The 125,293-nt window shown below is 41.5% G+C and overlaps 2 protein-coding genes across 2 annotated transcripts; one reads left to right on the top strand and one right to left on the bottom strand.

Annotated features, from left to right (window-relative positions):
* Positions 1 to 11,755: 11,755 nt before the first annotated feature.
* Positions 11,756 to 110,118, top strand: Cfap58 (cilia and flagella associated protein 58). The gene is made up of 18 exons (XM_042689505.1): positions 11,756 to 11,877; positions 14,831 to 15,112; positions 17,389 to 17,537; positions 19,334 to 19,490; positions 20,756 to 20,950; positions 23,419 to 23,556; positions 25,603 to 25,762; positions 27,071 to 27,153; positions 30,028 to 30,219; positions 39,409 to 39,570; positions 40,191 to 40,337; positions 46,084 to 46,224; positions 47,452 to 47,675; positions 51,758 to 51,869; positions 54,397 to 54,501; positions 101,169 to 101,288; positions 104,040 to 104,173; positions 109,397 to 110,118. Exons 1-18 carry the CDS (start codon positions 11,869 to 11,871, stop codon positions 109,503 to 109,505), a joined length of 2,619 nt encoding a protein of 872 aa, XP_042545439.1. The 5' UTR covers positions 11,756 to 11,868; the 3' UTR covers positions 109,506 to 110,118.
* LOC122115905 (60S ribosomal protein L19-like) lies at positions 85,739 to 86,445 on the bottom strand. Its single transcript, XM_042689506.1, has one exon. The coding sequence runs from the start codon at positions 86,412 to 86,414 to the stop codon at positions 85,824 to 85,826; it is 591 nt and encodes a 196-aa protein (XP_042545440.1). The 5' UTR covers positions 86,415 to 86,445; the 3' UTR covers positions 85,739 to 85,823.
* Positions 110,119 to 125,293: the final 15,175 nt, after the last annotated feature.

Below are 125,293 nucleotides of genomic sequence, written 5' to 3'. Positions count from 1 at the left end.
TGGACAGAGGGCAAAGTTATGCTGGAATGTCAAGGTTAGTACTTGAATGCTTGAATGCCCTGTGGAATTGTTATTCCAGTCTTGAGAAATATGCTTCAGCAATTTTTAGTTTTTATTTAGTTTTGTCAGTCATGGGGCTGGAACTCAGAACCTAGGCATTGTCCCTGAGCTTTTCTGCCCAAGGCTAGCACTCTACCACTTTGAGCCACAGTTCCACTTCTGGCTTTTTTTTTTTTTTTTTTGTAATTTAGTGGAGATAGAAAGTTTCACTGACTTTCCTGTCCCCACTGGCTTTGAACCATGATCCTCCGATTTCAGCCTCTTGAGTAGCTAGAATTATAGACGTGAACCACCAGCACTCAGCTGTACCAGCAGCTTCTAACCAGCTATGGATATTTATTTGCATAAAGGACATTTATTTTTTGTTGGCTCATCATAAAGTGGCAATTTTGCTGTCTAGGTCTGCAGGTCTCTCTCATGGGTTCTTTCCTGCTCTCTGGATTTAGTTTACCATCTTAACCTGGCACCTCAGATCTTGCTCACAACAACCCTAAGCTCCTTGCAGTTCTAGGAACTTGGGTTTCTCAGAATGTGGTATGCTGTCTCTCTCTGTAGATAGTCACATGTGCTTTATCTTCTGCCTGCAGCTTCCACCCCTGTCTTCCTTCAGCCTGTCACCTCAGTGCACACACAGTAAATTTGTGCCTAATTGTGTGTTCAGTCTTCAGATCTCTGCATAGGTAATCACTCTGCCAGGAAGCTTTCCTGGAGACTCCATGCCTGGCTTAGACCCTCTGTTGTGCAGTTTCAGGATCACATCAAACTCACTCTGAAAAGTGTCATTAAGAGCAAAGTAGGCATTTGCCAGCCTGAACAAATGGTTAACAAGGCCCCATCTTAACCAATAGGTGGGTGTAATGGTGCATGCCTATCATTCCTATTGTGAGTGAAGAGTAAATAGAAGGTTCATGGTCCAAAGTAGCCAAGGCTGCTTGTCACATTTGTGTGAACTTAGGTCTGCAAATTAACTAAAGATAAAAGAGCTGAGGGCATAGCTCAAGTGGCAGAGCACCTGTCTGGAAAGTGTGAGACTCTGAATTTAAACTCTAGTCCTGCCCATGGAAAGAGGAAAGAAAGAGAAGTCATAATTTCACTTGGAAGTTCTGGGTCAGAAAATCTTAAAAGAAGTAGAATCTCAGCAGCACATCAAAAGAACATCACAGCACAGACAGATCAGAAAAGGAAAACTTAGATGGCAAGAAGTCATTAGATACAATGCAGCATCCAGATGTGAATGCTTTTATATCGGGGAAAGCAGGGGTGACCTGCAGCTCCCAACGCCATGCCATAGTTACCAAGAGACTGCTAAAAAGCTGTGTGTGTCAGCGCAAGCTAATGACCTCTTTCAACTGTAGTTTAAAAAACGAAACAAAACAAAACAAAAACCAGGGCTGGGAATGTGGTTACTGGTAGAGTGCTTGCTTAGCATGTATGAAGCTCTGGCTCCAATTCCTCAGTATCACATAAACAGAAAAAGCCAGAAGTGGTGCTATGGCTCAAGTGGTAGAGTGCTAGCCTTGAGCAAAAGAGGCTCAGGGACAGTGCCCAGGCCCTGAATTCAAGCCCCAGGACTGGCAAAACAAGCAAACAAAAAACACCCCAAGTGAAAACTTTTATCTGTTTGTATGTTTGTTTATCATTTTTGAAACAATGTCTCACTATGTTATCTATGCTAGCCTAGAGCTTAAGATCCTCAGTCTCTAGAGTGCTGGGACTACAGATAGGTACTTCTGTGCTCTAGGCCTTATTAATTAAGAATATTTTTGGCTGCAATAACAGAACACATAGTAATTTTGTGTCTAAGACTACAAAACGTCTAAACAGGGTTTATTTTTCTCAAGTAACAGGGCTATATATAAATAGCTGTGGTTTGGTGCATTGATCATTTCAAAGATGGTTAAAGGTTATATGCATTTATTGCTTAATAGATCTTAAAAATTGCTCTCCAAAGAGGTTTCACTAATTTAATTTCCTTTGGTAAGTAAGAGATTGCATGTTCTCCTACATCTTTGCCAGCATTGGCTTATTTTCTGTCAGTCTCTCTCCTCCCTCCCTCTCTCCTCCTCCTTCCCTCGCTCCCTCCATTCCTCCTTCCTTCTTTCCCTCCTTCCTTCCTCCTCTTCCTGTTCCTTTTCTTCCTTCTCCTCTTCCTGTTCCTTTTCTTCCTTTCCTCTTCCTCCTCCTTCTCCTCTTCCTCTCCTTCCTCCTCTTCCTCTTTCTCCTCCTCTTCCTTCTCCTTCTCTTCTTCTTTCTTTGAAAGAGTCTTGCTATATAGACTAGTCTGGCCTCAAAGCCATGAGCCTCCTGCCTCAGCCCCCCAGGTGCTAGAATTACAGGTGTGGACCACCACATCTGGCTTGCACTGCATATTTTCTAATTTGTTTTGCTTTTTTTTCTCCTAGGTGGAAAAAGATCTCATTGTTTTAGGTATCTTGAGATGTATTACTTTATGAATGATACTGAACAGAATATTACTATAGGTCATTTTTACATCCTTATTGTGAACAATCAGTTCCAAATTACCCATTTTTTCCTGTTGTTTTGTTGTTGTTGTTAGTGGTGGTGCTGGTGGTGCTGGTGTGTGTGTATATAAAAACAAATAGAAATCTTTTCATGGTTGTTAGTGCTAAATGAAGTTTCAAATTCCATAGTGAAAGGTGACTTGTGACAAACCCTGGACCAAATGTGGAATGTCACATTTCATTGTCAGGAACACTAGGAAAAAATTGTCTTAATGTAAACCCAAGGGGGCAGATTTCCTGTTCACCCCTAGCTGTGGTGAGCCCAAAATATGGACTCAAATGCTTGACAATGGAAGAGACGGGAAGCACAGCTGGTCATCAAGGATCTGATGGAGGCAAAAGGGCACTTGCCTTGATTTGGCTAATCTCAGTCTCTCACCACTCCAGTTTCATTCTTCGTAGAATTTGGACAGATAACACCAAGTTAGTTTACAGGATGTTTCTGGAACAGGCTGCTTTGCAGAGACCTCAAAGGTGTCGCTTGAATAAGATGGATGATTTGAATTTGGCTGTTTGTTTGCTGGAGGTCAACGCCATCTGCAGCCATGTCCTAGGAGAGCTGGAACCTACACGGGCCACTGGAGACTGCTACTGAGGACAGAGCACATTCTCCAGGTTACATTGCTGGCTGGTGGCAAAATAACAACAGTGAATACCTAGACTGTGTGCCAGGTGTTACTACTCCACACATTCTGCAGGTAGGGACTCATTTACATCAGGTAAACAACCCTGTGTAGGGATATTATTAGGTCCCATTTAACAGGGGGGGACCTGTGAGAGAGGCCAGATAATTTGTCTGAGGTCACGATAGGACCTCAGGAAACAGGATTTGAACCAGACTCTTTGGCTCCAGAATCTCATCCTGATCTACTACACTGTGTCTTGCTCAAAGACATACTACACTGAATCTTTTCCCTTCTAATGTTCAACTGTTCCAGAATCCCCAAGAATGAGGATTCAATAGTAAACAAAGCTTTTATCAAATCAAAAACATTCCGTTTCCTCATAACCCAATATACTCTATAGTTTCTAAATGTTTTTTGGGGGGGAAAGTCAGTCGTGGTGCTGGAACGGTGGGCCTGGGCACTGTCCCTCAGCTCTTCAGCTCAAGGCAAGTGCTCTACCACTTGAGCCACAGCGCCACTTCCTATACTCTATAGTTTCTTAAAAGTGTTTGCTACAATTTGTTGAATTTCCTTCCTTCCTTTGCTTTTGTTCCTTCCTTCCTTTTCCTTTCTTCCTTTGTTCCCTTTCCTTTTTTCTTTCTTTCCTTTTCCTTCCTTCCTTTCCCCCTCTCCCACACCTTCCTCCTTTTTCCTCTCTCTCCCTCATTTGTGTTGGTGAGGATTGAACATAGGCTTTATGCATGCTGTGTGCCTAGTCCTCTTCTCCCCCCACCCTTTCTTATTCCTTCCTAAAAGAAATGTATGACACAGCTTACTAATAAACCATGACCAGCATTTTGAGAAAAGAAATGCTTGTTTAAAAGAAAGTACCCTTGCTGAGTGCTGGTGGCTCACGCCTGTAATCCTAGCTACTCAGAAGGCTGAGATCTGAGGATCATGGTTCAAAGCCAGCCGGGGCAGAAAAGTGAGGCTCTTATCTCCAATAAACCACTAGAAAATCAAAAGTGGCGCTGTAGCTCAAGCAGTAGAGCGCTCACCTTGAGCTGAAGAGCACAGGGACAGCGCCCAGGCCCAGAGTTCAAGCCTCAGGACCGACCAAAAAAAGAAAGAAAGTACCCTTCTAGTTCTCATCTCTGTTAAAAAGCCGCCCTAGTTTCCACTGGTTAATTGTCCCATCCAAGCACAGCACTCTGCGTGGGCAAGAACTGATTAATGATTTCTATGGAGCATATCTCTGGTGAATAGGCAGCCATCCCTCTCCTTGTAGTTCATTGCTAAAGACAGGACGTTGGGTTTTAAAACAAATCACTCAGTGGTAATTCTAGGAAACCTGCATTCCCTTATTCATCCATCCATTCACTCTTTCAAATATTTCAGCTTCTACTCTATGCTAGGCACTGGGCTAAATCAGGAATTGGCAAACTCTGGTAGGCACAACCCAGAACACCACCTGTTTCTGTAAATAAAGTTTTATTGACTCACAGCCATGCCCATTCGTTAGGTGTCATCTATGACTGCTTTGTGCTGTTAACTGAGTAGCTGCTACAGAAACCATGTGGCCATTTATTCAGCAGCTTTTCTACTAATTTGTCCACTGTGTGTTCAGCCCTATGGGCCAGAAAAAAAGTCCATAATTCATTATGTGGACAGAGAAATGTATTTTCTTGCAGTCCTTATGTTTGTACCCTGGTAACTTTGTTTAACCACCTTAAGAATCTTAAGCCAATGCTGGCACTGGCATGTAGTCCTAGCTACTCAGGAGGCTAAGATCAGAAGATCATAGTTTGAAGCCAACCCAGGTAGGAAAGTCTGTGAGACTCATATCTCCAATTAAGTACCTGAAAACCAGAAGTGGAACTGTGGCTCAAGGTGGTAGGATGCTAGCCTTGAACACGAAAGCTCAGGGACAGCACCCAGGACCTGAGTTCAAGCCCCACAACCAAACAAAGACAACAACAATACAACCCCCCCCCCAAAAAAAAACACCATTAAGCCATAGCTGAATGCATGGCTCATATCCATAATTCTAGCTACTCCAGAGGTGGAGATCAGGAGGATCAAGAATTGACACCAGCCTAGGCAAAAAGATCACAGGACCCCTATCTCAATCAACAGTAAATTGAGTGTGGTAGCAAGTACCTCTCGTCCCAGCTATACAGGAAGCCTAAGTAGCAGGATTGTGGCTCAGGCCAGCCCTAGCCTAGGCAAAAAGCAGGAATCTTATCTCAAAAGAAATTAAAGCAAACAGGGCTCGGGGGTATGACTCAAGAGTTAGTATCTGCCTAGCAAGCTCATGACCCTGAGTTCAAATGCCAGTACAGCTAAAAGAAGAGAAATAGAATCTTAAGATGGTCATAGGAATGTACACCAGTAATCCCAGCACTGTGGAGGCTGAGGCAGGAGGATTGTGAGTTTAAGGCCTCGAAATGAAACAAAACAAAACCTTAAATACTTATGTACCAATACAATTCGAGTTCCCATAGTCATTACTCTCGCTCAGGAGTGATTTGTGTCTGCCTAAGTATATAGGCTAATTGTATTTCTTATTTATTCATCAAATTTTCTATTTTGACTCTGCTGTGCACAGGTATGGATCAGCACCACCTAGTCTGGAAAACATGGAAATAAACTCACTCACCACTTTAAGACAGGATATTGACAGAGGGATGCTTTTTTTTTTTTTGAATCAGAGACTCACTGTGTAGCCTAAGCTGTCTTTGAACACAAAAATCCTCCTGTCTCAGCCTCCCAGGGCTGACATGACAGATGTTTGGTTTGGTTCAGGCTGACTCTTGAAAGGGTTAACTGGACAAGGAAGGAGATTTAGGGACCAGGAAATATAAAGCCTGGGGATGTTTAAATGTAATGCTTTCACAAACTAGTAGGGATAAGGATATTGGTCAGTCATCAAAATTCTTTCTGCTTTCAAATGTTTATTCACTTCTTTGTTTCTAGTGGGTATGGATGCGTTTTTAACCAGTTCAGTCAGCTGGTTGGTTTATGGAAATCCTTTCCAGGCCTGTACGACATAGAACTACAACCTTGGCCTCTTGGGCAAGAAGCAGGGACTGACTAAGCAGGCCTAACCAGTACCACTGCTGCATCAGCAGATACATAACTGTATCCTGGACACTGTGTTGCAAATAAATTACACAACCTGTAGTTGTGGATGGGAGGGAAAAACCTGGAAGGAGCAAGGGAAGGTATTACATTGTCCAAAAAGAAATGTGCTCTTCACCTGACTTATGTAACTGTAGCCCATTTGTACATCACCTTTATAATAATCATATAAAAATTAAGGAAAAAATGAAAGTCATGGACATTAGGACACTAGGTTAGGGCACTACTGACTACTTGTGGCAAAAATGATCGCCTCTCTCTCCATCCTGTCTCCCACCTGACTTTCCTGTCTTCCTAATAAATCTGCTTGAACCCCTGCTTCCTCTGGTATCAAGAGGCGAGTTTGTCTAGAGACCCTTTGGGAACCAGTGTCAAATGCTCAATAAATGTTCTGTGAAGTTAGGTCCATAGCAAGCTGGAAAGGAAGGAGATTAAAGGAATAAAATATGCCCTGCACAGTGCTGGAGAGCAACAGCCAGCTGGGACTCTGTCATCTAAGGTGACCACAGGGTCAGCTGATAAATGATAACTATATTCTGTAACTCGTGGGCTTTTCATCTTCCCAACAGCCTGGAGGAGAAATGTTAGACATGAGGTCTGGAGCAGTCCTTACCATGTCATCTGGGCCCCAAAATGTGGCTTTACATTCCATGGATAGTAAATCCATGATACTATAAAAATGCCTGAGCCATTGGGTCCTGTGTTGCTCCGGCCTTTTTATGGAAAGAGCAGTATATATGCAATAAAACCTCACTTTATCTAGCTGAAACAAGGGAGTTTTGTTGGGGGAGTAACAGTATATTTTGTTTATTGTGCTGATATTACACCTTGAACTCAGGATCAAGGCCTTCACTATTTTGCTCAAGGCTGGGTCTCTATTACTTGAGTCATAGCTCCACTTATAGATTTCTGGTGGTTAAGTAGAGATAAGAGTCTCATGGACTTCTCTGATCAGGTTGGCTTGGAACCTGGACCCTCAGATCTCAGCCGCCTGAGTAGGTAGGATTATAGGTGTGAGCAGAAGTTCTAGGCAGAGGAAAAATAGCGTTTAGCAGAATCCAAAAGACAGATATTGCCGGGTTTCTCCCAGACCTGTTACCTGGATCTAAATTGGCATCACAACCAAAGACGTTGGCTGTAAGCCCCTCCTTCATTTCCATCTACCTACCTCTTTAGGGTCTATGACTTTCCCTTTCCATTCATTTTGATTTCTTCTTCCTTCTACACAGCCCACTTCTCCACCCTTCCAGACTTAGCTGTGATTTGCTGACTAATTTTGGTCTTAGATACAAATTCTCAGGAAAAGATAATAGAATTGATCCCATGTGGCTAGGTTTTCACACTAGATACTCTCAGCTCTGGCCTGGGACAGGCAGGAAGGGCCAAATGAAGCACCTGGCTTCAAGAAGGCATGCATTTCTGGATGGGAGTTATTAGTCTCAGAGGGAAAAGTTATTAGATTCCTCCAAACTGTCCCTGTAATCTGTTAGAAGAGTAGATCCCTTTGGGGGATGCTTTGCATTGCATGCTGGGAATTTCTATATAGGGTTACAAGTTGGCACTTTGCTGGAGGCTGAATTTATATTCTCACTGGGTACCGTGGAAAAGATGAGCACTGAGTATATAATCCTGTTCTTCCTATTGCATTATGGCGCACAGCTTAGATATCCTAGCAGAGTGTGAGAAGAGGCCATTATACTCAGGTTTAAACAAAGCTTGGCAGAGGTATTATAGATCACATACTGGAGGTATTATGATCACATACTGGAGTTATCTGGCAGAACAAATGGGTGTATTGTTTGTGGGCTGTTTCTGGTCCTTGAGTTTGTGGCCATTCTCTGCTGCTCATCTGCCCTGTCCTCTTTGTTAACATTAGGGTCCATGTTCCTAACAGCAACCCCATTCTCCTTATGGAAGGGGTTTGGCAGTCTTCTCTAGGTTTCTGCCCATTGCTACTTTCCATACACGGGCTTCTTTCTAATTTCTTCCCATTCTCTAACTCCTATTATTAAAGGTTAATTTTAAGAGCCCCATCTGCAGCTAACATTCCTTAATATGCTATTTCAGAACTCATTTGCTCAATAATTACTTACTAAGCACAGTGTTGGTTGATTATATTAGTTTGCTAGGACCGCTATAATAAACTACCACAGACTGGGAAGCTTTAAAAACAGAAACATATTTCCCTTCAGCTAGGTGCTGGTGGCTCAGTCCTGCAACCCTTAGCTACTTAGGAGGCAGAGATCTGAGGATCACAGTTCAAAGTCAGCCCTGGCAGGAAAGTGTGTGAGACTCTTCTCTCTAACTAACCACCAGAAAACTGGAAGTGGTACTGTGACTTAAGGACATAGCCCAGGCCCCAAGTTCAAGCCTTACTATATATATTTCCTTTCAAGGCTGGAGGGTGCAAGTCCAAGATCAAGGTGTCAGTACATGTGATTTTGCTTGAGTTCTCTTCTCTTGGTTTACAAATGCCCTCCTTCTTGTTGTTTTTCCTCTGTGTGCACACATTCCTGGTGTGTCTCTGTGTGCTCAGATTTCTTCTCTTTATGAGGATAACAGCCAGATTAGATTAGGACCCAACCGAAGTTCATGTTGTAAAAGACTCTGTCTTCAAATATAATCAAGTTAGTGCTTTTAGCATATGGGTTTGTTTTTTGGTGTGTGTGTGGGGGGGGTGGGGGGGGGCGGAGAGGACAGGATTCAGTCCATAAACTCAATACCAGTTGCACAGTGCTGAACAAGATGTAGGCAATTCTTATCCTTTTGTGATTTGATATCCTGGTAGGGAAGACAGAAATTACACAACCATTCACCTGACTAGATCATTAATTACCATGGTAGGGCAGTCCACTGTGAAAAGGTAGTCTCCAACTGAGAGGCTGGCCAAGGAAAGTTTCCCTGGGGATTTGAGATCTGAAGAAAGGATGAGTGGAAATCATCCAGGCAAAGAGAGAGGGCCCAATATTCCAGACAGGGAGATAAGCATTACAAATTACACCCAGTAGGAAAGAACATAACATATTCAAGGAATGATGGTTAAAAGGGCCAGATTTCACAAGACCTTATTTGAATACTTGGTACCTTTGTTCCAAAGCTTACCACATCTTGTCTGGTCTAAAGGTCTTGTGAAGGATGAGTGAAGACCCTATTTAGCTTCTCTCTTCACAGTATGGAGCATAGTAGGTGTTCAGGAAATAAAGGAAGTAGGTATATTGAGAAATGAGATTAATGACAACACTCCCACTTGTGTAAGTTGGTGTCAGACACAAGTTTTTGTGGGTGTGTTGCTCCTGGAGACTCTTGACAGGTGAGAACTTCTGGTAGTACAATGCCACCTAGTGCTTCTTTTAATTGCAACAACACAAGGGAGAAGGGGTATAGCTAGTTTCCAGTAGACTGGGGAATTGGAAATCAGGCATTTTGTTTCATCATCACAAAGTGATATGTCCAACCACCCACCCTTTCATGCAATTTTCTACTGGTGTTGATGCCCAACAGCATTTCATTTCTAGGAGTTGAACATGTCATGTGGCTTTTTACCTCCTGCTGGGTTCCCTGAGTGTTTCTGTTGGGGTCTTTGTGCTCTCAAGAATCCGTGTCTAGATTTTCTGGGCTGTCAACGTAGCATGTACTTGATTACATAGGATTAATTGTGGGATTCTTTTCAATGTCAATTGTAGATGTAACAGCCAGAGACTACCATAGTCACGATTCTCCACCAACTTAAAAAGGTAAAACTGAGGATAGATTAGGTAAGATGAAGCTCACAAAGCAAACTGATAAAGACCCTGAGGTCCAGAAAGACTAAATCATACTGAAAGAGCATATAAAAAGCAAAGCAAATAAGAGGAAAGAGGACAAAGAGCTACAGTATCAAAATGAAGGATTATTTCAAAGGATTCAAAATGAAGGATTACATCAAAATGAAGAACATAAAGATGTTCCTAGTCTTTGAAAATAGATGAATGTCCAGACTTTACAAAGGTGTCTTGCAAATCAAAAAGAAGATGTGTAGACAAGTAGGCAAGGGTTAAGAGTTAGGCAGTTCTCAGAAGGGAACCTTAAGTGGCTTATGGACATGGGAACTGATGCTCAGTTTCTCTAGTGTAAAAGGAAAAGTGAATGCAAAGATGTATGCATGCTATTGCCAGCTAGCGGACAGACATTCGAAAACTGGCTAATTAGATGAATCAGGCTTTGTGAAACAGTTAGAATAGCATCTAATACTTGCAGGAGTGTTTATGAATCACTAAACTACTCCATACTGTCAAGGCAGGGACTCAGGACACACACCTGTTGCACCACACTGCATGGTAGCCTAGAGCAGCAGTTCTGGTGTACAGTCTAACCAAACTTGGTGTGGTTAAGGGTTTTCTCCAGGCTACTGGCTATCTGTGCATTGCCAGGAATCTATGTCTACCTCTAGGAAGATGAATTTGAAAAGGCACTTGCTCTGTATAGTCATATCCTTTGGGTTCAGGGGACAGAGCTTTTGTCTGTGTGGGTAGGGCTGGAGAGAGGATATATCTTATCCAGCAGAGCAAAAGGAAAGGCTGCTTTATGGCTCACGAGCCCCCCCCCCCCCCCCGCAGGATTTTATTTTCCCATGCAGACATATCTTGCATCTCCATATAGGATCGCTCCAAGTATTCCCAGGACCGCACAGGCTCCCTAGGCAGACATTTCTGAGGAACTGTGGTCCTCAGACCACATAAAATGGGCCACAGGGCAATCTTGGCTATTTTGTCTGTGGTACTGGAGAGTTGAGGGAAGCCTTGTTATCTAACACGTGGAGAAGGGAAGTAAAGCGTGAGTGTCCCATCTGAAATGCTGTGCAGGGAATTCCAGGCCAGCCTGGGTTACAAGGTGAAACCTTCCCAATGCTGTGCAGCAGTCAGAAGCAATGAACTTGGGGTTACCACACCAACCGCAGTAAAGAGAGATCCTGGAAAAGAATGTGGAGTGAAAGAAACAGAAAATGGTCATCTCTGAAGTCCAACGCCATTATTAATTTAAAAAATCCACTCTGATTTAATAGTACACATTTTCTAGAAACAACTACCTAGTCATGGTAGCACGAATGCCTATGTGGATGATGATAAGGGTTAGGAATAGGAATACATAAAGCCACAGAGAGGTCTCACACATTTCAAGACCTAATCAGTGTTAATTACTGTAGCTGTCCTTCCTCCTCACCCCCTCTGTGAGGCCCAGCCCACTAATTTACATGTCTCCGCCCCACTCGCGATAGATTTGCATATTTCTCTGAGGTTCGCCACCCGTGTGCCAGTCACTGAGGCTCCGCCCCTCTGGAACGAAGGCTCGAGTGGGGGGGGGGGGCGGGCGCGCGCGTTGCGGTTGCCAGGCGACGGAGGACGCGAGCGAGGAGCCCGGGGTTCCGGGCCCCTGGAGGGCGATAGAGATAACGTGTCGCCGTTTCAGACACAGGGGGCAGTGCACAGCACCTTCTCTTGTCTCCGTCCCAGGTTCTGCGAGCTCCACAGCAGCCTCTGAGGCCGCCCCGACAGAGCGTCAGGATGGCCGAGGTCAGGAGTCACCGCCTCCCGCCCTTCCCCTCCCCGTCAGCCCTCTCCTGCTGGGGCTCCCCCCGGTCTCATTCGCTGATTGGGATCCGCCCTCCTGATCCTCCCCTTCCTACCTGGGATCTCCCTTAGCCAGCCTTCCTCCACCTACCTGCGGTCCTCATTTCAAGAGTTTCCAGACCCGTGGGTCCCCTGTACCCACCCCTACCGTTTGCGCTGCCACGGAGAGCTACCCGCAGACACGCACTGTCGCCCCTGCATGCTGCCTGGGCCCTGGTCACGCTCTGATGCCCTGTCGTGTGGTCGCCGGCTGCCTACCTCTTCACGGAAGGCCTTTGAGCCCTTCTGCACTGCCCTGGGCGGTCTTCGACCCTCGCGTTCACTCATTCAGCTTCTAGACACCCGCCTGCATCGTAGTGCACCCTGTCTGCAGCCTCACCGACGGGGGTTGCCTTTCTAAGCTCCTTCAGCGAAACTCTGTCCTCTCCTTTCTAACCGCAACGCCCCCAGCACCTTGCCATCACTTGCCATTCACGGGTCCCGTCTATGCTGCCCTGATCCTTCATTGCCCTGTCCCAGTCCACTCCATCCTCACCTACTCAGCGGTGGGAATGTCCGGCCCCTGAGCCCTGTAAGGTTCACTAAATCATTTGGTACATGCTGACATGGACACATACAGCTTCTTGATGCTTCTTGTGGCTACCCTGCCTGTATGGATAATTTTATATGGCCCTCCAATGATGCTTTACGTATGTAAGTGGATCTTGGCAGAAAACAACAAACAACAACAACAAAACGCTTACCCACTCCTGCAAGAGTTCCATTGGAGCAGCAATTTGGTTTGTGAGGCCCAGTACAAAACAAAAATCCTGTTCAAAAATTATTAAGAAGCCAGGCATTGGGGGCTCACACCTATAATCCTAGCTACTCAGGAAGCTGAGACCTGAGGATCGAGGTTCAAAGCCAGCCCAGGCAGGAAAATCTGTAAGACTCTTATATCCAAGTAACTACCAGAAAACCCGAAGTGGCCCTGTGGCTCAAGCACTAGCCTTGAGCTGGAGAGGTGAGGGACAGTGCCCAGGCCCAGAGTTTAAGCCCCACAACTGACCAAAAAAAAAAATTAAGAATTTTGACATTAGGGCTGGGAAGGTAGCTCAGTGGTAGAGTGCTTGCCTTGCATGCATGAGGCCCTGGGTTCAATTCCTCTGTACCATATAAGCAGGAAAAAAAAAAGCCAGACATGATGGTGGCTTAAGTGGTAGAGCACTAGCCTTGAGCTGAAGAGGTGAGGGACAGAGCCCAGGCCCAGAGTTCAGGCCCCACAATGATGGCAAAAAAAAAAAAAAAAAAGATATTAACCAAGGGTGGGCATTTCTGAGCATTAAACCTGCACCAATGAGTGGGTTGTGGGTCCATGGAGCCAGCTTTGGTCCCAGAGTTTCTTAGAACCACAAGGCTCCACCCCTATTGCATCCCTTGTCTCCTCTACTCAATCTACACTCCATTATTATCCCACCCTAGTGGACCATCTAGTTTTCCTGTATGAACACCATTAACCCTTGTCACCCCTCTCTCATCCTTGCTCCTTGGGCACTGTCACGCCACATTCTCCTTCTGCTTAAAAGTCTTGAGTAGTTCTTTGTGGTCTTCAGAATAATGCAACCTATACTCCTTAGAATACTCTTGTCTGCCTCTAGTCTATCCCTAATACACTAGCTAATCTCCTTCCTGTATTCCTTTCACACACTGGCAAATTTGAACCCTTGCTTGACCCTGACTTCTGTTCAAACACTGCTAATTCTCACCCAGGTTGCCCTTTCTTCCACCTCTACCTGTGAAAAATCCTTTCTTCCTTCTAGGACTGCTCAAATGCCAGTTCTTTTATTATTTGTTGCTTTCTTGCTGCTTTAAGAAATTCTCTCTTCTTATAGAACTTTGAATGTATTTTATATCAAGGACTAAATTTTATATTTCCATCATTTGCATGACATACTCCATCAGGTGACCAAAAACACATTGCCTGTGGGTGGGCTATTTATTATTTACTTTGGTATCTCCTGTAGGAGACATCAGCAGAATTACTTATATAAGGTATTCAACAAATATTTGCTCAATGAATGAAGAAATATACTAACCATACCTCTATCATTATTATTCTGTTCCTAATAAGAAGTAGGTGCTTATTTTCTAGGGTAGTCATAACTAAGTACCACAAACTGCCCAGTTGTGGGGGTTCATGTTTTTCCTAACTACTCCAAAGGCAGGAGGAGGAGGATTGAGATCCAAGGTTGGCTGGGCAAAAGCAGGAGGAATGCCAAAGGACAGAGGTCATGGCTGAAGTGGCAGAGTGCTTGCAAGCATGAAGCCTTGATTTCAAAACTCTAGTACTACCAGGCCAAACCCAACCCAACCTAACAAGACAGACAAACAAATGACAGAGTACCATAAACCCAGGTTGCCTATAACAGAATGCTTGTCTCCCAGCTCTCAAGACTAAAAGTCTAAAATCTAGATGCTGGCGGAATGACACCCCCTTGGAGAACCAGAATACAAACCATCCTTGCCTCTTCCTAGCTTCAAGCAGTGGTAGGCAATCCTTCGCTTTTCCTAGATGCAACTCCAACAGTTCACTTCATCTTCGTGTCCTCACAGATATTCTTCCACATCTGTTTGTTATCAGGTTCTCCTTTTATTTCTTGTTAAGGACGTAACTCATATTGGTGGGGTCTGCCATATTCCAGTATGCCCTCATTTAATTAGTTATAGTGATATGTATATATATGACAAATGCTTCAGGGGATGAAAATAGAAGTTTCAAACATATTTTTTTCTGCTTGCTAGTGGCTTTTCCTGTGCCTGTATAAAGCCCTTTCATTCAGGGGGAGTAGAAGAGATAGCAGATAGCAACAGAAAAATTGTCAAGTCCATATATTCCCACCCTTGCTCTTTTACACAGGAGAAGAGTGAAAAACTAGCTCTGGAAGAAACTGCATTTGAGGAAATAGAAAAAGATTTTCAGGAGGTTCTTGGCGAACTTGCAGGAGACAAAAGTCTGGAAAAATTCAGGATTGAATATGAGAAGCTTCATTCTGTCATGAAAAAGTCTTATGACAATGAAAAGCGTTTGATGGCCAAGTGCAGAGAACTGAATGCGGAGATTGTGGTGAATTCTGCAAAGGTCGCCACTGCTCTGAAGCTCTCTCAGGATGATCAGACAACCATCGCCTCCCTGAAGAAGGTCAGTGATCCAGAAGTAGATGACCTTGAATTTCAGATGTCATCTTTCATTATATTGGCAACTCCTGGCTGGTAGCGAGTGGACAAAAAATGTATATGATCTATATATTCATTAAGCCAGGGAATAAGTTCATTTCCCAAGAAAACAGATAGACTTGATGAAGTTCATCATGCAGGAAATAATAGAGAACCTTAGTGATTTGGTTTCTGGTTAATAGTGGGTGAGCCAATGAGACAGAGGCAAGTAAGTGTGGGATTAGGAATCTCAGTGTGTGTCGTTTGATGCGAGGTGAGCAATTATACATTCAATAGCTTGTTAAAGATATTCTAATACTTCTACTTTTAAATGGTAATTTCCACGACCTTTCTTCCTATTCCTCTTTTATTTCCTCTTGCTTCCAAAAATCCTCTAATAGGAGAGACAGGGATTCAGTCAGAAGGAATATTAAAGTAATATGACAATTTTACATTATACGTTTCTTTTGTTCTTTTAAAAATTTTAGCTGGGTGCTGCTGGCTCATACCTGTAATCTTAGCTATTGAAGATGCTGAGATCTGAGGATTGTGGTTTTTCCAGCACAGGCAGGAAAATCTGTAAGATTATTAGCTTCAATTAACCACCAGAAAATCAGAAGTGGAACTGTGGCTCAAAGTGGAAGATCAGTTGTCTTGAGCAAAAATTGCTGAGCAACAGTGCCCAGGCTCCTAGTTCAAGCCCCAGGACTGAAAAAAAGAAATTAAATAAAACCTTTAAGTAGTTTGTAGAAGGGAGTTTCAATTAACATCACATATTTTTTCTCCTAAGAGAGTTATATGATTTTGGAGACAAAAACATTTGTTTTTGATCTCAGGGTGTTGAGAGATCAAGACATTAATTTACAATTCAAAACTGTAGCTATGAAAAATAATTTACAAAACACTTTAGGCAATTCCTTGGCTATCATATGATTAGATGTCATCCATTTCAAATTAACTTCCAAGACCAGAACATAATATGGTCTGTTTTCTCTTAGAAAACTATTTGTTTGGTGTAATTTTTCCTTATTGTCAGTTTCTTCTCCTTGCTAACTAACCAATTTAAGAAGGTGTTAATTCATTTTATGGTGTGAAAATACACTGTTCACAATACATTTAAAAGGACAAGTCGAGAATTGGCTAAAGTCTAATTGATGACTGGCATGGGAATGCTTACATATCACACATGAGCTCTGGGGTTCTAGCCTTAGCACTGGAAAAAAAGCCTAATAGATGAAAATGATTTGGATAAAACTTTATGTAATCATATTCTTTGTTTCCATATCCTTCATTTGTTTTGCCAATGGTCATCTGTAGGATTTCTATATAAGAACAAAGTCCAGAAAGTGACATTTTGTATGTCATGGTTCCTCCAGAGTAATTTCTCTGTGTAATAAGTGAATATGAATTTTTAAATAACACTCTCTTCCATCATTGTTATTTCTTGTCAACCTTTAAGTGGAATATTTTCACTCAAAGCTTATAGATATTTATCTCCATAAAAGACCAACCTAATACTTGACAACATTTTGAATTGGTTCAGTGGCGGGACGTGGGACAAAACTCAGCTGTTGCAGGCACTTACTGCGCTTTGCTTGTTACCTGAATGGCTGTCATTCACTTTTATTTGTTAATGTTAATAATCTGTATTGCATCTTTATAACAGTGAGGAAGCTGAAGCTGCATGCCCCATGGATTCCATTTCCTGCTATGTGTTGTTTTCCCCTGAAAGTATTTGATAAGAAGGCCTGGGTGAGGACTTCTGAAAATGGGAATTACCAAGGTTATTATGTACAGACTGGAGGGATTCAAATCTTACATTGCCATCTAGGCATTCACTTGGCCCAACCACAAAATATATTTTTTATTTGAAAATTTATCAAAAATTATATTCAATATATCAGTTTAAAGTCTGTATCTATGCTTATTTTTTATGAGAGAGCTTATTATTATTAATATTATTGTAAATCTCTGCATTGCCACTTTTTTTGAAGCTTATAGACACACACACACACACACACACACACACACACACAAGGCAAAAAATGTACCCCATGCCAGTCCTGTTTGATTTTGGCTAGCTCATGGTGAACAACAGTTCAGTAACTCAGTACAACTCATTCATAAGGTATAATGCATATCAGATAATATTCTTCCCCCATTAATGACCACTACACTGTAGTCAGTGGTATTCTATCAGCTAGTTTTTCTTGTATAGAAGCCAATTTGGTTTTACTCACCGATCTGCTGTGGCCCATTCAGGAAATCGAAAAGGCCTGGAAGATGGTAGACTCGGCCTACGATAAGGAACAGAAGGCCAAGGAGACAATTCTGGCTCTGAAAGAGGAAATAGTGAACCTGACCAAACTCGTGGAACAGGGATCTGGTCTGTCAATGGACCAGGATACCAAGTAGGTCACGCCCTTCATGATGTGCCTTGAACTCCCTTTTGCAGTTGCTTTTCCATCTGCAATAGACAGGAAGGTGTCCTGAAAGCTTCTGCAATGCGAAACTTCTTTGTTGGATGCCCAGACACGGTGTTCTATGTTTCATTATTCCTTTTTCTTTGTAACATTCCCTTTATCCACACTGAAGAATGAACCTGTGGTTATATTAAACCTACGGCTCTATAAGAATCAGAGCCACATTTTCCAAATGTACAAAGCTCCAGATGGGAGGAGTTTTGTAAGAGAATTGGGAAAGTGTGAGGAGAGGGGAAAGAGTTTTTGCCTCGATAGTGTACTTGGGCATAGCAGCCTGGGAGCTGAGGTGGTTTTATGGGGAAGAAGCATTTGGGCGTGCATTTAAAGGTTTCTTATGAAACATTTCCATTATATCAAATGTTGGTAAATAAGCACTGTCAAATTACTGTGTTTTGAGCAGTTGTTCAATGGCTGTCAGTTGTGAGCATCTGCAGAGTATGTTCTCCCTTGATTTCTTCTGCTCAGACTGGCTGTTCTCTCTGTGGGAGAGGCTGAATGTCATGCCAGATGGAATGGTTATTTATTTATTTATGCCAGTCCTGGGCTTGAACTCAGGGCCTAGCCACTGTCCCTGAGCTGCTTTTGCTCAAGGCTAGCACACCACTTGAGCCACAGTGTCACTTCTGACCTTTTATGTTTATGTGGTACTGAGGAATTGAAGCCAGGGCTTCATGCATGCTGGGCAAGCACTGTACCACTAAGCCACATTCCCAGCCCTGGAATGGTTTTTGGGATGTGGAGGTCACAATTAGATATGAGATGTGGAGGTCACAATTCGACATTTCTAATCTGTGGGCACTATCACAGGCCCTCCTTAAACCCACCACCATGAGTGATTTTTCCAAATTTTTATCCTGGGCAATCATTTTATCTGGACATGTTCATTTGGGAGAAATGAATCTGTTTGGGTGACTGGAGAAAAAAAAAGGCCAATATTAATTGGTTGTATTCTTCATGTTGTACTTTATTCCTTAGATCCTAGCCCTCTAGTGGATACACTAAACAAATAGTTTTGTGAGTTGACATCCACTTCACATTCATTGTAAGAGGCACAACAATATAATCTTATTCCAACAGATCATAAAACAGAGATGTGGGTAGTGTCATTTCCCCTAACTTTTCTACTTCAAATTCCTCAGAGATAATTGCTCACCTAATATTTGCTTTACTGGGTTTTGCTAAAAATGCCTATAAAAGCCTGGTGCTGGTGGCTTACACTTGTAATTCTAGCTACATAGGAGGCTGAGATCTGGAGGATTTTGGTTGGAGAATCCCAGACAGAAACTTCCGTGAGAGTCTATGGCCAGTGAACTAGCCAAAAGAAGTGCTGAAATATGGCTCAAGTGGAAGAGCAGCAGCCAAGCAAATAATCAAGCTGAACAAGTGTGAGGCCTTGAGTTAAAATCCTAGATTTGCCCCTCCCCATGTTTATAAAATACACACACACACACACACACACACACACACACACACACACACTCATATGTGAATAGATACTGTATTCTCTTAAAAATAAAAAAAAGGGATTATTGCATCATGCTCACTATTACTGGCACTTCTTTTCTGTGAGCGTCTCTCAGTAGCTCCTATGTCAGGGTCCAGGAACCTCTTTCTGTCCGTGGAATAGCATGTTCTGTGAGCCTGCAGAGTTTCCCTGAGAAAACAGGAGGGATCCCTAAGCAGATGACCATTTAGTTTGAATCCTGTGTGTTCTTCTTCTCTAGTATCCGAGATTTACTGAGGTTCAAAGAGGAAGTGACAAAGGAGCGAGACCAACTCCTGTCAGAGGTGGTGAAGTTACGGGAGACCTTAGCTCAGACCATGGAGCAGCACCAGCAGACGGAGCGCGCCAAGGAGAATGCAGAGCACACCATCAATCAGGTCTGCTCTGCCATGCAGGGCAGGATGAAAGATGCTGGCTTTCAGAGGACACCCTGACCTTCCCACCTCCCTTCCTGTCTTGCTCCTCTCTCCAATGTACTCCCTGTGCCTAAATGAAGCATCTGCCACTCTGCTTGCTTCTCTGGTTTGTTCTCAAGAGAGCAGTTTTTCCTGAGTTGTTCTTTGTCTAGGTTCTAAGAATTCACTAAGGCAGACACTCTGGTTATAGTTGAGGCTCTGGCAGGTGTCCCTGGTGAAGAAGGTCAGCGGACCCAGCATGAGGCACAATGGAGACAGAGGTTCCTTTTGTCTCTTCTCCTTTAGAGGAAAGCTACCTAAAAGATGGTATAGATTCATGGACTGGTGCTCTGGCTTCGCTCTTTGATCAGGGCCTGGCACTCAACTACTTGAGCCACACCTCAACTTCTGGTTTTTGTTTTGCTGGTTAATTGGAGATAAGAATCTCTTGGATTTGTCTGCCTGGGTAGACCTTCTGTTCCAACATGGAAGCCACTTAGGTTATAGGTGACACTTAACATTTTTATTAAAAATTCAAGAAGTAAAAATTCAGTCCCTTGTTTGTGCTGCTATCACTTCAAGTCCTCAACAGCCATGCGACTGGCAAGCACTGTCGTAGCATAGACAGACAATGCTGACATCGTGGCACTAGACCCTTTCCACTCATGGCTGTATAGTATTCCAATGTGTGATGAATATGACATAATTTGTTCTTAACTCAGCCTCCTGAGTAGTTAGGGTTACAGACATGAGTACCAGCTCCAGAGATCAGGTGACTATCTGAGAGAAAAACCTGAGACTTCTTTGAGCATAAGGAAAAAAAAAAAGGCTTGTCATAGGACGTTAGACATGCAGATAAAAGCATGGTGCTTGGTTTAGCAATAGCCAGAATCATGTAGAACAATTTCATGTTAGGAGAGCCGGCTGCATTTGACTTATCCCTTCAGATTTAACATTCTAGAGCTCTAGGTTTCTGTGATTGCTTGATTGTATTCCATTCCCTGAGAGTTTGTTCCACATGATCAGGGCGGACCTTTGGTACCAAGGTCCTGAAACACCAATTCACGATATCCATGAAAATGTGAACCTCAAGGTTCACGCCTGATGGGGGACACGGGGGGAAAAGGCACCTGGAGAGTGACCGACCTGACGGTGCTGAGCGGGGAGAGGCGTAGGACCACGGTGGGTGGACGCCAGCCCCCGAAGGGAGTCACCGCTTGCTTCTCTGTCCTTTGCGCACCTCGCAGTTCCAACAGGAAATCCAGTATCGTCAGAACGAAGCTTCGCGCGAGTCTCGGAAGAAGGAAAGACTGGAGAAAGAGCTCAAGCAGGTCCAGACCGACATGGACACCAGGCAGACGGAGATCAAGGCACTGCAGCAGTACGTTCAGAAAAGCAAGGAGGAGCTGCAGCGGCTGGAGCAGCAGCTGAAGGAGCAGAAGGTGGGCAAACCCGGGAAGGGCACCGTGGAGCCTGCCACGACCTTCTGTTCCAGTGTGGCAGCCACTGAAGCCATGGGTGACACCAGCATTTATGAAAAGTTCAGGAAGTAAAGTGCAGCTCCTTGCTTGTGCTGGTATCACCTCAAGTCCTCAGCCCTGTGGCTGGGGGGTACTGTCTGCAGTGGTGTAGACAGGGCTGATATGGCTGCGCTAGACCATTTCCACTCATGGCTATACAGCATTCCACTGTGCCATGAATGTAATATCATTTGTTCTTAACAAGTTTAAGTCTCAAGTTTAGAGAACCTAACATAATCTTTACATACTTTTGGTGCTTTTTTTTTCTTTTTTAACATTTCCCTTCTTGTGGCTATTTAATGGAGTGAAAATAATTTTTGTCTGCCTGCCTGCCTTCCTGCCTTCCTTCCTTCCTTCCTTCCTTCCTTCCTTCCTTCCTTCCTTCCTTCCTTCCTTCCTTCCTTCCTTCCTTCCTTCCTTCCTTCCTTCCTTCCTTCCTTCTTTTTCCATCACTTTCTTCCTCCCTTTCCTCCTTTCCTTCCCCCTCCCTTCTTCCTTCCTTTTTATTTATTATTATTTTTTGACAGTTGGTCTCCTATGTAGCCCAGGTGGGCCTTGAACTTACAAAGCTCCTGTTTCAGGCTCCCATGTCCTGGGGTTATAGGTGTAGACCATTATTCCTGGCTTCCTTTTCACTTCTTAAAGAAGCAATTCATTAGATTGAAAGTCATTTCTTAATAGTTTCATCCAGGAAGCTCAGGAAGTTTGTTTCTAAAAATTATCAAGTTATACAGCACTTTTCTACTCTAAAAAATAGATACTATGATACATTTATTTGGCAGTGGCTTTACTCAGTTTATAGGAGTCCTGAATTAAAATAGTGTTCAGTTTCTAGAGGAAAAATACAAGATTTTTCTTTCTTGCATCTTTCTTTCTTTTTTGTCAGTTGTGAGGCTTGAACTCTGGGCCTGGGCGCTGTCCCTCAGCTCTTCAGCTCAAGGCTGGCATTCTGCCACTTGAGCCACAGCACCACTTCTGGCTTGTTCTGTTTATGTGGTGCCGAGGAATCGAACCCAGGGCTTCATGCATACAAGGCAAGCACTCTACCACTGAGCCACCTTCCCAGCCCAAGATTTTTTTTGAACATGGAATTGACATGGTGTTGGACACCATGATAAAACTACAGCACCTTTTGCGTAGCAACATTTCATCTTTAGCATAGCTGGTAACATTTTGCTTAGTCCTCTTTATGGAAAATTGAATGTGTCTTTTCACTTTTATTTTTGGCATATATGGGGAGCTATAGTTTGAACAAAGTACTTAAACATTATTTCTCTTCTCCTATTTCTTCTTCCTCTTTCCATATCTCTTGTGCTCTTTCTTTCTCTCCCTCCCTTTCTCCCTTTGCCCCTGCTCTCTGTTCCTCTCTCTCCATCTCCCCTCTTGCTTTTAGCTCATTTTATAACCCCCTATCTTCCATAGAGTTCCCCCAAAGAAAAGACTTCCTAAGACAGTTCCTTTTTTCTTTTAAAATTTTGTGTTTATTTATTTATTTATTTATTTTTGCCTCTCATGTGGCTTGAACTCAGGGCTTGGGCATGGGCACGGTCTCTGAACTTCTTTGGCTTAAGGCTAGTGCTCTGCCACTTGAGTCACAGTGCCACTTCTGGCTTTTTTTCTGTTTATGAGGTATTGAGGAATGCATGCTAGACAAGCATTCTGCCACTACGCCACATTTCCAGCCCTGTGTTTACTTTTTTGTTTATGTGATACCAAGGAATGGAACCTATGGCCTGATGCATGCTAGGAACGCACTGTACCACTAAACCCCATTCCCAGCCCACAATCCTTTATTCTTATAAAACCTTGTCTACTCAGAATGGTCAAATGAGAAAGAGAAAGATCCAGATGACACCGGAAGCAGACAGCTATAAGTCACTCTATGTCTGTCCCATGTGTCCACTTCAGTTGGGTTGGGGTAGGGTGGGGGGAGGAATTGTCTCTGGGTTGGGGCTGGGAAATGTTGTAGGCATGTTAATATCAAATTTGCTTTGGAAGATTCAGCTTCAGAACCCCAGAGCTGTAAAACCCATTTGAATCTGTAGTTCATTTGTGGTGATTATAGCAATTGTTGCATATGCAAAGTCTGCCAAATGGCAAACAGGCATTAAAATATTTATCCACCACCTGTGAACAAGACTTCCCAAGGCTCTCCTAGAAAAAAGAGAGGCTCCCTGAGTCATTCATTAGAAGGCGTCATTTTCTCAACCACCTGACATTCATTGCATTTGAATGCGTTAGTGCTTTCATCTGGGATACAGAACAATTCTTGCAAGCATTAAAAAAAAAAAAGTTGTGGTTGCTGTTATTTTTCCAGGAGGTTTAGGGGCCTCCTGTGTGCACAAGCGGACACTATAATCAGATTAATCTTTCATTTCCTGCCCCTGCAGATACTGAATGAGAGGGCTGCTAAGGAACTTGAACAGTTTCAGATGCGGAATTCCAAACTTCAGCAAGAGAATGAGCAGCACTCTTTGGTTTGTGAGCAGCTGTCCCAGGAAAACCAGCAGAAGGCATTGGAGCTCAAGGTAAATACCAAGTGCCACGTCTGTCCTCAGCACTGCCTTCCTCAGACCCCAGGAAGTTAGGTTTGCCTGGTGGTGGAGCCCCTGGTTGCATAAATGTTTAGCTTTAGGAAGCAGCAGGTGTAGGACTATGATTGCTTTGTGCCCGGAAGCAGGCAGCCTGTTAACTTCCATTCTTACTGATAAAATTACAAACCTGATTATTGATCATAGGCTTATGCAAATACTTTCCAAAGCAAGCTCATCTTGTTCATCTGTGTAATTAGCCTTGCAAGTAACCACTTGCCCCTGGCTAGAACTATCCTGCACATGTGAGTAGTAAAGGATTCAGATGCTGTTTTGACAACTTCGGTGGAGAAGGGGGGATGGGAGGGCTGTGGCAAGGACCAGCCCTACTGGGCATTTGCATCCAGGATTCTGGAACTGTGATTTTTACTACTGTCTCTTTATCATGTATTTTAAGACAAGTTTCCTGTTCTCTCTTTTCCTCCCTGAAGAGTGTTTGCCAATGAAGTTGGGAAACTGTTTATATTCAGATACATATTATGTGTAATTCACAGTGCAGCTTTATGTCTATCACTTTAATTCTGAGAGGGAAAAATTCATATTCCAACCTAAATTTTGTTATAATACTGTGTATAAGATGAGTGTCCTATCAAGAATAATGTGTAGATTTGAACAGTGAACCATAACATTTTTTTTTAAACTGAGGTTTGAACTCAAGGCTTTGATCTGGCCTGGCTGGTGATCTACCACTTGAGCCATTCCTCCAGCATGATGTTTTAATGGTTATTTTGGAGAGCTTGTCTAGAATACTTTTATGCCTGGGCTGGCTTTGAAACTAAGTCCTCCAGGTCTCAGCCTCCTGAGTGTAACTAAGATTATGGGTCTGAGTCACCAGTACCTGGCTTGTATTACAATTTTTTTTTAAAGAATCTAATGAAAGCACATGCACACACATGTGCACACACACTTATTTGCACATTTGTACCTTGTTTTTATGCATCCTAGACATTTCAAGGCTGTCTGAAGTCTAAGCATGGAGTCTGGATTACTACTGAATTTAAAACATCTTACAATTAAAAGGGGTTTAAAGTCAACTAAATTGAACACTGTGGGCTGCGGTAGAGGAACACTGAAAACAATCTAGAGTGGGTTTAGACTCAATTCACCTGGAAGCAGAGATGAAGTGATTACTTAAACCACAGCAATGTATTAGCCACTAAGATAAAACTAAAGTTAAAAAAAAAGCACTAATTCACTTCTTTGATAACACAAATGGGGATATCTTAAAAACTCGAAAATTCCTGGTACGAGATCCTGGCCCCAAGGGCTTTGGTGTTTAGCTGTAATCTGCACAGCCAATTCCTGTCTATTCCTTCTCAAGATAATTGCTAATAGCTGTTTGCAGATGAATCCTCAACTACTTTTCCAGTCATTTCTAATGGCACAGGTTTTTTTTTTTTTTTAAAGAGAATTTAAAATAAAAAATGATAATACTTGAAGACCATAAACAAAAGTCTGGAGATTTCTTTTGCTAGGATTATTTCTGATGTAGGCTCACCATGTCATCATTCTGCCCTGTCCATCTGTGTGAATGGACACTCAGACTGACTGACTTTGAGGAAGGTGGGGCCAAAAAATAATATTCCTGTATTTAATAGTATGTTAATAACCTTTGCAGAGAGATACCTTTGTAAGGCCACAACAACTGTTAATAGAATAGTATTTGCACAAATACTATTCTACTCACAAGTCATGGATTTGTGATACAACTCAGTCCCCTTGTTTGTGTCCACAATGAGATGCTCACTTGAGACATCAGCCTTTTCATTATTTTTACTTTATATAGCTGAATATTTTCTCCAGCGAATAGTATTTTTCAATTTCTCTCAATACCAAGCACCGGGTGTTTGGATTTAATCTCATGGAGCAGATTTACACTGACATTGGAAGCCTTGCCTTTGATTGGTTTGGAGTTTATCATCTGTCAGTCCCTGGCCCTTTCCTTACTTTGCATTCTGGTCAATTCTCTCTCACTAATTGCAGGCCAAAGAGGAAGAAATCCATCAGATGCGCGTGGATATTGGGAAGCTGAACAAAATTCGAGAACAAATCCACAAGAAGTTGCACCAGATTGAAGATCAAAAGGGGGAAATAGAACAGCAAAAGGAAACCTTAAAAAATCAGATCTTGGGATTAGAGAGAGGTAAGCCATTTTGTGCTTGGTTAATTTATGAACCTATCATTAGTGATTATGGTTGTCTTGTAACCCAGGGCCCTATGTGTGCAAACACACATCATGCCAAATAATCAACACAACATTCAAACTGCCAGGATCCTCCCAGCCAACTAGAAGGTCACTAGGCACTTTTCTTTTTCCCTTTTGGTGCCAGTACGAGGCTTGAACGTAGGGCTTTGAGCTCTCCCTTGTTTTTTTTTTTTCTCTCAAGGTTGGTTTTCTACGACTCGAGCCATACCTCCACTTTTGGCTTTTTGCTAGTTAATTGGAGATGAGACTCTTGGATTTTCTGCCTGGGCTGGCTGGCTTTGAACTATGATCTCAGATCTCAACCTCCTGAGTAGCTCGGATTATAGGCATGAGCCGCTGGTGTCCTGCTAAATGTTGACATTCTTAAAGCTAAGAATTCGAGTCAACGAGCCAAAAGTTAACATTTTCTTATGTAGCAAAAGAGTCAATAATAAAGACTAATTCTATCTTTGCTGTCTATGAAGACCTCTATATGTATATAAACACATATTTGCATATGAAAAACACCTAAAAGATATTTCAAAATCCTAAGTAGATTCTAGTTGATCTATGTTTTCTCTTTAGTTTAGTCACATTTCATTCTTTCTTTCTTGTCAGTTGAGGGGCCTGAACTCTGGCCCTGGGTGCTGTCCCTCAGCTCTTCAGCTCAAGGCAAGCACTGTACCACTTGAGCCACAGCGCCACTTCCATTCACATTCCTAATTTTATTCCTGTATTTCTACTTTACTTGTATAATAATAAAAAGATTAAGAGGAGCAAGGGCTTTTTGGTTAGAGAAACCAAACTTCTGATTTTAGTCCTGTCATCTCTTGATGGTGAACTTGGTCACGTGGCTTCATCTCTCTTAGCCTTCCTTTCCATTTATTGAGTGGGACAGGTAACCCACTTCATAGTCATGAAGACCACATGTCAGTGCACAGTTGTATAGCTACAACGATGTAGCTATACAGTTTTATGTTTTTTAAAAGCTAAAATCAGTCACAAGACAATATATTGGAAATGATCTATACAACTTGAGGGGATTGGGGGAAGGAAAGTAGGAGAAAATGAGGGAGGGGGTAAACAGTTTGACAAGAAATGTACTTATTTTTTACTCATGTAACTATAACTCCTCTATACATCACTTTGAAAAGAAAATAAAAAGAAAAAAGAAAAAGAAAAAAACCCCGCTAAAATCAGTTTGGCTTTGTCAGATTCTTAGGCTGATATTACATTAATTATTCTTTTTTATCCTTGGTGATTTAGAGGTGGAGACGTCAAAGAAACAAGCAGAGCTTGATAAGAAAGCCATGGATGAGCTTCTGAGAGAAAGGGACATACTAAATAAGGTGTGTTATGATAGTGGTACATAAATGTCTTTTTCTAGAGGGACAATATCTGCCCAGAATCTGTTGTTTGGAGGAAAAAACAACTTGGAGGCAGACAGAAGTAGATTAGCATAAATAACAGTGCTCAGCTTTCCTCTAAGCAGCAGTTTATGGTGTCCCATGCATGCACCCCGAATTGAAACTCTATCACCACCAATGGGCACACAAGGACTTTGGAGAATTATCATATGGCCACTGGGGATTTCAGAGTGTTCCATGGATTCTGTTATGGTGTGTTATGTGGCATCCAGAGCAGCTGACCAAATTTTCTGGATTTAATATCTATAATTTACAACTTGTAAATTATAGACATTAAAATCAGAAAATCGTAACGCAGAGATTGTAAGTGTGAGTGCTAATTAAGTTTTAACTTCAAGGCATTAGGGATGAAAACAGCTGGTTGGCGATGCAGCAATGATGTCTTGCCCTTTGTTTGTCTGGCTTGTCAGGGTGGCTGTAGTCAGTCCATCCCCGCCTCCCTTCTGGTCTCAGAGTTCATGGTGGTCCAAAGCTGAAAGAGGGGTAGAGATACTTGAAATCCTGCAGAGGCTCCATTAAAGGCAGGAACCTCTTTTTTCTGCCCTCCTCCCTCCAGAGAATTCCTTCCATTGACCTCGCTTAGACTGACTGCTTTCAAGGGTGCAAAGCAAACTTTCCTGTTCAGAGATCTCCTCTGGGGAGGGAACCATAGGCTGGGTGGTAGGGGCCGGATGGATGGCTTTGGTCAAGATGGCTACAGCCCATTTCAGCAGAAATGCCTGTGTCCATTAATTCCTTTTTTTTGGAGGGTGGGGGGGGGGCTGGTTTTGGGGTTTGAACTCAGGGACTGGGCACCGTCACTGAGCTTTTCTACCCAAAGCCAGCACTCTACCACTGAGCCACACCTCCATTTCTAGCTTTTTTGGCAGGGGGGGGGGGGATGTGATTAATTGAAAATAAGAGTCTCACAGACTTTTTGCCCAGGCTGGCTTTGAACCACAATCTTCTGATCTCAGCTTCCTGAATAGCTAGGAATATAGGCGTGAGCACTCTCCACCCCCCACACCACTAAACGAAGGCCCCATTTAAAAACGCCCTGTGGAGGACTGGGAAGGTGGCTCAGTGGTAGAGCGCTTGCCTTGCATGCTCGAGGCCCTGGGTTCAATTCCTCAGCACCACATAAGCAAAAAGAAAAAAGCCGGAAGTGGCGCTGTGGCTCAAGTGGTAGAGCGCTAGCCTTGAGCTGAAGAGCTGAGGGACAGCGCCCAGGCCCAGAGTTCAGGCCCCACGACCGGACCCCCCCAAAACAAACAAATAAACAAAACTCCCTGTGGAATGTCATTGGGTCCCTTTAATCTTGGACAGTGAAATGGGCATACCTGACAAGGGTGGTTACCAGACTGTAGCCAACCTCTCCACCACGGAAAGCCCCAGTGCAGCTTAAAAAAAAGTATGGATACATGATTCTGTTCCACTCAGTCAGGAATATAGACCTGGACATGGTCATACACATTTTGTTTCTAAAAGCTAGGCTAAAATTTCTTTTGTATAGTAGTAAAGTACACACAAATACACAATTTATCATGAATGACATTCACAGGAGTTTGCCACCACTGTCATCATCTGGGTCGAGAGCATGCTCACCATCACAAAAGGAAATCCTGTGCTTTTTCAGCAACCAACCCCTCCCCCTTCTCCCTCCTCCCGCCCCCCTGGCAACTACCAATCTGCTTTCTGTCTCTATGGATTGGACCACGCTGGATGTTGGTACAAGTGGAATCATATGCTATGTGACCTTAAAGTTTGGCATCTTTCTATCAGAACAGTAATGTTCAATGTTGTTGCATGCATTGATATTTCAACTCCTTTCTTTGTGCCAACTAACATTCCATTGTATGGGCAGACAATATTTTGTTTATGTGCATCAGTTGGTAGATGTTTTGGGTTCTTTTCATTTTTAGGCTTTTAAAATAGTGCTACTATGTATAAGCACTCATGTACGTGTTTTTGCTTTCATTGCTTTTTGGAGTATACCCAGGAGTGATGTCATTGGGTGATGTGTTAATTCTACACATCTGCATTTTTATTTTTATTTATTTATTTTTATTATTTTGTTCCAGTCCTGGGGCTTGAACTTAGGGCCTGGATACTATTCCTGAGCTTTTTTTTGCTCAAGGCTAGTGCTCTACCACTTGAGCCACAGCTCTACTTATGACTTTCTGGTGGTTAATTGCAGATAAGAGTCCATGGACTTTCTTGCCTTCTTGCTGGCTTCAACCTTTGATTCTCAGCCTTCTGAGTAGTTAGAATTACAGGCATGAGTCATTGGTGCCCAGACATTTTTATTTTTAAGGTATTTTACTATTTTGCTTTTTGCTCTTAGAGATTTTTTTTTTCAATGCTAAAAATCAAACCCAGGGCTTCATGCATGCTATGCAAGTGCTCTACTACCAAACCATACTCCTGGTCCAGTTGTTCTAGCCTCACAAGATATACGCTGGAGGTGGAATGAGAATAAAAAGCACAGACTTTGGGGTCAGCCAGTCCCAGGATCCAACCCTGGCTCTGCCACTTTCCTGTTGTATGAACTGGGAGGCATGTAGCTTAGTCCTTCAGTTTCTGCTTCCTAGCCCACACATGGGAGCAACATAGAACTCCCTTCCAGGGATCTTGTGATTGTTTTGTGCATTCATGTATTCATTGAAAGTGCTGTGTGCAAAATTCATATAACGACCTCTATATCTCTGTAGAGAACACTATGATTTATACAGAAGATAAGTCGTTTAATATTTTAAGGATAAAGTAGGGGTAGTCTCAAAGGCTGTCAGTAATATGGCTTGTCACCCATATTTTTAGAATATGCTTAAGGCAATCAGTGCAACCCAGAAGCAGATAGACCTGGCAAGACTCCATGAGCAAGCCAAGAGGAACCTGGAGGAAGAAATCCAGACCTATAAGGAAGAGGCCCAGAAGCAGAGAAAGATCATCTTTCAGCTGGAAAAGGAGCGCGATCGCTACATTAATGAAGCCAGTGATCTCACCCAGAAGGTAGGCCCCTCAGTGAAGCTGTGGGTGGGTGTTCTTTCCTCTGCTTAACGCAGGTGGATGCCAGGAGGGTGTTTTTATCTTTCTACTTGTGGTTGTCAGGCAGACTTAAAAGTGAGTCAAAAAGAATGAACGCGGTCCAGAGCTGGTGGGGGGCTCCATTGTGAGATGGTCTTGGCCTCAGTCTTTTCTGCTTTCTGGAACTTCTTGCACCTTGGAAGGTCTCCCTCTTTTGCTGTACAGTATCCTGGCTGGGCCACATCCCCATGTTGCTAGCACCACCTTGGCTCCACTGTGTGTGTGTGTGTGTGTGTGTGTGTGTGTGTGTGTGTGTGTGTTTCCTCCAGACACCCTGGCAAACTACACCTTTTATTTATTTATCTTTATTTTATTTTTTAAAAAATTAATTTTATTGTCAAGGTGATGTGCAGAGGGGTTACAGTTACATGAGTAAGGCAGTGAGTACATTTCTTGTCAAACTTGTTACCCCCTCCCTCATTTTTCTCCCACTTTCCATTCCCTTCCCCTCTCCTCCTACTCTAGGTTTTTTTTTTGTTGTTGTTGTTCTGGTTTTGTTTTGCCTTAAAAGCTCAGTCTCCTTTCAGTTCCCTGGGTCCTAATATTTTCCACAATAATACACTTGAAGAAAATTACATGGCTCTGCTGCAGGGGAGCAAGGACTGAGGTTGTTTAGAACAAGAAGGGGCAAGTGTGGGAAGCTGTGGTCCCACACTGGCCATCCTACTGGTGGTGGGGATCAGCGTCTTGGAAGCCAGGTGCATGCGTGGCACAGGATTGGGGATACTCTGACCTATACTCCAGAGCCCAAGCTCTCTGTCCTCTCTGGAGACAACTTTTCCCCTTCCTTGACATGACAAACTCCTATGCATCCTTCAAAATTTAGCTCAAATGCTCACTCAAGCTTGCTCTGGCAAGTAACCAGTTACTGCCTACTTTGTGGAACTGTTGATGTCTTTGGCATGGCATTTCTCAAGCTACCCTCAACTTGGTAAATGTCATAAAGATGCAGACATACGTGAAATGTTCTCCCAGTACCAACTCCAATGCCAACATAAAGCTTGATGTTAATATAGAAGACAAGAAAATGGATCAGAATTTTAAAGACAGCATGGTTAACTTGAGACAAACCTGCACCTCCACTCCTGGTTCTGTCAGTTTGCTTCTTCAAAGAGATAACCTGAGAGGGGCTAGAAAGATGTTTCCCTTCCCTCCCCCGCTCCTGCCTCTTTGGTGACTCAGGGTCTGTACTCCCCAAGAATGATCACTGATATGTGTCATTCCATGTGTTAATCACCTTTGCGAAAGCTGAAGAGGAAGGAGGAGGAATTGGCCCATGTCATCATAGAGACTGAGAAATGCCACCATCTGCTGCCTGTAGGCCCGAGGCCCAGGAAAGCTTGTGGAGTAGTTCAGCCTGAGCCTGGAGGCCTGAGAACCAGGGAGCCGATGCTATAAATCCTAGCAGAAGGGCTTTCTCCACTGGGAAGAGAGCAGCCTTTGGTGAGGTACCTTAAAACTTGCTTTGGTATAGAAGGTGACACCCCAGCAAGCAGAACAGAATGAAGCAACAGGAACAAGAGAAGACACAGGAACGGAGAAAGGGGTTGGGTGAAATGAAAAGGACTTCCAGGGCAGAGCAGGTACAAGGAACCCTAACATCAGGTAGTGGAGTTCTGGAGCAGGACAGCTGGTAGGCTAGGTGTGGAGAACAGGGTTGGCCAATTTTAATGTTGCCAGTTTTTATTGACAGTTCCTCACTGTGGCCTATCCCTCAGGCCTTCAGCAGCATCTGCTACATTGGCCTGCAGTGGTGCTTGTGCTGTGGGAGGGGCAGGCATGCAGGGCTGCGAGATGACACATTCTAAGAAAGTGACAGAATGTGCACAAGATGAATTTCTAGAAAACTACAGAAACAGGAAACCAGAGTCACAGTCAGAATTCCCCAGGAGTTCTTAGAATCAGGAAGGAGTTGGGATTTCTTAGCACACAGATGGTGATTCTAGATATTGTTGTTATTGGTAAGGACAGAGTGACCACAGGAGGATATAGGTCTGTCATCTGAGGTGTAGGTAAGCAATTAGAAACTAAAAAGCAAACATCCCCCAGACACATTACAGCAGATTTAAAAATCCACACCAAAGACAATCAAGAACAGAACTGAATCCAGGTGAGGTGAGGTAATGTATGCCTGTAATCCAGGTACTCAAGAGGTGGAAACTCAAGCCCACCTTGGGCTAGGTAATGAGATCCTGTCTCAAAACAAAACAAAACAAAAATGAAACAAAGCAAAGACAACAGAACCAATGTGGGAAACATAATCAGTGGAGTGGATGCAAACTCTGAGATTCTCTTAGAATGTAAGCAAGAGATTAAAATCATTATTACTTAAGAGAGAGAAATAAGCCCCACAGAGTGTTGGTTTCTGATGGTGGAACTGAGTCTCAAGGATGTAGAAGGAAAGGATATTCTGGAAGTAAAACAAACACACAATTACCCATGCATACTCTGATATCTTATTGGCTATAGCAAGTCACATGGCCAAGTCCAGTATCAACAACGCAAGAAAAGAATACTTCTTTTAAGAGTTTGGAAGATAAGGGGAAAGTGGAAATACAAGATAATATACTCCAGCATTTTTATCTTCTTGCTTTTTCCTCTGTTGTACTCTGAATTTTATGATTCAGAAAAATAGAGGTATGGGTATTATAAATTTTGATCTCTAGATGTACTCCTTTCTGAATGTTTACAAACTCCAGATATCACAACGTCTGGTTCATTATTAAATCTACTGAGTGTTTTTCACATCATGTATTTTTAATCCTCTTTCATCCTAAATAATAAACTTATGTCGTTCTTCTCCCAGAAGTTTTACATGCCCCAAAAGCATTCTTTTGCAACAAATCTTTGCCTGAACAATTCTTAGCTCTTTGCTTATTTGCCCATAATAGTGTCAAGCAAAGCTTTCTTTACAGAGGTTCCAAAAATGAATAATAATGTACTTTCAAGGGCTTAGAAGCAGGCAAGCAAAACCGAAGTTGATTACAGAAATATTGTAGATATTGTAGAAAGATATCTTTATAATGAAATGAACCTCTTATTCCTTTGATATTTATTTGAATCTTATACAGAGTATCTTCAATTGGGTAAAAACCTGGGGAAGGCTTTGGGGTCTTACACAAATGATAAACTTTCTGTGAAAGGAGTGTCTTGTACATTACTCCTTTCTTGCAGAACCAGGTTTGATTCCCATAAAAATGGACTTGTAGCTACTTGTATTATAGCACAAGTTCCTATATTCTCCTATCATGTGATATGATAGCATATGATAGTCATCTATCATAATAATCAGCGTTTACTAATGATCAAATTACTATCTGTTAGATACTAACATGATGACACAAATGAATATTCTCTCACTTAGATCCAAACATAGATATACCATTCTAAACTGATGATAGAGGATGAAATAAAGTAAGAAAACTAGAGAAGACAAAATTTCCAATGCATAACCACACTGTTTTCTGTTTTCTGAGGGTGAGTGTTCCGGTTTTCACTGAGAAAATAAAGGCATTGTCAGCATTCAGACCATTGACACTGAGTCAGAAGAACTTACTGGAGAAGTTTATTATACTGGCATTTTCATCAAATGGAAGTTAAAGGGTTCTAAATTCAATGACCTACTTTCTTATTCAACCTCAGTTTACGTGATGTTGGGGTTGGGTTGCAGTTTTGCAAAAAATTGATTTTTATCTCACTCATTTCTATTGGCAGGTTGTTTTAGTTGAAAGTTTAAAAAAAAAAGGAGATGTAGGTTATAAACCTATTCTGCATCGTAAGCATTTTCTGGGCTCCTCCGAAGTGGTCTGCAGATGCTAGGAGCTCTGAGTCTCTGGCTCTCATAAAACTTCCAACATTTGAGTGTAATTTATTTCATGAGTTGGTTTGGGCATCTGAAAATGTAATCCATTAATTAAGCTATCGCCTCACAGCTGGCATCTCACCTCTGATACATTATTTTCCTATGAATAGCTTGGTGATAAGAGTTTTGACTACTACTTAACACTCCACAAAGTTTACAAGTTTTCAGGCTGTGAACTTCTGTGTGACATTGGTTTGAATGATTTCCATCAAAATAAATTGAGTCCCCACACAGAAATAAATTGCTCTGTAAATTGTATTTTCCTTTAGTTTCAATACTTGTTATTTTTCATTGTCAACTTCACTTAATTTTCTTTGATCTTTTTGGTATTGTGATGGGTTCTTATTATTCTCAGCTTCAGGAATCCAGAGATAAGTTTGTGAGTCTATGCACTGTTGTGTGTAGAAAGATGCTCAAAAAAGAAATGTCCTTGCCTATCTCCTTTCTCTGGGGCATTATTCTTTCTGAGTAAAGGATTATTCTTGTTCTAACATCTCGTGAAGTGATTGAACAAGCAATTTTTTCTCTGATGTGCTGCTTGATATTCTGAATGCTGACGATGCTGTTCAAAGTATTTTTAATCTATTCATTTCATTGACCCCAATGAGGGTGATGTTGTAGCCATAAAAAGGTTGTTTTAGGTTAAGATGGTGGCTTATCTTAACATTATATAATAGATTTTTTTTCTTAGAATCAAATGACAGACCAAGTGACTGGTACCTTATTTAGGTTTTATATTAGTTTCTAACATATACTTTCATTATTAGTGTTGATATGCCATAAGACTGCTTGATACTCATTTTTATTTTTATTTTTTATTGTTTTGGTGCCAGTTCTGGAGCTTGAACTCAGGTCCTGGGTGTTATCCCTGACCTTTTTTGCTCAAGGCTAGCTCTCTATCATTTGAGCCAAAGAACCATTTCCAGGTTGTTTTTTTTTTTTTTTTTTTTTGGTAGCTAATTGGTGATAAGAATCTCCTGAGCTTTCCTTCCTGGGCTGGCTTTGAACCATGATCCTCAGATCTCAGCCTCCTGAATATATAACGATGAACCATTGGTCCCTGGCTCTTACTGATCACTTTTAAGGACTCTATATCTAAAGATATAGATTCACCATATATATATATATATATATATATATATATGTATATGTATATATACACACACACACATATATATGTATATATAGATATAGATATATTCTTGGCTCAACTATTTAGTTTTGACACCAAATGGTTAGGAATACAACTCTCACAAATTATGTAAACCTGTAATATTAGCTGCTTGGTTATAAAAGATGTGTAGGTCTATCCTCAGAAACTTTCCATTAAACTCCAGTCCTTGGTTCTCATGTAACATTCTGTGCACCTCTCAGTTACCGTGTCTACGCAGTCACTGGTTATGCATTTTATGGTGGAGCCATACCCTAAAGTGTAGGGAAGTGTCGTATTCCTCTGAGTGGGACTTGTGCTTGCTATTGGCAGGCCACCAGTTCATTGTGTGAAGGAACAAATGGACGAGTGAATGAATAAGGGGAAAGGTCCCTCAACCACTTCATGAATCTAGCAGAAGAAATCTTGATATGAAAATAGAACTGAAGAGAGAGCCATGGGCCTCTATCCCTTAGGAAGATGTTTACAGAATTCTAAGGAAAGTTCTAGCAGATCGAATTCAATAGTACATGAAGAGAGCCATCCAGCCTGACCAAAGAAGGTTTATCCCGAGAGAGCAAGGATAGTTTTCTGTTAAGAGAACCATTGCAAGTACTAGTTAGATATCAAAACAAAAGCAACAATAAGAAAGCCATTGCTGGTGATGGGGAAATGTAAAGTGTTACAGCCATTTTGAAAAGCAATCTAGCAATATCTGTGAAAGCTAAAAATATATATGTCTTTTTTGAGCCAGCCATTAGAAGTAGCAACACAAGTGTACGAGAACACATGCATAAAATGTAGCCTGGCTCAGAATGGTAAAAACAAACAAACAAATGGAGAGACTGATGCTTGAGTGGGACATAGTTGGTTTTATGATGGCACACTCACACTGTAGGATATTGGAGAATGAATTAGAGGTAGTTCAGATGAATTTCTGAAAGATACTATTTAGTATTAAGAAGCAAAGTACCGTTTGGGGGAAAGAAGGGGAGGAAGAGGGAGAGAGAAGAGTGGAGGGAATAATACTGGAATATATTGTATCTCTCTACATAATGGTGAAGGAATCTCACTGTCAACTTTTGTACAGTAGGGGGGTGGTAGGGACAGAGAAAGAGAGAACAATGGAGGAAGTCAGTCTGACTGAATTATAATAGATGCATGTATGAAATACCATTGTGAAACCCTTTGTACAATGAATACATATTAATAAATGAGAAGATGAGTGACAGGAAAGTAGAACAGGCTCTGTTGGGTTGGGTACCAGGGAGGGGAACCCATGAAAAGGGAATTATGGAGAAAATACTTTATATGCATGCATATAAGTAGAATAATGAAACCTGCATGCAAAGAGAACAACGAAATTCTTCAAAAAGAGGGAAGGAAGGATGGAAGGGGGTAAATTTGATCCAGACACATTGTATTCATGCATGTAAATATTCCATTATTCAGGCAATAGATGCTCATAAAAGTCTTTAAAAAAGCAAAACTTAAAAGCAGCAAAGTATATAAAACCATGTAACTTAAGGTTAAACTTCCTTAAAAATATAGAAATACCAAAGCAAAGCAATGCAAAACAAACAGAAAAGAAACTCAATTTTCATAGCTGCCTACCTGCTCGTTGAATGACTTTGTGAATATTACTTCTTTTGAGCTCAGTTTCTTTCTGTGTAAAATTGGGGTGGGTAACACTCAGCTTATAGGAGTTTTGTGAAAATTGTTATTACATGTAAAATGCCAGGTGCACACAAAGTAGCTGATGAATATGAACTATTAGTGTTACTTGTAGACCTGAATAGAATATTCAAAACTCAAATTCAAATATGGAAGGGCACAAACTAGACTGTGAACTAGATGAATGGCTGGAGTAGGCTGAAGGGAGAAGGAAGATCCAAGTAATTGAAAAAAAGAAATGTACACTTGACATTTATGCATACATTTTGAATTCTGGTATGTGGGGACACTAATAAAATTAAGATGTGTCCGAGGGATTGGGATGGGGGAGGAAAGTAGGAGAAAAATGAGGGGGAGGGGCAACAAGTTTGACAAGAAATGTTACTTATTACCTTACTTATGTAACTGTAACCTCTCTGTATATCACCTTGACAATAAAAAAAAGGAACAATTAAAAAATAGATGTGTCCAGTGTGGCCAAGGTCCTTTTTACATTTAGGTTCGGTGTCACTTCCAGAGGAACCTTCTAGAGCCATGTTACTTCAGCTATCCTCCTCCTCCTGGTCTCATGGATGGAAAATGACTTAAAATAGAAACTGTCACCTTTCCCCCTGATAGTCAAATATTAGAATTGTCCTTCCTACAGACCTTGTGAATCCTCTCCCTTCTCTTCCCCTCACCCCAAATATGCCCTGTGGCTGTAAAAGAGATAACCTGTGAACTGAGTCGAGGTGTATGTCAAAAAGATGATGTAAAAACCCCATTTTCCTGTAATTCAAGATTCCATCCCTGCACAAGGGCCCCTTCCCCTGCTCCCATCCTGCCTCCCTCCCATGGCCAACGTCCTTGCCTGACTTCCTTCTCTCTGCCTCATAAAGATAGATCTTAGTTGTATGGGAATTGTACCATTTCTTCAGCAGGGCTGAAGGAAAACTGGTTGCCCTTCTCAGGTTTGGAGTCCAATAAACCTGTTGTCCTGTCAAGATGGCTGCTCTGCCCTTTCCTTTATTCATACTCCTGGGATTCAAAACATGTCCTTAATATTTCCTTACATTTGGTGCTGAATCCTGGGAACCTGAAATATTGACTTATACTCACTACCCTGTTTGCTATTTTACATTGCTCTGTTTCCTTCATTTATAACCATTAGTTAGGAGATGTTCACTAACAAGATATGACATCTTCTTAAGAAAATTTTCCTTACCTATACTGCCTCTTACTCACATTGTGGTTTCATCTTTTCCTTCCTTTTTTTTTTTATTCTTAAGGGATTTTTTTTTTTTTTTGGTCGGTCGTGCGTCCTGAACTCTGGGCCTGGGCACTGTCCCCCGAGCTCTTCAGCTCAGGACTAGCGCTCTACCACTTGAGCCACAGTGCCACTTGTGGCTTTTTTCTGCTTATGTGGTGCTGAGGAATCAAACCCAGGGCCTCATGCATGCAAGGCAAGCGCTCTACCACTGAGCCACCTTCCCAGCCCCTCTTAAAGAATTTTTAAAAGACATTTTCCCTTAACAACAACCACAACAACAGTTTTTGTAGACATTGAATGGAGAATCATAATAACATAATCTCTCCTTTATAAATGAATGGCTTATAGAGAGGAATTTGTTCATGCTGGAGTTTCTCACCCTGGTTTTTCAACCTTGTGTAAAGGAGGTGGCTCGCTGGTTTCCTATACTTTCTCCAAGTGTGTGTGTTCAATTGATGGCTTAATTTGTTTTTCTTCAGTACTGTTTAACTCAGATCCTTGCACATATTGCTCAAACAATCGTGACCTGTCCCAGCTTTCTTGTTTTTGTTTTGGAGACATATCTCTTTACTTCTTTTGCCCTGGTTGACCTCAAACTCATGATTATACAGCCTCCATCTCCTGAGTTACTGGGACTTCAGGTGTGAACCACTGCAGGGCTAAATTATTATTAGTGTTTAATTGAAGTTGTATGAGCTTCCTTATTAGGATGGGTTTGACATTGGCAAGACAGTTATGATTGCCATCAAGGGTCAGTTAATTTGATAAATCAGTCTGTGTGGCCAAACAATTAAGTTATCTTTTATCTTTTGTAGTGCTTTGTGTTAAAAACTGTTTAAGCCCATAGCTTTCTTTTTTCTCTTCCTTTCTTTTCTTTATGGGTAGAGTGACCAGGAAAGTTTTCCAGAAAGTATTTATTCTTTTTCTTTTCTTTTTCCTTTTCTTGTAATCATAACATGTGAAGCCTTTCTAATTGGCAGAACTACAGCACAGATAAAAGATGTGTTTCACCTAATCAGCTAGGTTGAATTTCTGTGTGGCACTGCAGTGATTATAGTTGGATTTGCTGATTGCTGGCACCCCTCTACCAGCCACCCCTATAAAAAATTCTATTTGCCCAAGCCTATAAGCACAGATGGGCTTTAAAAACCATATTCAAACACTTCTCTCTCCTCCCAGGTCCTTATGAGCATGGAAGACATAAAAGTCCGTGAAATGCAGATTTTTGACTTCAGAAAAAGAATAGCTGAATCAGAGACTAAACTGAAACAGCAACAGAACCTGTATGAAGCTGTGAGGTCGGACAGGAATCTCTACAGCAAAAATTTGGTTGAGGCACAGGTAAAGAATGTCTTTTATGACTTCACATGTTGATTCTTCTCCACTCTGTGCTTAAAGCAGTTGTCCAAATAGCAGGATTTAAAATCAAGAAAGAAATCTTGTGGAATTCACCTGGAAAAGATCAGTTTAGGTGAAACCATCAGGCTGTTTGGAATGGAAATTATACAACTAAGTAGGGCATAACTTAATAGGACTTGGAAGATTCTGGTCCTACTTTTAATTAATGTGTAGCATTTCCATTCTCTGTGTGTGTATGTGTATTAAACTACTATCAAGGTTTAGAGGACAGTATCATACTCTTATTCAATTGTAGAACTTGTTCAATTTGGAAGTTTTCAATGACAGTGCTTATTGAGTTTCTAGTTCCTATAGGAAAATAAGGGAGAAGAGAAGGTGGGGGAGAGGGAGAGTACATTGAGTACATGTAACTATTTTGAGTTATTGCTCTATGGATAGATGCCAGAGATAAAAGAATAACTTAGTTATAGCTGCAATTGGTCAAGAAGCCATTGTCCGAGAGAGCCCCGCTTCGAAGTTCCTAACTATATACTGATCTTCTATAGGATGATAGTGACTGTTTAATTCACCCTTAAACCTTCCTCTTTTTACCTTTCTTTTAGGATGAAATAACAGAAATGAAGAGAAAATTAAAGATTATGACCCATCAGGTAGACCAGCTTAAAGAAGAGATCTCTGCTAAGGAGTCCGCACTTGTGAAGTTGCATCTGGAACAGCAGCGGATAGAAAAGGAGAAGGAAACACTGAAGGTACTCACCCCCCCCCCCCCCCCACACACACACTGGAAACTCCAACCAGCAGGCCACTCTCACCTCTCACAGTGTGTGTGTGTGTGTGTGTGTGTGTGTGTGTGTGTGTGTGTGTGTGTGATCGAGGAAGCTGCTGGTGGCCTCCATTGCTAGTTTCCCAAATTCACTCGTACAAGGCATCAAGAGGCAGAGGTATTTCTGAGCCTGGCTCTTTACAGATAGTTCCCTTGGTGGAATGGGGAGGGGAGTGGTGAGCCCCCACAACACTAGCTCATTGAAGCTGCATCAACACTGGTGACCTAGCAGGTCAGCACTGCTCCTTGGGCTTGCAGGCCAGCTACCCTCCTTTTGCATTGATAACCCAAGTTCTGCAGTGTGCTCATAGCCAGCCCCGCCAAACCCATTGCTGGGCCTACTGTAAGGTAACATTTGGTCTCATGGCTACCCATCATTGTTCCTTTGTGTGCATTACCCAGGGGTAATCAGGGTTTTCTTTCACTCTTCTCTTCTCACTTCCATGGGTCTAAGACCTTTGCAGCTACATGTCCAAATAGCTCTGTCTCTGCAGATCTTACTAAGATCTATCTATCTATCTATCTATCTATCTATCTATCTATCTATCTATCTATCTATCTATCTATCTATCTATCTGTCTGTCTGTCTGTCTGTCTGTCTGTCTGTCTGTCTGTCTGTCTGTCTGTCTGTGTGTGTACTGAGCTACAGCCCCAGGTCTTGGCTTTTTGAGACAGGGTCTCACTATGTAGTCCAGGCTGGCACCCAATTCAAGATCCTCCTGCCTTTGCTTCCTGAGTGGTAGGATTACACCACCACTCCCAGCTCAACATGTCCTTTAAAACCCACTAGTGTAGAACACTCTGTGTCTATAAACAACAATACATACCAAGTGATGATTGCCATCTCAAATTCTCTACCAAATACATTTTACTGTATGTATTAGTTATCTGGCCATCGTTTCTTTTTCTCATCCATCCAATAGATTTCTCTTGCATTTTATTTGCCAGAAAATGAAAAAAAAGAACTTCTACATACATATTTATGTATATAAACAATATTTGTAGGTGGTTAAGATCCATTTGCAGGACTCATTTAAAGAAACCAGAGACTGGGTGCCATTGTTTTCTATACATAATGGCTTTCAAAGATGATCCCTGTCTTGAAAATGTGCACCTAGCACTGGACAGAATTGATGCCTTCTTTTCCCTGATTCTACAATAGATTGAAATATAAACTCTCAATTTAATAAGAGATCTGCAATTTAATGATAGGTTTTCATGGAATTAGAACTACTGTATTAAATTAAGGCACACAGGAGTTGAAAAAGATTAAACTAACAAAAACGTCTGGATAAAAAAAAGATACGGTAATTGATTTATTTGCCAGTGACTGACTTCTCTTATCACTACAGCCTGTGATAGAAAAAGAATATATAGATATAATGTTTTCTGAAATTGGAAATTTTCCTCCATCATTGCCCTTATTTCCTTTGTTCAAAAGCAAAGTTTTTTGGAAGCAGTTTGTTTCACCCTGGCTGCAGTCCATAGTGAAGATGGGGTTTATTTATTGCTGGATGAATCAGAAGAACCTCATTACTACACTGCTCCACCAGGAGCCTCATGGACCATGTTAGCAAGACCTCAGTATAATCCATTTGTGTTATCATTCTCTCCCCCCCCTCCGTCTCTTCCTCCTTCTCTCTGTCTCTCCCTCCCTCCTTCTTTCCCTCCCTCCTCTCTCTCCCAGAGGATAACAATGATTTTCACTTCTACTTCCCAAGTGATTCTCTAGTAAAAAAAAAAACAAACAAAAACAACTCTTATTCCAGTAAAGTCCAAATCCAAGGTAGAACAAATTACCTTCTGCACAGTCCTGATTTAGAATAAACAGCTTCCTACCTAGGACACTTATTCCCTTATTTCCTTACTGTTTGATGTTAGTTAATATTAGTTTCAGTGATGACCTTTATCATCGGGTATCTACACATACAGCCCCAAAGAAGCAGCATAATAAGATAAAATGAAGGGCTGTAGGGGGCTGTGATGGGCTGTGGGTCAGCATAGTTGGTGACTGGCTGACGTGAAGGTGATTATAAAGGCTCTGTTCTGGACAACGTGCTCTGAATAGGGAATTCTGGGTCTGAATGGCTTTGGGTCATCGAGTATAGGAAGATGATTGCTTTGGACTCGCTGTGGAGCTAGGATGCTCTTTCCCTCAGCATTTCCCATAACGGGGCAGGAATGAGGAACAGAGAGAGGATGCCTGCTTGATCTATTATTTGAGGTTATCCAAGGGTGACTTGCAATGGTGCTCCGATGGGATAATCGTGGCCTATCATTAAGCCTGTTTGCACTTCTTTAGGAAAAAAAAAATATGACAGCTCAGATGTTGAGCTTCAGCCTCTTGACTTTTTTTAGGGTAAGAATTTGAGTCACATTCTACACAGGTCTCTGGATTTCATGCATTCAAAGCTTGCAAACCAAAACCCTGAGAGGAAAGGGCAGATTTCCTAGTCACATTGCTCCAAAAGACATTTATCTTACAATTCTGTAAAGCTCAGTGGGTACATAATCCCTGCTGCAGGGGTAAGCCCTTGCCCGCTTGACAGACTGTGAGATGCCTTTTGACAGGACAGTCCAATTTACCACTTACCAAGTTTGTAGACATACAATTGTCAGCGTAGGCTGTCCTCATCTACATTCATCCCCATTAACCGAAAAACCTTTGTCCTATGATCCTTTCCCTTTTGCAGTCACTACCAGACTCTACTGTCTTTTCAGGATCCTAGATCTTGCCAGCACATTATGGCTATGAGAGAATGTCAGGAGTCCTGGGTAGATGTGACTGCATCTGTGTCCCCTGCCCACTCTGCCTCAGTCTCCTTTCATCAGGAAGGAAGGCAGTCACCTTGTTTCCAGACCTAACAAGCCCCCAGGGTCTGTCTCAGCACTTCAAATCATCCCACACCCGTCTGACAGCACGCTGAGTCTTAGTACATAATTCAGCAGCAAATAACACCACATTACAGACTGGCTTCTGTCACATGACAAAGTTGTTTCTGCTACTCATGACAGAGGGAGAAAAAAATCCTAATTACTGTCATGGTCGAACACTTATGGGGGCTCAGATATGGACCTGTGAGACTTGTCCAAGTTCGGCTCTTGAGATACAATGGATGCCCATTCACAAATTAGATGATCTATAGTCTATAAGCATCAATTGCAAAATTGTAAGCCACAGTGACTAAAGGGTGTGACGTGCCAATTACCACACAACCGCAGGCCACCTGAAACACTTCAACAGGTGCAAACATCTCAAGTGGCACTGAGGTCACTGCTTGATGGGCTTTAGGGTGCCCAGCAGTTGCTGCCATCCTTCCTGGGCGAGACAGCTCAGATTTATAACCACTAAATGTATTAGACCCAACGTATTTTGTTGATGTTAACATTTGCTGCCAATGTCTAATGCCACATCTTGTTTACAGCCTATAAATTTATGACATAAGGAGACCACTCAGAATTTTGATATATTATGAAAAAAAATCCACCCAGCAATGCCAAATGCACGAATGGTTTTACATTTCAGACAGATACTTTTACACACTGTTGATTGCATTTTAATATAACAGGGGTTTCATTTTGTTCTGCTGATGGATTCTGATCAGCTCTTGGCACTTAGGAACAGAAAAGTGAGTGTTGCAGATATAGGAGAATAAAAATTTTATTAAAGGAGGCATCAGGCAAACAGGTATTTTATTGCTGTCTTTGCTGTCACCTTAAATGATTGGAGAAACAGGAAGGCTGGTACTTCACTCTGTCCTAACAAGCAATCCCCCTAAGTGGTAAATACTAGACCAGATCATTTCTCAGCAAATGTTTCCTTTTGCTTATCCCTAAACCATATTTTATGAACAAACTGTCATAAATGAAACCCTTGTTTTGATAGTAGCTGGTTGCATTTAATTTGTGATACCACACATCTATTACTAGGTACACAATATCTCCTACTGTCTTGGGAATTTTGAGGCACAGAATTTATGAATGGAGAAGACCTTTGACCTGAATTGAGTTGGTTCATAGGCAATTAATTCCAAGTGTGGATTTTTTTTTTCATGTTTGTGACTTTTCTGGGTGACTGGTAGTGATAGTTTTAATATTTACTTGAAGGAAAAAATATGTTTTTTTCTTTTACTGTCCTTTGTAGGCCTGTAAGGCTCTGACATATTGAATGAAGTCTTAATGTCATTCTGTCACCTCCGTTGTGATTATTAGCATGGGTAAAAATGAACTCCTTTTCTTCATTTGTTTGTGACCTGGTCATTGATTCCTCCCATGCCCTGTCCAGCTGGGCATAGAATCTCTCACAGATGTGTTCTTGCCTTCAAGGTGGGCAACTGGGTCCCTGGTGCAGACTCTGCAGTGTATGGCACAAAAGGGCCTTCTCAGTCCTTCATAGCTGTTTGCCAGTCTTACCTTATGCACTGTCCCACCTAGTACTCAAATCCAACCACTGGGGGCGCTGTGCTGGCAGGCAAACTAGCTGCTTCATGGTTTCCCTGCCTTGGCCCACAGAGTCTGGAGGTTGAAAGCTCTCCTCCAGCACACACTCCTCCATTTGGGCAATGTCCATCATCTGCCAAGGAATCCGTTTGTTCTTCCTCTCAACTCCAGGCAAAAATAGAAACTCCTTCCTGTGTGCTCTCATGTCCTTTTCCACACAGGTAGATGGGATGTTCATCCTCTTGTTGGTGGTGATTCCTGTTACCTGCAGAAGATGGGGAAACCCATCTGACTCCTCTTCTGTATTTGGTTTGGGAGTATTCCGTGGAGGGAATAGAACAGGCATCCGTAGATCTTTATTGGAATCTCAACTCTGCTACTTATGAGTTTAATAACCTTGGGCAAGTTATTTGGCTTTGAATTGGCTCTGTAATTGCATTTATAAAATAGAGATAAGAGGTTTTCAATGTGTAGTATTATGTCCGGGGTGATTTTTAAGTCACAAACACTTATTTATGGAATAGAAATGGATGTATGCTTTGAAGAGAAACATTTTTTTCCCTTCCTACCTCATGAGCAGACTCAAGTGTGAGCTCTCTGAAAAAGCCTATCTGATGGTCCCTGTGGGCTGATGACTCTTCCCTTGACCTGTAATGCCATTCTCTGCATGACAAAAAAAGAGAATGAAAAATTGTTTCCTGTTTCCATAACATTAGCATATCTTTCTCTGTTGTCTGGAGTAGAAGTTTTGGAGGACAAGGGTCCATGTATCTTTCTGTCCCAACCTTCTATACAACATGGACATTTCATTGTTGTCTTTAATTTACTTTTTGCTTTTCATGGACTTGCCCTTTGTATTAAGCCTACTGGTGGTGTGAGGACCCGAGAGGAGAGATGTCCGGGGACTCCTGTTCACTCCACTTCTCCTCTGCACCATTCTTAGTGAGAGAATATCTATGAATATCAATGAAAATCCCGCTGCACACATGGACCGGGGATAGAAATCCCTCCAGGGCACAGTCCAGAGAATAAACATGATCATCATCAGAAGCACTGCTGTTTCTTCACTCTGTGTGTGTGTGTGTGTGTGTGTTGAAAGCTTATGTGGTTTATTAGTACAGTGTGCTCAAACCATATTAACTAAAATACCAGGGAATGCATGCAAGGCACCGCTGCACAGCCACGTGCTGCTGCAGAAGGAAATGTGGGTGAATCTTTCCCCTCTTCGCCAGGCTGAGCTGCAGAAGCTGAGACAACAAGCCATGGAGACCAAACACTTCATTGAAAAGCAAGAGGCCGAAGAGAGAAAACTCCTGCGAATCATCGCCGAGGCCGACGGGGAGAGGCTAAGGCAGAAGAAGGAATTAGACCAGGTAGAACCTTTACACCATTCCCTCCTTAGTAGCTGCCAGTGCTCTGTTCTACTTTTCATTCATCTTCTGTCCTGTCTAAGCTCTGCCACCTAGTCCTTCTATGAGATCAGCTGCAGAGGCCTGTCTTGTGTTGATCAACTATGAAAGACCCTCATTTATTTCATCCAAATTCAGGAGCACCGCCCAGGCATCAACCACTCTTCCCACAGGAGGGCACTTCAGCCAAGAAGAGTGAAGTCCCTGTTCACAGGGAGCGTATGTTCTAATGCAATAATTAGAGTTCATACTTACATGGTTTGGGAGACAGAAACTCAAGTGAATACTTTGAGGATTCAAAATAAAATACTTTCAGGGATCTGGCTGGGAGAATTTGGCCAGAACTTGGTGAGACCTGGCCTACTAGAAGATTGTTTAAATTTAAGCATTAAAAACATAGTTTGGTTGGGCACACTAAACATTTATATACAATAGTTATGCATACAGGTTCATACCTATAATCCTATCTACTCAGGAGGCTGAGACCTGAGGATCACAGTATAAAGCCAGGCTGTGCAGCAAAGTCCGTGAGACTCTTAACTTCAATTAACCACAAAAAAGCCAGAAGTAGAGTTTGTGGCTCAAGTGGTAGAGTACTAGTCTTGAGGCGAAAAAGCTAAGGGACAGAACCCACTGAGTTCAAGCCCCAGTACAGGTACACAACACACCCTCTTCCCCCTCCCCCATTCACACAGTTTGGAAGGAAGCAAAATGACACACCTAAGGCTCAAAGATTACTGGATAATTTGACTACTACTATTAGAATGGATCATTCATTGTGCACTGATTTCTTTTTCTTTTTTTTGGGGGGGGGGTCTGGTTGTGGGGCCTGAACTCTGGGCCTGGCACTGTCCCTCAGCTCTTCAGCTCAAGGCTAGTGCTCTTCCACTTGAGCCACAGCGCCACTTCCAGCTTTTTTCTTATGTGGTGCTGAGGAATCGAACCCAGGGCCTCGAGCATGCAAGGCAAGTGCTCTACCACTGAGCCACCTTCCCAGCCCACTGATTTCTTTTTCTAAGCAGCTTGCAAGCTCTAGTAGGAGGAGGCCAGCATTGGTTGTGTTAGCAGGCTGTTTGTAGTGAGTACATAGCTCACATTCATTAATGTACACAGCCTGAATGTTGCAACTGCCACCATGAAAAAAAACATGACTTTCCATTGGTGCCTATGTTCCCTCCCCAACCTTTCTAGGTGGTCAGTGAACGAGACATTCTAGGATCTCAACTCGTGCGGCGCAATGACGAGTTAGCTTTGTTGTATGAGAAGATCAAGATCCAGCAGTCTGTGCTGAATAAAGGCGAGAGCCAGTACAACCAGAGAGTGGAGGACATGAGGATCCTCAAGCTGGAGATCAAGAAACTTCGCCGGGAGAAGAGGATTCTGGCCAGGAGTGTGGCCAATGTAGAAGAACTCAGGTAATCTGGAGGCTCGCAGGGCTAAGGGACCGGAGGTTGTCAGTGATCTGATGTGACCTTGTGAGGGGTCATTGAGGGCCTTTATCCAATTGAAAAGTGAGTTTTATATGACACAATTATCAGCAAATAGTGAGAACCACTTTTCTATTAAAAATCTCTGTTGTACTGGGCGCTGGTGGCTCACACCTGTAATCCTAGCTACTCAGGAAGCTGAGATCTGAGGATCACAGTTGGAAGCCAGCCCAAGCAGAAAAATCTGTGAAACTCTTATCTCCAATAAACTACTGAGAAAACGCTGGAAGTGGCACTGTGGCTCAAGTAGTAGAGAGCTAGCCTTGAACACAAAGGCTCAGAGGCAGCACCCAAGTCCCGAGTTCAAGTCCTAGGAGTGTCAAAAAACAAAAAACCAAACAAAACATGAACCAAAAAACAAGCTCTATTGTGCCCATACTATGTGACAATAACAAATTTGTTTCCTTGAGTTGGGATGTGAGGGAATGCCGAAAAACTAATAAAATATGATTCTGGATCTTTGAAGGAAAATTTCAAGTCAAATCACAAACACAGCTAGTTACAAATGTAGAAAATTTTCTTCTTCCCACTACTGAGTTCTTTGGAATTTCTTTAATAAGGCAGCCTGTGAGGGAGATGGACCATCAATATTTAAATTCTATCCAGGTAACATTTGCCCATCTTCTTTTTTTTTCTTCTTCTTGGAATTATATATAGGATGAAAAGAAGTGGAGAATTTAATTCAGTCACTATCTGAAAATCTGTTTCTTTAGAAGGCAGCCAAATCTTCTATCTCACTCTTGATTTATCTTCTGCAGCTTTCACTTAAGTGCAGCTTTCTTCTTTCTTTAAATCTTACATTATACAAGAACTACTTTCCCTGTGGGAAAACATCACGGAGTTTTATATAGGCAATTGTAGAGGCCCAGTATTTTCTCAGTAGCTCTCCTCACTCCCCATGGGCTTGTGGAAGAACAGTCCCCTTGACCACTGTCAGGAGAAGGACACAGTCTTGATCTGTTTTTTAAATTAATTGGATTAGAAGATTATTCTAATATTTCAGTGCAGGAGGGTCAAGAATCAGGAGTTTATCCCTATTAAGGATGGATTGATGCTTAAGTTTTTAATTTTTTTTTGTTGTAAAAATACTGTACAGAGGGGTTACAGTTGGTAATGAGTACATTTCCTATCGAGTAGTGTTACCTCCTCCTTTGTTTTTCCCCTACCATCCCTTCCCTTTCCACCTCCCCAACTCCTCCCCCACCCAAGTTGCAAAGTTAATTTTCAACATAGTGTCTTGTACGTCATTGTTACAATGGGTCAACCTGTATCCTTATTTCAGTATTTTGTGATTTCCCTTCCCCTCCCCAAATTAGAAAAATGTATATACAAGATGTAGGGCACTGACATCAAACTGACTGAAAACAGGGGTTATACTGTGGGGGAGGAACATACAAGAAAAACAAAAAAAAATCACATAGCACATTTTAAATATGCTAAAAACAATAGCAAGAAAGGAAAAAAAAAAACACTTGTGTCCCTGTCTTGGGGCTCATTTCATTTAACATCATCTTTTATGGTCATATATACATAGCTTTTGATCATGTCTGCTTGTCTTAGACTTATCCTAGTTATTGTAAATAAAGGAAACTATGGGACTTATGTTTCTTTGGGCCTGGCTTACTTGATTTTTTTATTTTATTTTAGTGGCTTGTACTTCAGAGGATGAAAGTTGTATAAACTCTTTGTAGAAAATGTGAGAAATGCAGGGGAAAAAACATGAAGAAGGGATCAGAAAATCACTCATAACTTTACTACCCAGAGATACTACCATTGGCAATTTAGAGACAAATTGGTTCCTTCTAACTAGCTGCTGAAAGATCTCCAGACTAGCATTAAACTTGTCAGCTCATGAGTTATTTTTATGACATACATAAAACACCAGATTTGGCCCATTCCTAGCCAATATTGCTAGTTTGTTGATAATGATGGTCTTGTGTGTGTGTGTGTGTGTGTGTGTGTGTGTGTGTGTGTGTGTGTGTGTGTGTGTGTGTGTGTGTATGTGTGTGTGTGTGTTGGTACTGGAGCCTGAACTTGGGGCCTGGGTACTACCATTGGTGCTTTTTGCTCAAAGCTACCTTCTACCCTTTTAACCATAGCTCTACTTTCTGCTTTTTTGGATAGTTAACTGGAGATAAGAGCCTCTTGGACTTTCCTACCTGGAGTTGGCCTTGAACATAGATCCTTGTAGATTCAGATCTCAGCCTCTTGAGTAGCTAGGAGTAAAAGTGTGAGCCAGGGAAGTCTGGATGATAATGGGGAGGTAAGCTGATAAAGCTTAGAGACAAGTGGGCATGAATTCTAATCTTAACCTTGCTACCTACAAACTGTGCCCTTGGGCAAAGTATATCTCTGAGCTTTGGACTTGTTATTATACTTAAATACAAAACACAAATGCAATGTGCCTATCACAGAGTGTAAAATGGTAAGCCATTAAAAAAGTGATGTAAATGCTGGCCATTTTGTTAGGCAGCTAATATTTTTGCCAAGGTATTCCAGTGGCACTCAAGAAAAGCAAAGGGTTAAAATTGTGCTTTTAATTCTAAGCAGCTTGTTCTGAGCTCCCTGTGGAGGGAACACCTTGCAGTTAATTCTCATGGTTTGTCTTGCTAATGAGGGGAAGTTGTATTATTGGCTTAAATGAGCAATTAAGGGAAAGAAACAGTTTAGGATAGTAACCTGTGCACCCACAGCAGACCAGGTCTTGTAGTGATGTATTGCTCAAGTCAGTATCTGTCCTGCCCGTTGTCCCTCTCGAAACAACTTCTTGATAGAGCTCAGAATGGCCATGGCACATGGCCTGTCAACAAAATCTTCTGTCTGAAGATTTAGCATGTTTGAGCCGGAGCTCGGGCTTTAGGAGTTTTTCAGCGATCTGTGTCCATCAGTTGTGAGATCTAAGGTAAAAGCTCAGTGTGTCTCAGTCCTGGTCCCATGCTACAATTCCCAGTAGGACTTGAAGGCCTATGATGTCCCAGTCAGGTACCAGATCCACTCTGAGGATTGGACTCAGGCCCGTGTGACTGCAGCATGCTGAGGTTGGGTTGCTCTGCCCTGATGGTACCATATTGTCACGTGTGCCTCTGTAGCTGGCAGTCAGTCTCCACGTGTGGGATGCAGACTGCTCACTCACTGCAACTGTAAAAACATTTAGAAACACTGACAAGTGTACTGAGATGGTCATAACTCACATTTCCATATACTTCTAAATTCTGTCAATGTTCTGAATCAAGATTCTGAAGGTTGACATGATTTTTATTTTCTTCTTAAAGAGAAAGCAGTTCTTTTTTAAAATTAAGATTCTGTTATGGGTTTACATTAGCTGTACAAATGGGATTTTAATGTGACATTTCCATTCATGCAGACAATCTACTCCATCAACCCATTCCCTCTATTCCCCTCCCATCTCCCTGTCCCCTTCTTAAAGTTCATTTCAGCAGGTTTCACTGTTCTGGTTTCAGAATGCAAATAAAGTAATAGTGAAGGCGAGCCTCAGACTCTCCTGGAATGGGTATCATTTGTGTTCTGCCCAAATTTTAGGAGGCTGCTCTCAGGGTTCACAGCAGTCCCCCGCCTTCCAATTTATAAAATAATATTTTTATTATCCTTAAGTAGCTGTACAGGTGTTGGGAAGGTGGCTCAGTGGTAGAGCGCTTGCCTTGCATGCCTGAGGCCCTGGGTTCGATTCCTCAGCACCACATAAGCAGAAAAAGCCAGAAGTGGTGCTGTGGCTCAAGTGGTAGAGCACTAGCCTTGAACTGAAGAGTTGAGGGACAGCACCCAGGCCCAGAGTTCAGGCCCATGATTGACAAAAAAAAAAGAGACTAGTGTCTCAGGTCAACATGTCAGTTGGGGAGTCGAGTGCATCTTGATCCATGTCACTCCTTCCTTCATTCTCCCCCATCTCTAACTCCAAATTGTTATATCAGCTTGTGTGCCCTCTTAAAGGTATGATATTCAAGTGGGAGAATTTCTTTGCAAAAAACAAAACAACTCACATTTGTCTTTAGGCAGGAGCTTTTTCATGTGCAAAGAGAATTCCTGAAGGAGAGGACCAGGTGCCGGGCCCTGGAGGAGGAGCTAGAGAACCCCATGAACGTGCACAGATGGAGGAGGCTTGAGGTAACATCTGGCAGGCATCCTTCCCAGCCCCAAATCTCTACCCGCTCTAGGCTTCTAACCACCAGCGCAGTGACAAGAGCTCTTTAGTTTAATGCTGTGCAAATAGTTACCTGGAATACAAGACTAGATCAAATGGTATTTGGGTGGTTCCAGAACTAGATGTTTCGTTTTATTTTAAAAGTCTTGGACAAAGCCTGACACCAGTGGCTCAAGCCTAAAATCCTAGCCTCTCAGGAGAGTAAGATCTGAGGATCATAGTTCAAAGCTAGCACGAGCAGGAAAGTCTGGCAGACCCTTAGGCCCAACTAGCTAGCAAAATGCTGGAAGTAGACCTGTAGCTCAAGTGGTAAAGTGCCAGCCTTGAGTGAAAAAGCTAACAGACAGCATATAGGCCCCGAGTTCAAGCTCCAGTACCAGCACACACACACACACACACACACACACACACACACACACACACACACACACACACACACCCCTTAGATAAAGATTTTTCTGTCCCTCAAAGACCTAGTGCAAGCTACGAACCAGCTTGCCAATAGACATTTATTTTTTTCTTGTTTAGATAGTTTTTGGTTTGCCAGTTACCCTGCCAAGTAGCTGTTATTCTTGGGTTGTTAAGTGTCTTTAGCTTTATTGGCCATCAGTCTCTGAGCTGTTTTTCACATTTTTTTTTCTCTCTTGCAGGAAATCTGGTTCTGTAAATTATCTCTGGAAGGACTAGCTTGAGTGACTCAATCCCTTACTTTGAAAGGACATAGAGACATAGCTCAAGTCCCCTTGGTAGAGGATGGATAATGCATTTCATATTCTATTTTAGTGCTACCACTAGCACTGCAAAGAACAATGAAAGCCAAACACTGCCAGCTCAGGTCATGGATGACCCTCTCCTTTAGTTATATCTAGCACTGGGGGCATCAAGAGGGGCTTCCACCAAATGAACAGCTACAGTGTTGAGAGCTGTATCTGTGCTATGAGAACTCTCAGTGTGAGGTGAAAAATCAGTCAAGGAGACCTTTGTTTCATTTTTTTCCCATTTTAATGAAGAAAGCATTAAAGCTAATGCATTATAAATTGTTATGTAAACACGAGGCCTGCATTTTTACAACACCCAGAATTGCCAACTGAACAAGTGCCAAGTCTAGCCCCGGTAAATGGGCATTCATTGGCACAGTTTAATGTTTCTTGAGCAGAGTCAGAGTCTATGTCACTGATTTCAAATGCCCCAAGAAAGGTGGTGTTTGCTAACCCAAGATCTGCCCGGGAAAGTGGTCCTGAAAGATTAACATCACATTAGATTAGTCCAAGTGTTTTCAAACACATCTTTAAAGATTCCAAGTCCAAGTCAATTTCTATTAGAAAAATTTAGAAAACAAGTCTGGGAGTTGAAAATATTTAGTTGCCAGATTAATTCAAAATGTCAGTGCAGTTGAAAGTGAAGCAGGAGGATACAAGGTCAGTTTACATCCTTAGCTCTTGTTTGAATTGTACACAGATAAATTCAGAAGGAGCATCAAAGTGTTATTGGTTGATGACTCCATTTGAGAGCAAAAAGCCATGGCTGTGTTCCACTGCCAATTATCAGCAGAAGTCCCCATCCAGGAAACCTTCTCCACCATGGGCTGTAATACATCTTCTGGTTAACAATGCCCAGAGGGGAATCCTGAGGCTAAGTGAATCAAGGAACCCTGTCTCATTCCTATGGAAACCAGAGGTAGTAGGGAAAGCCTGAAAGCATCTTAATGAAGAGCCATAGCTTTTGGACTTGGACATAGCTAGGCTCAAATCCAGTTCTGATCTTTACCAGCCTGGGCAAATGACTTCACTTCTCTGAGCCTGAGTTGTCTTCTTTGTAAAAACAGAAGATGAATGTTGTCTTTCAGGTCGTCAGATGCTAGATGGTGGCAAAAAGCAGGTCTCATACAAAGTAGCTATTGTTGTTAATACTCCTCTTGGAGGAATAAATATATCCTAGGTATATAGATGAGACATTAGGAAAACTATAGTCTGATTTAGGGAGGGGCCAGGTATTTATAACCATCCCTGTTTTTTCATTTTATTTCTATATCCATTCGATCTGTAGGTTTATGATAGTTACTCACCCCCTCCCAAATCCCCCCCCCCCCCCCCCCCCCCCCGCCCCAGCCCTTTCAGTTCTGAGATTTGAGCTCAGGGTCTCACTCTTGCTCTACTGGCTTGGTCTCACCTCTGCTTTTGGTTCTTTATTTTTCAGATAAGGTCTTGAATTTTTACCTGGGCCTTGCCTCAGACAGAAGTCTTCCTCCTGGAACCACAGGCACACACCCCTATGCCTGGCTTATTAATTCAGAGAAGGGTCTCATTAACTTTTTGTCTGGGCTGACCTTTAACCACAATCCTTCAGATCTTCACCTTCCAAGAAGCTTGGATTCAAGGCCTGAGCCACAGTGCTTGTCTTGCATTAGGTATTAGTAATAATACTGCATGTACAGCTTTTGGAGCTTGGAAACTGATGCTCTCTGTGTTGGTTGTTGTTCCCTTTGAACAGGCCAGTGACCCCAGTACCTTCGAGCTGATACAGAAAATTCACACCCTGCAGAAGCGCCTCATTAGCAAGACGGAGGAGGTGGTGGAGAAAGAGCTGCTTCTCCAGGTAGCGTTTTTCATTGTTTATCCTCAGCACTGGCCGAGTTTCCTGGACTTGCTGGTTTAGTCAATGCTCTGGCAGCATTGCATGTCCCACATCTGCCTGTAGATGGCAACAGTGACTCACACATGGGAAACTAACCGCCTGCTGACATCCCTGGTGCTTAACGGATTCTCCAAAATGAAGTTTAAGGCTAGACTGTCTGCAGTTGGGTAACCTTCAGATAACGTGAAATGCTGTGATTTTGATTTTGAAAATAAGCTGTCACATGTAGCACAAACGATCTGTGAGGACAAATCACTTACGATGAAAGGGAGGGGAAGAGGAAGGAAGGATGTCACTGAAGGCATTGTACAGTTTTTCTGGTATAATTAGGGCTTTTTCCTGTCATTACCACTATCACACCCAGCATTGTCATCATCATTGTCATTGTCGTCATCTTCCTCCTCTTCCTTCTTTTGCTCCTCCTCCTCCTCCTCCGCCTTCACTATCATCTTCATCATTTTCAACGATGCCCATTTTTATCACAGGAAGTCTGCTCAAAGTCCACTATTGCTCACTTTTAGTTTGGTTGCTAGATCTTCTCTTTGTCTTTGGTATTCTAGAGTTTAACACAAAATGTTTTGTTATGAAATAGTATTTCTTATTATGTTCACAGCTCACTTGATGTCCTCAGTCTGATGACTCTTGTCCTTCCATAGTTCGTCCTTTATTCCTTTTATTCATTTCTTCTGAAACTCTTAGTACACATGTCTTAGATTTTCCTTCTCCCTCCGCCTCCACTAACATTATTGATATCTGTCTATCTTGTCTGTAGGTACTGGGGTTTGAATTGAGGGCCTCATATTTGCTAAGTAAGTGTTCTACTGTTTGAATCATGCCCTCAGCCCTTTATTGTTTTATTTATTTATTTTTTGATGGAGTCTTGAACTTTTGATCAGGGTTGGCCTGGACTGTAATCCTCCGTTCAATGTCTTTTTTTTATTGTGAAAATACTGTACAGAGGGGTTACAATTACATGGGCAAGATAATGAGTACATTTCTTATCAAGCATTGTAGCTCCCTCCTTACAAGACCGCCTTTATTTGGGATTTAGGAATGATCCAGGTTAAGGGTGTGTCTGTTTACTTGTTTCTGCCAGGTCCCTAGGAGATATCACTTGCTTAGCAGAATTACTTATGTGAAATTCTCCCCTTGGGACATCTTGGACCATTCAGTTAACATGTATGAGAACCCTAGACTCTTGTGACATGAAGTCTATGAATTCAAGTTTCTGAAGAGCCATTCCCCCCCCGCCCCCCCCCCCCCCCCCCCCCCCCCCCCCGCAACCTAGAGCCTAGGAGAGATAGATTTCTTGGTCTTCCTTTCCCTGGGAGAAGGGGCAATTTCTGTCCATTGTGTATTTTCCTGAAGGTCTTATGTGGAGGGTTCTTAGACAAAGTTGTGTCCACTTCTCAAAGGCTCAGAATCCATCTCTTTGGGTCCTCCTGTGGCAACTTAAAGCCAGGGCCCCTCTTGCATAGCCTGGAAGCTCAGGGGACACTTGCCGAATGTAGATATTCATGGGCTTAACATTAAGTCACCTTTTGTTTCTAACCATTGAGCTATTTACAAACTGCTTGTAAAAGAGGATGGGTTGGTTTGTTAAGTGGGTTAATGTTTGTAGACCTTATAGTTCTGACCCTTTAGTCTGACAGATTTCCATCACCTGAAATCTCTTGTTCCAATCCCTGGTTTTCTCATCTGTAAAATAAGGACAAGAATTGCACCTACCCATAGAATTAAGTGCGTTGATGCGCTTAGAGGTTTATTACCACATAAAGGTTTGGAAGAGTGTTCATTTATCATTAACAATGTTATCGTTAACATTACAGCCACTATAATATAATGGTGTTAGTCACTAAGCAGTTTTCCCAGGCCTCCAAAGTTAAATATCCCATTTTGGGCTTCTCTGATCATTTTTTCATTTAGCTTCTTTATTTATGTGTGGGTGATTGGGTTGCTCTGTCTCTGCCATGAGACTCCTAAGCAGTTTCTCTATCCTGACACAGCTGCTGCACTCCTTGATCGCTGGAGAAGCCACTTTCTCCATGGATTAATCAATTAAGCACTATTAGAGTTCACACCCAAATCTTTGCACTTGCTAGATAAGCATTCTACCACTGAACTATACCACCAGTTCCTGTATTTTGAGATAACGTTTCACTAAGTAGCTCAGGCTGGTGTCAAAGTCCTGGATCCAAGGATCCACCCATCTCTGCCTCCTGAGTGCTGGGATTACAGGGGTGCCTAAACCCACCCCGGATTTCATGTGTTTTATGAAATGGTTAGAATAATCTCCAGCACTCGTACTGGAACATTTTATAATTATGAAGATTTTTGATTGAACTCCTTTGAGCAGTAGGATGTTTCCATTGACTATCTGGTCTTTGTCATAGCAATGAAGAGGGGGCTCTTCTCTACAGAGAAGCTCACCCCTCCTCCATGCTGGATGTGAGCTCTTTGAGGAAAGAAGGTCACTTCATGCTCTGCCATGTATGACACACACATACACACACACACACACACACACAGAAAGAGGGATAGGCTCTTGTTCTGAGTAGTTCCTCACTCTTGAGATTGTTATGTGTTTTCTTTGTCAGGGGACCTCCTCTCTCTAGGTTCAGTCTTTTTGAGTCTTTCCCATAACTCAGCTTCTCCTTTGTACCGCTTGAATGCTGCGTGTGTGCTAGATCTAGCTTCACGAAAGCAGTTTCTGTGTCTGTCTTAATGATGACCATGTTCCTAGAACCTCCCAACTAATTCTTGTTTTTTTTTCTTTTAAATTGTGTGTCTGTGTCAGTACTAAAGCTTGAATTCAGGGCCAGAGCACGGTTCCCTAACATTTTCACTCCAGGCTAGCCCTCTACCACTTGCGTCATACCTCTGCTCCTGGCTTTTTAGTGTTTAAACGGAGGTAAGAGTTTCTCAAACTTTTTCTCAGGGCTGGCTTTGAACCTCAATCCTCAGATCTGAGTCTCCTGAGTAGGTAGGATGATAGGAGTGAGCCCCCGGTGCCAGGCTGGATGGCTACCAGGGCCTGACAGAAGAGCGTGTTTTTATAGGAAGTGATATGCTTCAGAGATATTTCATTTCCATCTTTGAGTTGGCAGGTTAGGGAATGATCCTTCTGTTGCCTTTGCATTGTTGTTGTTGAGTTGTTGATTCTGACTTTGTGGGAGTCTGGAACGCACGATGGATTTATCTATCGATACATTTTGCCAGCTCTTAGTGTTGTCTTTGTGCGTGGCGGGAGGCTGAGTCACACAAGTATGTGTGTCATATGTGTCCCCTCGTTCCAGGTTAGCCTGAGAATGGTTCTCAAGTCTTACATTGTGGCTTTGGGGAGGGCCAGAAATGCAAATGCAAAGAATCCAGGAATGTAAGCCTCAGGCATGGATGGCAAGAATTTCTTGTCTGTTGCTCACCAGCCTAGTCTCCCTGTTTAGGAAGGCCAGGGGAATAGAAGTACACCTAGGTGGGCCTTTACTCCTGCTCTGTTTGGTTCCTCATCTCTGAATCCTCAGCCTCCATTATTTCGAAGGCATCTGTGGGATCTGATGTGCCTGTACACATCAATACATCATCATCACCACCATCAAGACGGCATTCACATAACACAGGCGTGGCGGCAGAAGATGGGTACTGTGTGTTTACAACAGTAATCCCGACTAACTGGGAGACTGAGAGTGAGAGGATTGTAGTTAGAGGCCAGCCTGGGCAGAAAAGTCCAGGAGACTTCACCTGGGTGTAGTGATATGTGTCTCAGTTTAGCTGAGAAGGCAAATGCACACCTAGGCGGGAAGCAAAACCTATTCCAAAAACATCCAGTGCAAAAAAAATCCAAGCCAAGAGACAGGTAAAGTGAATGCTTAGCAGGCTACAGGCCCCATGTTCCAACTCTAATAAGGCCAAAAAGAGGATAGGGAGCTTACATTCTTGCTGGAGGCACTAACAAACATAACGAACACTCAGAGCATTTGGAACCTGTTTTATTTTAGTTTTTTCCAAGTGCTTAAGTATGGCGGTAGCCAGTGCAAATACACTCACCCACAGGGCCAGGCAAGAAACAAAGAGCAGAACTACTTTGCAAATCATCCTCTGAAACCAGGCCACTGTTGGGGGCCTCAGAGTGGGAAGCAAAGGTAAGAACTCAGCACAGGAGCTGTGGGTCCCTTTCCTAGGTGGCTGCTAACCCCGTCCGAGCCCGATGTGGGTTGGAGTCATTAAATCCTTAATTTTTTCAAAAATAGCTGGCAACATGGATTTTGCTGTTCAATATATTGAGCTTAACCCAGCAGCAACCTTAAGAACACCAAATGAGATTTCCAGGAATAAGGCCATCATTACCCTTTAGCTCACAGGTAGGTGGTTTGCAACCTCTAGCTTCAAGGCGTGTGGGTAGGAGAGGTAAAGAAAGAGAAGCGGAATAAGCCGTGTTACTTGTTTGGAGTTCTTTGATCTAGTTCTCTCCTGTGGATCCTTGATGGGCAAGTGCAGAACCCAGGGATCCAAAAAGGAGAGAAGGGATGGGGCGGAGGACAGCAGGCTGTGCATCCACTGGACATTGAGAGACAGATGTGTGTCACGGTCCTTCTGAACAGGCAGAGCAGGTGGAGCAGGTTGTGTGTGTGTGGAGGGGGGTGGGGAGGGAGGGTGGTGGGGGCGGTTCATGGAAGAGGAGCGATTTCCCTTGCTGCTGAGCACTCTCAATTTTGTTTTATAAATTTTTTAAAAACAGAATAAAATGACTTCCCTGAATTGTTGGAAAGACCAAGGGTTGTTTCTGAGCTCTGACTTAGCGGAAACAGAAACAAGTGCAGTGACATCATCTTATCCCAAGTGCTCCCTGTGTGCCTGGTACCCCAGATCCCAGGTGAATGAGACAGGCTTGGTTCTAGCATTGAAGGACCTGTCATCTCTGTAGTCAGAGTGCTGGGTGGTAAGGATGGGGGGGGCCTCAGGGGACCCCTGACATGGCTGTGGAGTAGGCAGGCCTCTCCCTCTCAGTATGGGCTGCCCTTCTCCTCAGACACTGCGAGCTGGGCTTTGGGGTTCCAGTGCTTTAGGAGGTGATTCCCAAAAATTTGAGAGAAGCGAGAAAGAGAGATTGGAAAGGCCAGAGGAGAGGAGGGAACAGGCTGAGCCCCGGTGCCACTGGCATTCCTTCCAGGAACCCCACAAAAGTGACTGCAGAATTGCGGCCTCCAAAAGTGAGGCCGAGACATCCGTTCCAAGTGCGCTGGGTTGAGGTTGAGATGCAGACAGCGAGGCCTTTGCTTGCTGGTCGCTGGCCTCTCTTCAGAGGAGCCCTGGCCCGAGGCGGCCAAGCTGACTCCCCGTGCTCCGGAGGTAGATGCTGCCAGAGCGTTCCGGGAAGGGAGGGCCCTGGAGAGTGCCAGCCGTGTCAGCCCAAATTATGACTCTGGGGATGCTGAGAGGACCTGAAAGCTTCTGCTCCATGGGATTAGAATTACTGGAAGCTCCCGAAGGCCCTCTTCCTCCAGTTCCCCGGCTCACTTAAGTTATAAACCTCGCCTCCAACTTTGGGAAAGGCCGTGACCATGTGCCCAACCCACCTCCCGGTGTGTCTTTCCCCTTTCTCACCACGGCGTGCCATCCTGTTAATATCCAGTAACAAGATGGCATCATCATCACACAATGGTCCATTTGACAGATGGCATCTCGGTTTTGTTCTCACCACAGCCACCCCTGACTGAATGCCCAAGGCATGGCTGGCCCTGTGTGGTCTCTCTGCACAGGCCTCAGGGCTGAACATACACATAAGGAACTAAGGCAGTGTGCCAGGTGGTGGGGGCGGATGACAGGGATTCACCTGCGGAGGTGGCAGGGGTTTGGAGAAACAAGTATGGTCTGGGATGTTAGCACTGGGCTCGTTCCCGAGTGCCTCTTGTGCAGATGTGAACACCGAGGCCTCTCTCCTGAAGGGTAGAAGTAATTATACTCTACCAGAAGGGCACAGTGACTCCCCGGAAATGATCCAGGTGAGATACTAGCCAGGAGAAGTTCAGTTGCTTGTCGCTTCAGGAAACCATCGTGTGTATTCTTTGATATGTATGGAGAGGTAATAGGCACAGGCCATGGATGTGTAGGTCATGAACTGAATGGGAAATCACCGATTCTTTGCTGGCATCTGGGTCCTTGCCCTTTCAAGGGGAACTTTCTAATTTAATTTTATGACTGACTGGTTGGAAGTCTGGTTTACTTAACTGTAAAATGGCTGGAATGATAGGAGGGTGGGGATGGATCTATGTGAGCTATTAGCTATACAGGAAACAAACTTGACATTGCCCATTTTTAGATCTTTCTCCAGCAAGGCCCTCCCTTTTTTTCTTGGCCTCCTGGTCAGCCTACACTTCATAAAACATTTACAGTGCTGTAAGTGCTCTATATGTGAATTATTTCATTAATTGTCCCTGGGCACCCAGAAGAGCTATGCCATCTCTTACAGAGGAGGAAACACAGCACGGAACAGCTAAGACCTTCTCCCAAGGCTATTCCCTGGGCACTCTATGGAGCATTGGGTTGAACTTAAGCTCGTTACCAGATCAGCAGACACTTGAGGTATATCGTGACACTGAATTCATTGTGTGCATCCTGCCTTAGTCTTTCATGTAGAAAAGCTGTATCACCCTTGCTACTCCAGGTGAGGACCGAGAGCTGGCACCATCAGCATCCCTGACCATTTAGCAAAAGCAGAATCTCCTCAGGCCTCCTTTATCAGAGTGGGTATCTTTGCAAGAGTCCTCAGAGATTCAGAATACCCATCGATCTGAGCACCGCAGACTCCCTAAAGTCCCCTCTTGCTTTGTGGGAAACTTCGGTGCTTGCAATCAAGAGCTGTCAAGGTGCAGGCAGGTGCCGGGTGGAAGCCCATCTCTCCTGACTTCACCTTCATCTCTCATTGCTTCACCTTCCTCCTCTGAAGTCTGGAGCTCCTCATCTCATTAGCGTTCTTCAGTTGCTATGGCAATGAAGGGAAGGAATTACTTAAAGCACTTGGCGGAATGCTTGGGAATTGGCCAGTGCTGAAAAATATCATTATTTGTAGTTTGGAGGGTGATAACCTTCCGCTCAGGCCCTCTGCTCTTGAGCTCCAGGGACTGGGAGTGTTGGGAGGAGTGGGGCACATCTCAGGACCAGGAAAACTCTTAAAGCCCACTGGTGTGAATGTGAGGAGTGTTTCTGTGCTGACAGAGCCATGATAATCCTTGATCCTATTTGTTGGTGGCCTGGATGGATTTGGCAGAAGTTTGCAGAGTAGAGGAAACCACAGGTACAGATCAGCTCTATTGCATGCCTGTGTCGAGTAGTCTTTTCCTACTGCGGGTACCACTCTTGCTCCCATTCCACAGAGGAGGAAACTGAATTTGTCCTTGAACTTCCAGAGGAGGGAAAGCCTCAGTGTTTATAGCTCAGAATTGCCAGGGACATGATTATTTAACAAAGGCTTGGAAAACGATGGCCCTGTTGGGGACAGAGGGCTGTACCTGGGCCCTCTTTTTTCATCTGGTCCATCCCAAGAAAGGTATTTATCTTCTTAAGTGGATAGAAAAGAAAATCAAAAGAAGAATATGTCACCACATGTTAGAAACTCAAAATTCAGGGCCCCCCTGCCAAGTTTTACTGGTGCATGGCCACATTCACTCATTCCCATGTTGACCATGGCTATCTTCACACTCTCAGAACACAGGTGAGTGGCCGGGACAGAAACCACATGGCTCACAAGGTCTGGATGTAACACTTGCGGTCTGGCCTCTTTACAGCAAAGATTTGTTGGCCCTGTAGCACCACAGCTTTGTGGAATGGAACTGCTGGATTCCAGAGCAGGGCTCCCAATTGCTATTCTTTAGTGCCTTTAAATCACTAAACGTTTCATCTCCATGACTGGCCCCTTCCCTCAACACATACCAAAACCAAAACCAAAAAAAAGCATCAAAGTAATTGTTCAATGATTGAACAATCACTTAAGTTGAGAAGGCAGGATTCCACGATCATGCCTAGTTGCTGGTGATGTAGTTTACACCAAATGCACTTTTTGCTTGGTTGGTTAGTGGCTGACGCTACAATGGCCATCTTCCCGAAGGGAAGATGAAATGTTTGAAGATGCTCCCTCACTAGAGAGATGAATACTCATGCCAGGTCTGAGCAGCTGAGGGACATTCTGCCATGTAGACTATCTGGAGGGCACCGTAGGTCTGCCTGAACTTGGTTTGTCCAAGACAGTGTGGGCTTGGACAAGCTATCAGGGTGAACTATTGCTCACAATCTTAAATGAAATCTTGTTATTATTATTATTGTAGAGAGGTTATCATTTCATAAATCAGGTAGTGAGCACATTTTTTGACAATGTCACCCTTCATTTACTTTCCTCCAGCTCCTCCCTCTTATCCCTGCCCCAAGTTACATAGGTCATTGTCCATATAATGTATACTCAGTGGCATGATTGCATTTGTTCACCTTTTTTCCATCCCTTTCTGACTGCCCCCTAGAAGAAAAAAAAAACCAACCCTCAAATAAGCACTACTACCAACAATGACAACAACAGCAACAACAAAAGCCCTGTTTCCATTTGCTAGAGTTCGGTTCAATAGATGGCATTTTAAATGTTCAGAGAAGTTGTACCTTTGTGTGTCTTAGGGGCATCCTCCTTCTGTCTGTTGTGTGTGAATGCCTAGGGTCTTACATAGGCGACCATGTCCAGCTACATTTTAGATTGAGTTTCTACATATGAGAGAAAAGACATGCTGTTTGTCTCTCTGTATTGCCCATAATCTTATAGCACCTTTGGCGGACACTCTTGCAGAGCACTTTCCATGTCTGATGGCCAGTGGTTCCCCAGTGCTGATCTGAGGACCAGGAGGAACTAGATAGTCCCAAATGTAATTCTCATTGGTCCATAACAAAGCAATCACATAAGGATAGTGGCATTAAGCCATTGTTCCTTTTTCCTTCCTTCCTTCCTTCCTTCCTTCCTTCCTTCCTTCCTTCCTTCCTTCCTTCCTTCCTTCCTTCCTTCCTTCCTTCCTTTCTTTCTCCTTCCTTCCTTCCTTCCTTCCTTCCTTCCTTCCTTCCTTTCTTTCTTTCTTTCTTTCTTTCTTTCTTTCTTTCTTTCTTTCTTTCTTTCTTGCTTTCTTTCTTGCTTTCTTTCTTTCTTTCTTGCTTTCTTTCTTGCTTTCTTTCTTGCTTTCTCCTTCCTTCCTTTCTTTTTTTTTTTTTTTTTTGCAATGTTAGGGCTTGTTCTTTTATTTTTGTGTCTTTCTGTTTTACTTTTGGAGATTTTTCTAGAGATGATTCATCTCTGTCTCCGTCTCTGTCTTTGTCTCTTGTGTCTCCAGCTCTGTCTGTCTCTCATTCCTCTCATCTATGAAATGACAATAAATGTTCCTGATCATTTTCGGTTGGTTCAGAGCAAGTATCCTGTGTTCTTGATAACTCAGTTTTCTCATCTGTGAGACAGGGTAATAATGCCTCTCTCCAAGAGCTTGTGAGGAGCTTATATTAATATACATAAAACATTTAGAGTGGTTGCTGGCACATAATGAATACTGCCGTAATACGGTCTATGTTAGACTTTGTGTCACTATGAGAAAAATGATGCAAAGGAGGAAGGGTTGTAGTTTCAGAGATTTCAGTCCATGGTCCTTGGCTCCACTGATTCTGAGCCTATGGCGAGGCAGAATACCATGGCAGTGTGAGTGTGGAGGAGGCTGCTCACCTCATGGCAGACAGGAAGCCAAGAGAGGGAGGAAGGGCCGGGGACCAGGATAACCTTCAAGGATGGTCCTGCTATGATCCAACTGCATCCTGCCTCTTAAAGTTTCTAGATCCTTCCAAAATCGCACTTCCAGTCCTGGGGATCAAGAGTTCAAAACCAAAGCCTGGGGGCAAGGAGGGGAGGCATTCAGTATTCAAACCATAACATTCCCCATCATTCTTTTATTTTTCATCTTAAAACTCAACAAAAACAAAGTTAGCAAGTCTCTGCTGGCACTCCCAAGACTTGAGGGGAATAACACAGGTCCAAAACAATCTACAATCTAGGAGTTATTACTTTAGTCCTTAATCTTCACAACAACCTCTTTCAAATGATCAGGGACCTACAGCTCAGAGAGACTTATGAGCCTTCAGAAAAATGCTGCTGCCATTGCCAGTGGCCCAAAGTAAAAAGGATGGCAATGCAGAGTTGTTTTGGATCCTGTGATCTTGAAGGGAACAAGCTTTGAATATGCAGACATGTGGGACTGTTCTTACAATGGCATTCAGCTTCATTCAAGGTGAATATGTTTCTCAACCTGTGTCTCTTTACACTTGCCTAGGTATACTTAATGTGCTCAATTACCAAATGGCTTCTCATATTCCCCCTCAGTGGCTCTCCATAAACGTGCCAGGAACAACTCTCTACTTGCAAGCATTAGGGGTTTCTTAAAAAGAGATTGGCCCTGCTAAGCTCCATTAGGCAAATAGAGGTTAAAAACTAGTTTATGCCTTAAACTGTAAGTTTATGCCTTAAACACTTGCAATTGTAGACAACCTAAGGAGATATACAGATGATCATTAGTCTCTATCTTTGGTTTTGTTATCCTTTGTTCATGTTATATTTGGGAACAAATTGTTTTCAAAGTGGGGTGTCTTCGTTGACTCCCCTCTTTCACTTACGCTTTCATCACAGCTTTCAGAGTTGAGATATTTCAAACTGTCAAATCCAGGAAACAACAGGATCAACTCCAGAGGTTTAAATAAGAAAGGGCTGATGTACATTAAGTGAGCAATAAATCTGAGCCCTTTACTCTCCTGATAGGAGCCACTGGTGCCACCAAGAGAAGAAAGGAATGAATTTTGTCTTAACTTTCCGTCTGTTTTCAGAGCTCCATTCTAAGACCCCTTTCTTTTCTTCCTCCCACTTTCCCATGAGTGGGGAAGAAGGCCTTAGTAATCTGGGTGGGTTCTATATTGTTGGCAGGTCAGGCTGTGTTTGTGCTTAATAGATCGTTGGAGCCCTCTTGATCTCCCAGGGTCTGTGTTGTCAACGGGCCTGGGCAAGACCCAGCAAGTCCACCACCCATTCCAGCTTCTCCTATCTCTGACTGGCTGGCTTTCATTAGGCCTACTTTTCTGGACAGTCTAAGAGTCAAGGAAGAGAGAGTAGTCTCCTGGGATAGGCAGTGCCCATCCCAATGGACGAGAGAAGGTTCCCATGGGGGTGGTAGTCAGTAGAAAAACAGAGACAAAGAGATCTGACTCTTGAGCAAACTGTATTTTTGTATCTAAATTTACTCACAGTGTTTTGTGTGTGTGTGTGTGTGTGTGTGTGTGTGTGAGAGAGAGAGAGAGAGAGAGAGAGAGAGAGAGAGAGAGAGAGAGAGAAAGAGAGAGAGAGAGATCCCTGGTAACTTCACTAACTACTCAAAATCTCAGTTCTTGATTTGTAAAATGGATAATAATGTTATTTTTCACTGAGGATTTCCTGTAGATTAAACCAGACCATCTTTATCAAACACAAAGCTCGAGGTATGCACTTAATATATGTTCTGTGATTATTACTATGGCTATTGTACTTTATATTTAGATTCCAGAAGAACCTCCAGAATACTGGCTTATAAAGGGCTTTGGTAGAATTCAACATTTCATATGTGATTTTGCTTTCAGGAATAATTGACTAGATCCATGCATGCTTCAAACTGTCTTTTACTTGTCTCCTGGGGGCATGAGTTATGAACTTGTAACTTATTAACTGCTGTGTTCCTGGGGTGTGTTCTGTGCATGTTAGCTTTTGCTGTAGTACAAACTATTCCCATAGCTTTGTGATGTTAAGACAATTATTATTTGTTAGGTCATGAGTATGTCACTTGGAAATTTGGGAAGGGATCTGAGTGGTTTGTTCTTTGAGCTTGCTTGGAATCCAGTCAGTTGGTAGGTGGGATAGGAGCTGGTTGATATAGACACATCACCCACATGTCCAATGGGTGCTGGAATACTGAGCGGGGTTGAAAAGTGACTCAACTCGGTCTTTACTAGCCTAGTCTAGGGTTTTTGTGCATTTTTTGATAGCGATAACCTTAGGGTTCTTAAAAACAACAATACAAGGCAGTTCGGAACACACAGACACTTTCTGATTCGCCATTTGTGTCATGATGGCTAATGTTTCATTGGATGAGGCAAGTCACATGATCAAGCCCAGAGTAAATGAAGGAGAGTGATGTCTAGGATTGTCCATGCAAGTGGCAGTTATTGTAACAAAATATCAGACTCCTTTCTTTGGCCCAATGGGAACTACTTCATATTTAAGCATTTAAGTGGTATAAGATTTATTTTCTAAAAGTCTTTTGTTGGTTATGGTATTTGAATATGCTTGGCATATGGCTGCTATCCATGGATTCTATTGCTGATAGGTTTTCCTTTCCTCTGATCTTTTATTCCCTTTATTTAGGAAATTACAGTTTGCTGCGGGACATGGATCTTTTTATAGGAGAAAAGCTGTGATGTCATAATTGAGCACATTTCCTTAGAGGTCTGTGTTGTTTTTCTCCACCATTTTCAAACATGATCTACATATTCCATTCACTCATTTCCATTTCACATTGGACTAGAGCAAGTAGGTGAGCCAAAAGGGTACTACTTGATAAATTCATCTTTAAAAGTGTTTCCAATTACTATCGTCTTTTTATGTCTAGATATTGGGCTGTAATAGATGAATGTAAAAAAAAGTTAAGTTTTTTCATCTGTAAGAATCAGTTTGAATTAAGAGGCATAGAAACAAGGGAGAAATGAAGTAATACAAATTTCTGACCTCTGAAACTATTTAAGAGTTTTTTTTGACAAGAGCAGTGTTTAAGTAGGATCTTTTTAAAAGTATAAACAGATAGGAATGATATAACTAGTAAATGAAAAAAGAAATAAATAGATTACTCAGAGTCCAAGCAACTTCAATGAAGAATTTCTCAGTGGAGCATTTAGGTTCTTATTGAATCTGTATACAATTATATCTTACTCCCCAAACAAAACAGATTTTCAGTGATAAATGTTTTTGGACAGCAGCAAGATTCAATTCACTTCATTTCAAGATACAGATTTATTTGTGAAATTAGAAGAAAATAGTTGCCAACAAGGACCTGGGGGAGTCCTAACTATCTTTAGCTCTTCTCTTGGTTGATATTTTACCCAGAAATATCTCAAGGATAGAGGTGCTTTTTACAAGGATGGGAAAAAATTGCAGCTGGAGCAGAAATTAATTTGTATTTATAGTGCAAACACCTACATGAATCCTTAATCTGCTTTTTTTTATGATTTTAGGGGAATTTATAGAATCATTTAGATTGGAAGAAATCTCCAGTGGGTCATGAAGTTCTCTCTCCTTATAATGGCAGTGCTGATTTTATTATCCTTAAAGCAGCTCTGATAGATGGGTGTCAAGTCTGGCTCATGTTTCATGCATTTAAAAATGCATATTCTCTACCCTGAGTGTATTTAATAATGGAGATAGACTGGGAGCTGCCTAGATGCCCTGGAGACCTCTTCTGAGTTCTTGAAGCACAGTCTCTTCTGGAGCCGATGCCAAAGATGTAGCATATTAAGCATTAGAGTGAGGCCATCAAACCCACTTTGCTTTCAACTTCTGATAATCAGGAACATTATCTTCCAGTGTGTGCAAGGACTCAGGGCGCTCAGTTGTGACATGATGCGAAGAGACCATTGCCTCTGATTCTTTTATCTGACATATCTGAGGTCCCTGCCTTTTCCCAGGTGTAGGAGAGTTTGCTTGGAAGACTATGCAACACAAGACATTTTGAGGTGTACATATTTTCCCCTAAGAGTATGAGAGACAGAAGAATAAAAGATGTGGTGTTTGCCTGTAAGAAATTTATAGCCTATTTGAGATGATTCTGGAGGTCTATTGGGGAAGAAATGAGTTGGTCTCAAGCAGTGTATGAAAATTTAGATCATTGTTTCGTAGTCCCATTTAGTGAACAATGTGCAATCATGCTTAATCACACCGTGTTAGACACTGAAAATAGTGACTTCCTAATTATTCAGTAGAGCCAAGGCCTGAGACAGCATGCAATGAGATATCTGTGGTTTAAAACACTGTAGGGACCAGAGGGATATGAGCAGAGGAGGTGAGGAGTTGGATTCTTCAAGGACAAAGAAGACCTGGTAGGCTGGGTCTTCAGGTGTTGTGATATCTCTAGGCACTGCCTAAAATCATTCACTAGGGTAGGGTGGCAGAGTAGCTGAGAGCTTAGACTTAATTTTGAGTCTTGGTTTTTCCAGTGACCAACTTGGAAACCTTAAGCAAGTCACTTGCCCAAGTGACTCGGGCTATTGAGTGTTGAGCGTACTTGATTCTCAGGAAATCTCATGTGTTAAGTAATTCAAAGTACCTAGGTTAGAAATAGACAGGTAACGTGTAGAGCTAAGGAGTACAATGGTGGTGGTGTCGGTGTGGAAAGGTAGTGTGGAAGCACATGGTCAGTAAGTTTTCTTAGTTGTATTTGGAAACGAATGAAAAAGGCTAGTCGCTTATTGAACTTAGGGCCTCGCAAAAGTGTTCTACTGCTTGAGCAACACTTTCAACCTTTTGTTTGCAGATTGGGTCTTGCAGTAAGTGTATCTGGGCTAGCTTCCAATCAATGCTGGGAATTGTAGCACATGCCTGTAGCTAAGCTACTTGGGGGGTGGGTGGGGGCGGGTAGAGCTAGCAGCATTCCTCCCAGAGGCCACTTGGCTAAAGACAAGGCAAGACCCTCTCTGGAAAACAAACTAAAAGCAAAAGGTCTGGGGCCTGGTTCAAGTTGGTAGTGCTCCCCCCAACCCCCCACCCCAGCATAGTGAGGCCCTAGGTTCAATCTCCTATACCAGGATTTTTTTTTTAAGGATGGGGGACTTTTGTAGTCTGAGAGAAGATGGAGTCAAAATTCTGAGAGGGTGAGTACAGTATGTGGGGATGTGTTTGAGCAGCAGGCACCATAGCCAGGCTATTTTGTTTTAGCCTTACATAACCTGTGGTTATGCCATTAGTGGACCACGTATTGCCATTAAACTTGCTCTGTTAGACGGTGATGGATCTCATCGAGGCAATGTCCACAGATTGCATGGTAGCAGTCACGCGGAGTGAATGTCTACTGTAGTCCTTTATACCCATCCTGTGGTGATTCCTTTACATTGTGGATATTGTATAAATTACCCTCACAATCACTTTTAGTATGAAAGCTATTAGGCCAGTTTCACAAAACAGACTCAGAGTGATTTAATACCATAGTCAAGGCCACAGAGCTACTTTTCAGCGGCAGAGTTAGGGCTGAGAAACCATGTGACCAGCTGTGTGAGGTGGGCCTTGGATTCTAGTCTGAGTTGGTTAGCCCGTCAGTCCTGTGTTTATGGGATGTTAACTGTCGTGAGTGTGACAAGGTGAAAGTGAAGAGGGAGGAAGACAGAAAGGGATGCAGAGGCCGGGGCTGGCATGGAAGGGGCAGCTAAAAAAGCAGCTGTAACTCAAACCCAAGGTAATAGGATGTCAGGGAAGAACAGGCACTGAAGTAAAGAGAAGGAAGTAAATCCATGAGACCTGAAAAGACCAGTGTGTGGGACTGGACAACTGGAGGTCTGCAGAGGTCAAGGGAGCAGCATCAAAAGTGGTTTTCAGCTTTGTGTCTTGATCTGGGATAAGTGCAAGGTTAATAAGACTGACCCATTGCCCCTACCATGCCATACTAGTGTCTAGTAAGTACCACTGTTGTATTTGCTTGCCCTTTGTTCCACCTTTTCTGTGCCTTCCTTTACCCTCCCAATTACAAACAAACCAACAAGACAAAAGGAAAAGAAAACAAAACCAGCAACAACGGCAACTAAAACATTATTTTATATGATCATTTGCACAAAGCTATTGAGTTTTGGTCAACTACTCCTATGCATATCCTCCTTTGGCCTCAGGAGGGAATGTCCCTGTGTGTGTGTGTGTGTGTGTGTGTGTGTGTGTGTGTGTGTATTAGTCATTCAGCGTGTTTACTTGTAGATTTATGTTTTTCTTTAATTTAATTTAATTTTATTTGTGAACATACTGTACAGAGGAGTTATAGTTACTTGGGCAGGATAATGCGTACATTTCTTACCAAGCATTGTAGCCTCCTCCTTTGTTTACCCTTCACATCCCTTCCCAGCCTCCCCCCTCTCCCCCTAATCCCAATCCTTCTCCTTCCCCCCCTTCTCCCCCCTTCCCCCCCTCCACCCCCCCCCCTCCGCCCCCCCCCCCCCCCCCCCGCACTAACGTTGTAAAGCTCGTTTTGGACATGACAACTTGTACTTCTCATTGTTGCAAGATTTATGTTTTTCTTATTCAATTTTTTCCATTTACTGATTTACTGTTTTGATTATAATACCAGCTATTTAAAAAAATTCATCATCCTTTGAATAGCTAACTTAGTTTAACAAAATAAATACTAGGAAGCTGAAATGTGTTGCTGGGAAGGGAAGAGATAAAGGGGAGGGGGTAGAGGAGTGGAGAGAGGAAGAATACAGTCACACTATTGGATGCACAGACGTGGAGCTGGAGCCAGGTTACAAGGGGATGGGCGGGGTTGGGAGAGGTGGGGGAGAATGACGGAAGAGGTGACACTGCTTAAGATGCATTGTGCTCATAAACTGAGACACTGAAGTGAAGCCCCTTTGTATAGCTACTTAGAGATAATAAAATATAAATTGAAAAACTCACCATCATAGTGAAGAAGACGGTGGGCTTTGAGCAATCCCAGGAAGGAGGGACCGATGGAAGTCAGAGAAGCAGAGGGATGGCCATGAAGCTACTGTGGGGGAAATTATGATGTTTTGATGCCAAGAAGATCAAGATGAAGGAAATTGAAAGAGTCATAAGAGAAAATTAACCAGCCTTGTGATTGTAGGCAGGGTACAAAAGATGACTTTCAGATTTCCAATCCAAAGCCTGATGGCCTAATTGACAGTCACCAGGAACTTGGCTAGACTGTTAATAGAGTTTGAAGTTTATGACTTTCTCTTCATCTGACATGAGGTGAGAGGATAGAAATTAATTAGAATCCCCAGTTTATAAACAGTTCCAGGAATGTGGATTCAAAAGAAAATTAGCAGGTATTTTAATTTTCTTCAATATTGCCATGGCCTGGCTCCTAATCTAGCTAGAGGCATATTATCACAGGATAATGACAAGTTATAAATGTGTTTTCCAACTGGCAAAGTGATTTTACATGTATTGTCTTATCGGGTCTTTAGTGACTTTGTCGGATAGATGATGATACAAGTATCTAGCATTCATCCAGAAGTTACTTGTTACCTCCCGTTTAGTGCTTGCTCTCCTTTCTTCCTCCTCCTCCTTTCCTTTCCTCTCCCCTCCTTTTTCCATTTCTTTCCTTTTTTCTTTTCTCTTTCTTTTCTTTTGTCCTTTCTTTTCTTTCTTCCCATCTCTTTTCTTCTGATTCCTTCCTTCCTTCTCTCCCTCCCTCCCTTCCTCCCTCCCTTCCTCCCTCCCTTCTTTCTTTCTTTCTTTCTTTCTTTCTCTCTCTCTCTCTCTCTCTTCTTATTTTGTTCAGGGGATTATATTCAGGGCCTTGCGCTGCTTGAACCACACCTTTCAGCCTCTTTTGCTTTCAGTTTTTTTTTTCCTCCCTAGATAAGGTCTTAGATTTTTGCTCAGGGGCAGCCACCACTGTGATCTCCTTCCTCTCCACCTCTTTTTTTTTTTTTTTTTTTGGCTCCAGTTGTGGGGCCTGAACTCTGGGCCTGGGCGCTGTCCCTCAGCTCTTCAGCTCAAGGCTAGCGCTCTACTGCTTGAGCCACAGCACCACTTCCGGCTTTTTGCTTTTTGCTTATGTGGTGCTGAGGAATCAAACCCAGGGCCTCATGCATGCAAGGCAAGCGCTCTACCACTGAGCCACCTTCCCAGCCCCTCTACCTGTTATTTAGCTGGGTTGACAGGCATGTGCCACCACACTGTTTGTATTTTGAAATAGACTCTAAGTTTGCATGAGCTGGCCTGAAAGTATAATCCTCCAGTCTCTGCCTCCTAAGTAGCTGGAATTCCAGGTGGGTGTCACCATGCTTGGCTAACTTAATAATTATTTCTAATATGCATTCAAAATCTTTATTAATGTGGGTTTCTGAACATAGTTACCTTTTCTGTCATTAAAACGATTAATCGTTGCCTTGCCCACACCCAAAGCTCCTCTTCATTATTCAAAATCCTGTTCAAGTGGGGTCTTACCTTTGCCCAGAAGGCAGAAGTAATGGAGCAGAGGTGGAAAAAACAGAGACTGAGTAAGCTAATGCAAGAAGGGAGGACCCAGTCTTGTGGACCTCTGTGGTATCTATAAAGGATGGTTGACAAGAAGTCCATTGAGAGTCGAGGGGAAGGACGGGGTTTGAAGGTGTGTGCAGTGTGCTGTTCAGAGGATGTGTGTCCTAAGTATGTCAGAGGCGTCTGGGGCTGCAGATGCTCTCTCGGAACCCATTCTGTGCTTGTATACACCTGCTGCCCTTAGTTTCCAGTGAGGAAGCAGAACGCTCGCGTGAGCGTTTGCAGTGGTTGCCATGAAGGGCATCTGAGTTTGCAGTGCAACTCCGAAGGCAGTGTAAGGGCAAAGGTGGAGAAAAATCCAGAAAGGGAGCTGGGCTTTTAGAAGCTGCCAAGAGAGCAAACTGAGGAGATGCAGCTTCAAGGAGGTCACCACAGATGCCTTTGCAGAGCCCAGTTCTTGGGGTTATTGGAATTGCCAGCCTTGCTGCCAGGGGCTCAGAAAGACGGAGAAGGATTAACATCGTGAAAATGGCAATACTTCCCAAGGCTATCTACAAATTCAACGCAATACCTATCCAAATTCCAACCTCATTCTTCAAGGAAATAGAAGAGGCAATCCAAAAATTCATATGGAACAATAAAAGACCCCGAATAGCAAAAACGCTCCTGAATGGAAAGAACACTGCTGGAGGAATATCAATACCAAACTTCAAACTCTACTATAAAGCCATAGTAATCAAAACAGCTTGGTATTGGCATAAGAACAGACCTCAGGACCAATGGAATAGAATTGAAAACCCAGAAATGAACCCACAGACCTATAGCCATCTAATCTTCGATAAGGGAGCTAAAACAATAGAATGGAAGAAAGACAACCTCTTCAGTAAATGGTGCTGGCAAAATTGGTTAACTACATGTAGAAAACTTAAGCTAGATCCTTATATATCACCCTGCACCAGAATCAACTCCAAATGGATCAAAGACCTTGAACTCAAAGCAGACACTCTGAAAACATTACAGGATGGAATAGGAGAAACCCTGGGTCTCCTTGGCTCAGGCCGAAATTTTCTGAATAGAGACCCGGAAACACAACAAATCAAAGAAAGGTTGGACAAATGGGATTGCATAAAGTTGCAGAGCTTCTGCAGGGCAAATGACATAGCTAGCAAGATCAATAGAAAGCCCACGGATTGGGAGAAGATCTTTACTAGCCATACAACGGACAAGGGTCTCATATCTAAAATATACTTGGAACTCAAAAAATTAAATCCCCCAACAACAAATCCTCAAAGAAACAACTGCCCAATAAATAAGTGGGCAAAAGACTTAAAGAGAAACTTCTCTGAAGAAGAAAGAAGGATGGCCAATAGACACATGAAGAAATGTTCAACATCCCTAGCCATAAAAGAAATGCAAATCAAAACAACATTGAGATATCACCTCACTCCAGTTAGAACGGCAAAAATCAAGAACTCTAACAACAACAGATGCTGGAGGGGATGTGGGCAGAAAGGAACCTTACTTCATTGTTGGTGGGAATGTAAACTTGTTCAACCACTTTGGAAAGCAGTATGGAGGTTCCTCAAAAGACTTCACATAGAGCTCCCCTATGACCCAGCAATCCCACTTTTGGGCATTTACCCTAATGTTTACAAACAAGACCACACTAAAGCTACCAGCACAACTATGTTTATTGCAGCATTATTTACCATAGCTAAGATATGGAACCAACCCAGATGCCCCTCAGTAGATGAATGGATCAAGAAAATGTGGTATATATACACAATGGAATTCTATGCCTCCATCAGAAAGAATGACATTGCCCCATTTGTTAGGAAATGGAAAAACTTGGAAAAAATTATATTAAGTGAAGTAAGCCAGGCCCAAAGAAACATAGGTCCCATGGTTTCCCTTATTTGTAATATCTAGTATATGTATGAGTCAAGCGGAAAAGGTCAGATAATGTGATGTCAGGAAAATGAACCCTTAGATGTGTATTTTAATGTTTTTTTCTTTCATGCATGTGTTTCTAACACATTTATAAGATTATCTCTTTGTTGCTTTGTATGTCCCTCCCCCACAGTATAACCCCTGCTTTCACTATATTTGATGTCAGTATAACTTGTGGAGGAGATGGGGAAAAACCAGTTGTTTAAGGATACAGGTGGACCTGTTGCAACAATGAGAAGTACAAGTTGTCATGTCCAAAACGAGCTTTACAACGTCGGTTTGGGGGGGGGGGGAGGAGAAGGATTGGGATTAGGGGGGGAGGGGGGAGGCTGGGAAGGGATGTGAAGGGTAAACAAAGGAGGAGGCTGCAATGCTTGGTAAGAAATGTACGCATTATCCTGCCCATGTAACTGTAACTCCTCTGTACAGTATGTTCACAAATAAAATTAAATTAAATTAAAAAAAAAAAAAAAGAAAGACGGAGAAGGCAAGAGTAAGGGGAGTAGACTTCAGACTGAAAGCTTCCGCGGCAGAAAGGAATCGCCCAAAGACATGAAAGAGTCCCACAGCTTAGAAGAACATAGAAGAAGCCAAGCAAGACTTCTGTCCCTGTCCCCCTCCATCATGGAGAGGCAAGGCACATCTGATGCTCGGCACACATTTTAAAGCACGGATGAGATCTGTGATGGCATTAACACAGGGGAAGAAGGGACCTGCAGGGTAAGCATGCGTGGAGTATCAATGGGCGATTTGATGGCTGCATGTTTATTCACACATGCCAGGAGAAGGGGAACCACAGCATTCCATCCACCACCGACCAAGTGCCAAGGTCTTGGGATGAAAATGAGGGTCTTTTAAGGCATCCTTACCTGTTCCAATCAAGCCATCTGCTGCGTGGCCATGACCAGGTAGAACTGGAGTCCTGGAAGGGGAGAGAAGCCTGAAGAGTCTACAGAGGAGACAAGATACAACCTGAATGTTCGTGAGAAACAAAAATGGCGATTGCTAAGCAGAGGGAAGAAAGGCGTGAATATGCAGAGTGCCCAGAGGCCAAGGCTTGGGCCCCTGTGGAGCTCCAGCAGGCAGGGGGGTGGCTGGGAGCTGAGCAGCTGGATCCTGGAGAGCTGTAGCGCAGGGAGTGTACCTGGCAGGTGTGACCGAAGGTGGGGTCAGGGGCACTGGGGGTTTGTGGTGGAGGAAGCAGAACAATCAGGCCCGGGAGGCTAATAGGTTGGGTGGAGTGGGAGGACAGGAGTCATGGCAGGTACCAGCCAGAGCCGCAGGCAGCCTGTGTAGGAGGTGGGTGTGTTCAATGAGCACCTGCATCTAGGCAGGGGGCTGTGGAGTTAGAGCAGGGCAAAGTCAGCCCTCCAATCCCAAACATTCCTGTTCCACTGGCTTTGCAGTTTCAGCTACACTGAAAAACCATGATGGTGCCTACCGTGGCCTCCCAGTTCCTGTCTCTTAACTTTCTTTATCACAGTGTCCATGTTATTTAAGAGACTCTCAGCGTTCTTCTGAAACTGATAAACAGCTGAAGGGCATCTATTCGGAAAAGCCTCCAACTTCTCTTGGCTACTGAGTATTCAAGTTGCTCCCTGACTTGTGAAATCCTTTCATCCTGCCAGGTCCGATACAACTTGAGTTTTCTCCTAAGTCAAAAATGATTACTCCCCCCCACCCTCCACTCATGGTTTATAAAAACCGCTCTTTTCATCTGTAAAGATCTCCATGTTGACCTCTGGGTCACATAGAGAATCAGTCTGCTTTTTTAATTCCAGACTTCTGGCTTTGGCTGGCGTGGCCAGCACATAAAATACGAAAATTAATCTTCTGCCTTCTTCCTCCTAGTAGAGGGCTGGGGCTCTGTGCTCTGGCTGTCAGCTCTTCTTCCATACCTCTCAGGACAGGGTCTGCTCTTAGCAAAGCTGTTCTCCTATCTTTGGAAGTACATAATCGTAGCAACAGTGAAGGTCCAGAGCGTTGTTCTAGAACTTTTGAAGTGAAGAGTTGAAGAGGGAGCATGAAGTGGGCAAGGAAGTATTAAGTTCCATGTGGACAATGTATATCTTTCACAATAGTTGAGAAATTATTATTATTATCATCACCATCACCACCACCATCACCACCATCATCATCATCATCATCAAAATCATTATTAGATTCATTCCTGGGGCTTGAACTGAGGGCCTAGGCATTATCTCTGGGCATTTTTTCTCAAGGCCAGTGATTTGCCACTTGAGCCACAGCTCCCTTTCTAGTTTTTTAGTTGTTAATTGGAGATAAGAGTCTCAAGGACTTTCCTGCCTCAGGTGTCTTTGAATCAAAATCCTCAGATCTCAGCTAGGATTATAGGCATGAGCCACTGGCACCTGGCAAGAGATTATTGGGCACTGTGTTTGTGTGTGTGTGTGTGTGTGTGTGTGTGTGGGGTTTGAACTTGGGACCTATTACTCTTACTCAAGTTTTTTTGCTCACAACTGGCACTCACAGCCATGCCTTCAGTTCTGGCTTTTTGCTCATTAACTAGAAGTGAGAGTCTCAAGAATTTGTGTGCTGGACCAGCTTTGAACTGTAGGCACAATCTCTAGATCTCAGCCTCTTGAGTAGCTGGGATTATAGGCATGAGCCACTGGTGTCCAGCTAGGACACTGCTGTATCTGACCATGATACCTGTGACTGATGATACCTTCTTCCAGGAGGGAGTAGATATCATGAGCAGAAATCCAAGATTGCTGGGAGGATCTGTGGGAATTGGTACAGGGATAATCCATAGGTCACAGAAGTGTGAGGAATTTGAGCACAAGTGCTCCCTTCCTCCTGGTGGCTGCTTTTCCCTTACCTTCTCAGCTTATGATATTTTTTTTGGAGACAAATCAATTTGGTATTGCAGAACTTGATACACAATTTTCTACTTACCTTAATTTTTTTATAAAGTGCTTTATGGAACAATTTGTGTGAAGTCTAATTTTCCAAGTTGGTGTGCAGTGTAATGACTTCATGCTCTCTCCTGGAGTTTCATGCCATTATTTATATAAAGAGGTAGTTGGTTTGCATTCAGATTATACACATGTGAAAAGTGAATATGGTTTTGTTTCCCTGTAATTTGAGGTCTAAAGGCAACATGGCTGCTCTATTTCAGAGCTGTCCAATAAAGTTAAATTTCCCAGTAGCCACAATAAGAAAGTGTAAAAAGAATTAGATGAGATTAACTTAATATATGTACATATATGTGTGTATATAGTCATATAGATAGATAGATAAATAGATGAACTAAATTTACTTAAAATGATACCATTAAAACATGGAATGAAGTTCAAATCATTAATGCTGTATTACATTTATTTTTTGGAACTAAATGTATAGTATCTAGAAATACCAGTTCAGACTATTTATATTTGATAGCCATGTTAACCAATTTCATGGACTATACTTGGGTATTACTTTGTATTAACATGATTAGGTTTTTCTGTTTTCTTTTTTTTTTGTACTGGGATTTGAATCTAGATCCTCACACTTATAGGTAGGCAAGTGTGCTATCACTTGAGCAACTGTTTGCTTTCCTTATTTTCAAGACAGGGTCTAGTATTTTTGCCCAGCCTGGCCTGGACCATGATTCTCCTATTGATATGCCTCCAAAGTAGCACAGATAATAGGTGTGCACCATCTGGTACAATTTCTGTGTGTTTGTTTTTTGAGACAGAATTGTTCTTTCATTTTATCTTGGGCTGGATGAGTAGCTGGATTACAGGAGTGAGCCATCACACCAGGCTACTGAGAATGTTTGATATGATTTGAATGAGGAACTCCTTGGGATTGACAGAGAATTGTTGAGTTATGTTGATGGATCATTTATTCATTCTTTTCATTCACTCACTTATTCAACTAATACTAAGTACCAGGCCTTATGCTTATTGTAGTGATACAAAAGATACCAGAAACAGTTCTGATTTACAATGTAGACAAAGCTAGTGGAGAAGAAGCTGTAGATAATTCCATTATACAGATGGACATTTTTTAAAGGATGGAAATTTGTAACTATGAAGAATTTTTCTTACCAGACACAGCTTGAAGTCAACCATTTCTCCTTCTTCCTCTCTCTTGAACTGTAGATTTGTGGAGGACTATGTAGAGTACTACAAGGGGTATGGTCTTTTGGAACTGGGTTTCTTCTCTTCATCAGTAAGATGAAGAATATTCACTGATTTACAGAACTGTTGAAAGAGCTGGATGTAACTTATGAAAATGACTGGCACATAGTAGATTCTTAAATGTTTTCCTCCCCTCCTTCCCTTCCTCCTTCCTTCCTTCCTTCCTTCCTTCCTTCCTTCCTTCCTTCCTTCCTTCCTTCCTTCCTTCCTTCCTTCCTTCCTTCCTTCCTTCTTTCCTTCCTCCTTTCTTCCTTCCCCTTTCCCCTACCCTTTCCTTCCTTCCTTCTTTCTTTAGCAGTACTAGGGATTAAACTCCTGGCCTTATGCTAGTACACTACCACTTGAATCATGCCCCCAGGCCTTTTTGTCTTTAGTTATATATCAGAGAGGGACTCACACTTTTCCCCTGGACTGGTTATGAACCACAAATCACCTACCTAAACCTCCCATGTGGCTGGATTTACATATGTGTACTATCATATCTATCTTATTCTTTGAGTTAGCTTTTTTTTTTTTTTGCCCAGGCTGGCCTTCAACCCCAATCCTCCTGACTCCCTGCCTCTCAAGGAATTGGGAAAACAGATGTGAGATACTATACTTGGTCTATAGTAGTTTCTTAAATATATAGCAGTTAATAACTATGCAGGCAACCATTGACAATGGCGATGATAGTGGAGTATGGAAGAATGCTTGGTGCATCTCAGTCTGGGTTGTGTGCTAGATGGATGGGTGAATGAATGATGGAATGAATGTATCTTTAGAAAGACGAATGTTAGAAACATACACATGCTTGTATCTTTCTACAATGACTGGATTTATTGAATACAATAAACACACAGCAATTTTGTTTGCATCAGCTTGCGAAGTACTACTTTTGTTTCACTTGGTAACCAGGAGCAACTGACAAATAGCTTTTATTCCAAATTTAATTGACAATATGAACTCTCATTTCACACATTGTAATGTCCACAGTCACATGGAGGTTATGGAAAAGCTAAGAAGGGCTAAGTGAAAAATGGCTGTGAGGTTCAAAGCGTCCTTGCTGAAGGCAAGAGTAGAACGCAGACACAGATGCAAAGCAGGTCACTGCAGGTGGTTAGAAAGGTATCAATGTGACCCCATCCCAGAGCTATGTGGCACAGGAATGCCAAAAAAGTACTGGGTTCTAGGTTTGCTGGATTCAGGAGGAAATTTGAGTGAGATCATGACAGGTTGGTGGATACCACCATACTTCTTTGACATACTGTGTAGGTTCCAGCCCAATTGGCCTGCTACTGGATACTCTTAGACTCTTCTTAATTTTTAATATGTTTTTTATTGTAAAGATACTGTACAGAGGGGTTACAGTTACATGAGCAAGGTAATGAGTACATTTCCTGTCCAGCATTGTTACCTCATCCTTTGTTTTCCCCTACCATCCCTTTCCTCCCACTTCCACAACTATAACCTCCCCCCCTTTGTAAAGTTCATTTTTCAGCATCATGTCTTGTACATCTCATTGTTACAATGGGTCAACCTATATCCCTATTTAAGCATTTTGTTTTTTCCCTTCCCCTCCTCAAGCTAGAGAAGTGTGTATACAAGATGTAGGGCACCTATATCAAATGCAGTGAAAACAGAGGTTATACCGTGGAGGAGGAACATACAAAGAAACAAAAAAAAAAAATCACATGGTCAAAAGCTATGTACATATAAGATGATGTTAAGCGAAATGAACCCCAAAATGGGACACAAGTGGCTTTTCTTTCTTGCTATTGTTTCTAACGCATTTTTAATTTTTTTTTTACGTCTTGTTTTGTATTATTCTTTCACTCAACTTGCTGTAAGAAGCAGTGTGTGAGCTGGGTGTCAGTGGCTCATGCCTATCATCTTAGCTACTCAGGAGGCTGAGATCTGAGAGTTGTGGGTCAGAGCCAGATGGAGTAGAAAAATCTTTGAGACACGTCTCCGAGTAATCAGCAAAAATCTGGAAATGACAGGGCTGGGAAGGTGGCTCAGAGGTAGAGCGCTTGCTTTGCATGCATGAGGCCCTGGGTTAGATTCCTCAGCACCACATAAGCAAAAAGAAAAAAGCCGAAGTGGCGCTGTGGCTCAAATGGTGTAGAGTGCTAGCCTTGAGCTGAAGAGCTGAGGGACAGCGCTCAGGCCCAGAGTTCAGGCCCCATGACCGGACCCCCGCCCCCCAAAAAATCTGGAAATAGAGGCATGGCTCAAGTGGTGTAGAATATCAGCCATGAGCAGGAAAAAGCTGAGTGAGTGTGTGGCCCTGAGTTAAATCTAGTATGGGAGAAAAAAAGAGCAATATGGGTAGTAGTTGAGAGCAAGTAGAAAATATATGTCTACACATATTTTAAATCTTAGTCTGAAATGCTCTATTTTATATCAGTTAGCTATGCTATTTGGGAAAAGCACCAGCCCTTCCTTGTTTGGACAATCAAAATAATAGCAATGAGCATCTCACAGGTTTCTGGCAATGAATGAGCTGGCATTCCCACAGGACAGGTTCTGTGAGTTGCTGATGCTGAAGCTCTTCCTTTTTTTCTAATATGCTTCATCCAATTTTCTCAAATTGTGAGATTGTACAGGAAAGTGAAGGTTGTCATGACATAAAAAATGTTCACTAATGAGCTTGCTAGGATATTTCCTGGTCAGATATTCCTCCAGCATCCTGGGACAAGCACCCACGCATCCTGAGAACAGTGGACTGGCTTTTCATAGGATTGTCCACTGCGATTACATCTCACAGTCCAATGAAAATACAGGGCAAAGCCATTGTAAGATAAAATCGTAAACTTCACAAAAGGTGTCAAATACCATGATGTTGAAATGAGGAAAGTTCTAGACAAAAGTGATCATACACTAGGATCTATTAGAGAAGAGAAAATTGAATGTATGAGTCTGGTACCTTTAAAGAGAGTATTTTAGGTACCCAAAGGTCAGGAGGAGATTTGCAAGAAAATTAATGAAGCCTTTGGATATTTCTGCTGAGAGAAATCTTTTAAAAACACTTGGTCGAAGTACTTAAATGAAATAGGAAAAGCATTAAACCTAAAAGAAATTATGGATAAATCTCACTACACTAAAATTAACAATGTATATTCCTAAAGAGAAGTCATAAAGAAAGTAAGGCATAAATTCATATATCCAGAACATAGAAGCAATTTCAAATCAATAAGAAAAAGACTACTCAGGGGTAAGCCAGGAAAACAGTACATGTCAAGGAGCATTTCTCAGAAGAGGAAACATAAATGGTAAATTAGCCTGAAAAAAAAAAATACCCAACCTTATTTTGTACACAGGAAATGAAATTCATGAGTCCACTGAGATACCATCTCACCATTTCTAGAGGGTCAATGTGAAGATGTCACATGACCTATCTATTACTCTTGTTACAGATCACCACACATTTAAGCAGATGCAAACAACACGTTATGTCATAAACCCAGTCTGGTCTGGCTTAATTGAGTCCTTTGCTTAGGAAATAAGCCTGAAAATGCTAAGCAAGGGCCAGAATGTAGATTAATGGGATTTTATTTTATTCTTATTTTGTTGTTTTTACAAAATACTTTGGATAACCATTTTATCATATCAAATTGAACATTTGTGTTTTTAAGATGCAGAAGAGCTTTGGTCCTCATCTTTGCAAGATTTTTCTTTGTGATCTTGAGAACATGCCTAAGACCATGTCTAGCAACTTTGTTCATGAAAACAAAACCTTAAGGGACCTAAATTTCCACTGATAGGAGAGTGGAGGAAGCTGTGGGATTCCCACACAGGGAAATGGAAAATGAGCCACAAAACTCTGTAAGGTGGATGGTTCAGTAAATCTTAGAATCCCAATTTTGAGAAAAACAAGCAAGCCGAGGAAACCAGATACATTTGGGTATGTTTTCCTAAAGCTCAAAACAAAGCAAAACTAGGCAATAAATATATTAATAAAACTGTAAGAAAAGCTCAAGGAAATAATAATAATAGGACTGAATGGTGCTTACCTTGGATGATGGTGGTAGGGTAGGCATGGGTGGGTGAGGGGCGGGGAATGAAGGGATTCCATAAATTGTTTCACAGGGCCGATGCTGTTCTAGTTTATGGGTGATGGGTTCATCTTCCAACAAAGCTTTTATTTTGTTATTATTGTGTTTTATAACTATGTTTGCCACATGTTACTTTGTGTAATTGTTACTTAATAAAATTTTAAGAGAACATTGAACTGCATAAGTCAGATAGATGGAAGAAATCAAATTATAATGTGATGTTATCAGTTATGTCAATAAACCCCCAACATTTTAATTGAGGTTAATGGTTATTGTACTATGATTAGTAATTATTACTGTCTAAATTACCTGTGTGTTCCCCAAAACATAATACATTTTTGTGATTCAAATGTAAATTCTGTTAATTATAAGACAAAAACCATTTGATGAGTTTTATACAAACTTTTTCAAGGAAAAGAAATCTTGTCATAACTTTTTATTTTTTAAATTGGGACAGCACTGGCTTAGCATGCTCTAGGCCATCGGTTCAATCCCCAACACTGACAAAGAAAAAAAATACCCCACAAATCCCTTTTTATTATTTATGAAAGTTGGTCACATTTTTTTTTAAGGAAAAGTTTATAGTTTCACAGTTGAGATGTATTCTTCCACTTTGTTTCATTTACATTAAGAAGTGACTTACTAATTTATTATTTTAAATAACCTCAATGTTTTAAATGCTCATTCCCTGCTTATGCTGAACTCTGCAAGGTGACAATTGTCTTGTTTTTTTTTTTTTATTGTGAAAATACTGTACAGAGGGGTTACAATTACATGGGTACAATTACATGAGTACATTTCTTATCAAGCATTGTAGCCTCCTCCTTTTTTTCCCCTTCCCATCCCTTCCCAGCCTCCCCCCGCTCCCCCACCCAATCCTCCCCCCCCACCAAAGTTGTAAAGTTTGTTTTCGACATAACAACTTGTACATCTCATTGTTGCAATGGGTCTACCTGTATCCCTATTTAAACGATTTGTTTTTTCCCTTCCCCTCCACAAATTATACCAACATCAAATACAGTGAAAGCAGGGGTTATACTGTGGGGGAGGGACATACAAAGTAACAAAGAAATAATCTTATAAATGTGTTAGAAACAATCGCATGAAAGAAAGAAAACATTTGAATACATATCTTAGGGTTCATTTCCCTAACATCAGCTTATCTGACCTTTTCTGCTTGACTCAGAAATATATTAGTTATTGTAAATAAGGGAAACCATGGGACCTGTGTTTCTTTGGGCCTGGCTTACTTCACTTAATACAATTTTTTCCAAGTCTTTTCATTTCCTAACAAATGGGGCAATGCCATTCTTTCTGATGGAGGCATAGAATTCCATTGTGTATATATACCACATTTTCTTGATACATTCATCTACTGAGGGGCATCTGGGTTGGTTCCATATCTTAGCTATGGTAAATAATGCTGCAATAAACATAGTTGTGCTGGTAGCTTTAGTGTGGTCTTGTTTGTGAACATTTGGGTAAATGCCCAAAAGTGGGATAGCTGGGTCATAGGGGAGCTCTATGCGGAGTCTTTTGAGGAACCTCCATACTACTTTCCAAAGTGGTTGAACAAGTTTACATTCCCACCAAAAGTGCAGTAAGGTTCCCTTCTGTCCACATCCCCTCCAGCATCTGTTGTTATTAAAGTTCTTGATTCTAGCCATTCTAACTAGGGTGAGGTGGTATCCCAATGTTGTTTTGATTTGCATTTCTTTTAAGGCTAGGGAGGGTGAACATTTCTTCATGTGTCTTTTGGCCATCCTTCCGTTTCTGTTTAAGTCTTTAGCCGCTTATTTATTGGGCAGTTGTTTCTTTGAAGATTTGTTGTTGGGGGATTTAATTTTTTGAGTTCCAGATATATTTTAGATATGAGACCCTTGTCCATTGTATGGCTCGTGAAGATCTTCTCCCAATCCGTGGGCTTTCTATTGATCTTGCTAGCTATGTCCTTTGCCATGCAGAAGCTCTGCAATTTCATGCAATCCCATTTGTCCAACCTTTCTTTGATTTGTTGTGTTTCTGAGTCTCTATTAAGAAAATTTCGGTCTGAGCCAAGGAGACCTAGAGTTTCTCCTATTCCATACTGTAATGTTTTCAGAGTGTCTGCTTTGACTCCGAGGTCTTTGATCCATTTGGAGTTGATTCTGGTGCAGGGTGATATATAAGGATCTAGCTTTAGTTTTCTACAAGTAGTTAACTAATTTTGCCAGCACCGTTTACTGAAGAGGCTGTCTTTCTTCCATTCTAGTTTTTTAGCTCCCTTATTGAAGATTAGATGGCTATAGGTCTGTAGGTTCATTTCTGGGTTTTCAATTCTATTCCATTGGTCCTGAGGTCTGTTCTTGTGCCAGTACCAAGCTGTTTTGATTACTATGGTTTTGTAGTAGAGTTTGAAATTTGGTATTGATATTCCTCCAGCAGTGTCTTTCTGTTGAGGATCGTTTTTGCTATACGGGGTCTTTTATTGTTCCATATGAATATTTGGATATTGTTCTACATGAATTTTGGAATATTGATAGGTATCACATTGAATTTGTAGATAGCCTTGTGAAGTACTGCCATTTTCATGATGTTGATCTTTCCAATCCAAGAGCATGGGAGTTTTTGCCACTTTCTAAGTTCTGTTTTGACTTCCTTTTTCATCATAGAAATCCTTCACTTCTTTGGTTAAGTTTAATTCCTAGGTATTTTATTTTTTGTGGGGCTATTACGAATGGAGTTGCTTTCCTAATTTCAGCCACTCTTTTCTTGTTGTTGGCATACAGAAAAGCCATTTTTTTTTTTTTTTTTTTTAAGATAAAGGCTTGTTTTATTTCAACGATTGATCTGTAATCAGAGGCCACTATGTACAGACATGAGAGGGAAGCTTCATTTCTTGGTCTCTTCCTCCTTAGATAGAGTCTTGATGATCTCTTCCTTCTTGGCCTGAAGACGCTCCTCCGGACGCTTGCGGGCTTCCTTGGTCTTAGACCTGCGAGCCTCAGCCTGGTCAGCCAGGAGTTTCTTGCGGGCCTTGTCTGCCTTCAGCTTGTGGATGTGTTCCATGAGAATGCGCTTGTTTTTGAACACGTTCCCCTTAACCTTCAGGTATAGGCTGTGATACATGTGGCGGTCAATCTTCTTAGATTCACGGTATCTCCTCAGCAGCCTTCGCAGAATCCTCATCCTCCTCATCCAGGTCACCTTCTCTGGCATGCGAGCGTTGGCTGTACCCTTTCGCTTCCCTATACCCATATGTCTACCCTTTCGGCGAGCCAAGGTGTTTTTGCGGCATCGAGCCCGGGAGTGGACAGTCACAGGCTTGCGAATGATCAGCCCATCTTTGATCAGCTTCCGGATCTGCTGACGAGAGTTGGCATTGGCGATTTCATTGGTCTCATTGGGGTCCAACCAGACCTTCTTTTTGCCACAACGGAGGACACTAGAGGCAAGCCTCTTCTGCAGCCTGAGCATACTCATGGCTGCGGCCGCAGCAGCGAAAGGAAAGAACCAAAGCCATTGATTTTTGAGGGTTAATTTTATACCCTCCTACTTTGCCAAAGTTTTGAATCAGCTTGAGTAATTTGGGAGTGGAGTCTGTGGGATTCTTTAAATACAAGATCAAGAGTTTTACTTCTTCTTTCCCTATTTGGATCCATTTTATGTTTGCATCTTGTCTTATTGCTGTAGCTAGGCATTCTAATACTAGATTGAAGAGAAGTGGAGAGAGTGTACATCCTTGTCTCGTTCCTGAGTTAAGAGGAAATGGCTTTAGTTTTTCACCATTAAGTATAATGCTGGCTGTAGGTTTGTCATATACAGCCTTTATTGTATTGAGGAATGTTCTATGGATTCCTAATTTTTGGAGACCCTTCATCATAAAGGAGTGTTGGATCTTGTCAAATGCTTTTTCTGCATCTATTGAGATAAGCACGTAGTTTTTATCCTTGCTCCTGTAGATGTAGTGGATTATATTAATTGATTTGCGTATATTGAACCAGCTTTGCATCCCTGAAATGAATCCTGTTTGATCGTGGTGTATGATTTTTTAGCTGAATTGTTGAAGTCGATTGGCCAAAATTTGTTGAGAAGTTTTGCATCAATGTTCATCAAAGAAATGGGTCTATAGTTCTCTTTCTTTGATGAGTCCTTGCCTGGTTTTGAGATGAGGGTTATGATGGCTTCATAGAATGAGTTCGGTAGTGAACTTTCTCTTTCAATTTCATTGAAGAGTTGGAGGAGTATTGGTGTGAGCTCTGCTTTGAAGGCCTTGTAAAATTCCTCTGTAAAACCATCTGGTCCTGGGCTTTTCTTAGATGGGAGGTCTCTTATTGCTGTTTCTATTTCAATGCTTGCTATGGGCCTGTTAAGATGGTTTAGCTCATCTTGGTTCAGTTTTGGCATGTCAATATTTGCCAGGAAAAGGTCCATTTCTGCCACGTTCTGAAACTTATTAGCATAAAATTTTGAGAAGTATTCCCTTATAATGTTCTGAATCTTGGTTGTTTCTGTGGTGATGTTTCCATTCTCATCTCTGAGTTTATTTAGGTATGTTCTCTTCTTTTTCTGATAAGATTTGCTAAGGGTCTGTCAATTTTGTTAATTTTTTCAAAGAACCAACTCTTTGTTTTGCTGATTCTTTGTATGTTTTTTTTTTGGATTCTAATTATTTTAATTCTGGTTTAATTTTAATTATTTCTTTCCATCTACTGGATTGGGGTTTATCTTGCTGCTCTTTCTCAAGGAGGCTCAGCTATCTCATTAAATTATTGGTTTCAGATCTCGCCAATATGTTGATGTAGGAACTCAGAGCTATAAACTTGCCTCTGAGTACTGCCTTTTCTGTCTCCCAGAGGAGCTGGTAATTTGTTTGTTCATTTTTGTTGAGTATCATGAACATTTGAATTTCCTTTCTAATCTCTTCCATGACCCACTCATGATTCAGTAGTGTGTTGTTCAGCCTCCATGTGTTACAGGACTTTCTTTGGTGGCTTTTGATGTTGAGTTCTAATTTTATTCCCTTGTGGTCTGAGAGAATGCAAGGTATAACTTCAATGTTTCTGAATTTGGACAAGTTTGCTTTGTGGCCTAAAATGTGGGCTATTTTGGAAAATGTTCCATGTGCTGCTGAGAAAAACGTGTATTCTGATGCTGTTGGGTGAAATATTTGGTAGATGTCTGTTAAATCTAGTTGATCTATGCAGTTGTTTAGATCTGCGGTTTCTCTGTTGAGTTTTTGCTGAGTTGATCTATCTAGTGGAGAAAATGGTGTGTTAAAGTCCCCAACAATTAATGTCTTTGGATCTATGTGGGATTTGAGGGAAAGTAGTGTTTCTTGGATAAATTTGGGTGCTCCGTTGTTTGGCAAATAGATATTGAATTGTAATATCCTCCTGAAGGTGAGATCCCTTAATTAGTATGTAGTGACCTTCTTTATGTCTTCTCAGTAATTTTAATTTGAAGTCTATTTTATCTGATATTAGGATTGCAACTCCCGCCTGTTTATGGGGGCCATTTGCTTGGTAGACCTTTCACATTGAAAATGTGTTTGTTTTTATGGGCAAGATGTGACTCCTGAAGGCAGCAGATAGAAGGATCTTGCTTTTTTTAATCCAACTAGACAGTCTATGTCGCTTAATTGGAGAGTTAAGTCCATTAATGTTGAGAGATAGAACTTAGAGGTGTTGGGGAGTTCCTGCCATTTTATCCACCTTCTTGGGGGCTGTGGCAACTGGTTTCTTCCTATGGTTCTTGGATTCTCAGTTTGAGTGCAGTTTCTTGGCCTTTATTGTGGTCTTGTTGGTTTTCTATGTGTAGGACATCTTTAAGAATCTTTTGTTAAGGCTGGTTTGGTGGAGATATATTGTTTCAATTTTTCTTTGCTATGGAAGGTTTTTATTTGACCTTCGGTTATGAAGGAGAGTTTAGCTGGGTACAGTATTCTTGGTCGATAGTTGTTTGTCTTTAGGGCATGGCATACATCATTCCAAGCTCTTCTTGCTTTGATTGTCTCTGCTGAGAAATCTGAGGTGATTCTATTTGATTTCCCTTTATAGGTGATTGATCTTTTCTCCTTGACAGCTTTAAGGATCTTTTTCTTGGTCTGAATTGATCCTATGCGGATTATAATGACTTTGGGATGTTCTGTTCTGGTCTGGTCTATCTGGAGTTCTAAAAGCTTCTTGTATCTGAATAGGCCTATCTTTTTGCATATTTGGGAAGTTCTCTGCTAGGATCCTGTTAAACAAATTTCCTAGACCATCAACTTCTGTCTCTAGGTGCTCCTCTACGCCCATTATCCTCAGATTAGGCCTTCTGATAGTGTCTTCCAAGTGTTGAATAAATCTATCATATTTCTTGGATTTGTCTTGGATGGTTGTATGTTCTTTCTGTATAATATCTAGGCTGTCTTCAATCCCCGAGATTCGATCTTCTGCATAGTCTAACCTACTGTCAAGACTTTCTACTTCATTTTTTATTTCTTTTCCTTCTAGTTGGTCGGCTTTGTTGGCTTCAAATTCTTTGTTGAAGATTTGTTTTAGATCTTGTATGAACTTCTTTACTTCCTTAATTTGTTGTTCAGTGTTTATTCTCAATCACTTAGTTGATTGGTTATGGTTTCCTTGGACTCCCATTCCTTCTGTTGGGTTCCATTCAGCATTCCCTTTGTGGTCTCCCTGACTTCTTTCAGCTCTCTGTTTATGGATTCCATGAATGTCTTTAGTGATCTTTCTGTATTCTCATCCCGCTCTCTCAATTCCTGTATTACTCTTTGATTAGCTTCCTCACATTCACGCAATTCCTGTAGTTCTCTTTGAGCGTTTTCAGCCTGCTCACGCCATTCCTGATTTTCTCTTTGACTGATCTCAGCCTGCTCACACCATTCCTTTATTTCTCTTTGAGTGTTCTCAAGCTGCTCATGCAATTCCTGTATCAATCTTTGAGTAGCTTCCTCATGCTCATTATATTCCTGTATTGATGTTTGGTTTGCCTCCTCTCTCTCCCTATCACACTCACACAGTCCTTTGCAGGTTTTCAATCTTTTCATTTACCATGTTTATCAGTAGTGTTTGTAGAGCTTTTTGGGAACTCTCCTCTGGATTACTCATTATCTGTTCCGTTCCCTGATTATCATGAGTGGGAGTTGAGATACTTGCTATTTTTCTTGTGTTTTTCCGGCTTGTTCTGCCCATTTGGGATGAAAGTAACACCAGTTTTGTGCTAGAACACTATCTTAAGGCAAGCATTAACCAAAGTCTGTAGTTGCACAGTCAAAAGTCTGCAGATACAATATAGTTCAACAGATATATCTATTCAACATCAAACAACTATGTATTAATGGGCTACAAACCACAAAGAAGAATTTGGCAAACCAGAAATTATTAGGTTTAGGGAGAGATGTGGGTAAAAATAGGAATAGAAGGATGTGGAATAGTAGAGGGAGAGTTAACTAAGTCCTAATCTCAAAGTGGGAAATAGGTTAGATAGAATGATAGTAGAGAGAGGAAAAAAAAAGAAGAAAGAGAAAGAAAAAAGAGACAAGAAAATATAGAAAAACAAAAATTAAAAATTAAAAAGTGAAACAATTAAAAATTATGCAAATTTAAAAACGTAATATTCAGAGAAGAACAGGGATAGGATAAGAGAAGGGGAGGGATAGAAAGGAGACATGAAAAACTTAAAAAATGCTTAAAATATTATATAGGTATAAAGAGATAGTACTGCTATTAAAGAATTTAAATCTAAGAGGTTTTGAATTGAGTAATAAATTTCTGGATTAAGTGTGTACACAATGGGGGATAAGGTCTAATAATTGACTATGCGTATATCTGAGGATGAGCAGAACAGCAATTAAGTCACGCAAAGAAGAGCAAAAGAGAAGAAAGTGAAAAGAATGAGAAAGAAAGAAAGAAAACAAAGGATCAAAAGGTCAGTAGAGCTAAACAAAAAAAAAGAAAAAAAGAGAAAAAAGTACACACACATATACCCCTAAAATAAAAATTATAAAAGGAAGAAAAAAAGTTAATAGAAAACAATTTTTAAAAAAAGTTAAAAATTCAAAATTAAAAAATGTTAAAAATTTTTTTTTATAAAAGGTACAAAAAAGAATTCTTTGATTTTTTTTTGGGGGGGGGATGGGAAGATCCTGTATCTCCCTTCTGTCTGTAACTAGTCTCTTGTTGGAGTCTCTGGTCTGCTTGTGGTGTTTGATTTTCCTGTGGCTTGGATGGTTTCTTAAGTCAGTTTGTTTGAGCAGGCAGAAAAATGCTCTGCTTTACCCAGGATTTTGTGATCCTCCTCCCAGGCTAGTTCAATGGGAGGGAGATCTGCTTTGAGTTTCACAAAAGAGGGAGGTGGCTGTTTCCTCTAGTTTGGAGATGCTGTGATGAGGCTAGGTTCTGGGTAGAGTTGAGGCCTTTCAGCAAACAGCAGCTTTTCCCTGAGGAGCTAGCTTCTGAGATACTCACAGAGCCCAGCCTGGAGCCATTCTCAGGGTTTATGTTTACTGAATTTCAATTGATTGTCTAGGCTGCTATAGGGAGGGGCAGCCTCTGGCTCTGTTTACCCAGTGAAGAAAGCCACTCCTGGGGCTGGCAGAGCTTGCTCAGCCCTGGCTGGGTGACTTTTCCTTGGGTGGAGCTGAGCCTGGTAGGTCTTTTGTTTTCTTTCAAGGCCTGAGTTGGAGCTAGCTGCTCAGCCAGGCCTTTGTCAGTATCAAAGATAGAGATCTCCGGTGGTGGGAGGGGAGGGGTGGCCTTCCCTCCTCTGCTCCCTGAGAAGGAGTGAGGATGTCAGGCTTCTACTCACGCCGGAGTCTTGGTTCCTGGGTTGTCTCTGGTCTGTGATCTGCAGGATGAAGATGTCTGCTCCTTGTCAGTGTTGAGTACAATCCGCTCACCCGCTGCATCTGGCACCTTTGTCCCAGACTCTGTGTTGCAGGTATGATGGCTACGGTCGCCACAGCTGTGGCTGCTGGCAAGGGCTCAGATCTATCTTCTTGCTTGGATTTTCCCTCTCTGGCCTAACTCTCTGTACTGTGATGGCACACTTGGTGTGATTCTCTGGCTTAGGACTGTTCACTGGAGCACTAAAACTGCTTTCTATGCGAGAGCTTGTTTATCCTCTAGCTTCTCCTCCTCCATCTTCCCCATCTTGTTTCTTTTACCAAGAAAAGTAAAACACAATTTCATTTCATTGTGCATCTTTAAAAAAATTGTTATTATAAAGGGGATGTACAGAGGGGTTACAGTTATATAAGTCAGGTAAAGAGTACATTTATTTTTAAACAATATCACCTCTTCTCTTGCTCCCTCCATTGTGTATCTTAAGGACTTCAAGATTATGGAAGGGTAGACCTTTGTAGTAGCCAATTAAATGGTACTTTAAAAAAGTCTATATGAATATGGTTTGCTTGGGACAGGAATCTCTTGTAACCTCTTTCTGATAATCAGATCCCCAGCTATAAATCTTTGACTACTTTTTCTTTTCCTATTATATTTTGATTCAGCTCCAAGGTGATTCAACTCCAAGGATTGGGATCCAGTGAACTCTTTTAAGTTCAACCATTAGAATCAGCAAGAATTAAAAAAAAGGCAGCATATTAGATATTGGCATATCAAAGTTTTATGGAAAATGATGAGCCATAATTGTCATCAATTTATGGACTATACTACTGACTATCACATTCCCTAAGACAAGATTCTTTTCTTTTTTTCTCTTCTCTTCCCTTTTCTTTTCTTTCCTCCTTTCCTTTCCTTTCCTTTCCTTTCCTTTCCTTTCCATTTTCCTTTCCTTTCCTTCTTGTGCCAGTACTCAGATTTGAAATTGGGGCCCTATGCTCTTGCTGAGTTTTTTTTCCAATCAAGGCTGTTATTCTACTGCTTGAGCCTCACCTCCACTTCTAGCTTTTTGCTAGTTAATCAGAGATAAGCGTCTCAGATTTGTCTGCCCCATCTGGCTTCAAACTGAGATCCTTACATCTCAGCTTCCTGAGTAGCTAGGATTAAAGGTGAGACCCATAGGCACCCAGTCTCTTCAAAATAAGTTTTGGTTAGGGTGTTCAGATAAACTTTAGAAACTTAGTTCTCATATAGACAATGGACACTATTTCAAAAAGATTGACTTCAGATGGCTTTATCTATTAAATCTGCCCTTTGATAGTGAGGACCTTTTCTGATCCATGAATGCAAATATCACTATCCATACTTGGGAAGATCCACCTGAAATATTTCCAGTTCTGTGGTCCACCACCAGGATAGCATCTCTGTTCTTGAACTTGCTTCACTTTTTGGGACCTGACATAGCTAAATCTTTACACTGGGTTAGTTGTTTTTCCTTAACTCGACAATAAGCTCCTGTAAGTTTCAGGCTTGTCTTTGTGTGAACCTTGCACAGATAAGCACTTATTTGATTTTAATTTCTATAGATCTGTTTCATGAACAATTTTAAGAACAGTCAACACTCTTGCTTTAATACGAGCAATTCTATAAACTCAATTGCTAGGTGTGCAGCAGAAAGAGGAAATGGAAACAGCTTCAGTGACAAATGAAGACTGGCTTAGGGGATTATGTACTTTGTGCAGAATTTTCACAAACATCTGTTTGCATTTTGGAAGTGAAATCCCTTGCAAAAACATCTTCCAAGAAAAATAAGGTTGCTTAAATCAGAAGATGCCAGGAGCATTTTTCTTATTGTTACAGAAATGGGGAAGGTTATCACATGCAAATTTCTCAACTGCCTCATGAAACACTTTACCATGTATGCAGGAAGAAGCTAAGAACTTTGTGTAACCAACTAGTTTCCTGCATAGAAAGAACTCTGCTGTGTAATTCTATCTCATCACCAATTCCAGACTCTTCCACTCTCTCCAGGGAACTTTTTTACTTCATGACATCATAAACAAGATGGGCCTAGAGTTCCGTTCAGCTGACATTTTCGTTATAAAGCCAATAAACAAGAAAGTCCCGAGATACCAGCCATTATTTTTTTTTTCTGCTTGTAAAGCTAGGTAGAAATGTAGTGTGTTTACGGAGTTCCTAATTTACTCTCCTAGTGAAATCAGGCATTTCCAGATAGATTAGGCCATGCTCTAGGGTTGCCTTTATGGGGCTGGGATGATGGAACAGGAAAATAATCTTGCTTAACAATTTAAATTGGGGCTAGGAAAGTGGTTTGATGGTAGAGTGCTTGCCTTGCATGCATGAGGCCCTGGGTTCGATTCCTCAATACATAAGCAGAAAAAGCCGGAAGTGGTACTGTGGCTCAAGTAGTAGAGTGCTAGCTTTGAGCTGAAAGATCTGAGGGACAGTGCCCAGGCCCAGAGTTCAGGCTCCACAACCGACAAAAAAAAATTAAAACTAATTTTAGTATTTTGTAAAGAATGATGGATTGGGGAGGGATGGGAGAGAAAAAGAACTAAAATCAAACAAAGAGGCAAAAATATACTGTATTTTAAAAAATCTAGAAAAGAGTTATTGATGCAAGGAGGATTTCTGTGTTTAAGGAAGTTATTTAAAAAGCTACTTTGTTATTTAGTTGAGAAATGTAGATAGCGTTATGCTAGCATTTTCATATTTACTAATATGTGCATGTGCATACAAATAGTGTTCTCAGCGTTAGTTAATTTGAATACATTTGTGAATCTTATTAATTAAAAAAAGTAGTAGAACTTGAACTACAGTAAAACTCTAAAAACATTTAGCTAAGAGATTAAGTTTGTCCATCGAGTGATTTCCTGAGTTACACATAGTATACATAATACAAAAATTTAGTTGAAAATGATGAGAGCCATAATTGCACCATCTCACTGGGGTGAATTATATAAGCTCTACTCCCTGGAAGATGTTACCTACTAAAATTTCTCAGTGCTTCATTGATGTATAATAGAAAGGGCATAGTTTGCCGTCAGTGTAACTACAGTTAACAAAATAAGCTAATGGCTCCTGCTTATCATCCTACTACTCAAGAGGCTGAGATCTGAAGATCACGGTTTAAAGCCAACCAAGGCAGACAAATCTCCAATTAACCAGCGAAAAGCCAGGAGTGAAAGTGTGGCTCCAGTGGTAGAGCACCAGCCTTGAGCAAGAAAGCCAAGCAAGGGCACAAGGCCCTGAATTCACTCCTGAATAATAAGCTCTCTCCCACTCTCTCTTTCCATCTATCCCCCTACCCCCACAATTATAGAGCACCTAGAATGAGCAGAGCATGATAGTAAGAAGTATTTGCAGAGATCCATCATGGCTCTGACATTAAAGGCCCTTAATTCAATTGGAAATAAAGGATAAATCGATAAAGATTAAACACTCTATGTGGGACCATGAATGACCTCTGTTGACATTCTGAAAAAGAGCTCTCCTGGATATTCTGTGAAGTCATTTTTTTAAGATTTTTTTTTGGGGGGGGTCTGGTTGTGGGGCCTGAACTCTGGGCCTGGGCGCTGTCCCTCAGCTCTTCAGCTCAAGGCTAGTGCTTTACCACTGAGTCACCTTCCCAGCCCCCTGTGAAGTCATTTTTTTCCCCCTCAGAAGTAGTAGTTATATTTTTCTCTCTTGCTTTCCTTTGGAGGCTAGACTTCTTATGTAGCTTTGGTTGGCTTCAAACTTGTGATTTTCTGGTCTCAACTTCCTGAGCGATGTGATGGCAGACATACACTTTCACATCCAGTGGTAGGTTTTTATTTTTTAATCGACTATGTCTTGGATCCATTGGTTGAGGCTGTAATAATGATGAGCAGGAGAGCATGTCTGTCTTTGAAGCACCTGGTACCCAAGAACCTGGGTGGGTGGCTTTTCCCTCTAGTGATGAGTGTGTCTTCAGTCACAGGAAAGCTGTCTATTTTCCATGAGTCAGCTGGTTCAAGGGGGGGTGGGGTGAGACAATTATCCCCAACTCTCGCCCAAGCAAATTGATGCTTCCAGGGTGAGCAGAATCAATGCACTGGCACTTGCCAAACACAGAGTCAGATGGAAATAGAATAAATTAGTTCCTCTCAGTCAGTTTCTGCTTGGTGTAGGCGAGCTAAGGCAGAGGGGTTGTGGAGGTGCATGCTGAATGTGAACTATCTTCTGTTTTCAGCCAAAGTTGCAAAGCAAAAGACAGAGAGCATAAACAGACAGTGATTATACAACTGTAACTTGGGAGGGAAAGGAGTTCTGTGAACAGTTCAATTTTCTTTCTCTTAACTGTACCCAGAATAGTGCAGAGTCTTATTTGCATAGACCATTCCCAGTGCAGACTTTTAATTTATTGTTAGGTAAAATACAAATAGCTGAAATCTCACTGATTCTCTAGCTGGAATTTCCAATGGGGGTTACAGACTGTTACAGAAACGACAGCATTATTTGAAGCTAATAGTATAATTAATGTCTTAACACTATTCTCAGCTTATATTGACAATCAGATGTGCTGTCACCCAATATAATTTAGCAACAATTCTTGCAGCCAAAGACTCTATAGTCATGTCTGACTATTGGATGAATGGATGTCTAGAAAGAAAGTTCAATTTCAAGGATGGATAGACTATGGTGAGTGCTTTCAAGTCATGCCTACCCAGCCTGGTAAATGCCAATAATCCTAGTTACTCAGGAGGCTGAGATCTGAGGATTGTGGTTTGAAGTCAGCCTGGGCAGGAAGGTACATGAATCTCTTATTTCTAACCGTCAAAAACCTAGAAGTGGAGGTGTGGCTTAAGTGGTAGAGCACCAGTCTTGAGCAAAAAAAGCTAAAGGATATTACCCAGGTCTTGAGTTCAAACTCCAGCACTGGCACATGCGCCATGCACATACATGCACATGTGCGTGCGTGCATGCACACACACACACACACACACACACACACACATACACAGAGGTTTGCCCATCCAAAGAGAAAACTAGATTCTCAGTGTCAATAGTCTAGCTTTATTCAAGTGTAGCAATAAGTAAAATAATTAAAAAAATGAAGCCTGCCAGTAATTGATATTGATGTGTACTATAAACAAACTCTTGAGTAAAGAAATACCAACCTGAAGTTTTTCACTGGTGATGAAATAAAACTATTCTGTGATTTTCTTATGATCTTTTATTGACATATGGTGCTGCTAACCAAGTGACAAATTAATTGACTGAGTTTAAAGAGAAATGGATGTGGTTTAATGAAGAGGGACAGGATATGTATTGTGAGGCAGCTGGTTCTGCCTCTGCTCTCTTATGGAGACAATATACATTGGACAGCTAATGAGTCTCTGTTGCATAAGATAGATTCTCTTTATAATAGAACTGCATGCTTTGTCTCTAAATGGGGTTATTATACACCCCATTGCACAATGTTTGAAGAGCTTGGTTGGCCCTTGTAGAGGGTTAGAGAGGAATAAATTGGAAGACAATCGTACTTAAGACCTTCAATCCATCAAACGCCTCATATTTATCTAAATTACTAGCAGACATCCCTAAATACAAATTTGTGTGATATACATGGCTAGAATGTTAATTCTTACCAGCCTTCACTTTGGGTTTTTATTAGATTTTTTCCGTGGCACATGTACACCAAAATTCACTCACACCAGCTCCTGGCAAAACATTCCAACTACTGCCCACCACTGCTGCCACTGTTCATGAAGTTTCACGCACACACAGACATCACTTGTGCTGAGGAACTGAGCTCTCTCTGAGTTCTTTGACTTTGAGTCCTCAGGCTGTTTTAATGGTAATTCATTCAGTTTCTTTACTTCTTCCACCTTTGTGGGTACTCCCTGTTCAGTTGCTCAGCTATTCTTTAGATTAAATTCACTACAATTCACTTTACAGTCTGGAAAAAAGAGAGAAAGTGATGGAGTAAGACAGGTTGAACAATAATAACATTCCCTTAGTATCCAAAGACTATATGTTCTGGTAGAGGACCTGGGCAGTGCTCTTTCTGATGATGTAGGTGAGGAAAAGACAGGAGTGGAGTCATCTGTACTTCATATACCCTCTACCCTGGCCTTGAACTTGATTTCACCTGCTGGCTCTCCTCACCTATTGACATTGTCATGTAGTCTTCAGGAATTTTGTGGGATTCTGTTTTTCAGTATTGGCAATTGAACTCATGTCTTGCATGGGCTAAGCAAGCTTCTATTACTTGAACCAAACCCTAGCCCTTTCAATTTTAGCTTGATTTTTAGAGAGGATCTAAGCTCTTACCTTAGCCATCCTCTTAACAGCAATCCTCTTACCCCCACCTCTTGAGCAGCTAATATTACAGTGTGCACCACCAAGCCCAGCTTTGTAGCTCATTTTGATCCAGACTTTTTTCAGGTACTACCATGTCTTTAAAGCTCCACTGGAAGTACCACATGGACAAAAAGGAATTTTTTTTTTTTTTGGGTCCGGTCGTGGGGCCTGAACTCTGGGCCTGGGCGCTGTCCCTCAGCTCTTCAGCTCAAGGCTAGCACTGTACCTCTTGAGCCACAGCGCCACTTCTGGCTTTTTTCTTTTTGCTTATGTGGTACTGAGGAATCGAACCCAGGGCCTCAGGCATGCAAGGAAAGCACTCTACCACTGAGCTACTTTCCCAGCCCCACAAAAAGGAATTTTAAATGTATCATAATTCAGTTTTTCCCTTACCAAAGGACTTTGGGAAGACCATTAATCCCTACTGACCTTGAGATTCTCAAGTATGAAGTGCAGTAACAATATTTACTTCCTCTAAAGTTTCTTCTTCCTGTTTTCGTGCTGCCTACCTGCCCCACGTGACTGAAAAGAATTATACTTGTGAAACTCCTGGTTCTCACAGTAAGATGGTCTTTTCACTTGAAGACATTATTATATCCCAAACTAGATTGCTTCCCCTTCATCATTGTGGGATTCTTTACTTTTCAAGTTCCCTGTTCCCTGGAATAAAGAAAGGTGAGCTGAAAGAAATGGACAAAACAGTTATGTGGACTTCTCCACATACGTATTACCCTCTCCAAATTGAATCTTGAGGCCTTGTCAGAAGTGTTATTTTTTTTCCAACAGAGCAGGCGTTAAGTGGCTATAGAAAATAAACTCACCTCCTGATATCTTTTTCATTGCTTGCTACATCCATTTACTGTGAAGGTTATATTGTAAGGTGTGACAGAAGGGGTTGGATGGCAAAGGAAAATCACCACTTTGTAATTCTATTGTGTAAGTTTTCTTTAGCACAGATTTTTGGTGTCATTTCTAGAATTATTTCTTTAATGACAGTACGTGTGTGTGTGTGTGTGTGTGTGTGTGTGTGTGTGTGTGTGTGTGTGTGTTCAAAAGCTTTTCACTAATTTTTATGTGGCAAATGCTCTCCTGTAGGTAAAGCTCTGCTTTTGTAATAAAGTTTCTATATTTTTCCCAGAGGAAAAACAAAACTAAAACAAATGGTAACAATACCTAGTTAATGAATTTTACCTACTTTTTCCCCAAGGTTTTTATATGCTCTAGCAAAAAAAAAAAAAAAGATAATTTGATGACAACGTCAAGATTAGGTAGCTCTAGGTAGAAATTAGTTTTGGTTTGACTAGATATTTTATTTAATGAGAGGGTTTGTACTTCTCATGGCTTTTCTTTTAACATAATTACCTTAAGGAAATAAGTATGTACAGATACTAATGAGCAGACATTCTCATCATTATCAATGTTTGTTCAAATTATTGTACTTTAGAGATATGGCAATCTCAAATCGAGGTAATTTAGAAGTAAATCTTTGCTTGTGTGCAATATCTTTAGGATCCAAAACCATCTTGCCAATACTGGAAGTCAGGATATACGTGACATTGCTTGCTGCTTAAGTTGTGGAAATTTGCTTTGCTATAGATTCTAGGAAATCCTTTCCTTTTGCCTGACAGCGCTGCCTTACCTTGTTTTTCTGAGTTCTCACCCACCCATCCCCATGCCTCAACATATTTTCAGTTCTTTTTTCTTCCGATGCTTTTCATATTTCTTGAAAGACTCGCCTTCTTCACTTGCTTCTGATGGGTGTTTTAACCGGTGTTACTGCAGCCTGAGTTGATATCTGCGATATCCCAGTGAGGCGCCCAAGGCTGCTTGCAGCCCTCCTCTCTTCTTCATGTCATCTGATGCCCCTGGATCCCAACCCCTCCCCCCCTCCCTCCCTCCCCCCCCCTCCCTCCCCCCCCCCCCCCCCCCCCCCCCGCCACTGCCTCTGCCTCACTTTGGCCTCTTGCTTTTCTTTGGGAGAAGTTTGATTGTCTCCATAATTTTCTTTTTCTGCTCTCCTTTCCTTCCACATCCTTCCATATTCTTGTTCTCCCAAAGTCCTGGCTTTTCTAATCTGACTTGCTCTTTGCTTCTCGATGCCTTTTGCTCCATTTGCTGCCCTAGATTCTTTCCCAGGTATCCCACAGGGTCCAGTCTCAGTGCTACCTCTATGATTGACAGAAACATCCCAAGCCCCTTGACCCTTACCTCTACATTACCTCCTCTTCTTATGCCATCCCTGTCTCTGTCACCACCAGCTTCCCTCTTACCATTGGAGACTTGGGAGTCCTTGTGGCTCCTTCCCTTTCTCTTTCCATTGTCTGATCACTCTCCAGATTCCTTGGATTCTACTTTCCCGATGTCTCCACATCCACACAGCTCCCACCCTGAGGCCTGAGGTCCAGCTTCCTGCATCACCTGCTTTCACTGGGTCCCTGGGCAGAATCTTAATTCTGCACTGTCCTTGATGCTGTTGGATGTGTTTTCTGAAGACAACCAGGCATGTCTTATCACTGCCAACTGCCACATAGGTCATGTTCCCAGCACAATCTAGGCCTACCCTATGAGCTGGGTTTTCTCTCTCCCTCTTCCTTCTCTCCTCATGACCTGGGTTCTGCTGAGCTGGATTTATCACCATACCCCTGTGCCATCACAGAACTTGGACCTAAAATTCTCTTCTTTTCTCTCTTTGGTTGAGGACGAATCCTACTTACTTTTGGAGGAACAATTCAAATACCATTTTCAGAAAACCTCTCTTAGATCTTCCTGTCAGTCACTTCCGCTTTCACCAGTTGAGGTCATCCAGTGCTACCTTATGACTGTAGTGATCTTATGTCCCCTCATTTGTCTCCTTACTGAGTCCAAGTACTAGCTTTAGTAAGGGATGGTGTGATGTGTGCAGATTGAACCAGCAAGCAAATGCAGTCAGTGTACTGCTACAAAGTCTCCTTGGATGCTCTCAAGCCATTGTGGCCATGTAGTAAAAGGTACTTTCCTTGCTGCGGCAGAACTGTTGATTTCTGTTCTGGTTTATGCTCACCACCAGGAAAAGGAGAAACTGTATGTGGAACTGAAACACATTTTGGCCCGGCAGCCTGGCCCCGAGGCTGCAGAGCAGCTCCAGATCTACCGACATACACTACAGGAGAAGACCAAGCAACTTAAAGTAAGTGGCAGGCTCTGCTCCTGACTGGTTGAACCTGGGGACATCCCTTGGGCCAATCCGTGCCTGGACACACAGTTAACTGGTTTCTCAGATAGAGCTCATTAGCCACCTTGGGTTCCAGAAAGAGGGAGCAGTGAGCACAAGAGGAAGGAGTTGGGGGGAAGGATGAAGGCAAGGAAATTGGAAACTTGGAGGAAAGGGTTGGTGTGGATAGTCACAAGATGAGAGAAGACTTGGATTGTGGAAAGGAGTAGCAGAAACATTGGACATGATTATGAAGCAGTCCCATGTCAAAACAGGTTTCTGCTATTCCTGAAATAAATGGGTCCAGGGCCTAGATCAAAGCAAAAGATTAGTCCTCAGGGCCTGATTCCATAACCATGTGTGTCAGATAACAAGCCATGAAAGGAAATAAAATCATGCGAGAATTATTATTTTTAACACAACACCCTTCTAAGTCACTCATGAGCCTCAGCTGTAGAGATGGGGTTTTTACTATTCTATGCACTTTCTGTACATTTTCCCCCAAATGATGTGTCTTTACGTGATATTTTTCAGCTTTACCTCCCACGCAAGTATCTGCTATTCTTGGCACATGAGGGAAGTTTCATACATACAAATCCATGGGCTATATTATTACCAAGTAAAGGTAATAGTTATTGCTCTCTGCCTAGGGGAAAATAGATGCCAATCTACTACTATAGCATTAACTCTTGGAAAGACAGGATATTGTCAGATGTTTTACACAAAAAGACCAATAATATGGAAGTCTAGTAGAACATTAATTTTCAAAATTATTCTGATTGCTCATTTCACATGAGTATTCAGACACATAAGTTGAATTTTGCATGAGACATATACTTGTAATTTATTTTAGTTCCTTGGAATAATTAATTATTTCAAATGAAGTATTTTCCCTAGTATTTTTTTCAGAGTGTGCACAAGTTTTTATCTTATCTATATGTTGGTCTGAATTGGCCATAAATGGCTCACACAGGGGCCTTTTGTTACCTTAATCCTTTACCTAGGGGAAATCTGATTTTTTTTTTTTTTTTGGCTAAGAATGCATTGTAACAAATACTTCTTGCAGAAGAGACTTAGAAGCAGGTGGTACTGAGCTAGACTAACAGGTCAGTGTCATTATCTGGCCTCTCAGGAGATTCTCTATTCATTATTTAGAAACAAAGTTGCTGTTCCTAAGAATTTAACTATTGAGATGGATTTTTTTTTCCTCCAGCATGAAAATCTCATTCCTTAGATCAAATAGCACAGTCAGAATCATTTTCAAGTAATTAAGAGGAAAGGTTCTGAAGCAGATGAGCACTCCAGAGTGCAGATCAAGAGCTGGGGTTGTGACTCAGTGGTAACATACGTGGCGGGCAGGTGGAAGGACTTGGGTTTGGTTCTCAGCACAGTAAGGAAATCTATCCAAACAATGATCATCTTTATAAAAAGCTGGCCATGGTGGGTAAATATCTGAAATCCCACCATTTGGAAGATTGAGGCAAGAGGATTGTGAGTTTGAGGGGGGCCTGAAGTGCATAGAGACCCATTTCCAAAAACAAAGCAAAAAAAATGGTGATTAAAAAAACCCATACCTTCAACATATTGAGCAAGAGTTAAAATTAATCTTGCATACCCCTTAGAACAACAATGGGGCTTTTTCTCACCTTGGTTTTTGGCAGGGCACGCATCCTTGCTTGGGCATGCTTTATGCTTTATATCTTAAAAATTTTTATTTTTATTGTAAAGGTGATGTACAGCGGGATTACAGTTACATAGGTCAGGTTATGAATCCATTTCTATGCTTTATGTCTTGTCTGGATGAGTAAATCCTTACTCTGTCCAATCAGAGACCATTAATTGAACATGGCCATGGGAGGAGATGGGTGACCTAGCTTCTAATCAGAGCCTCTGGGTTGCATTACACTTTCCTATGCACCTGTCACAGCTCCCTACTTCTTCTCAGTAAGTGTCCCAGTGCTGGGATAAAGAGGTGAGAATCATTTAGTAGAACAACCACCTTGGCAAACATAAATTGGATGCTCTGGTTAGTGCTGGTGGCAAGAATTATTTCAGAATAATTTTTTTTTTTTGTCAGTCATGAGGCTTGAATTGTGAGCCTGGGTACTGTCCCTCAGCTCTTCAGCTCAAGGCGAGCACTCTACTACTTGAGCCACAATACCACTTCTGGTTTTATGGTGGTTTATTGGAGATAAGAGTCTCACAAACTTTCCTGCCCAGGCTGGCTTTGAGATCCTCAGATCTCAGCCTCCTGAGTAGCTAGGATTACAGGGGTGAGCCACCAGCGCCTGGTTCAGAATAATTCTTATTGCAGTCCTCATCTAAATCATACTCCCTAGTGTGATTTTTCTTGAATATTTTTATAAAGGCTTTGAGAACAATTTTAGACTGCATGTTTGGGAGTTTTTATGTCTCTGCACACAATATTCCTTGAAACACATTATATCATTCAGCTGAGCCTATTTGAATGTTACCTGATAGCTCTTTTAGCAGGAGTGAATGTTTCAATTCACTTGATGAGCCTTCAGTCCTCAGCCACAATTTTGACCCAGTTATAGAACAGACCTTGAGAGGGTAGAAACTCAAAGATTAGTTGTTAAGCCTAGGCATTGTTTTGTACTTCTATCCCCACTGGAGGTAAACTATAGCAGTATAAGAAGATGTCTCAGGAAAGGATATTGTTGTGCTGCCTATCCTTTGCTAATGCTGCTTTATTTGCCACATTAGGTTTTGTCTTCAGAATTGAATATGTATGAATCACAGAGCCAAGAATATAAATACGAGATTGAGACACTTGGCAATGAATTGGCAAATTTGAAGAAGAAATACCTGGCTCAGAAACGTAAAGAAATGCTTCAGAAGTAAGAATTGGTCAAATATTCCCATGTGTCATAAAATACTTGGCGAACAGTCACTGAGTCAAGAACTTCAGAGGGGGTAAACTAAGTCACAGGGTGAACAATCAATCAGAGGTTCATAAGGAGTGAGGTGGGTCTCCTCTAGCACTGAACTCCTTCTTAGATCCCTCACAGAAGTATCTACTCACCGATGGGTCAAACATGGAACAGAAGGAGTAATATATAATGTGTTAATATATAATGTGTCTTCCCATCCAGACACTTCTTATGGTGTAGAGATAACCATACCCTGTTTGCAAATGAGATTCAAAAATCCACTTTGCACAGGTGGAAAAACATATTCACAAAGCTGCGTGCACTTCTGCTAAGCAGGACTTGGTGAAGCCTGTCTCTCAAGTACTATAGCCAGATCCCTATAATCAGGAGCACATGTCAGAGAAACTATCTTGAACCAGCTAGTAAGCTATACTGTGTCTGAGGTAGAGTGTCAAATGGCACTTCTCTTTGTCTAGGAGGTGGAAGTGCAAACTCAAGGTTGTCAATTAGAGTTTCAGGTGGACACCTGCTGCTCCCATTATTTTGTGATGAATGTCAGCTGGGTCTCAGAAGAGAGGTGGGGTGGGCTCATTGGAAACTAGGTTAGAGTCTGGGTCGTTGGTAATATCATTCAGATAGTTCTGTGGTGACTTTCCATTACAAGTTGAAAGCCACATTTGGTATTTCATCTACAAGGAGATTTTGGGGATAAGCTGAAATATGGTTTGAGTGCATCTGTCTATAATCCGTGAGCAGCAAACAGTATATAAAGTAACTGGATGCAAATTCATTCGCCAGTAAAAATCTGCCCTTCTTGTAAATCAGAAGTAGTCCCTTGGTCCACATTTACATGTCGGCTTCTTGGTGGAGTAAAATACTGCTATCATTTAGATAAGTCTGTCTTAAAGTGTGGACCTAGCAACCATCCGATTCAGAATCTCTCGTGAGATTTATTAGGCATGCGGGACGTGGGGTCCAGCTATTTGGGTTCAGCAGGTGCTGGCTGGGCCTCAGAAGTCTGTAACTTCACAAGCCACTCACTGATTCTCAGGCACATTGAACTTCAAGAACCACTGAGATTAAAGATATAAAGTAAATGAATAGTGGAGTGGAAACACTATGGCTCCTCTCCTTTTCCCTTCCCTTCCTTCCTTCCCCTTCTCTCCCTCCTCCTTTCAAGGCTGTGCTTATAAAATGTTGATGTGGCTAGGTCCCGCCTGAGGGAGAGTTCTAGCTTAATGCAACTTCTTAGTAAGACTTGCAAGCTTTCTTTCTTCTTTCTTTCTTTCTTCCTTTTCTTTCTTTCTTTCTTTCTTTCTTTCTTTCTCTCTCTCTCTTCTTTCTTTCTTTCTTTCTTTCTTTCTTTCTTTCTTTCTTTCTTTCTTTCTTTCTTTCTTTCTTTCTTTCTTTTTTATTGTGAACATACTGTACAGAGGGGTTACAATTACATGTGCAAGATAGTGAGTACATTTCTTATCAAGCATTGTAGCCTCCTCCTTTGTTTACCCTTCCCATCCCTTCCCAGCCTCCCCCTGCCCCCCCCAATCCTTACCCCCCCCCCACCAAAGTTGTAAAGTTCATTTTCAACATGACAACTTGTACTTCTCATTGTTGCAACGGGTCCACCTGTATCCTTATTTAAACTTGCAAGCTTTCTGAGAACACCTTCTCCCCCGCAGTCACTAAAGATCCTTGAACTGCAGTTCCCTCTCCCATCTAGCTACACACACACACACACACACACACACAAACACACACACACACACTTTTGTTTTTGTTGGTTGTGGGACTTGAACACAGGGCCTGGGTGTTAGTCCTGAGCTCTTTTGCTCAAGGCTAGTGTTTGACCACTTTGAGCCACAGTGCCACTTCCGGTTTTTGAGTGGTTAATTGGACAGGAGTCTCATGAGTACTTTTTTGCCTGGGCTGGCTTCAGACTGCAATCAGATTTCAGCTTCCTGAACTGCAAGGATGATAGGCATGAGCCGCCAGTGCCTGGCTATGCACATATATTTTTAAAAATAAAAACAATTTAGGGTGGTTTTAAATTTGTATCCAATATATTTTCATGTACAGATGACATGTATACTCTTGTCATTTTGTAACTAATAACAGAGCATAATTTAAGATCAAGTCACAAGTAGAATCCCTGAAAACTTCTGTCTTACACCAGTGGGTCATCGCATTCATCTTCCAGGGTTCCTTATTTGGAGACAAAAGCCAACTTGGCTGCATAGTCAATTATCCTTCCGGCACTGCTCACTTCCTGCTTTTGTCCTGGGATTTGGCTTAGTCTTCTTTGGTCTTACTGACCACCCTGTAGTTTTCTGGGCACAGAAGGACAAGCCTCCTCTCTGGCGCAGCCCTTCTCAGTGGTCCATAAGGAGAACCCTGCGGTCTCAGTCTTATACCACTTGTGGTTATGTAAGTTTAAACAATTAAATTAAATGGAACCAGGTGCTAATGGCCAATGCCTGTAATCCTAGTTACTAGGAGGCTAAAATCTGAGGATCATGATTTGAATCCCACCAGGGCAGGAAAGTTTGTAAGATTCTTTTTTTTTTTTTAATCAGAGAAATCTCCATGATTTAATCTATATGAACAAAACAGTTACAACTTAACTGAAAAAAAAAAATCTTACCATGCTCTTCTTTCTGTTTGTAAAACTTAAGCCTTCAAACAGTAGATGTCATTAATGAAAGATAAAAGCTATGAAAATACTTTACATGTCTTGTTAGTTGTTCTTGTCATTTAAGACATGTTTAGTCTAACATGAAGCACAAGCCATGGATCTGATTCTTGTGGCCTGAACCCTGGCCATGTGAGACTCATTCTGCCTCAGACACAGCACACTGAGTCAGCCTTGTGGTCTAAAATGAGGAGCTGGTATCCACGAAGTGGGGCTCCCCCATGGACCAGTTAATGAAGTTATGTCATTAGAACCTGTGAACCAAGCCAGTCCCAAACTGAAAGCTTTTTAGAGAACAGATTCCTAGTCCTACCAAGCATACATCTTTTGAACAGGGTCCATGATCTGCAGTTGTCAAAGAAATTTTGTAAGATTCTTCAACTAGTCACCAAAAAACTGGAAGTGAAGCTGTCGCTCAAGTGTTAGAGTGTATCAGACATGAGAAAAAAAAGTAAAGGGACAGCGCCTAGGCCCCAAGTTGAAACCCCAGAATTGGCACATTAAAAAAAAATGAAATGACAACTCTCTTTTACTTTTTCTTTTCTTTTCTTCTCTCTCTCTTTTTTTTAAATGAACTCAGGGGCTGGTCACTGTTCCTAAGCTTCTCTGTGCTCAAGCCTAACACTCTAACCTTTAAGCCATAGTACCACTTCTGGCTCTTTCTGTTTATGTGGTACAGAGGAATCAAACCCAGGGCCTCATGCAAGCAAGGCAAGCACTCTACCACTGAGCTACCTTCCCAGCCCAACTCTCTTTTTTCATTCATATTGTTGGCATTTCAACTGCTCAAGGGCCACATGTTTTTGCTGGCTCCCCATGGGACATTTCCATTATTGCTGGGAGATTTGTATGAGGGTGCTGCTCACGAGCTTCTCCCTTACCTGTCCTCTTCTGGTCCTTAAATGCTCATCACTTGTAACTTCGATGGCCTGGCAGGGTTTCACAGATGGGCACATCTACTTGGGGATCCATAAACCAGTAGACAGAGAGGTGAGTTCTTAGGAGCACAGCAAAAGAGATTAAGGTACAGAAGAAAAAATATGCAGAGGCAAGAACAAAAGTGCTGAGATGGTTTAGACTGGAAAGAAGAAGGCTGTAGGGAGTCATTATAATGGCCTATAAATACATTAAAAAGATAATGTAAAGGAGACAGTATTCCCATTAGTCAGCTTTAGACCAAGCCAGAAGCATTAAGCCGAAGTTCCTTCAGAAAGGAGAATTTAGGTTATTTAAGGCAAGAGAGGGGAGGGGAAAGGGATAGAAGGCTGCCAGCATCTAAGACCAATCAGAAGCCAGACAAGTTGCCAAAGAACACGAAGGAGTCCTCTTTTCTGGAACCACTCAAAGCTGAGGCTTTTGTCTTATTTGTGGGGGATGGAGTTTCACAGTTATCAAGCAAGTCTGTTTAGAGACCGCTGGGTTGATTAAACCAGCCCCCTGCTACAGATTCTTTCCAAATGGGATAATTTAGAATATTCCCAGTGGAGGTTTTCTGTAAAAATAGAAACTGATATCATTTCCCCCCTTTTGCTTCCTTTCATCTTTCTGAAATACCCTTTTCATCCTACCCTGTGTCTTACCTCACCTCCCCATTCCCCTTTATTTTTCTATCTATCTCAAATCCCCTGGCTGGTCTAAAGTTTCCAAGAACAGTTGGATTCTTTTGGGAAAATGCAGAATTCATTCATTTAAGGCAAGTCATTCATAGGTGTCCTGTTTAATATTTGAGTATAGTCCCAACAGTATGCTTAAATTTGGTTTAAAAGGGATTCCATCAATGTTTTCTCCAACACCCTTATACACTTGTGTAAAACTAAGTTACCTCTGCGGGAAACCTGTGTGTGTGTGTGTGTGTGTGTGTGTGTGTGTGTGTGTGTGTGTGTGTGTGTGTGTGTATTTAAAGGAGACCCATATAGAATATACATTGTATATTTCAGGATAGAACTCATTTTACTAAAATACTATCCTTTAAAATCTTCCCAAATTTTCTTGTGTCTTCAATGATTTCTGCTAATAACTGTTGCTTTTCATAGTATGACAGGAACATTTGTATTTTATAAATGTCCAAATCTGATGAGAGATAGCTAGTATGTAGTAAATATTTATAAGCTTCCACTAGATCTTTGGACTGTGGTGAGTTAGTCATTATAATGGAGCTAAGAGAAGGATTCTCCTGACTGATCTTTGGAACTAAACAAATATTTTCTAAAACAGGAAGATGATCACCAGTGAGGAGCCACTAACTCCACGGTGCCTGACCTGGGATGGGGTCCTCTGACCATATTTAGATCAACATTAGAACACATTTCACATTTAATTGTCTTCCCCTGGTTCGATGTGTTATCAGGGGATGTCTAATTAGATTTACAACCTTGTCTAAAACTAGAAGCTTTAATCAAGGTCATTTTTAGTGGCTAAGTTGCTCTAGGAACTTCCAGAACATCAAACGTTTGAGGATGAAAAAACACGGGAGAAACTAACTTTTGCCTCTTTTCTTACAGAAGCAAGGAGAGACTACCCACAGAAAATACCGTCTCAGCGATCAAACCAGCCACTCGTTACACTGGGGGTGGATTTCCCCTGAACAAATTCTTTACAACGCCATCTTGAAGACTCTGGCTGGGTCCAGTTGAGCAGCTCATGAAACTTGCACTGGAACATTTTTGAAGGAATTGTTTATAGCCCTTGGATCACAGATATCTAGGAAAACCAGGTGCTCAGATTTTAAGATGGGAAAAAAAAAATCACAATTGTCACAGCTATGTACCTCTGAGTGATGACGTTGTGCCTTTGCCATATGGACATTAATGGTTGTAATTATAACTGTTCAATTAGGCTAGCCGTCACATGAAGCAGAACTTTTGTTACAACCACATTTTGATATAGTGGAAACACATTGGATGATGCAGATACTCCAGATCGATGAAGCTTTGGAAATTAATTTCTCTATTACAGATATTTGCGCACTTGAATTTTTTATAGGTAAAAATATTTTTGAAATTCAATGCATCTTCTCCTCTCTTATTTAAAAGATTATTTTAATTATTCTTCATTACCAAGTTATTGTATAAAATGGGAGAGAAGGACAAACTCTCAGGTATTTACAAAAGTGTTTTTGAATGATTTTCATGTGGAATTTCTTTTCAGGCCTGGGATAACAAAATCTAGTCCAAAGAGACATGCCAAAAATAGTTCATCATTAAAAAAATAAATGAGAACCTTTGCAGATAGTTCGATCTTTCATTTGGCAGTGTGTGTAAGTACAGTTTAAAACTACTGGGAGAAATGTTTAATGGTAAAATGAAGGGGGGGGGTCAGACTGTTTTTTTTTTTTTTCTAGACCTCATACTTGAGCATACTTGAGCACAGGGATCTGTTTGATTCTCAGGCTGCCAGACAGCATTTTGAGCCATTGAACCCATTATGTTTTCATTTGTTGAAGCCACAATTGTTTTGGCCTTAGTTCATAGTTTCCTTGTTAAGTGTTCATTCAATCATATCGTGCAAGGACATTCTGGCCATCTCCCTCACAATAACTTGATCTCTATAACTTTTTAAGTGATTGAGGGAGCAAGTAGTTCAGCAATGAGCAAGGACACTGTAAGCAGATTGTGAGAACATGCCATTTTGTGCCAAGTGACTAAGATTCCTCATAATGAACTGTGAGAGTGTTGATGAGTTAGATGTTTCTTCACGGGGAGTTGGGATTAAATGGGTGCCTGTGGCCCCTTTAGTCTACCAGGAGTGGTGTTACCTCTAAGGTGGTGTTCACCAGATTCAGAGCAATGACAGTGATGGCCACGAAAGTAGTTTGTTTTGAAGTGATACCAAAACAGAACAAAACAGAAAAACACACCACCAACAAAAACAGAAGAGAACAGAGTTGTAAATCAGGGAGGGAAGGAGGTCAGATTCCCTGCAGGGGACTTCAGAGCAATGCAATCACATCTGAGTTCTCGTCTGCTGAGGTGCGGAGGTCTTTATACCCCCATGCGGTCAGTCTTTGGCCAAGGTCTGCTCTCCCTGTGTATAGGCAGTGGTAGCCCTTAGAGAGACACTACTTGTGCTGACTTTTGAATGCCAACGTAGATTAAGGCTCATGGATCGGGTAGTGTCATCTTCTGCCTTTTCCTTCTCCCAACTGGTCCCAGAGAGAGAGAGGTAGAAAGTAGCCTGCATTTTTGTCATGGTGATCTTGTGATGAGGCTGGATTATCAGCATTTTTGGATATGAATATAGAGCATGGGAATGTCCCAGAGAGTTCACCACGCCTGAAGAATCACAGTTAGGCCGTTTTCATTTCTGAAAATTAATGACCATATCTTTCCTCAGAGCCAGCCCTATTCTGTTTAGACAAAAGGAACAATACTGGAGATTTCCCCATTCTTACACAGAGATATTCTGAACTACGCCATTCAGAGTCTTTGGGACACTATGTAAGAGGTTTACTTCTCTCGGGGAATGGAGCCTGGGATTTTTTAAAATAAGAGTTTGCATGTGTTTATTCAGAACAGTCTCTTTTCTATTAGCATGAATATATTAACTGTATAAGGAGTTTCCACTGCTATTTCCATATTGCATATAATGTACTTTGATCAAATTCAGCCCCTCTACTGCTCTTTCTGTCCTCCCTTTCCCATTTTAGAACAGTTTAAATAAGTTTCATTATCCTATTTTCATACGTGCATATAAAGTACTTCAGTCAGAATCACTTCTCCTAATTATCTTTTCCTTTCCTCTTCCTTCTCCCACTCATTTCCTTCCCCACACAATACCCATTTTAAACTCTTGTCTTGCTTTTCCTTTTTGGTCTAGATTCTGCGTATAAGAGAGAACACACAGTACGTGTGTCTTTCTCTGGCTTATTTCACTCAATATGATGGTCTCCAGTTTTATCCCTTTTCCTTAGTTCCTATTTTGCTTCCATCTAGGTTTCGATGGCTCTCTCATAGGATTGTGGAGGAGTTATAGAGATCATAGAGAAAGCAGTGGACTGGCTCAATTCCCATTGGCCACTGTTCTTAACTTCTGCTCCAGAAAACCCTCTTGGGTTAGGCATATCATGTCTTCTCTGTGAAAGACCTTGCCTGCATATGTACTGCTACAACTGTGGACACTCCCCAATCTCTTCCAAATACTATACGCTTTGGATTTGTCTCTCTTCCACTATGCCCTTTGATTTCTAGAGAGGCTCAAGCATCAGTCCAGCCATGTGCTTGCTGAGTACTTCTCTGAGACTCCTCTGATCGCATGCTATATTTAGGCTCTGTATTTGTTTTATAGCACAGTCCTACCTCCTCCTCACCAGCAACTGGGGTGGCAGTGTGAATAGAACTCTAAATTTGAATCTAGAAGCCTTGGTTTGGGGTTCCAGCTCCACACACTTCCTGTTTGCTATGACAGTCCTCTGTGGTTTCAGGAACCATTTCCCCGTTGAAGAGTCCCTCATGGTAGCAGGGAAGCAGAGAAAATGACCCTGGGATTCTTGATTTATCTCAATATGGAAAAGACTCTGGACACAGCTGCTGGGTGTGAATCCTGACTCATCATAATGAATTAATGAATGTAAACTTAGAACAATGTTGGGCACAGAGTGATTATTCTATTAACATCTGCCATTGTCATTATTATATAAGAGATATCTAAAGTTTTGCAATTAGAGAAGTTGTTACATAATACTTATTAATGGTAAGGGTAATTTAAATCCTCATTTGGAGGGTGGATGATATTAAACTATCTGGAAGGAGCTGGAATTTGGTAAGGTAATTTGTAATGGAATATCTTATAGAAATGCTACATTGGGTGCCTTTGTGAAAAATTCTTGTAATTAAAATTTCTTGTAATTATGATCTGGGGACAAGGTGATCTTTTACCTTCAGAAGTTAGAGATCTTTAATCTTCCTTTGGCCATCAGAGGGAAAGATCCCAGTGGCCTCTGCTGCCTTTCTCTTTCTATTTCTATCCATGTAACAAAGCAGAGGGGTCTGTCTCTGCTGCTATCAGAGATCTCATAAACCAAGACGGAGAAGGACTCTGGGAGTGGACGTGTAGCTTTATTAAACAAAGTACATTCATGTTCAAATGGAGGATTGAGTTAAGGCTGGAAATAATGGAGATACTGCCACCGCCTTTCATTTCTGTACTTCCTGACAGCCCAGGGTATACTATGCAATACCTGCGTAAGGTACAGGTGTTTGCACCATTGCTTTAGCACAAAAAGAGATCTGTGTAAAACAGTGAGATTTGCATGTCATTACAGGTAACTGTGAACTCACAGCATGCCTGGGTGTTTTTAAAATCACAAATTTGAGCTGCATTGTAAAGCAATGTTAGGAGATAGTATAGTAGTATAATTTTACCCTAGGGTTTTCAGAGTTTCAGAAAGGAGTTCTGTTGCTAAACCAGCCACGGACTCCTCACGGGGCTGATGGGAGCACGTATAGTTTCTCTGTTAATAGAGACAAACATGATAAAAGGGACTCCCTGGTCATTATTTGCTGATCATAACTTCTCATGACTGTTCTTATAGCCAGGTTTTTATTGTGCTTACCTCTAAAAAATTGCTCAGAGCAAAGGTTTGTTACTGTGATAAGCCATAGAGACGCCAGTGGTTGTACTAGGAAGAGATGGAAGCAATTTTCCTTGTCATGGCAGTAATTCTGCTGTAAAAATTTATCCAGGGTTGATAATTATCATTTGGTTTCCTGACTTGCTCAGAGGTTAAAGTTTGACCTAGGCCAAGATACCCATAGGAAAATACTACAGGTCGGATTTTGTGTAAGATAGCACTTCAGAGTCAAGACAATTTGGAAAAAAAACAATTTGCTTTCTCTCCCTGAAGCACAATTAATTATATAGAGGTCTAGGTGGGATGAGAGCAAAAGGAGGGCATGTTAAAATATTAAAATTGTAAAATGATATAAAATATATCTTACCATTTCCTTTGTAGTAGATGGAAAATATTTTTATAGCATTATCCATTTTTAACTTTGAATTCAATGCTGTTTTAGTATACCATTTCTCATATCTATTATTTAAAAGTTCCATTAGGGTTTTGAGATCCATTAGAATTTTATAACAGTAGGAAATGTGGTATCAACAGGGTACCATTCTTCTTTTTTATAATTAAAAATAGATTTTTTTCCTTCTTCTAAAGAACCTGATTGTTACAGAAAATTACAAAGTAAGGATAAGCAAGAAGAAGAGCAAGTATATCAATAATCCTGCCACCCACTGAGAAACATTGTGTTCCTGGGTAGGCATTGGGGGGCTATATTGAGTTTTCACACCCACCATTTGTCCTGATTGGTCAGAGCTTGTGCTTCCTAATTGTTAAATATGTTGAATATCACCTTTTAAGTACTATTGTTTTTTTTATTTCCGAGTGTATCTTTGGACTTTATAAAACATACACTTGCTCATCTATACTTTTTTTTTTTTTTGCTGTTGTTGGTCATGGGGCTTGAACTCAGGTCCCGGGCACTGTCCCTGAGCTTTTTTTTGCTCAAGGCTAGTGCTCTATTACTTTGAGCCACACTATCACTTCCAGTTTTCTGGTAGTTAATTGGAGATAAATTTTTCACAGACTTTGCTGCCTGGGCTTGCTTTGAACAGCAATTCTTAAATCTCAGCCTTCTGAATAGCTAGGATTACAATAGCTATAGGCGCCTGGCTCATTTTGGTAAAATTTAACAAAAATACAAATGCTCAAGTCACTGCTGCAACAAACACCACTACCCCTTCCCCCCAAATACCCTTTAGTCACTTGGCAATCGAATGTTCCCAGCCTTAGAAACCACACATCTGATTTTTACCATAAATTAGTTTTGTCTCTCCTAGAATTTTATATAAATGGAATCATAAGCTAGGTATTGTTCTGAGCCTGGTTTCTTTGTTTCAAATAGTATGGTGCTTTTTGAGACTCATCCACATCATTGCATGGTTAATAATTCAGTCATTTTTTATTGCAGAGCAATATTCTATGGAACTAGCACTAGTTTTTACCTGTTGATGGGAGTTCAGTTTGTTTCTGGTTTTTAGCCCTTAGGAATAAAGCTTCTGTGAACAGTCATATACAGGTCTTTTCCTGATTGTTCTGTTTTACCTTCCTATCAATGATGTATGGACTCTAGTTGCTTTATAGCCTCATCAATACTGATATTGTGAACATCCTTTCAGCCTTCTATCAGTAGACAATGATATGTCAATATGACTTAGAACTGTACTTTTTCTTGTGACTTTAGTCATTCATATGTCTTATTTTGTAAAGTGTCTTGAAACCTTCAGCCCATTTTTAATTGTTTTGTAGAGTTGATGCACAGAGGGGTTGCAGTTACATGAATCAGGTAATAAGTAATGAATACAATTCTATTTGAACCATATCTCCCCTTCTATCACTCTTTCCTGCCTTCAGCCCATTAAAAATTTTCTTATTAGATTGAATGTTTAGATATGAACGTCTGTCAGATATAGGTGTATATATGATTTTCACTTAGTTTGTGGCCCATCTTTTCATTTTCTCAGTAGTGCACTTTGAAGAGCACTTTAGATTTTATTAAGCTCCAATTTATCCTTATTTTTCTTATATTGTAATTCTACTGTCCTATCTTAAGTGATTTTGGCCTACTCCAAAACTGTCATCATTTTCTATTTATATTTTTCTCTAGAACCTTATCACCATCTTGACTTTTAAATTTGGTTAAATCCATTTAGAATTAATTTTATGTGTGGTATGAATTAGAAGCTCACTTTTAAACATTTTTGAATTAAAAAATATGAAATACACATTTTTAAAAATTGACTGTAGTTACCCTGCTGTGCAACAGACTTTAATACTTTACCCGCTGGCAGCCTGACACTTGTACCCTTTACATCATCATCCCATTGCTGCTCTCTTTAGCTTCTGATATCCATGATTCTACCCTCAACTTCTATGACCTCAACTTTTTCATTTTCTACATGTAAGTGAGATGGTTAGGTATTTGTTTTTCTGTATTTGGCTTGCATAGCATAATACTTACCAGGTCTAGTCAGGTTATTGCCATCTGTACTAGTCTGTCCTTTTAAAAGGCTGAACTATTTCAGAGAGAGTTTTGTCTTTCTCTCTCAAACACACACACACTTCACATTTTATCTGTTCATTCATGGCTTGATTCTGTAGGCTATTATGAACAGTGTTACAGATGAACATGGGAATACAAATAGCTCTTTTGAATTTGAGGCCATATTGTTCCAGTCATGGCTATTTGATCTCAAGCAAGTTTTGTGATCTTTTGGAGTCTCATTTATAAAGTGGGGAAAAATAGTACTCATCTTTTAGAATGGTTGTGATCATTTGCACAGGGTCTGGCATGTAGTAAGTGCTGAGTAAATGTCAGCGTCATTGTTATCTAAAAATAATCTTGCTCCTCAACAGTAGCTTTGGAAATTTAAAGGTACTGTTCTAAGTTGGTCAGGTGGATGAATAATAAACATCATAGAGAGTGTTTAACTGCTATCTGAATGGATATGGTCAAGAATCCATTATGAGGCCTTACATTATGCTCTTTAAATAGGTATTAAAAGATTGAATGGCTATTAAAGTATATTGTGTCAGTTCTGTCTCTTTCACATAAATGATTAGTCTTTTTTATACTTCATCAGAGACAGAATGCCAGGAAGTCTTTCTGCTGGTTCCCAAATAATACTTTTCTCTTTTTATGGCTTAAGCTGAGGCATTTCTCTTTTTCCTTCCCACTGTGATGATGCCAGGGAACTTAAAAAGCGTAGCAATAACAGAATTAGCCCCCATCACAAATGCATTAGAAACCTTAATGTCAAGTCACATCCCAGAATCTTTGGGTGAGAAATTCACATTCTCAAACCTGGTCGCACACAGAAATCACTTGGGGAACTTCCCCTAATACTGATAATTATCTCTTGAAAGACGATACCAATGGCCCAGATGTAATGTGGGCATCAGAATGTTTTAAAACTCCCAGGGGTTCTGATGTTCAGCTAGGTGGGAGAGTTACAGTATCCCTGAGAGTAATCCTCATTCACACAATCATAGCTCCATTAAATGAACAAGAAAGCAGCTTCCTGGATCATGGAACATGATTTCCAGAGATAAGACTTGAAGTGGTAAGCCTCTGATTAATTCTGTGATGTTCCACATCATAGTTTATTCCAATAGCCAATCTAATTGGGTTTGCCCAATCTTCAACTCCCTCCTTCCCCTCCCTCCTTCCTCTTCTCCCCCCCTCCTTCTCCCCTCTCTTCTTTCCCCTTCCCCCCTCCTCCTCCTGTTCCTCCTCCTCCTCCTTCTTCTTTTCCTTCTTCTTCCCTTCTCTCCCTCCCTCTTTGTATCTTCTAAACTTTTGTGGCCAGAAAACTTCGCTATGTTTTCATCCATTTTTTTTCTGAGTGCAAGTTCTGTGTTCCTTGTTCTTCTGGACACTAACTTTTGTCACTGTTGCACCTTCTTGAATGGAGATCTTGTTAAATATAATGAACATCATACTCTTTGTGTTGGGATTATGGGAACAGGTGTGATCCTCATTCTGCATCACTACTTTAATTTTATTAATTTTATATAGGTTGTGGGGCTTGAACTTGGGACCTGGGAGGTGTCCCCAACCTCTTTTTGCTCAAGGCTAGAGCTCTACTACTTTGAGCCATGGCACCACTTCCAGTTTTCTGGTGGTTAATAAGAGATAGGTCCCCCAGATTTTCCTTCCTGGCCTGGCATTGAACTGCGATCCTCAGATTTCAGCCTCCTGAGTAGCTAGGATTACAGGCATGAGCCACCAGTGCCTGACTCATTTTATTCTTTTACAAGATCACTAGTGTATTTGAACTTGGATAATCCAGCTCTGCTACTCACCAAGCCTTTGAATTTCATTCATCTACTTGCTCACCCCACATGCCCTAATTCCTTCCTTGTTGGCTTAGGGTATGCTCTCCATACATCATCCTCTCAGTGCCTTTTGTGGCTTCATCTGCTTTATGGATTACTCATACAATACCTTGGTTCTCAGTTTCTAGAATTTCTCAGCTACAACAACTTTTTATTTCTACCACCTTAGAATATCATTCAATCATTCCACTAGTCTTGAGATCTTGATTTTAGTTATTCTGCTCCCCAACAGCAACCTCTTATTCTTCCAGATAATACATCTTAACCAGAATAACCAGTGCAACAGTTCTCCAACATTGCTGAATCCTTCACAATATTGGCTGTATTACTTTGTCATTATTTCTTTACTTCTGAAGGGAGCTTAGATTTCATGGTCCACAATGACTATTGTTACCATCAGAGCACTTCAATTCCCTTGCTCCTGTCTCTCTGCTCTAATGCCTGGGTGCTTCCACTGCCTTCTTCCTGCCTACATTCTTGCCCCAGCTTCTTCATACTTGAGAATGTTGAAGCCATGCTCTTCAACAACAGAACTACACATCCACCTACTTGCTAACTTCACTCTTGTTAATAAGTAGACATGGCTCTAGCTCCATAGTAGGGCACCTACCTAGCATGTATGTGGCCCTGGGTTCAACCCTCAGTATGAAAACAAAACAAAACAAACAAAAAACAATGACAAAAACACCGAGGTAAGTATTGTCCCCAAAGCCAGCCACTTTTGTGTTCTGGACTCCTAACTCACTTCCTTGAGGACTTTCTTGAAAGTTTTATTACCTTTCTCCCATATTATCAGCTTGTTTTTTTTTTACAGGATCTTTCCATTGACCTATAGATATTTATTTGGATGACTTATCAATAAATCTAGGATATTTTCAATTCATACCTCAGTTTCTTTTCTTTTTGTTTCAAAAAAAAATCTTCTTGAGACCAATGTCTGTCCTTGGTTCACCTACCTTCTTGAGGCTAGCTTCAATATCTAGCTCAACTAAACCTTTGGAAACATTCAGGTCCAGCAAGTTCTCCTAATCTTTTTCAATCTTTCAACCACATTTGATTCCAGTGACTGATTTCTCCTCCGTGAAATGCTATCCTGTAGAATTCTTCCCAGATACAAAATGTTTAATGCTTCTATCATGAGTAGATTGGGTTATGATTCCCTGTGTGTGTGTGTGTGTGTGTGTGTGTGTGTGTGTGTGTGTGTGAATAGCATAGCATCAAAGTTCCTTTCTAATACCATCATTTCAGACTTGATATGACTAATGAGGTGCACCTTTATCAGATGTTTAAGGTAGTGTTTATAAGTTTCTCCACTATGAAACTACTGTTAAATTCTCTGGTAGCAGTGAGCCACCAATACTGGTCTAACTTTGACCAGCCGTGGCTAGTAGTGATTAAGTTCTAGTAAAGAAGGTATTTTTTTTTATCCTGTTGAAGATGAGAAAATTAATGCTTAGAGAGATTAAACAAATTTCCTAGGTTATACACAGATGTATGATAATATTATCTCACTTGTATTCATGTGGACAACTTAGCATGAGAGATAAACTTGCTTTGAAAAAGAAAACTACCAGGAAAATGAAAATATTTTCTTTCAACAAGACTTGTCACTGTTTCTACTGGTCAAAATTGTAGGACAAAAAGACTAAAAAGGATGCTCAAACAATATTCACCTCTGTCACTGAAACCCCAACACATGTGGTTAGTAGAAAAGATTTTTAGAGAAGTGGTTTCTAACTTCTGTGGTTTGGATCTGTCTTACAGATGTGTTCCAATTGACCTACGTGGTATTTAAAATTTATCTCCTGATCTGATAGCCAGTATTCACTCGCAGAGAATTTTCACATACAAATCCAGATGGAATGCCTTGCTGGGAGCTTTAACAGCATTCCATCTTGATTGGTCTATGACAGTGGTCGCATGATGCTGCCTCGCTGCTGCTTGACATGAATGAGGGGCTCTCTGGGTCCTCGCAGTTCTTTGTAGCCTATTCAGTGTGATTTTTGCCTTTTGTAACTGTCTGAGTCCAGCACTACTGATGAAAGGAATGAAATTACTGTTCCCCATTGGCTTTGGAGATAGCAGCTCAGAAGGAGAGACCCATTGAGTGGAACCAGCATCAATGATAAACTTGCAGGAGACAGTGTCCACCAACTCTAACACAGAATGCTGTACAGATGCTTGCAGTCTGGGAATGAAATAGGTTGCCTCAGATATGGTGACTTTGAGATAGAAAGGTGAGAAGAGCATGAATCATGGCTATCAAAGACAGGATTCATGCACTGGAGAAAATTGAGAGCTGACACATTGGAAAAAGAAGCACTTCCAACACAAATGTTATTTGTTTCCATTTCCCAAAAAATTAATAAATGATAGAAAAATAATTTTACTTATAAAGATAATTGTACCTATTAACAAGTTATAGGGAGAAGACCACATTGAAGCTCTCAATCCAGGGAACAGACTGGGGCATATGAGCTGGAAGAGATGGAGAGAAATTGATAGAGAAGAGGGGGAGAAAATGTGCAAAGGTAACAGACAAGTAGTCGGTGTTGTGGATGGATAAAGACGGGGGTGAAGGAGAAATGTGTTAGTTATTTTTTTTTCTAGTTACCATGACAAACTACCTGACAGAAAGAAAGAAAGGAAGAAAGAAGGAAAGAAGAAAGAAAGAGATAAGTAAAAAATAGACTTATGGTTTCAGAGTTCTCAATTAATAGTGATTTAGTTGGTTCTGGAACTGTGATGAGACAGAACATCAGGACAGTAGGACTGCAAGGAGGAAGAGCTTTATCTCCTGGCAAGCAGGAAGCCGAGAGGGAGGAAGGGGCGGGGTCCAGTTACAACCTTCATAGTCAAGCCTCCAGTGATCTAATCCCTTCAACTAGGCCCCTCCTCCCACTGTTTCCAGAACCTCCCACCATCTGGTGATCATGCATTCAACACAGTAGTGGGGAACATTTCATACTCAAACTGTAACAGTAATAGAATGATTCAAAGAGTGACATGCTCACATGTAGCAAGCTCTGGGCCTCAGTATTATGTTCTGAGCAAATGGACTAGTCTTTCTTAAACTTCAAGATAAGCTGCGTGTGGCTCTCCTAACACATCTGAATACATTGTTCTACAGATGTGTTGTGTTCCTTTGTTCTGGTGTGTTATGGAGGCTGATGGTAGTGTGCGTGTTTTGGTTTAGGGGCTAACTATCTGAGTCCTAACTGTGTAGTTTATCATCCCCAAGATTGTTCTGGCTTGGCCCTGAGTTAGAGGATCACCTTTTGATAATCTTATTGCTGTCAATCATATTTATTTTATGTTACAGAGTGCTAAGTGGTTTGGCATAAGGCTGTTTATGGGGACAGATGTGAGGATTTGCTTGAAGAAGCATTTTGCCCCTGTAATCTTTTTCATCTATGAAAAAGGTGTGAGAAATCATTTAGAAATTAAGTTTGGGACCCTGTGTTACCAAATCAAGACAGGTAGAAGTCACCTATCAATGGATAGGCAAGGCTCTTATCCTAAGAGCAATATAGACATTATTCTTCGGCTTCAATTATGTTTGTGACAAGAAAGGAGTGCTAATTATATCTCCCTGTATTAATTACCATGTTAAGTGACAGTTTTGTTCACACCTTGTTGTTTTTGTTAAGGAAAGAGGAAAAGAACAATTTTGTGCAGTTCTCTGAAGATTTGGAGTAGGAACTTGGCTCGTGTCCTTAACAGATTTCAGGTTCAAATGGGAGAGGAGAGAACTATTCTATTTGTGCTTGGTGGCTTAATAGAAAAAAAAATTAATGACTTTCATCTTATTTCAGCTCAGACGCCTACTTGAGATATGATTTGAAATGAGTTTCCTATTCTCAACTCCCCTTGTTGAAAACCTGGAGATTTATCAATATCTTGCAACAACAAAGAACATTCCTCAGTGCAATTTGACTTGGGAGCTGCTTGCTTCTCCAAAGAACCATCACATGGCTTCTTAACTTCTATAGATTTAAGCAGGATTTATACTTCATAAACCCAAGTGTGTATCCAAATCCTCTTGTTATTGTAAAGAACGACAACAAAAGCCATATCCTCAATAAGCCAGTCTTGTTTTCTATAAACCTCTAAAGAAAGATTTGTACTTTACCCCAGTCTAAGCATTAGAAGAAATAAACCCAGTTTGGCCAGCACCCCTCCCAGATAACTGTATCTGGCAACAGACGCTGGGGCCCTGTAACTTTCCAAATACCAATACAAAGGACTCAGTGGCAAAATGGCTGAAATGAGTTTGTTGCCAGCTTTTCTTTAAAGTGGGGTAGCAGCTTACAATATTGTGTTTCCAGGAACACTAGGGGTGTGATTCGGTTATCTAGGCAGAGACATTTTTATATTTCCTTATGGGATTTATAACCACAGAGTTTATTTCCCTGCTGGTGTTTAGGATTATGTTTAGAATTATGCCCATCTGAATCTTTTAGAAAATTTCCTCTGGAAAGGTTGTATTAAAGCTGGGCCTGGCTAAGCTGGTCCAGAATCTACTGCCCAGCAACTGCTTTCTATGTAGTGAAAGTTAGAACTTCTTAAGGTCAATTGATTTCCCTCTTTCATAATTAACTTTACCTTATGTTTCCATTTTACATTTGATTATTTATTTTTCATTTGAGTTTTTCACACTAGGCATCTGTTTCTACCACTGCGTGCATATGAATATATAGACAATGTAGTAAACATGACACGTGAACGTTGCATGGATTTGTCCATGCAAGGGATACCCACTGTGGCCTAAAGGCTATGCACAGTTGGGTCTTGCTGAGAATGGCACCTACAGATTAAACTCAGTTTTCTACTTGGTGATTTTGTTCTTTAATGATCCATACTCAAAACTTGTAGGGTTATTAAAATAACACGTATAGGTTAGAGATGATGAATGGCAAGGTTAGTTTGTTTCTGAGTAATAGCCTTGTATTTTTTTTCTGGGAAAGATATCAGACTTAAAGACTAAAGACCATGTGGATATATATATATGTATATATATATATATGGTATTCAATCATTTCACAGTTTCACATCTAAGAAGCATCAATATCTTTTCATAATTTTATTCCTTACCTGGTCAGCAGCCCTACATTTTCAAGGTGACTCTGGGATATAGAAGTTTAAAATACTTTTGAATGACATGTGTTTGGACCTCCATACCTGTGTGATAAAGGAGACCATCAAAAGCATTGCATTATACCAATGTATAACTTTGATACTATTCAAAACATTGAGATCTAAGTTTAAGCTGTTTCAAAGGTCTGATAATTTCTGCTTTTATTCTCAACACAGAAGTGGCTCTTTATGGGTTCTCTGGCCTCAGTTGGAATAGTGTTTCTTTCTGCTCCCAGGGATGGAGCAACCCTTTTATGCTCAATGTAGACTGTCACAGATTGTGGTTAGAGACCTCCCCCTTATGCAGATGACAGAAAGTGCACTGGCTTTTACTTAGCTGCTAATGAGTCATTGCTCATTGCCAGCAGGAAATGTGGTGGACCACAACAGAGCTATTGTGAGCAGGCTAAAACTTTTATCCTCCAGGGCCAAGGAAAGGCCAACTCTTGGATTGGTTCCTGGGAAAGAGAGATTTGTGTTCAATACCTATAAAATATTTGATAAACTTAAATGGTTGAATATCATCATCATCATCATATTTTTTTTATTAAGATTAAGTGATTACATAAGTTTCACAGTCTTGTGGGATAGTGATACTTAGTTAAAGTCACAAACATATTTTAACCTTCACCAGGTGCATTGTCATTATCATGGTCTATAAAACTTCTGGACTCTACACATCATAATATTTTTAAAGGCATTGAGTATTTTGGATGGTCAGCCCATCTTGACTTGGGAAACAAAGTTCAGTACTAAAAAGATTGCTTGGTGCATATAGAGTCAAGTCTGAGACATGATGAGGTTTTCATCATGATTTCCTTTGTAAAATTGCACATGAAATTCATTTTCATTTGGGAGTATTAGAAATGTGATAAACAGAAAGAGAGGAAAAGAAGCATACATACCACGTAAGAGATAATCATTCTTAATATCTTGTTGTATACATCCATACTTTTCTATGTGACTTATTATTACTCAGATATTTTAAGGCTTGAGGATATGCTAAAACTTAGGGCCCTACAAGATCTTTTGTATTTTAGGTTTTATTTTGAGCAGGGGTAAGAAGCAGAAACCATTTTTCCTATAAAATGAACTCTGTTTTTTTTTTCCTGAGTAGATGGATGGATGGATGGATGGATGGATAAAAAGAGAGATGGATGGATTTGTCAGTGAACTACTTGGAATACAAATACCTTAAGTTAAGCTGACAGGGCACACTTTGGAGCTGGATAGCTTGCTTTGGAAGGGTGAAGTTTTTTTTTTTTTGTCTGCCAGCATCCTGCCTCTGGGGGAACTTCCTCTTTCTTCATTTAATGTGGTCTGGTTCATTGTCAAATATGCTCCATTTCCTCTCCCTTCCCATCTCCTAGAAATGGGGTTGAGCTTGTGACCCAAATTCAGCTAATCATATTCTTGCTAGCCTTTGACTACAATGATTGGTCCAGAGATAGGCATGTAATATAAATAGGGCTAATCAGAGTCTCCCTGGAATTAAATGTGAACACTACAGCTCTAGGAGAAAAAGTCTTTATACTGAGATTTCTCAGAGGGAAGGAGAGCCTACAAGGGTAGCCTGAGGAAGCCTTCTTGCCTGACATTTGGCAGAAAACTTGTCCAAGAGTACGAAGCAACTGTACAGAGACAAAATAAGAGAGAGGCAGACAGACAGACATAAAGACATAAAGACACATATTGAGAGAAAGAGAGAAAGTCCAATCATAAATGACAACAAGTGAAAGAGAGAAAGAGAAGCAGAACAAAGTTGGCTTTCTTTGAACCTTTGGACCCACCTATTCTTAAGACACTCAGTTATGATTGCCAAGTAAGTTCATTTTTGCTTAAGCTAAGTTTAAGTTGGTTTAGATGAAATATAACCAAGGGACCTGGCTAAAATTTTTCTCCAGGTCCTGTCTGACCTGTGTCTACATACTGTCTGGCCATAGCCTGTTTAATTCCTGAGTTACTGTCTCTTCTTCATGCTCAGGATCTAGCTTTCCCTCCCTTTTGCTCTGCCTCAAAATCTTCTCCTTCCAGCTTTGCAGTCATCCTGGTGACAACTGGCCAGGGCCAGTCTCTTCCTGGGAAAAGAAGAGCCCAAAGTGCCCTTTTGGCAATCAGCATAAGGGTGGAACTTGTGACTCCTCTCACAGCTGATGGGGTCAGTTGGGTAGGGCAGGTCCCTATTTTGATTAATATGCCTATAAAATGGAATTCTGGGACTGACCTCCACTCAACTCAAGCAACACAAAGATAATTGACCTTTGGAAACTGCCTTTGGCAGTCTTTTTATTATTTTTATAGGAAAGTCCTGCAAACCAATTACATCTCACAATGGGCCTTTTATGGTGCTATTAGTTTAATGCAG

The sequence above is a fragment of the Dipodomys spectabilis genome, unplaced genomic scaffold (assembly GCF_019054845.1).
Source record: "Dipodomys spectabilis isolate Male_0828 unplaced genomic scaffold, ASM1905484v1 ptg000125l, whole genome shotgun sequence".
Classification (NCBI taxonomy): domain Eukaryota; kingdom Metazoa; phylum Chordata; class Mammalia; order Rodentia; family Heteromyidae; genus Dipodomys; species Dipodomys spectabilis.
Note: the sequence above shows the minus strand (reverse complement) of the source record. Positions and strands in the feature narration are given on the sequence as shown.

Bases quoted from the DNA above. Each gene is read 5' to 3' on its own strand.
- Cfap58 (XM_042689505.1), top strand. The intron at 101,289-104,039 runs GTAAGTGGCAGG...TTGCCACATTAG, and splicing joins AGAAGACCAAGCAACTTAAA to GTTTTGTCTTCAGAATTGAA. The intron at 104,174-109,396 runs GTAAGAATTGGT...CTTTTCTTACAG, and splicing joins CGTAAAGAAATGCTTCAGAA to AAGCAAGGAGAGACTACCCA.
- LOC122115905 (XM_042689506.1), bottom strand. From the start codon at position 86,414: ATGAGTATGCTCAGGCTGCAGAAGAGGCTTGCCTCTAGTGTCCTCCGT.